Genomic DNA, 135,039 nt, shown 5'->3' with positions numbered 1-135,039 from the left:
GAATTGATTTTCGGTAATGCCCAAATATACGAAGGCATTCTCATATCTAAATTTTATATCCTACCATCAATATTAATAGTGTGCGTTGCAAAAATGAGGATTTCGTTTGCTCCACACACCAAAATATATAAATTAAAAATACCAACTTATGCAAACGTAGCAACGCATACGAAAATAATTCAATTCTAAGTTATCTTTGACAAATTGGAAAACTGATATTTGAGATTTTAAAATCAATTACTGAAATACTCACATAAAACAAACATAATGATTCCGAGATTGATTAAATTAAATTTTTTTTATTTTATAAATGAACAATGTCATAAAATGCTAAACCAGCGCAAAACTAAAAACCCAAGTTTGAAATATTGGAATCACAATCACAAATCCACACCTTCAAGGTGGATATGAATCCGAAATTAACACGAGAAACGACTGCGACAGACCAAAACTGATTCACAGTGTCATCGCTCATTGCTACTGATATTTCGATTCAATAGTTCAAAATTATTTGAGAAAGTTTGCGTTGAAGAAAAAGTTTACATAAATGACCGTACTCAGCCTATGGTGGCAAATGTATTCTCGTATTGGTGATGGAAATTAATTTAACCAGACTAGAAATCATTCTATCCATGGGTTACACTAAGGGCAGCATAAGCAAATAAGAACAAACACTTTATTATGACAAATTATCATTTAAAAAATGTATAATTTTTCACCATCGATATATTTTTACTTGTTAATCCTTCAACCCGCATCAAAGTATCCCTTGTCAGCAGTACTGCTTTGTGAAATCTATATATATTTCCAAAACGAAACCCCATAATTCCTCGTCAACCGCAAATTTGCCATTACTGTCAAAATTTAGAAGTTTTGTATCAAGGTGTATCTATGAATATACATTAGAGAACCACAAATATGTATGTTTCTACCAGTTGGGGTACGCGACACAAGATATCTTTCCTTGTTCTATGCCTTTGCCAATGATAGCTATTTTATTTGATTCAAGAGTTTAGTTGAGGTTACTAAAATACATTTATTTGTGTTGATGTGCAGAAAGACTCTATAAATAAAATATCAAAAAAATAAAATGTATGTTTCAATAGCAATGACTATCTTAATATCCTGCGTTAGAACATTTTCAGGTTTTTATATATATTATATTATTCGAGTGAATAGACTGCATTTGATATAAACAAATCGCCATACGTATATATATTATTACAGCTTTATTCGCTGTGTATTGCGCCGTATCTAATTGTTTTATCTGAAGAAGTTATACTGTGATCTAACGAAAGCTCATAAATATATACTTACTATTTCGTGGAAAGAGATTATGTTATTCTTATATGTTATAATAGCAAGGATTCCTGTATTGATAACTGTTTTAATTTCGAATCATTTATATCAGTAGTTCTCAATCACCTGTTTAAGTAACATTTTGAAACGACCAGAGAATGTAGAATCAAAGGCGAATTGTTAGCGTCCAAGTTATATCTTGCTATTGATATTTTGGCTAGCTTTTAGAACACCAAACACAATACTGGGAGGGGTGTGTGTTTCGACAACACTACTTGAAGGGTGCGACTCGAGGAATGAGCTGTCAGTCATGCATAAAGCAACAAAAACACATAATTTTGCCAAATTTCATAACCTGGTAACGTGGTTCAAAATTGCACATGCTTATTAAGTAGAATTCAGTGTAGATTATGTTGGCCTTATCTACAGAAATAAAATATGAAATTACAATTCACCACCATTGAAATTTTGAAATTGCGAAGAGATAAAACTTGTTGGAAAACAATGGTTTTGTAGCATATATATTAAAGAATGCTGAAGACTTTGGCTGATTTCCAATAATGAGAGTATCACACACAACGATATAATAAATACAAGAATACAATATTTTGTAACAGAGCAAAACATTAAAATCAGTACATATCTTCCCATAATGTAAAAATGTAAGATTTCAAAGAGCGTTAGGGAAAAGTATTCTAATTCTAATATCAAATTTTTTTTTCAATTGGACCCTATTGTAAACTAAATATGGTAATAGAATAGAAAAACAATTGAACACTCGTATGTGCAATATTGGATTATAATCAAATTTATTCCCGGTATTTCCCTCGCTTCGTATAATCTTTTGGCAAGCATAGTATACATTCACACCTTTGTGACGTAGAAATATGTCGAATTATGACGTGGAAGGAAGAATAAGAGATTACTGTTGATATTTTCACACGAATACCTTCCGGGAATCACACAAATCCTTGTTCCAGTTATCCTTACATATAGTAATCAAACTAGTAGTATGGGAAGACAAATAAATTATCTTAATGCGGGAGCTCTTTGCATGCAGTAATGCCCGATCGTTGCAATCGAAATCCTCGTGATCGTCCAGAAGTATGTGTATCAATATGGAGGTAACTAATTTTGTTCGCCCACTTTACATCAAGTTGTGTAAAAGAACGGAAGCCTATGAACAAGGGGTATATTCCCTTGGCTAACACAGACATTCCCCAAACTCGTAATAGAACTAAAATAAGCAAAATCGGAATAAAATTATGGCCTAACCCTAACCTGGTACACATACTACGGGGGTACCTATTTTTGTGCGATAAGAATATTTTACCCAAATTCCCCATGAGATCAAGATGAATGTGTTTCGTTCATGATTACACGATTATATCACCCTATATTTTATGCGCATTAACAGAAGATAACGATATCATAAAAAGCAACTTTTGTCGTGCCATGGCTTGGCATTTTGACTGCGAAACAAATTGAGGCTTTTCCAAAGAAAATTGTTGTTCTTTCACAGTAAATCTACTTAAATTTTCAGTGTTTGTTTCATGTACAAAACAGTATAAGTTCTTAAGATTGAAATAATATATTGAGCCTTTGAAACCCCATACGATCCATGGCTTTTAGTGTATTACCCATACTTTAAGTGCTCTGATAACGTTTTATATAGGATATGGCCTTAATGTTTTGGATTACATGTCTTCAGACGATACTTTGGCCGCGGGTAAACATATCAAGTTTCGTTACTGCTAGTTTAGATGATTTATAATATCGAAGAAATCATTTTATTGTTTCTCTCATTGGAATACTTAGAAGTAAGAAGCTTTGAATGAGTTTTTTTCTTTCGCTCGAAAAATGTGGAATTTTTGTTTTTGATTACTTTACTCCATGACTTGGTTAGTCATATTATTAGTCAACTTTTTAATCGTAATATTATAATGTTTTTGAGATATTGGGATACCTTCTCCGTGAAATGGAATATGGTTTACGATATATCACACGGCTGTACAATGAGTGTTTATACCGTTGTCGTATATATAGAATATTGTTTGGCATATTTCCAAGTGTTTCTGCTATAAGCGACTTCCTAAGATATAAATAATTGTTGATTTCACTCGAATTATAATTGTCTCACAAACATTAAAATATTTGATAAAATACGAATTTTACCTCGGATAGTAAATATGGATTAGATAAAAAAGTGTATACACTCGATAATTTTGCAAAAATTCATATAATTCAACAATTCCACATGAATCATTACATAAGTCGGGTTCAAGTCAGCACACGATAAAATTTCTTAGCTTGTAAGCTAATAATCACCAGTCCTCCCAAAGTCAAATTCGAGCGAATTCTTGATTAGAACATTGTTAACTATTTAGGACAAAACGACATGCCACTAATATGCAAACACAAATAAAATCCATCCGGCAAAAACCAAATGAAATTCGAACCACTTGAAAAATTAGATAAGTAAAAAATCTAACAATAAACATACCATTAAATTTTAAAAAATCTGAGACCCGTGAACTTCTCGATATCATGATGTCGCAAACTATCTTATACGAAATCTCCGGTTTTCATGGATGCGCGCGTGTAAGGAAATCTTTTAATGCTCAGTTTGTGGTTGCTTGTTCAACAAAGTAATATTTTGGATATCGTACATGGTTTAATTTAGAAAGGCTTGTGGGGTATTTGATTGAAAGTAAAACATTTCACTTTGAACTTTGAATATCTTAAGCAGAAATAACAAAGAAAATGATCATGATATAATAGGGATTATTAATACGTATTTCGCATTTACGTTTAGCAAGAAATTTGATAATATATTTGGGTGAAGTTTTTTCATTGTGTAATAAATTGCTAGTGTGCTATTTCTAAATATTGAAATCATGCTCTGTAAACGAGTCAATTTACATCGGGTGTTCATAATAAAATATCACGAGGACTGAAACAACTGTGATTGCAAGATTGGAGTATGAATTGAGAAAAATTAAAATATCGTGAAATTAGTACATATGCACATCGGGAATAAATTAGTTGGGCAATTTGTGAAACGCTGATTGGCCCTAATTCTAATCGTTTTTGCTTTGTTTCTTGTGACGTCATAATCGTGTAGTCCACTGTTGGTAATGAGTCGTCATTGAAGGCGGCAATTAATGAATTCAAATGATAACAAAACACAGTCATTCCGCATATTGTTGTCATAGCAATTTATAACGACATAATCCACTCTAAAGTAAACAAACGACCCTCCTGTGCAAATAAGGAGAACAAAGCAGGGACGCTTGCTTAATTAGTGTTGATAAGGATGTGTGGATGGTAGCGGGGGTTCATTATCGCCCACAATTATGCACGTATTGTTATTATTATCAAGTACAAATTTCCTATGCATCCTCCATTGCCACCTGTCATCTTTCCATATTTGAATAATGTTTATCTTTAAAAACTTTGATTAGTGGCGTGATTACAATTATTGCCGTTTCACCAGGAATACCATATTTTCAACGAATTAATGAATTTACGCGAACGTGAATGAATTCACTGTTTTCATACACATTTTACTGTATTGTGCTGTATTTTGCTATTCAAAAATTGATTGTTCATTTTGTACGCACATTTGAGCGAGAGAAACACAAAATCGAATGTTAAGTCTTACAGTGTGTTTGAGTCAGACAATTTTTCATCACTACTTCCGACATGGGCTCCTTGAATCTCTTGTGTACTTAATGTCCTTTTAATGTCTCTAATGGCTTTTAGTAAAATATGCAAAATATCAGTTTCTAACCTCTGGAATGTGAATACAATCTATGAATATCAATATCCAAACGCTTTTAAAAAGGAAAAATGTAATGTGAAACTTCATCTATTGCGTATAAGTCACTGAAACAGAAGAACAAATAATAAAAATAAAAGTTAAGGATTTCAAAATACAATTAGGTTGACAAACTTTGCTTAATTGTATCGAATTGCTCAATAAAATTTGAGAGTACGACTATTTTAACATCATAGAAATCGTACAAGTATTCAGGTTCAATATTTTTGCTCTGAAATAATTACATAATATTGTAGTTAAATAAATTAGTTTGTCATATTTGGTGCAATTTTCAGTCGGTCTGACTTAAACCTGAGTTGGGAATTAAAGTGTACGAAATACACCCAGAAATCTAAACAGTAATTTTATTCGGCTTTAATTCGAATGAGCTAGTAAGCCTCATGCTTGATGTTATCAACTTTAATTCAAGTCATATACCATTGATTCGTGACTGTATGTGAAGGTTTTTTAGTTGCACGTTTTCAACTACTGGTGATACATAGTGTTTTAATAATGTGATAAAACAAACTAAAGCACATATTTTATTTGAATATTGGTGTTAGTATCAAACCTTTACTACCTCAGACTGAAGCATTTACATTGAAAATAAAGATTCGCAAAATTGATTTGCCATTGGATATGTTCAATGGTGACCGTACATTTGAACCCATGTGTATATCCGCGAGTTCAATCTATATGCGGGCGCTAAAACCCATGGGTCAGGGTTAGTATGGGTTCCAACACCCGTAAAAATAAAATTACATAGGTGCAATATGATGCAGATGCAATTGTCATGGGTTCAAATGTACGTGGGTTCAAATGTAATGGAACCATGTTCAATATGCCTGATGCAACAATCATTGCAGCGGGTAAATCAAGTGCAAGCAATAAATGGGCTTCCATCACGATCTCAAAGCTGCAATCGCAGATATCATCCCAATTATCGTCTAATGTTTCACTATCATAATAGCTTTAGGAAGATATTAATACCGAAACTTGAATTTGTTTTCCATATAAAGCGATGGAATTCACGAGAGTGATTTGTAACTACATGCAAGGCTAAGTGTGGTCTTATTATACAGATGAAACAAGCCACGGGAAAGTCTTTTCTAAACATAAATACAACTCTGCGTATAGATATTACACAATTATTTACGATTGAAACGCTTAATTTGAGCAGTCAACCTAAGTTCCACACGCAAGCATCCGGATACCGTTAACACCACTTTATGCTAAATACGACATAACTGACAGATTATTTCCGTGTAGATTTGTGCGTGATGAAATTTAATCTTGTTATATTTCTTCGTGAAATATTTTGCTTCCTGTTTTGCTACAATAACTAACTTATCATGCATGGTGATGGTGTCTAACACGGGGAATCTAAAAAATATACATTGTTACAGTTATGAACAAAATACCTCTATCGGAGCAAAATACCGACTTCAATGTAAACCCCGAATGAAGCGGGTTGTCACGATGTTCTCAGAGGCATCGTTGTTGGAATATTGACTGAAAACGTTGGGAATTACAAGCAATTTACGATCTTCAGTCTCGCTATCGGTGGAAAACAAATTTAATCTTGATATAAATCCACTTCGAAAAGCTAGGAAAAGGTAAATGCTGAAGTAAAACTAGTATTAAACAAAATCTTATCTTGAATATTTAATGTTGGGAAAATTAGGAAAAAAAGTTTAAACGCTCGTTCAGACATACAAATAAATGCTTTATAAATAAAATGCAAAAATAGTAAGTGGGTGAAAAAGCTTCATAATTCATAATACCTGCAATCCTTTTTTATTGAAATCCAAATTTATTGAAATTTTGACTACAAGTATATATTAGTGTAGTGTGGCCTTTTTATTTTTTTTTTATTTGTGTTAGTATAGTTAAATACTTCGAGGAACAAGATGGTCACCGTAATGTAAAAGAAAACTCAGAATTTTGATTCTTTGTTTCAATCAGCAATATATTCCATATTTATTCTAAAAGTGAAATATATTAGTTTAGTGTGGGCTTTTGAAATAATTTTTTTAATTGTGTCTATAGTTGCATACTTGGGGAAACAAGATGGTCACCGTAAAGTATAAAAAAAACTCAGAATTCAGATCATTAGTCCAAATCAGATTCCAGTATTTCTGAAAACAATTTATCATTTCTACCACCAAAATATATGACATAGCTTTTTGTGGTTGGTAAATAAATGCAATATAATCGAAAATAGGGAGCGAATAAAACTAATTATTTCATCGATGTCAGGATTTGATTTTCCAACAGTTTTAGATTTCATAATGGCTGCGATCATTAGTGACAATTTAATGCAGTTTATACTACCAAGTACTTGATACATTATGATCAGATAGTGTAGGCTTTCGAAATATTGATAGTTGACTACTCCTAGAAACGGGATGGTAATCGTGACGTATCCTAAAAGTCAGAATACGGATTCCTAGTTCAAGACAGATTTTCAGATTATTTCTGAACACGCTCTATCATTTCTACCACCATTATATGATATGGAAAAGAACTTTTGTTTCATTTAACCCCGAGAACATTCAACAAGGTTAACAAAACAAAGAGCTGGTCTCATTTATTATTTTTAATGGAATGAAATTCCTGTGAAAACAAGAGGAAATCAGATTATTTTGTTTGGTTGTTTTCTTTGAGGATTTAGGTTAACGTAGGATATGTATTGTTGGTTGAGCAATTGTGATATTGGAAGTTTGTATTAAAATGTAATCTCTATGTTAATCTATGCTACTCTAGCAGTGTGTGTACCAATATGGAGGTAACTAAAAAAATTTTCGCCTATTTTACATCAAGTTGTGTAAAGGATCTGAAACCTATGGGCTGGGGGTATATTCACTTGGCTAACACAGTCAATCTCCGAACTCGTAATAAAACTAAAATAAGGAAAATCGGAATAAAATTATGGCCTGATCCTAACCTAGTACACACACGACAGGAGTATTCAGAAAATACGTCAAACTTTATTGATCATTCGGCCGAGAGGCATTAGTTTTTAAAAACTCTAGAAACGATAGGAAAAAATTCCAATTAAATGAAATTATGCTCTTTATGTAGATGAGGGATAGGATTTTTTAAACAATTACAAATTTCAGAACATGAAAATAAGTCTTGACCACAATAAAAAAAGAAAGCGATGATAATCGTTTGAATATATAAATGGATTAATTTGGCAGATAAAATTGTAAACAGAACATAGAACAGTATGAGAAATAAAAAAAAAACATCACAATGAATTTCATTTCATATTTTATTAAGACAAGTTGATTTCGTGTTGTGATTTTGACACCAGATGACATAAAAGAGCATCGTCTACTTCTTTGAAAGCCCATGTGCGACACCAAACGATTGCATGTTATATTCTGAACAAAATTACAAACTTTTAATAAAATTTGATAAGTGCAGTTACGAATCTTAGGCTAACAATGTCCATAAATTTTATATATTTGAATAACAGCCAAGAACTAGGAAACATGTGATTTTCCACAAACGAGGTTCGTTACATCGCAGCAAGCAAGAAATATGTGTGCTGTTGAAAGGAGGTTAAGCCGGTAACAGTCGGCGTGTTACTAATCTCTTCGTCGACGAAAACACCCACCGATTCTCACCTGGCAATCATGGGCGTTTCGGATTAAAGAAATTTGTCTGGTTCAGAATTAACCTGCATGATAATAGTCGTTGTTCGAAGATAAATGACAACGCCACATGGAGAAACTAGTTTCATGCTGACCCAGAGCGCTATAGTCACCATTTTGTGCAGTTTTTCAGATAATGCAGCGTTAATTACAAATTATCGTTAAGGTTAGATGTTTCATAGTTAACATGAATTCACTTCTTTCCAACAATATGTGGTCCAGTAATTTACGAGCATTGTCATTCCCCGATACAGAAGTTTTGTAACAGAACATCTGCCAATATCTAGTTGGTTTACACTTCACAGCATTAAAAAGCACTAAAAAGTAGATACGTGGTTCATTTCAAGTAACTCCAAAAGAAGTTTTTTTCTGATTTATTGTCATAATCTTTAACCATTTTCAAATGTCTGTGAAAAAAAACTGATTGGGGTAGGACGGGTTTTTACACAACCGTTCCTATCAGCAGCCTTGCTCTACAAGTGACAGTGCTTTGACTGTATGGTACATATAATGCCAAGGAGTGGCGATACCCACGTCTTTCCAACGACGAATCATTGATATTTATACCTAACCCTGATGAAAAAAATCATACCCCTTTCATTACAACCACCCCACCTAGTAGATGACCTCGTGTATACAAAATATATTCCTGTGAGCTACTAAAAAGTGTATCTTATGTGATGAACGTAAGTTACTGTAAGCAGATAAAACATGAAAATCAGAATGTTTTAATAAGTTTCAGCAAAATGTCCTCTTCGTAACTTTGAGGCTCTTACATGTATGCTGTTTTTTATTTAGCTCTGAGAGCGATGTTACAGCTAGGGTTTCGACATATATATTTATTTCCATGGAAACGATATTCTTTTTCGTTGCTGACTCCAAATAGTAATAGATGACCTCGCCTACACAAAATGTGTTCTTGTAAGTAACTGAAGGGTTTAGTTCATGTATTGAATGTATACTTCAAGCAGATAAAACATGAAAACATGAAAACATCAGAGTTTTGTACTATGTTTCAGCAAATATTCTTTTTCGTAATCTTGAGGCACATTTTTGTATGCTGTTGTTTTACCATGGGAGCCATGTTACAGCCATGGTTCCAACTGTATCTTTCTATGCATAAGATATCCTCATTTTAGGCTGACTCCAAATAACTCTGTCAATGTGAACGTGTGATTGTTGATCTCTGATTTTATCTGACCAATCTGTACACGAACCCATTGTTTTGGCTTTGCAGCGCGTGGTAGTTTCTGAAAGTGTCACTTACTCGATCATCATACTTATTGTGAAATCGTACTTATGCAAGTTGTTCACAATATGTCCTTGTATCAATAAGATTTTGTAGATGAAACAGCGCGTAATGTCCTTAAGAGGCACGTCCATCATTTCGCGAGGTTCAAACTTACCCCGATCAACAACTAGTTTTCAAATTGATATCACGATCTTTTTATTAGTAAATATTAAGATATTCTTTTATTGATATTATTAGCATTCTATTTATTGTTTAGCATACTGTTTTTGTAGTTTTCTTTTGCAATTGATTTAGACTCATTAGGCGCTTCAGCTAGTGAAATTTAAATAGGTTTGGACCAATAATAGCATGATAGTGATAATCTCGGTTCTGTGTATTATTATTTATATAGTTTTATTCATCGGATCGCGTTTACCATTCTAACTCGTCTGGTTTAGATATCTCAAAAAACCCTTTAGTAGAGTTTGTTTAGTTTTGTTTATATGATATAGCTGGTTAATTCTGTGTAATCAAAAACTTTTCTACCACAAAACTAATGTCATTCTTGACTGTCTATTGTTCAACATTCACTATATTATATATCTGACTTGAACTTTTTCACAATTCAAACAGTTGTGATAATAACACAATTTTATATTCGTGCATTAATGCAAAATCAAATCAGTAACAACTTTTGAATCTTTGGAAAGCGACTAGTCTTGGATTGCTATTTGGTAACAAGTCGAAATACACGTTAAAGTTATATCTATCGAGCGTTCAGTTGAAATTAATGTTGTAGACCCCATTAAGACGACGAAAGAAATCCTAGTCGTTCAACATATTTATACGTTATTCTGATGTCATGAACTAAACGCATCGCCTCTAAAGATAAGGAAGCTTCAAGGAAAGCATGAGACATATTACTGAGTCACAAGGTGGCGCACAAAGCAAATTTTACCGTCTCTTGCTCTCAATTGAGAATTGATAAAAAATTCGAGTCCTCTTATTACCATTGATAGTCTTTGATTCCGACTCCGGCGATCAGGAATTTGAACTACTACCCGGATTTTTGACTCCGGGAAGTTCGAAAACTAGTAGAAACAACTAGTAGAAACAACTAGTGGAAACGTCCCAAAGTCCGACTCCGGCTCCACATCCCCGCTGAAACAGATCAAGAAAACAGCATAGTTGTTCCGATTCTTATTGATGACGAAAGACTGAGTGTCTACAAAAAATTCAAAACTATCCAATAAACGTGTGTTAAGGAGATTAAAATTCCTAAGGTACGAATGAAGTATTAGGCTTTTCAACTGTTCTATGTGATGATTGGTAAGAAGAAGACTTTCAAACCAACTACAAATTATAAAACATATTCCAATCTATTGTAGGCTTGTGTAATTCTAGGGAATTTCTGTAAGGAGACGTTTTCAGTTACTGGACATAACTAACTTAGATTAACCGATCCTATTCTCTACCGTGCTTGTCGGTAAGATACCACGGAGACAAGTCGATTGGCATGGTAAAATTTCAGGACAATTTTTTTGTAGTAACAACCGTTCGAACGTTGTATAAATACGGTAATTCAAAAACCTTTCTGTTAAATGAGACATTAATATTATTCACCGCGTTGCCCATACGTCATGCAAAGTAATATAAAAAAAAATTACAGCGATAGGTCTTGTGCATCGCGGATATATTTAGAACAATAATCCTCGATTTACCTCTGAAAATAATTAATACGATTAATTTAATAAGATGTTTATACTGCACACACTTCTTACAATGTCTACATCGAAATATCTCAATGATTGGTACTGCCAGTGTCGCGATTTATTTTTAAAAATGACCGTGGTCACCTTGGTATTCCCCTGCTTGCTTTCAGACAGTTATCCCATACTTAATGTTGAACGGAGAGATTCTATTATAGAAATTACTTTCGCTTTTTACCACGTTTAACTACATTTATACAATCTGGATATAGAGTGGTAATTAGTTTTCGTGGTGTATAATTCGATCATACGATAGATACCAACGTTAGTTTGAAAAAATAAACATTCCTTTCCCGTTTGAACTTTACCCCGATTAGAAGGTAATCGTTTATTTATATTTTCAGATACAATTGACGTTTCCCCGACCCTTCACCCATGAAAGATACTCGCTATAACTTTTCATTGCAAAATTTTCAACGCTGATTTTGAGAGTGTTTTGGAGAGTTGGCGCTTACGTTACAAATAGGTCCACATGTTCAAAACTAACATTTCTATACAAAACAATAAACCACGTGCCGCTCATAGGTATTGATAGCCCATTTTAGGCTAGTCTATTGCAGCGTTTGTGGTATAAATCTCGATTATTGTAACTAAACTAAAGATCCTCGGAAGACATAATGACAAGTAAGTTGTTTGATTTACAACTATCATTTGAAAATACAACTAAATACTGACGAATTATACGCAAAACTACCAAAAAGAGTCAATGTTTACAACCACACTTGAATATCTGTCTGCGCAAAGTGTCTGAACGGCGGCATAAATTCCGATTGTTACGTCTTTACTAACTTATTGCTGATTTGTAATTGTTACGAAAATAAACAAGGAAATCGATGCTCGGAGAAACATCCATTAATGCAAAATTTTACATTTACTTACACTCAATATATTACCGTGCTACAAATAAAAATGAAACTGAAATTTTTGAATTTGTCTACTTGGTGCAAAACTAGAACAGTTTTCCGGCGTATCATCTGTTCGCGCATAATGCAATCAGAGCTTAAATCAGAACCAGTTCAAACTTCCATTGTATGACGTTTGGGTTTGAAAAACATTGGCGAAGCGAAGTTAACTTATCTGATACAAGTTTGCATAAATTTGTTTCGTTTGTAAACTCCACGTTGTTCACACGGTCTATATTTATAATACCGCATCTATAATACAGTGCTCTACTAACTACATGACACGTTCACTTGCGGTTTGTTGAGGTAAAACAGATATAAAACGAGTTATCGAACAATATTTTTAGCATCAAGCGTTTTTGTTTATTGTTCCTAGTTTTAATAAACATGTCAACAACGTTACCATACATAAAATCTAAAAATAGAAACCACTCGTAGCTTTGTACGAGTTTGCAGAAGCGATGAATCCTTGACAAAAAAATATTTTGAGGTGAAATGAAAACTGAATTGCATCTGAATTCAGGATATTCCAATTAATGTGATGATTTTATTGGCATTGAATAGTTCATTTTCTCATAGTACTGTAAACTTTATTCTGAAAAAGTATATAGGTTTTGTGAAATGCAAGAACCTTAACAATATTGGAATAATTTCATTGTACAAAATTGATTTATAAATAACATCAACTAAAAATAAAACAATGATATTTAATCCCCTTCGGCGTTGAGTAATGTTTTCGATTAAATAATATAATGAATATACGTAGGCGACTCAGATAAAATATATTAACAAAATAGAGCAGGGGTGTGCAACCTTCGGCCGACGGGCCAAATGCGGCCCACGAGAGAAAATTGTGCGTCCCACGGAGAAGTGACAATTTTGAATGGTGTTCGGCAAAACGAGTTTTTAATTTAGATTAACCTGGTACGTGCGAGTAATTCCAATCCTTTTACCTTGCAAAGCAGATACTGGAGTACAATTTATTATTTAAGTCAAGCCCGTGTCATTACAATGCCATAACAGCTAGCTTGAGCAAAGCGAACTAAGCATGCCATAAGATCAATGACCAAAGTATTTGGGCCTGAAACTACTAGAAAGTATATGTTAAATAAAAGTGCGGCCCGCGGGATTCGTCCAGGTATTCGTATCTGGGTTTCCTGTATTAAAGGTTGCAGACCTCCGATATAGAGTATTTTACGTCTAGAATTGCTTTTGAGTCTCCACTCCCTCGCGTGAGATGATTTGCATACCAGATACGACTGTTAGTGAAAAGAATCCTTTTTAAGTCAATCTACCGATCTTCAAAAGCATCGACGCAAAGCATCAATTGGAGAATATCATATAGAACAAGTGATTGGCGTAGGTAATCAGAAACAATACATTTCGCATGATTGAACTGTACGCATAATTTATATTCTTTATGTCAAAACATATGCACGTTAAAGGAAAATAAATGCATACCTATATAGGTACATTTTGAACAAAAACAAATTTAGATCGTTATGCATATTCAACAATGACGGAGACGACAGAAAATATTCCGAATATAAATATTCTAAATATCATACTCATAATAGCGTGTTATTTGATAACATAGCATGCAATTGAATTAATTTATAATTTTTCGATTGATTTACATCCAAAGATAGTGAATATGCGATGCAGCAATAAAAATAGAATTTGGTACTGCAACATTTACAAAATTCAATGTATACGGAAAATAAAAAAAATTGTTGCATTATTACGTAGATTTAGCAATATATTTGTACTCAGTTAGGGATATGAGTGCGCTTCAATAGTCGAAGCTCAATGCTTATGTCATTTGGAATGAGAAAGGATATCGTGCGAAAGCTTTTTAGTAAAAATCAATTAGGTAGTTGATGAAAAACTTGGAATATGACATAAACGACGCCTATGGTTCGAAAACCATAAACCAACTTTGAAAGTGAAAGTAATGTTATATTTCAAAATATTGCGTCGGCCGCTCTGTGTATAACCACCTAACAACGACCATGTCATGCATTACTTTGCACGCGATAATGTTTAACATGCAGTCATCAAAATGGAAATCTGATTTTATCATCATCATTGTAAAACTATTTCTAACAGTACATTCTGAGAACATATAAAATTGAAACTAATCAATGCTTTTTTAGACAGAATAAATTTATAATGTCTCTGGGTGTGATGATCTCCTTTTTTAAGTAATTCGACATCCTTTAAAAATGCCTTCAAGCCGTAAAACGCTACTAACTTTCACTATATTTTTTGATGAAAAATACCGAACCATGTATGGCATGTCTTGGATTATTTCGAATAATTAACAACATAAAAATATTTTCTTATTTCTAGAACAACTCAAAGTACTTGATGGTAAAGTTACCTTTAATCGCCGAGCAAACTTTACAACATCAGTATAACTGATATCAATTTTGATATAATCGTTTTCAATAAGAGTCATAGTGTCGTTAATAGATTTTGCCAAAAGAAGGGCCTTTGGCAGTGGATGAATGTTATCACAGTCCTATAACATCATTATCAAATAGTTATTACAATAGTGATATTTGCGATAAAATCAAATAATTCATAAAATGAATATTATTGCAAAGATTGTGCAGAGACAGGAAATAATTTTTCTGATACGCCCACCGATGATCATAATACTCGTCATAACAGAAATGTAGAAATTGATATTGAATATAAGAACGTTTATTTGAAAATTGATATGAACTTGAATGAAAAAGATTGGTATTTAAGATCAATTTGATTTATCTTAAAAGTAATGATGAGAAAATATTGACTACGAAACTGATAGTTTATTCGCTTGCTATTGAAACTATCGTAGTGAACGCAAGCAACAACTGAGCACACAAAGCATCCTTACTGAAGTTGCGTTTAACCCTTCAATTATCTCGCTTAAAGTGTCAGACTACACGCTTCTAATTTAGACTAATTTTATTTTGGTGTGCAAAAGTATTACTATAGTAATACAATATGCCGGCTTTAATTAACCAATCTCATATGCATATTGAGTATTGGTGAACGATGTCAATATTGTAGCGCAGTGGTTCTCAACCTGTGGGCCATGGCCCACTGCTGGGCCCCAGAAACATTTTCAGGTGGGCCACAAACCTATTATAAATCGCTAACGTTATTGTAAAAATTTAGTTTCATTTTTATTACTATAGTTTAGTTTCGATTCTAGTGGCAATGAATGATAATGATATTTTTTCCAATGAGTCGTAAATTTTCATTTTATTTATTGAAGAGGAAATGTATATTTTTGCGAAAACAATTTTTTGTGTTTCTTGTAACTTTTTGTCTTCCATTTGAGATTATGAATGTGCCACAGAATATTTTGTGCCACAAAAGTGGGCCACGAAAGGGAAAAGGTTGAGATACACTGAATTGTAACGTCAAAAGAAGAGCGGATCTTTCAATAATGATTTGTTATAAAAGAAGCTTTTATGTAGGATTTTGTTTTTTCTCAATTCTAAAAAAAACAGCGTGTTTTAAAACAAGGGTTTTTTTTTCTGTATTTTTTATATTTTTTATCGAAATACCCCTTGCATCGCCACGAAACTACGCCAAAACGTTCTGGCAGCTGCACATGCAGCCGGAATTATAATTTCGAAAATGTAAGTAAAAATTCCTATTTTGACTTTTACTCCTATTACGTACATTTCTCGCCACGTTTATATCTCCACCAAAGTCATAAGATTTTAAACGGAATGTTTATCCGAGATGTCAGAGAGACGTTTTGAGTAAGGAAAATCATGAAACTTTGCCCACGAGCCTATTACAAAAGCAATTAGAACAAGGGCAGCCTTCGATATAAACGATGAGACACCCTAGCCTAGACTATGCTAATTATAAGGTGCCTCTGATGCAAAGACGCCACAACTAATCTGTTATGACGCCATAAAATGGATTTCGAGTTCATGTATTGACTTATTTCTCATAAAATGAAGGCATTATTACGGTTAATACTGTTCGGTTAATTTATGCTTAGCATACTTTGTTTTTAGGGCTGAAGTGATAGAGTTTTTCAAGGTTATACAAACTCATTTATTCGATCGCATTTTAATTTTTTTTCGCAGCAGGGTCGTTCACGTAATGGCTTATCGGTTACGTCTTATTTTGCCAATCACTGAACTACAGCTTGAGAAGGTGTGCATGAGCATCTATCGATATTTATGGCTTTTTGAAAGATTTATTGCAAATAAGAAGCGTTTAGTAAGTTTTTACATCCATTTTTCTTCAACCTATTTAATACAAAAAAATCAAATAGTACAGCCATTTTGAACAAAACAGGCAAAAAAAAATTGATTTAAAACAATTGTTTTAAAACAATTCTTTTTGAACATATCCCTACTTTTATGGCAATTTTTTATAAATGAAAATCAAAGATAGCAACATCGATCCTGTTAAGAAAACGCAGCCGCATTCACATGAAAGCAAGATAAAGAAATGGTCGCACTCCGTTTCGGGTTCAAGTCAACTTTGCACGCGATTCATTGTGTTTTAATCTGTTCGCCTTACTTTGGTTTATACGTCAGACATACTATTTATTTATATTTGCTATATTATCAGTAAATTAATGCTATAATGAGATTATCAATGTTGATGTCGTAAGAGAAGATTTTAAAGTTATATATTTTCTAGTTTGTTGAGAGTTATGTAGCGTAGATTGATATCCGGGTCTGCCTATAGCACCCATGTTCGTATTAGTAATAACTGACGCTGCCCTCTTTGGACCTGTAGTCTGCTTTTTGCAGGTATCCCCAATTTAGAAAATATATTTCAAACTAAAAAACAATGACCAATAAATGCAAACATTTATAATTTGTTCTTCGTAGTTTTAAACACACACACAAAAAACAATAACTCAAAAATGGAATTATTGCGAGGGAAATATATATTGATAAATATATAGAGTAAGAATAATAAGCTGATGTAAGCAGTTTTTAACACAAAATAAAATATATAATCAAAAAACTTGTAAAATGGAATGTCGCATATTTGCTCAAATCTGTCAAAATCGTGTGTCATTTAGGCTATCAATGTCAATATGAAACAATTCCCCTTACGATGTACACCACGTAATATTTTATTTAATTATTAATCACGAAGTCAGATATTAATAAAAAAGTATTTCGAAAACATAAACAATTCACATGCTGAAGTTAATAGAGTGTTTATTGTCGTCGCCAAAGAAGACGGGTCTTTATTAAAATTCACGTGAACCTGAATAAATATTAGCGACTGCTAGCCAGCAAAAGTCTGAAGAAACACTCCATTTAAAACATTTTGTGTGTTGTATCGTTCTTCTACTTCACCAGAAAATTCGATCCCTTGTCCATTTTCCGCACATCTAAATATTTTCTTTATATAATGATGTTTGAATTCGCTTTCATTTTTGCAGCACCCGACAGACATCATTCTTTGTTATAATGTCGTATTTTTACCAATTTATCAACTATCTCCGTCATTAAAAACAAAGTTCTTGACAAACTTGGCAACTCTTTATGTGAATTCTAATATGACGTCGAGCTGACCCTCTCTTTCGGCGTGAATAAACATCTCTTCTGACCCTAGATAACCAATTGCGTTCAGTTGTGTACTTTGACATCTTCAATTTTGCATCCAGTTCTTTAAATTGATTCGTGTCATCGACTGTAGAGTTGAAATAACAAAGTGTTATATATATTTAATACATATTATTGTTAGGATTAATATACAATATTCATTAATGATATAGTTTGGCGTTCTCGGATATTGTGTATTGATATGATGTAACGAAAGCTTACACATATATTTGCTTTTTCACGGAAAGAGTGATGTTATTTTCTTTATCTTTAAAATAAAATTACTTACCACTTCTCTTGACCATTCTAACCCCTCCTTTACAATGTGAAAACATTCTCTGCCAACATCTTCGACATATAATATCTCGGAATCTTGACGGGAGTTGTCTCTTCCCTGCAGAGACAGTGTTCAAACTCGATAACACAAGAACAGTTACGACGAAAAAAATTGATATGTTCATCGTTAGAGAATTCAAAGTCAATTACAGATACTTAAGATAACTCAACTGTAGAGAAAAATGAATGAAATGTTAAATGACCCCATAACTATTTGTGTACAATAGGTAAAACACTGACTTCATGGGTATTAATGCTACGAACTACATAGAATTGATTGATTAATCTATACTACAAATATTTATATATTTTAATTAAAGGAATATTTTATTTACAATATTTTACAAATTTTTATGAAATGAAAATCTGTTTGAAAAATCATCACTTCAAAAGCAATGCAATGGCAATCATTTTGGTGATTCAAACCCGACTGTTATTATATCAGCATTTAAAATAGTATTAATATTTTGAATCAAAATTTAACACGATAGTCTCATTCACAACATCCAACTACTGAACCTGTTCTATAGAGATTTTTATAACGTCTGTGTCACTGAATCTGAAACACGCCATTTATATATTCTTTGAAATTTACGATTCACCACAAAATTCGAAAAAGTCACAAATATGCGGTTGCCAAAAATAAACAGTTGTTTCGCAAGCAAAGCTGTTTCGAGTTATTGCAAATCGAACGACGCTATCGCCGATTTCTCTTGTGTTCAGTCGCGATGGATTTGACTTCATTTATGGTTGGATTAAAAAAAGGTAATGTATTTATAGTAACTCTTCCATTAGTTGTTTTATCAACTAGTCGCAAACTGGTTGCAAAAACTGAATTAAAAAATTGCCACGTTATATCTTTATTGGACAGATGGGTAATTCCCTAAGTCTCACACAAACAAAAACAGAAAGTCAGAAAGTGGCATCGCCAGCATTAACTTTTTCCACAAGTTGATATATGAACAAACACGTGTGCATTCACAGATCAAAATTGGGCGCGCCAGACATGTATATACCAATATGTGTCTGTAACTAATTCTTTTCACCTACTTTACATCAAGTTGTATAAAGATAGTGAAGTCTATGAGACTATATCATTACCCGAACTCGTAATAGAACTAAAATGAGGAAATTGGAATAAAATTATGGCTTAACCCTAACCTGGTACACACACTACGGGAGTATCCAAAATTGTGCTATTCCCAAATGAATCACAAACAGATGGAATCATTTATAATCGATTTCCTTCAAATTTGTTTTTAGAATAATGTCTCACCGCTTTTGCACAATTAAGATATTGAATAACATTTCTATGTATGGCGAACACATTTATTTATTCACTCGTCGCAATTTCTCAATCCTAATTGCATCATGATTTATACTTATAATTCGCAAAGGGAAAACACAATAATTTTATGAATCATATTTGCAACCCTCAACATAGATCAAAAAGATATAAAGGGCCGTGTTGACGTGGTAATATGGTATATTGTCAATAAACTAATATTTCATTCATTTCTATAGACTATTAATTTTTGATAAACCCTCCATTGTATGAACCAAGGTGCAGGGGACACCGGAACGTAGTATGTGTACCAGGTTAGGGTTCGGCCATAATTTTTTTCCAATTTTTCTTATTTTAGTTCTATTACGAGTTCAGGGACTAGCCAAGTGACTCCCGTAGTATTTTTACTTGAAATTATGGTATATTCCTGAACTGGTGTACATACTACCGTCAGCCATTTTGGTTTGCATACTACAAGAGTAACTAAATTTGTATTTTCCAACTATTTTAGCGACCGAAAGTAAAAGTTCTAGTCCTGAAGAGCATAAGACTCTATTAAGAACTTTAATTGTAGCATACCTTGAGTCAAACAAATTAATTTGTTAATGAGGTTGATTTTTACTGGAATTGAAGACCAATTCGGTGATTTCCATCCAATGTTTTTAACTGAAACTTGTACCAATATAAAAATGAATTACTCAATTCCTTAAAACCGCGAACTACTTTTGCGGATTTATCAAAAGTTATTATGAAAGTGTTTATAAATAGTTGACATCAATTGAAAACGGAACGTGAAAATTGAGTAGAATGTTCATGTTTAACTTCCTTCCGCTGTGGTGTAATTGACACACGACACATACACACATGAAATAGATTTAAAAAAAAAAAGATATATTAAAACATAGAGTATAATTAATTTTGCACCTATTCGAATGTTTGAGTCTTTTTGAATATTCCCGTTTTTTACACATAATGATGTCTGTTATATATTAAAAACAATTGTATCTAGCATTTAGTTGAAAGATGAACTACATGAATACCGACTTGATTTTTGCTCAGATGATTTTTCCGTAATCCAGAAAGACATGGGATGCAGATTACACTGTCCACGATAGAAAATATATCTTTCAAAACTTGTGGGTAATTCCTGTATGAATATCAGGATAATAATAATTTAAAAATTATGCAATTTCTAATGATAAATGACAATAAATAATATTCCTCGTATAGCACTGATATAGCCAGTATTTATGACTCAAAGTATATCAGATCATGAGAGTAAAATAGTATTGAGTTGAACAATTTAGATTAATATACTGAGATGACACCAAATGAGTGATAAATCTTCTGTATTTTTTTGCTTTTGATTGTACGTAAATCTCTATTTTCACTACAGAACAGTTTCTATGTTACAATTTAGACATATATACGAGGACACCTTCGTTTGCGAGGTAAATCATCTATTTTTCAAAAATTAATTATTCAAACATTATAGTGAAATGTGTGAGACATTTATGATGTTCAAATACGGCTTTTCTCCCCCAAAGGGTTGAATTATCGAGATTGCCTTTTGCAGCATATAACAGACTATATTTATTTCTGTCGTTCTCAACAAGTCAGATTCGCGTATAGATAAGAGCATTATTTCCATAAAACTATGAACTTCATTATTGCCCGACTCATGTCATATTTTTGTCAAAGTCATGGGACCTAGTTGGAAAACGAAACACTTTTTACCCGAAGAATATTTTTCAGATTTTCGTTATCAATTTTTCGTTATGCGTTGACGCGTAAAAGATTACGCAATAATATATTTCATCTGATAGAGACATATAGAACTGACAAAACCATTCTGCCGCAGTAATTTAATACCCCAACTCGACGCAAATATTCTTAGTCATAGATCCAATCGATGGTAGGTAATGTACTGTCCCCAGTTACTAATGTTTTTTGTGGAATTCGTTTTGTGCAGCACAATAATATGGGGCATTTCATTTAATATTCGAATTTCCCATAAACTGGACAGAAACATATTAAGATTACTATTTGATCTAGCTAGGCCAAATTTCTGTTGGGTTTGAATTACTGAGACCCATATTGAGAATTTCAAATTCATCATCAAAAATATTTTTTTCATTTTAGTATATTGACTGAAATGAAAATGAAGATCAATATATATTTAGAATCTACTGAACCGCTTCGAATATAGTGTTTGCAACTTTCGTAAAGCTCGCAAAATATATGATGCGGACTGCTAATTATTGTGAGACTGTTTCGATTTGCTTGTGGTGAATCTGTAATACCTGGTGTGAATGAAAATTCCCGCACTCAGATCAGACGAAGCGTCTGGTTGATAACCCTCAGTACCTTGCTCCAAAATGATATTCAGTTTCAACATTTCGGGGAATTAAGTCGAACAAGTACAACGAAAACGAAACAACTGGACTCACAAAACAAAATATCGCTGCATCTCACCGACGAAACTAATATGTCAGCAACAAAGACAAAAAATTCCCTTCTCTCGTTTTCACACAGTCATGTCTTAATCAGACGTCACTTATAGCAACACTAAAACAACGTCGAGAGTCTAAACTAGTTCACGTTCACGTTAGTTTTCCAACATCATTTAGCAATCTTCGTAAGAAGGGAAACTTTTTATTAAGCTTCCGATCTTGACACAGAAATAAATAGATAATCATTCCTAAAAGCCTTAATTAACAAGCGTTCAATTTTGAGATAATTTCAGTCTTATATAGAAATACTGACCACGTCAATCCGTTACAAACCAATTTAAATTGCAAGGTTAATGTATAAAATTGGAATACAACAACAAGCTAACAAAACGATCCAAAGATCCACATCGTGTCCAATTAATTGAAAACATTGTACGACAACTGCGACTCAGTTAGGACTTTTAAAACTTTTTAAGTTTCCTTGCTTTGAGAGAAATTTTAACAACCGGAGTTGTCTAATCCAGTGATTCCTAAAGTGGACGATATTGCCCCCCTGTGGGCAAAAAACGATACAGAAGGGGGCGAAAAGCCGGAGGGGGCGATAGGGGGGCGATTTCGCGGAACCTGTTTTTGTTCGGCGGCTGGCGCGGTATGTACTTGATTAATATATGCGTGCAATCGTAGGTTTAAATACCGTTGGCGATATTCACACGCGAGATGATTGCGGGACTCCTCCCCGCCGTAAGCTAGTTCGCGTAGCCCAGGAGTCGCAACCTACGGCCCACGGGCCATGTCTGGCCCGCGATGCTTCACTGAATTATAGCGACAAAATGGCGGTTTTAACGAAGATTTACATTTATAATCTACGTTCGAGGAGTAGATTATATTTTTTACGTAACAGAATTTATCGTGAGACACGTTTAGTTAGATCAAATTATATATTATAACCTAACAATTTAGTGAACTGTTACTCGTTCAATCATACTACAATTTAATTATAATCAGACAAATGACGACACGCAGAAAAGTTGATGCTGAGAGCAGGGTTTCAATAGCGCAGAAAATATTTAAATGGAGCTTCGTGAGATGCAATGCATGCAATAAGCAGATAAAATTCCTATTTTTTTCATAAAAATGTATCTTCTTAAAGAAAATCTTCTAAAAATTTGACAAACCGTGCGAAAAAATCCACCTCGATGTTTGGAAGTACATATGTGTACAAACAGTTATTTTAAAAAATGAACATTACAAAGAACAAGCAGAGAACTAGGATTAGTGATGCTCATTTAGAAAAGGTTCCAATCTTCTATTCATTCAGTGTGGCGCCGAAAAGCTATCAAGCGTGATGCCTTTTATGCCCTTTTCTTTTCATTTTCTTAAAATATGGGATATGTTAATATACGGTAATACACATTAGAGAGTCATTGGAATTCATAATTCAGGATGTATGTATGAAGGTTTAATTCGAATATTAGAATAATTCCCAGGATGCAGTTTGATTTGTATTCCACCATAACAATATCGTCAGATTGCTATAGAAATACAATTTATCCATAGAGGTTATATATTAATAATTAACCATGGTATACTCGAAATCAACTCAATGTCAAATCCATTTAATGATATTATGAATTGGACCTTATGAATTGTTTACTTGTTTCGTTTTATTTTTTAATAAAAAATTGCCACAAGACAGTGTCACATTAAAAGTCATTTGTCATTTTTTTTCGTTTAAGACGACTGAGTTGATTTCACGAATTGTCGCAGTTTTTAGCGCTGTTCCGTTTTTAACTTTAAAAAAATATGTGCGCCCCCAAGACTTGCAACCCTTTATTTTGGCCCGCGAGCGACAAAGGGTCGCCGACCCATAGCGTAGCCGATGGTCGGTTACAGCTTCCCTCGCTATCAAGTCCATGAATTTTAAACAAATAAATGGCTGAATAATTCTATGAATTGGAGTCTGTGGTACATGATGAGGAATCGAAGATGAATTTTACCGAAGACCGTTATGATGTATTTTTATGAGGTAGAACCCCGCATTCTTTCATTTCCGACATCTTATATGGTGGAAAAGTGGTTTTCAGCCCTGACACTATTTCTATACAAACAATGAAATCGCCTTTCCATCAGTAAACGGAATGGTTTGAGATTGTGCCTGACGAAAACGTCACCAAGTATTTCAAAACTCACTGAAGACCACCAAGCTCATCCGTCTCGTTATAAAAACACTAGGAACTATGATTTGTTTTTTTGTTTATCTGGTCTGTAATATATTCGTTCCTGACTTTACAATTTTTTGTAGTGCCAGAGTGCGATGAAGTTGTATAAATTACAGTAGGGGGTCGATGGCACAAAAAAGTTTAGGAACCCCTGGTCTAATCTGTGATGTAATAAACTGGGTTCGCTATGATAAACTAAAAGTACTCCCGTAGTGTGTGTACCAGATTGGAGATAGGCCATGGTTTTATTCCGATTTTTCTTATTTTAGATCTATTACATGTTCGGGAAATGTCTGTGTTAGCCAAATGAATGGGCTTCCATCTTTTTACACAACGTGATGTAAGGTGGGCAAACAAAATTAGTTGCCTCCATACATGTCAATCACTTTTATGTTTCTGTTACACCAGTCACTGAATTTTCACGAATACAAGCAGATTGAAAACACATGTATTTTATTGCATTCATTTTCACTCTCCATTCCCGCACTCATGGGCTAGATGCGGTCCTAATAAGCTTATGAATATTTATCAATGTCGCTCAAATGCGACAAAGGCGTTTATACTTATGACAAATGAAAAATAAAACATTACAAGAAATTTCTAATCTGATCATTCATTGCATACATGAAATATTATAAAACCTTTAATGGAATATCGTTAATAAAAATAAACATCGGCACCTGTTATTCATAAACGAGAGCCACTAACTTTTTAACAACTGGTAAGATATTCTCTAATGTGTCAATCTAGAGTATTATATAATTATTAGTAACTGAGGGTTCAACAACGGTTTTAAGTGGAAATGTTAAAATAAAGAAGTATTCACTTAGCAATATTCCAATTGTATGTAACTATGAAGCAATAAAAATATCGCAGTATTTTTTTTGCAGTGCATGTACCAGTAGATTTGTTGCAGGTAAATGTATTGAGATAGTCACTTAGAATCTTCAGAATCTTAGATCATCTCTTGTTTAAAAATATTGGTGGATGTTTCCAACCCTTGACCCCCAAAGAATCGTCGGCACCCTGCTAATTAGCAAATATGATGAAAGTCAACAGAGAAGCCGATCCTTGGGAAAATAAATGCCCACTGAGAGGAGCTGAGTGTTCATTTCGTGCTAAAATATAAGACTGATTTCCAAGTTATTTATTTAGAAAAAATTGAAATAAAAATATTTGGAATTTTTCACAAAATCGTGATCTGGATAACGAACTTATACCGGGCAAGTGTTTAGAAGTGAAGGTTAAACATATGATTGTGCAAGAACACAGAACAATTTTATTTGGAACTTTCGCCATAAGTCGTTATCTTTGCTCTTCTCTCATTTTGCTGAGGCGATACATTCGTTTTTTCCGATATGACCCGTTTTTTCAATATCTTCAAAAGCAAATATCCCGGCATACTTTACAGTTTTTTATTTGTATTCTGAAAGTTCTATAAGCTCTTCTTTTACGCCTAGAATAAACCTCCGCTTTAACACGTGACAGCCATGATCGTTCTTGTTTGCTCATTGACGAACCTTGAAAGTTGCGAGCGATTGACGTAATTTCCTCTGTGTCGTCATCAACTGAAATGATACGAAAATTGAGTAAAACTTTTTATTTCGTAAATGAAAGTTCACGATGAAGGTCATTTAAAATCCAAACACTTTTTAGCAGTGAGATTGATAAAATATATACATAGTATAAGCAAACTACTTCAACACTATTTACCGTGTTTCCCCGAAAATAAGGCCTAACCTGAATTTTGAAAAGTATTTTATTATAAGCCCCCCTTTGAAGATAAGAACCAGAGTTATTTTTTGAAAAAAAATTGAAATAACTTATTTTCGGGAAAACGCGGTATAAGGGAAGTAAATATATGGATAAGATATCATTTTGAGGTGAGGACTCCATCAATCCTCTCGTAAATAGTTATCCCCCATGGTAATTGAACCTGCAAACCCAGATGGATATCGGTTGTCATATTTTGTATATTTGAAATTCTACTTTGTAATTTTGTTTTTGATGTATGAAAATGAGGACATCCACCGAAAATAAGCCCTAGTGTTATTTTTCGAAAGAAAATTGAAATAAGAAAAATTTCTAAACTCGAATATTTCGATGAGTAAGAAGAAATATTGAACTTATAATTTCTGTGACAATTGAAATTTTTGATATCACTTGCATTTTACATCTAACATATAACACACGGGCATCTACTATTGAATAAAATTATGGTGTTGACATTTGTAGTTGTAACTATTTCAGACTGTAAGAATATCATTATACTGATCAGGATGATACAAATTAATATAAATGTCAATGAGGTGACTTCTTCAAAATATGGTAAATTGAAAATGTCTGGAAATTGACACGACAAAATTGACTTTTTTAAATTTTTCATTTCCATTGATTATAATCTATCTGGCAAATAATTCAAGATTAGAAGCAAATCCAATAATTTATGATAACATCTAGTCGCCTGAAGCGATGATAAAATATGCTGGCAACGCGCCATGTTTTATTACCCTTCCTCGGGAGATTAAATTTGAAACCGCAAATGTTTGAATAAAGGGAAAGGCCAAATTGTTGGCGAAACAAATATGCAAATAAATTCCAATGCTAGTGGACTCAAAGCAAGAAATTTCATAAAAGTTATAGCAACGAAGGCTCTTATTGTCAAAATTTTCATGAATTATGAAATCACTAAGTTCAACATTTTCAATACTTTTTTCATTTAGTGCGACGCCTATTGGTTTTGTCCATACGTTTCAATTAATTCATTGATTCCCTTTCAATTAAATGCTTGAAAGTACGGCGTTGACTTCATTGAGTTTTTAACCTTAGTTTTGACGAATATTCCAATATGTTTCACTTTCGATTCGCTTTTCGTGAAATTTCTCTATGCAAATAATTTTATAAATCGAATGGCACTTGTTATTTCAAATATCCCGTACTTTTTAAGACAATATTTTTCCTAAAATTCAGATGCGCTAATAATCACCAAAACTAACAGTATTATTACAAGGATGAATGTTCTATTTCGCAGCACCTTACAGTTATTACGGTTATGCGGCAGCATCTCCAAGTATTTTCGAGTGTATATTACGAGTAAAGATACTTTGTGTTGATATTTCTAGATGATCGTTGGAAACGTGCAAATGTGGTTCACGGTAGGGTCTGTCCGCAACAACCAAAAGTATAATCCACATATACAAAAAACAGCAAATTGAATATATAGCAACTATTTACGTTAATTTACCGGCGTTAAATTTACTGATCAACTACTGTGGTAAAATACTAGATATTCCATTAAAATAATTTAATGGTTGTATAAACACTTGAAGGAAAAATAATTTGTTGATACCATTGCAATAAATACTTTATTCTTTCAAATTACTTGAGATTCTATTAAACAGTATACAATGTTTTATTTTTCGATTTGCAGTTGTTGGTGAGTAATGTTTAACGAAATGTTACACCGTTGATTGTTGTAAACTGCTTGTCTGAAGAAGTCTGATTTTGGTCAGACGAAACGTTACAGGAATACATTTGTGTTAGTGTATAATAGGACTCTTGAATCGCATAGTATGATATTTTTATTCCTGCTACAGCATCCTTGCATTATACGCATACGGATCCACTAGCGTAAAGGCATAGAGAAAGGATTGAGATTTAGTCTCGCGTAACCTCTACTGATAATTTGTTTTGTTTGTTTTGTAAGTATTAAAAAACACTCACCACTTCTTTTCGACAATCGAACAGACCCACTGCAATATTTGTATAATCGTCCCCAACATCTTCGACAAATCATTTCTCGAATTTTGGGAGAAATTCTATGCTTTTTAGCATAGGCGGTGTTAGCAGATATAAGCACAACAAGACCAATAAAAATAAAAAATGTTGTAGAATTCATGATGCAGACTTGATGATTTTGTTTTAAATGTAAAGTTGAATACGTATGATTTATGATAGTAACTGGAATAAAAAAGAGCAAAATATTAAAAGTTTTGCTTCAAAATTATAATTTTTATATAATGCATGTCAAAATAAGTATCAACATGCATACAACAATTGCACTAAAATATATACAAATTCAACTTTCCTAAAATTTTCTATTGATTATTTTTTATAAAAATTATGTATTTTATTACAATATTTTATCCCTGTTTGAGCGTCGGGAACAACAAAGAAATTGCATTCCCCAATTCTTCATTTGTTACTACAACATACTATGATATCACACTATCTCAAAATCGTCTAAAAATTTAGCAAAAACCACACGCATATAGTAAAAACGAATTTTACTTTTGCTAATTTATTTAACATTAAAGAATACTTTACCAGATTGAAGATACGGCTGTGTTCAAAATATACCAAAAAAAACTAGAAAAACTTTAGAAATGATTGCGAAATGCCAGTGCGAGTAAAGTTTATAACTGACTTCATTCATATTCAGCATTCTTATCACGTTATTCTGTTATATGTCAACAATATAACTAAAAATAAAAGAGATTTAGTTCATAGGTTCCATATTAACAATTTCAGATATTTTAATCCAAGATTATTAACCGCGGGCGTTGTTTACGATCACTGTCGTGAGCAAGCAAAGCTCAAGCATAGCAAAGTTCAAGGATTGTTATTTATTCATCAAAATCAGCTCAAAACTCACAATAAACTTTGTTCAATATTTTATGATGGTAACATATACTATGTTTTATTTAAATAGATACAGTATTATAAACGAATTGTTTATAAAAATAAAACTGAAAACAAAAAACAAAAAAAATGTTATACCTTTAACAAAAATAATAAAGAAATACAAAAAATCTTATATTCGGCTTAGATATATCTAATGACTTGTGGAAAAATATAAAATTCGTTATACAGTATTATTTGTTAGATTTCTAATTCCCCGATTTATTAATATGATCAGTATACAATATACCTTGAAAGTTTCAAGTAAAATATTATGTTGTGCGAAGAAATATTTGCTGTTCAGACTCTAAAGCTAGAGTTATTTCCACTCTTCCATGGTCGTATTTCCGTCTTTCCACAGTAGTTTAAACTTTTATATATTTTTAGTACCCTTCTGCATGACTCTTACAGAGGCTATTACTTGCAGGCTTAATAATTATTTTCTCAAATATTATTCTTTATATATGATTCAGCCTCATTTGATCGGTATTTTTACACAAGGCTCTTAATCACAAAACAATCAAAACATCCCACAATATTGCAAACGGAAATTATTTTTGCATTTCTCTAATCCTCGAGTAAATTACCCTTCTGTTTGATCCCAGAACTTTCGTTTTTACAATTGAAAAATGACAGTTATTTTGAATCGCTAACAATTTTGGTTTAATGATAAATAAATCAGAAATTTGAATATAAATGCTTCAAATATTCAGTTGCAGATTACAGAAAACAGAACTATGTATTTATCTAAAGTTAATTTTCACTTTTTATCAATGAACTTCGTAACCTATAATTTCAGAATAATAACAAAGTTATCTATTATGCGAAACGAGAATATCGTTAACAAATAATAAACAACAATATTGACATATTTACAAACAAGCAATAATGAAATCAAAGTAATTTAAGTTACAATTATATTATCCCCCAACAATACAACGCTAATTAAATACTATATTACCGGTATTATGTATACCAGTATATATAATTTATTTTTCCCTTCAATTTCATATTTTTGGGTTGACGTAATACATAATTCAATTTTAAATGTTATAAGAATTTTACTGCACACACAGAAATTGTTATTCTGAAACAAGCCTCTTTATTCGTCCATCCGTAGTGGAGTTCACTGCACTTCTACAAGATTACGGAGGTATTATCCAATCGCAAAATATAAGAACCTTCAATCGACTGTCTTTATAGTTCTGGGAACAATGCGACACTTTCTTTTATTTCAAATAAGCGAGACGTAGTTTCAAGCAATGAATATATTGATTTCTTACTCATTAAAACATATTCAATATCTCATATCATAATTTTAATGACTTTAGTATTCTGTTTTTAATGTCCAGCTTCCTTTACTGTACAGAACACACACTCACACAAACTCTGACAAAACAAAAAATTGATGCCATCAAAGAATGGCCTTTTGATATCATATGCGCCAGCCGCCCACAGACGCTGTTTATTGTTTTTTAAGTTTTATCAGAGACATCATTATGAAAATAGTATTTAACTAAATCGTTCTGCCTGACAATTTGATAACACAGCATATTATTACTTTTCGGGCAATATTATGATTATTCTAAAAGGCGAACAAAATTGAAAAATTACGTAACGGCCGAGTAAAGAACTATACAGAAATGCGGAAGACAAGGTTTCAGAGAATTTGAAATCAAATTTACAGTTAAAATCATGATGGCGGTTGAAATATATTTTGCATTCATAGCTATAGGCATAACGCAACGGAGGAGTCAAACAAGTAACAATACCAACAAAAATGCATTTTCACTGGTCTAACTGGTCAAAGTACGACAAACTAGACAGAACTATTTCCTAATATTGATGTACAAAGAAAAAAAACGAGGTTATATGACCAATTGTGTAAAGACTTATTAGAATTCGATTTTCGGGTGTCGCTGCTTGATAATCATTACTGGTTCCCCGCGAATTAATACAATTTCGGCCCAACCCTTACCTGGTACATATTCTACGGGAGTACCAAAGATTTATATAAAACAGAAATAAACATTTTTATGTTTTGTTATCACATCAATCGAAAACTAATCTACATTCAGCCCGCCTAAATTATTTTTTCCATCTATGTTAGCTCGAAGATCACAATAAACTTTTAAAAGTGGAATGGTTTCTGACAGGAGAGTTGAACATTTGGTACTCTCGTAGTGTGTGTACACGATTGGAGTGCGGCCATAATTTTATTCCGATTTTCTATATTTTAGTTTTATTACGAGTTCCGTGACTGTCTGTGTTAGCCAAGTGAATATACCTCCTGCTCATACGTTTCAGTCACTTTACACAACTTGATGTAAAGTAGACGAACAAAATTAGTTACCGTCATATTGGTACACGCACATCTGGAGCGCCAAACATTTTACCCATTATACGCTGCATATATGTACGACTGCAACGGGAACACCCGTACAAATCGGTAGATGCGAAACTTGAGGACTTCTCCATCACTTCGCTTGTATTTAAAAGCATTATAAGTGAAAGTAGTTATCAAATTTTAAAGAGATTTGAAATTATATCTCGATGTCAATAAGGTAAATGTGATTCGAAAGGCGGGGCGTGCTGGGTACTATTTTTACGTGGAAATGACTAAAGTACGGAAATGGCGATAAATAGAAAAGCACATGAAATCAAGCTAAGTTTTTAATTTAATCATCTACTCTCAAGCAAGAAAACTTGAATATCTCGAATATATTCACATGAAGAAAAAAGTTCAAACAAAAAGGATAGGCTAGATCTGAATATAAATATTTATTTATATATTTGTTGTGAATCGCTACAATACTGATTTGATAGTTTAAAAATGTCTTAAAATAACGTACGTTGTTTTGAACGTCGTTAATAATAATGATTTTCTACAGATATACCCACCAATTTCGTACGTATTTTGCACTATTTTCGACGTAAACTTAAAGTGGGAAATCATTTTTAAATTTCGAGAATGTTCGAGAGTTTGTTTTTTTGAAAAATGAGAATTTACCGGATAAATTCATTTCAAAATAGAGATATAAATATTACAATTTCATAATTTATGACCAAAATAATTTCGTTACCGGATATAGACGACGCACAGTTATCTCGTATAGAAAAATATATTCGTGAAAAATTAAATTATGGTATTTTTGGATTTTGTGGGATCTGAAACAAACATAGGAGGCAAATGTTTGATGATTTATTCGTATCAGAAGGGATTTTAGCTTCCAATGCTGATTCATGCTTTGTTTGCAGATAAACAAGAATTTGCTTTTTGCATGAACTGAAACAATATATTATAAATAAAAATAATGAAAGAAAATCTCGACCTACCATGAATTTCAAAATCGGCAAAAACACTGTATTTTTATGATTGTCGAACGTGCTGGACAATGTGCTTAGATATTTGGGTTCGATCTTCCACGACTTTCCAAAACGGTATAGCTGTCTATGCGCAGGAAAGATTCCGATACCTCTAATAAACTGTAGTAAACCCCTAAGTATAAGCGAATGCTTGTCAAGATAGCAAGTTGCGAAAGTTCCCATAAAACATGAAAAGCTAATGTTACGAGTCACTCGCGGCCAATATCATGCATCAATGCAAAAACGACCACTAATTTTTAACATATTCTTATGTGAGCAATAAATAGTTTTTACTTTAATGGAAATTTTTGTGTAGAAAGCCGTTAAAAACAAACACCCCTAAACACAGTAAGAATTTATTATTTATTTTTACTTCAAACTTCTATAGGAAGCCACCGTTGAAAACGAACACACCAACCCTTAGTTAGAATTTTTCTTATTGATAGAATTTAGCCAGCAAATATTTTGTCAAAAAAGATTAACTCACGAAATGTTGTGCGCCACGTGACCCTAACGCAGAGAGCGCAATTTATTATAATTAAAAGGTGGAGAATGTGTTTTTTTCAAATCTTATAATCTTGCATTAGTGGCGGGGACTTCTACAAAAGATCCCTTTAATGCACAACGTAACGAAGATTGGGTATCTGTAATTTTATACAGGTATGATCATTCCATAATTTATATAACGATGTGTGGGCTAGGTAAATATTATTGCCAACAAACTAATACTAGGTTTGACTAATAGTTTGATAACTTTGTAACACAATAATTACTCTGCTCGGATTTTCAATATATTTTGCTAAAATCCAATGTCAGATAGAATGCTACAGCAATGTTACTTTTTAAGATAAACTAAATATTTTATTTTTCATGACTATTCAATGATCAATCAAGTAAATTGACGACCTACTTTATTACTGTCAAGCAAATATTTGTTATTGCGTACGAAGCTTGTGACAGTGTGTATAATTTGTACAGAGTGTTGTTATACATAATGCGAGTTAGCTTGCCGACTTTATGTCTGAATGTTATAGGGCGCAGAAACACAACTTGTGAGAATGATCGGTAGAAGTAGTTGATTTTGTCTACTAGACAGAGCATCAACTTGAAAGACTTCATTAATTTTTAATCCTTATAAACTACGTAACTATACGATATACGGCCCAGCAATATTCGATACAAAAGCTCAGTTTATGCCATGGCATTACGTTTATGGTGGCAATAAATTTCATACGAACCGCACAAAGTAAATCAGGTACCATTCATATAGGTGGTAGCATTTAATGGGGCAGCTTTATGTGTATAGGCATGTGCAGGTCATTGAATGCACAACAATTGTTGCTACTTCTATCACGACTTTTTGATGCGATCGATAAATAGTTTCTTTTTTATTCAATTATCATTGTAAGCTTGAAATTACTGTGGAATATTAACAGATATTCGATATGGGTAATCGTTTGCATAAGGTGTTGTGGTTCCATCAGTGGCATATTTTAGTAAGTTTATGTTATTGTAGTCACTGAAATATACTCAGAAGCAGGTTATCGTATTAAACAAACGAAATTAATACTGTTTTATTGCCAATAGATTTCTATATAAAATTTGGAACCATGTTAGATTTTAAACCAGTTTTATGATACCTGTGCTCAGATACAGCGCATTTTCGCCATATTTGTAAAATTGTGATTTTTTATTGGATTTTATAGCTTTGAAATTCGGAAATGAGTGATATGTAGACTAAATATATGTTAGAGTTGGAGATTTACACATAATAAGAACGACATGTAAATATAATTGATCTAAATATTATACCAAAGGTATTTTTTATTGAGTAAACGATTTTAGACCGTATGTTGTGATAGCCGTTTGGGTCGTTTGATTGGGCTGTTTATTGTGGAATGGAACAATGAAAATTACAAAAACTGAACAATTAAAGTAACTGGTTGAATAATGGGAATGAATTGGATCTATTGCTATTCATAGCATCAGATGTACCGCACATGTCACAGTCTTGGAAAATTCTACTAGATTTTTAGTATTCACGTTTTGCGATGAGACTTTTGCATTAAAATCAAATTATCTTATGTTTGACTGGCACGAAGTCTAGACCATTTAAAGCATTGCAATGAAAATGATTAATAAGTTGGGATTAGAAACAATAGTGAACATATTGAAATGCAGCCATAAAAAATATTATTATTGAACGCAGTCTGGTATTCGGAATATTGATAAATCTCCACATGACCGCGTAGTTGTGCAAAGCGAAATTTATATTTGGCTTGAACAAAACGTATAGCATGTTTAATTCCGAACACTCTCATATAACCGTATGTCTAATAAACGCATTTTCAGTCGTGGAGTTATAAGTAGGTCATTCTGAGAACGACACAATGATAGTCTGCAATGGACCATTTTATAATTACGTGCGACGGACGATTTAGTGCTTTAGCTCTTATATGACATATAAGAATGAAATAAAAAGTGGAAATGGGTGATTTATGTGGGCAATGTTGTGAGATACAATTTAATCATTTTATGCTAGTTGTCACAAAAATGTATAAAATATGTCTTCACATGGTTGTGCAAAGCAAATTATATTTTTGACTTGTGCTACATGCATAGAATGTTTGTTTCCTAAAACTCTTATTGGAACCGTGTGTCTAATGGATGGGTTTTCAATCGAGAAGTAAGTAGGGTATTCCAAGAACAGCAATATGAGGGTTTCAAGTGAACAATTGTCGTATTTTTGTAACAGCGTTTTCGATTGAGTTCATTCGGGTTCGACCGCGATATAAATATATACAAACGCATTAGTCTCTAGGTCAGTAGGCAGGTATGCCTCATATGTGATTTCGTATCGTGTTTAGGTTTAGTTTCACGCCTTAACATTAAAAAAGTTTTTGATAAGTAGCAGCTATTTGTAAGTCTTATGAATTTGCAGAGCTAATTTAATACTATAGTGTGAGATTGATTGATTTCAATCAATGAAGTGGTGGCGGTACATGGAGTACAATTTGTTCTAGTATCACTTCTGTATCAGACGATCCCAGGTAAACATTCATGTTTGACAATCCATTAGAATGAATTTTTTTCTAGGTTGCATTAAAATTACTTGATTGGCAATGCAAAAAGTTCGGGACATTATAGAAAAAAATGTAGATCCGTAATAGCGAAGCAGTCTTTATATCAACATATTTATTTGTTTTTACCAAATTCATGTGGGCTTGTTTATTGATTGGTCGGTGGCATCAATTCATGCAAACCGCTATGTGTTTTAGCATTGCCTCTAGGAAAGCGTTCCTCAGTTCAGCTAAACAAAACTCTGATCGACGATACATTATAACTATTTGTATATCGCTTGATTTATACCTAGGCATCTCAGAAAATATTGAACTTCCAAATTCCGCACATAAAGTAGCTGTTCTCACTACGAGCCAGTTTATTGGTTTCGAGGTTTCAGTACGTTTTAAGATGGCGGAGTATTATTATGAAGAACTATTCGGATCGATCCAAGCTAGACCGGCGTATGCAACCAATATTTGTTCTGCCGCAATAAACATCGTCTATTTTGAGTGGTCCGACATGATTCGATTCGTCACTATACGAGAACGATGAAACACGCTCGCCCTATATATCGTTATATTTACTTGGTAATCTTCCCGCTGCGTTTGTATTACTTTACCAGTAACTCAACCTGCCATTGTTAATGGTATTCAACCTGCTATTGCAGCACACTACGACGATATGTTGCATAGAGTGTATACAAATGTTGAATGTCTATTTATTGATCTGATGCACGGCGTATTCTATCACACATGGGCACATGTAAATCGTGACCCTGACTGTCGTCCTTTTTGACGTCACGTGCGTTTCCTCACACGTAATTACTTAATCAATTCATCAAAGTTTTTGACATGTTTCAATAAATAGCAAAATTTGAATGCAGAGCATGCGAATGATTAGCGTGAAGCGATGAATTAGATGGGAATTGGCCAAGGAATGAAAAGTCTTAGATGGTAGAATTGCAGTAAATGAAACGATTTAAATATTATTATGTAACGAATCATATAGTTCAGCTATGAATCCATATAGCAGAATACACAGGATTTGCTTCTCAATGTATAATAGCGCGAGGAATTCTTGTTTTGTTTGCAAATCCGATTTTATAATGACTTCACGCGGAGAGTAGCATAAAATTGATAGGCAAGAGTAAACTCTAGAATTGATTATGCCTCTTATCAATATTGATTATATATGTACAGGCTAGTTGCCGCTAGTAAATCATTCGTTTGTTTCTAACGAATTCGATAACTTAAAATACAGAATGTTTTCTATTCCACAAAAGAACTCAGTGTATCATAAGGAAGCAATTTAAAATTGATCGCTTGTTTGGGTTATTTATTGCCAATTTGTAATGGTATGAATAATTAAAACAAGTGTTTGAATAATGAAAAAGAATTGGATCCGTTGCCAGTGCTGTCATACGATTGCACGTGCCGCGACTTTTTCTGTATGCCGTGATCATGATTCATGACGCTTCTTCTAATATCACGTTCGGTGATGGAATAGGGCTCGTGTACATTCCTCATGCAATTGTTGCAAAATTCACATATGTTATTAATTAGGTAATTCTATTTGTCCGCAGTTTGACACGGGCCACGTTCACAACATGGTTCGATTCCGATTTAAGCGTATGTGTAAAGTGAAATTAGAGCCCGAAAAATAAAACGAACGAGGTTCAGCATGTTTGCTTTTAAAAACTCGGAAGTTTTATGAACAAATATATGACCATCGAGAACTGGGTTATTCCGAGAACGACAAGGGAAGAGAATGAATTCAACCATTACAAAATCTCATTATATGTGGCAGACTCGTACATAAAGCATACATGATTAGAGATAGAACTGAGACGTGGTCGTCATACATAAATGATTAAGTCGTCTTCTTACATCATCAGAAATGACCCAATTATCTTCTGATATCTGCATCTGCTACCTAACACACGCATACAATCGAAAATTGTTCCTCCAATTATTAGATGTATGCTTGGTCAGACATCGATCTGTACCAACTTCGTATCTGACTGTTACTAAATCCTATCACACATGATCGTATTATCACAACGCGAACACGGGTGTTGATAAACCTTTTTTTTTATTATTTAGATCGGTATAGGAAGGGTACAACACATTACAGTAAAAACCCTTATAATTTCTGATTGAAGTTCTTATGCCGATGAATATAGTCTTGTGGAAAACACTATATTGATTAATGTTTCGTTTATTTCCTGCATTGGAAGCACTCTGTTATCTGCTTCCGCCCCATCGATACATTTTATAACATTTTTCATAACAAATGTGCTACATATATGACAGTTTCTACCATAACCTTAAGGTTCTAAAAAGTTACTTTATTGTTCAGTTTTCACAGTATAGTAGGTTTCATTTAATATATGTACATGTTTAAAATAGAAAAGGTTTTTACAGCTTTTCAATCTGCAAATTGGGCAATGGAGCATAAATCATGACTTTGATCGAATAATGAGTTAGTCATTGATCTTGAGATACATTCAATTTTTTGTATTATCAAGTATATAAAACAGTGATTCTCAAACAGGAGGTAGCCAATCTTTAAGGGGGTGTGGAGCTAAGTAAAAATAAAACCCTTTTTTAGATTTATTCTTGCCCGTCTAATTTTGGATATTAATATTTATTTATTTTGGATGTTACATCCACGTATTTTTTGAATAAACATACTTTCGCCTTAGTATCTGTTATTTGTAATTTATTGTAAGCTAGTTACTTTTGAGGTGAGACGCGAGACTTGACAAATTCTAAAAATGGGGCGCGGCTTAAAATGTTGAAAACCTATGTTTATTTCTGAGCGAAAAAATCCTCACTGCAGTCAATAATTAAGGACAGAACTGTATAATTGCATGCTCACCGCAGCCCGAAATTTTGAAAAGCAAACAATTAATGCTTTTTTTTTTTGAAGTAGAAATCAACTCACGAATCACCTTTTTTACAATTGATAATAACAAAGTATTCAAAATGATCGTTTCTTCGATAAAATTTTGTGGCATTTCACATTTTTCTGTACATACATCCCGTGATTGCTGAAGGCGTAAATGATATTAAAAAAAGGTGGGAGGAATTCATATTTTTCTTGCAGTGTAAATCTTGTGCTTTTTCGCCTTTTCAGGAAAAAATTTGAATATGAAACAATTTACTAATGATCTTAAACAGCAATATCATAAAGAATGTGAATGTGAGTTTGATAAAAAATGGAACATTATTCTTCTACTGGCTGTGTTATTCATCACTGCTGGAACGATATTGGTACTTCAGCGAACACCAGAAAAATCGACCAAAGACAATCATACTGTTGTAATTGAAGAGGAATATATAGTATATTTTATCGGTGGAATTGCTTTGTTTGTAACTGGATTTATATTGGTTGTGTTATGGCTGGTCAAGCTACAATGTGGCAAGACAACATCTGACAATAAATTAAACGTTGATCAAAAGTTGCAGATAGAAGAAAACAAATACCGCGGAGCCACAAAAAATATAGATGAATACGGGCTGTCTGTAACAATAATTTAAGAGTAATGCGTCATAGTAGACAACCGAGGCACGAGTTTGCGAAATAGCAATTTTCTCATATTAACAGACAAAAGAAAAACAGATGTTTTCTTGTTCGTCAACGACACCTAGAGGATTTTCACTCCGGTTACTTCAAGTAAACAGACGAAGCAAACCAAACAAACATAAAAAAAAAAAAACTAAAGTGAAATTGGTACATTTACTAACAGTACATTAGAAACAGGAGCAAAGAAGTGACTGGAAGCATCTGGCGCCCATCAACAGCCTAAACCGAAAAAGTTACATTACAGTTATTGTCTTCTAACTCAACTGGCGGACCGCGGTCCGAATTCGAACCTTTTGGGCATTCGATTCGGATCGCTCCTAATTTTTTTATTCTTGATCATTAGCCCTACCTTTGAAGTTTCCTCTATTAAATATCTATCTATTCCCCTTTTTAAATATCTATGAAAAGAACTATAACGCCATAATAAACAATCTTGATTAGCTAATAATTATTAGTCGGCCGCGGAAGTGCGTGTTTAAGATGCCGAAATATAATTTCTGGAAAGACCGGACCCAAATATTTTTGAAGTTTTGTATGCGTACCATCGGTCAAAATAGCTGAGTAGCCCTGTTCTAGGTAACTCCGCATTTAATTTGTTATTGTTATAATTTTATTGTTTGCAAAAGCGATTAAAATGAAATTTATTGATTGATGTATTGGGTCGCGACCCACAAGGTGAGAAGCACTGGTTTAACGTTCTTGAATCAATTGTACCATAAATAGTGTTTTGCAACCTAACACGTATGCAAAGTTGTGCCTCAACATTTTCATTGAACAACTTATGCAGACGTTATGCTGCGCGCAGACGCAAAGAATCGTGGGTTCCCATGTAATCTATGAGTAGTATATCAAAATGCCTACGTTATAGATTCTATTACACATTTGGCCACAAACTAACTGAGCAGTCGACAGAGGACCGTTCCTGCATGTTCAGCTTTTCGGGAAAGTTTTAGAGTATTCGGGTAGAGAGGGGGAGAGTTGTATTTTTGCTCTTAATCGGTAAGACCTCTGCGTGTGAGATAATAAAATTGAAGTGGAAGAGAGAAATATAGCGCTTTTGTTTCGTTTGAACGGCGTTGAAATCGATTGTATTTTTGCTCTCTTAATCGATGGCTACCTGACTAATCTGACGATTAAAAAAAAAATATTGAACAGGTTTGCAAGCGATAATATTGAAGTATATTTATTGATAGTAAAAAACACATCACCACACAGAGGCATAAACACACATATGAAAGGTTATAGGCACAGTACAATTAAAAACAAACAAACACAGATTTAGATTGAAGATATTTAAAACTTCCTCCCGGAGATTTATGTACATTCCAAAGCAACACATTGGCGGGACAATGCAATCCAAATACTCCTGTTTGCAGGCCACGATGTACATGATGATTTTTGTATGGCGTGTATTAGTGGTATTCTTTCGCTTCCTCTCATACCCAACTCAGCAAATGATACGGATACAGAATGGTCCCGCAACAGAAATTTTGTAAGAGTCGGGATTGTATCGAATCCATCCGTCCACACGTAAAACCACCAACGCCTGTAGAAAAGAAAAAATTGCGCAAAGCACATTGATTGAAAGAGCTTAATATATATATATTGACTAAACTTACTTTCAGTTATAGCTTCTGCGTAGGTAAGGTTTTGTGGTTTGTTGTAGTGCAATTTTGTGTAGTGTTTGTTACGTGTTTTAAAACTTAAGATTATTATATGGACTGTAAACATAACAGAACACAGGTTAAGAAATTTATCGTAGGTGTAACCAGGTGTTAATAAATAATTCATAATATCTAGAAATCTGAATTTTTCAGTTTGTAAACACATAAATATCTTTGCTCTTTGCAATGAAAAAATATTAGGAATTTTGTGATTCGAAAAGTTTAAATCAAATACGGTTTGATTTCATTGTCTTATTTTCCAGAGTCAAACACATTAATTACAATTTGCTTTATGCGAATTACCAAGCTTTTACCACCGTGTGTAGTTAGAGACGCCCTGTATATTAAGCTGTGCTGGATTGTCCATTAGCCAAAATAGGCACGTGCATGGGGAACCAATGAAAATGGGGCAGAAATTCCCATATACGAACCGGAATGAATGCATTTATACTAGAATAGAAGACTGTTTGACTATAGCCTTCACATTGATCATTTGATATTTCATCTGAATCCGGGGAAATATGACGCGTGTCAGAATGATTAGAAATATCTATACATAGCACGCGTAATTTACTACATTTCATCTTTAGTGCCCGGGGTAGCATGTTTTACCTGTCGCGGGGTTATTTAGACAAAACTTACGGTTTTTTTTTTTTTTTCAGTTTTCATGATATCGTTTCAAACTATAAAAAGGCATAACGCGGCGCCAATTTTGATCTGAGATATATTATAAATTTAGAAAAGTAAACCAGAGATACGACGGCCAGTTAGCACAAGAGACAGACAGAAATGATCAAATTAATATTCCTCCACTAACAGTCAGAAATTTGGTTTGCACATTCACTAATTTAAAATATCTTCGAATTTTTCTTAAAAACTAAACTAAAATGAACCACAAAGTTAAAATAGGATATTCACACATTCAATAGTTAAAGCAGCGCATACAATAGTCCCAGATGAACGCTTTTGATTGAGGTATGAATGCACCTGCTTCGAATCAACGAAGCATGTACAATGTAATTTTCTGGGTAATTGGCCTTGTCGTAGGCTGCCAAGCGTGAAGCCGTTATTTAGGTAAGATTCTTATCAACCCGAGCCTCGCCAGTAGCTGTAGCTCAGGGGAAGCATTGGGACATGATCAAACATTAGGACCGTGGTGCTAATCTCACATGGTGGATTAAGTTGAGGGGCAAAAGGACAGGCGAGAGCAGCAGCCAAGGAGAGCAGAGATGGAATTAAAGTAGATCAAGGCGGAGAACAAAGGGGCAGGCTAGAGCACCAGCCAAAGAGAGCAGAGATGGAAAGAGAATATATCAGAGGGGAGGCCAAGCGATCAGGGCGGAATAAAAATGGAGCGAGGAGACAAATGAGAGAGAAATAATAGCAGCATCGAACAGCCAAAGGAGCAGAGAAAGCCAGCATGTGGGCAAAAATAGATCAGCGGCACCAAGAAAGGTGGAGAGAGCGAAGAATAAGAAGTGCGAGAGAACTACGAATTTTAAAAGGCTTCCAGCGAAAACAGATCAGCGGTAGGTCCAAGTAAGATCCAAGCGATGGCGATACGAAAACAACCATCCAAAATTGACTTGGTAGCCGGCGAGTGTGAGCAGAGCGGATCAGCGGCGATGGTTCGAAATAACGAACGAAAAAGCGGAGCGATATTAAGCGATGGCGATACGAAAACATCCCTCCGGTAGCCGGCGAGTGTGAGCAGAGCGGAAGATGCAGCCAGCGAGAATTCGAAATAACGAACGACGAAGCGGAGAGCGATATTAATACAAAAAATACGAGACTGTCAGAGCCAGTTGTGAAAAGCTCTCAAACGAGTCGCGAGCAGTTAAGGAGCGGATTAATGTGACAAGTTCGAAAACCATTCAACAATGTTTTTTTTTGCTTGTAATAATTATTTCAAAATCTACGAAGAATTTGTACGAAAGTATTTTTGTTCCAAGATTATGAAAATACGTGCGTTTAATTCGCGAAAGTTTGTTCCAAATTCCTGTTCCAAGCTGATAATAACAAGTTATTACAATTGATAATATCAAGTTATTACAACTTTTGGAAAAATGCTGGTATATTATTACTGTGGGTGTGACAAGTTCGAAAACACAATGTTTTGCTTGTAATTAAATTAATTTATTTCAAAATCCACGAAGAATTTGTACGAAAGTCAACGTCTTTTTTTCGAAGATGCGTGTGTTACAACTTTTGGAAAAATGCATGCAAACTCATGCATGGTATATTATTACTGTGGGGTGTGACAAGTTCGAATACACAATGTAAGCTTGTTAATTAATTAATGAATTTCAAAATCCTCAATGAATTTGTACGAAAGTTCTGTTTTAAAAAAATTTTTTTTTGCGAAATTTTGTTCCAAATTCTAAGCAGATAACTTTGGAACCATTGGCATAGGCGTTACATCTAACGTGAAATCTGAAATTGATCATGCGAACCAATTAAAATCGTAATTTGTATCAATCGAACTATAAAGCCAAACTGACAATAACAGGATTAGGGATAGGAATTTGAAATAGAAAAGCAAGCGTATATTACTAAACAGAGGAACTTTTGAAGGCAAACACTAAAAGCCTCGTCTCAATGGAAAAATATTGCGATAGCGTTGCAGCCTAATGTTTTCAAACCTACGGATCACGACCCAAAACTGGGTCGCCGGCATATTTTATGGGGTCGCTTTTTATTTCCATAAAAACCTAAAAGTTACTTATTTTATTTTCTGGTAAACTTTAGTGTTTATTTTATATTCGCCATTGAAGTGTAATTGTATTGAGAAGTAGCGATTCGTAAAAACTTGGCAGCATTCATTTTGCCAAGTAAAGCCAGGCAGGCCACCATGTCAAAAACTCGCTGATGACAAACAAGCGCTGCCTTCTCACTTTGGGCTAATTTCTGCGTGAATGAATGCTATGTAACAACGATTGTTTTATAACAGTCATTCAGTTTGCGACCATGAAAGTACAACGTTTAGTATTTGAGCGTGTCCTTGGGACGCGAGATTTTACAAAGTTCAATTAAAAAAATTTAAATTTGGGTCGCACGTAAAAAAGGTTGGGAAGCACTGTGGTAGCCAATATTTATGAGCAAATACCTACGTGCCCTAGATTTTCCAACTCAATTTTAAATTATTGAGCAAATCTAAACAATCTGTTTATTTATTATTTTGCTTCAATTATTTATCAACTGCAGGCAGACTATTTTTGCAAAAAGCTAGCGGAACTGTTTGCTCTGTTGGGCAAACATTACCAAAGTAATGTATCGAACACAGCTTGTTGACTTTAGCTCAAAACAAATGATCGTAAAAGTCATCCGAGATAGTGAGGCTAATGTATAAGCTTACCTGAGAGAGCGCATTCAAATACTGAAGACTGAAACAATGTTTGAAATTGTGATACAAATAGTTTATTGAGGACGTAAAAGATCATTCAGTAAGATTCGTTTGCTTGTTCTTGAGATGGTTTAGAACTAAACTGTGTTCTTTGAATATTTGGACAAAAGTACTTCTGATAATTTGCGCTTTCGCGTAATTTATTAAAGATTTAGCATAGTGGATTCGTTTTTTATGTACGTATATGCGTAGTATATAAATTAAACACACGTTTTTAAATATAACGGAGCGTCCGTAGGATCGAATAACAATCAATGAGATAGCAGAGGCAATACATTTATTAATAATCGAGTAAATAGGTTTGCAACGTAGAGTCGTAGATAGAATTGGTTGATAGTCTGGTGGGCAGAAAATAAAATTATTAGTCAAAAAATTTAACGCAATTTTGTGATTTCACGCTGCGACATGCAAATGCTCACTACAGTGGAGGACACTTTTCAAATGGTGGTGAGGTTCGTATATCTACCCCTGTTCCCAACTGCACTGATCATATCGAAGTTTGACCGTTGTTAATTGGGTATTCCCGAAGTATGTGAACCAACATGGCGGACACCTGAACATAGTACGTGTATCGGTTTAGGGTTAGGCTATAATTTTATTCCCATTCTTAGTTCTATTACGAGTTCGGAGAGACGCCAAGTGACTCCTGTAGTATTTGTAACCGAAATTATTGCCTAATCATAACCTGGTACACATACTACGTTCCGGTGTCCGCCATCTTGGTTCACACACTTCAGAAATATCGGTAATTGTAATGCTAAAGACTTACGAAATTAGAATTACAAAAAAAAAATCTATAACGTGAACAATGAACCACAATGAAATTGAAAAAATAAGCATATTATTTAATCTGCAAGCTCCAGTATAGGATTCAGTGACCGTGGTGAGATCGCAAGGATAGATAAATTTGACAATATGACTTCGAGATAGCTTATGGCCTAGTGTTTAGGTAAAACTTAAGATAAACTATAGTATTGGCTATGACAATAACTCTCTGATATTATCTTCAATTTTGACGACCATGAGTCACACATATCCTACTTCCTATTATACAGAGATGTTCCATGTCACGCTCCAATTTTACGCTATAAAGCTATAAAGAGCTATAAAGCACTACTAAACGCGCAAACAACCACCAGTTATGCTGTGTTTGTGGGAGGCCAAATCGAATATCTGGCGACAAGACTGAATAAAATGTGTTGCGATTGTCACGGGCACTTCTAAGGGCTGTCGTAGACCGGCAATGCTGAGTTTAGGTTAATTGTAAAGTCACCGTGATCTGGCCATAATAGTCCTAAATTAATCAATTCCCTTTATTAGTGGTCATTTGATTACGAGATTTTTTATCGCAACACAAAGTACCGCGAATGGGATTGCCCTGAAAGAATACTATATACCATTGTTTATTACCAGAAAATGCGTAGAAATATTGCATAGAACAACATAAAACGACCAAAATGAGCGAGACAAGCATTGGTAGCGATGATCGCATCCAATGTTTGGCCATCGTACTTCACCGCTGTGTCGGTGATAATGAAAGAAGTGTGGAAGAACTGGCGAACGCGCTATTGAACAAGAAAATAACCAACAAAGGTAAATTGAGCATAAAAATTCATTAACCAATAAATGGTACTCGTTGCAGATAGCCAGATATTAGTGGATGCATGTACAGAGCATTGATTGGAGCGGAAAACATGAATTAGCGTCGTATATGTCATTGTCAAAAGTTTGTGTCATAGGGAAAGCTCTACTATTCGACCTAAATCATGATTCCTCCAACTTTATAACAATATTATTTCCGGGATTTTTCGCAGTAATTTTTCACTTGATACCTCCTGAACTCAACTGAACTTTTCTGACTAACGCTATTATATTCTTGCAGTGGAAGATAAGTTGATATTCGACTCCATTGCGGAAAAAGATTACGGAAAAGCACTAAACCAGATGGTTAAAAGTGTTGCAAATGCCGAGGGAGGCATCGGAAAGTTTCCAACATATTTAAGAGGTCGGTAAAGTTCATTTTACTCTCAGATTCACTCACATGGTATATACCAGGGGTGGCCAACACGTCGATCGCGATTGACCGGTCGATCTCCACGTCTCGAGTAGTCGATAGCTTCAAATGTTGAGTGAATTTAATAACATAGCCCAGAAAATTACCTTGAACCGGTTTCATACTGCGCACTAATATTCACTAATATTTCCAACTCCGGAGTGTGTGATCGTGGCCTGATTCAACACTGTGTAACCGACATAAACTCTATTTTAAATTTATTTCAATTCATTGCAATTCAAATTATCATCATCCTTAGTTTTAATCAAAACGAAGCAAAGAAATGGCTGGGCGCCGATGCAGAGTTACGTTTGAAAAAAATTCTTTGATGCCTTGTTTGCATCTTAGATTGGAAACGAATCAGCAGCAAAATTCTCACTAAAGTTAATTGTGTTTGTACATAGTTTGGCATGTAGCCCCATGTTTTTTATGTGAGATGTTTTCTGTGTGCCGTTTTAACGCATAACAGGTGCCCAGCACTTCATTTTATTGCGCAAATATATTATAGTATTATTTTATGTTCCACTCGTTCCAATTTTTGACCGGCACATTATTTGATAGTTTTTCTTCATTTAAAATGTTTTCTGTGTGCCTTTTTATCCAGAAGCATAGTGAGTGTGCCCGTCATTGGATTTATTACAAATTTATATGTTATTATATCATGTTTCATTCACTTCATTTTTTTGCCGATTCGCGAGTTCATTTTATTCAATTTCAACGGTCCGCCAGGTTGAAAGGGTTGGAAACCGCTGGTATAGCATATGGCGCTGAGAACCACATGATATTATCAAAACTTCCTGCGCAATTCCAGCTATCGTTGAACTAAATTTCTGTTGTATTGTTTATAGGTGACGCCATGATTTCAAAGTATCGCATTTCCGGAACATATTCATACTCATAGGAAATTAATATCGTTTAAAAAAAATCGCGTAAGTTCACGTTAATCATTTACTTTCTGTTCAAACGGCCAACGCAAATTCAACACTAAATATATCATAAGGTATTCTGATTATAATTTTAATCAAAGCACTCATTATATTTCCAAAGAGTGAGATATCAGACGTAGAAATGCATTGAAATACCGCGATTCATGGACATAAAACACGTTGTATTTTTCTCCTTTGAAAATTTGCAAGGTTCACGCTTTATCACGTTATTTATAACTCCAAGAGTCGAGATCGCAGACTTTCAATGACGATAGAATGACTCAAAACTTCCCGTTACCATCTGTTTAATAGTTTTATATATATGGCACTTACTCACGCCGATCGCTCTGAATTAGGCTTTTTATGGGTTACCACTAATATCTAACGACATGTAAGGAACTACTATTATTCGGAAGTACCGAAAGATTCCCGGTACTCCCGAAGTATGTGAAGCAAGATGGCGGACACCGGAACATAGTATGTGTACCAGTGTTAGGGTTATGACATAGGCATATGCCATAATTTCAGGTTCAAATACCATGGGAGTCACTTGGTTAGTCCCCAAACTCGTAATAGAACTAAAATAAGTAAAATTGGAATAATATTATAACTTGGTACATATATTATGTTCCGGTGTCCGCCATCTTGGTTCACATACTCCGGGAGTACCGGAAGAAATTTCGGTATTTCCGAATAATAGTGGTTCCTTACATGTCGTTAGATAACAGTGGTAGCTCATACAAAGCCTAGTTCAGAGCGAACGGCGTGAATAAGTGCCCTGTATATAAAACAAGTAAACCGACAGTGAAATTAATTTTCTTAGAGATGTAGTAGGAAGTTTGGAATCATTTTATCGTCATTAAAAGTCTGCGATTCCGACTCCTGAAGTTATAAATCACGTGACAAAGCGTAAACCTAGCAACTTTTCAAAGGAGAAAAATTCAACGTGTTTTATGTCCATGAATCGTGGTGTTTCAATGCATTTTTACGTCTGATATGTCAGTTTTTGGAAATATAATAAGGGCTTTGATTATAATTATAATCAGAATACCTTATGATATATTTGGTGTTGAAATTGCGTTGCGCTGTTTGAACAGAAAGTAAATGATTGACGAGAACTTCCGCGATTTTTTTAAACGATATTAATTTCCTATAAGCATGAATTTGTTTTGGAAATTTGATACTTTGAAATCATGGTGTCGCCTATGAACAATACAACGTAAATTTAGTTTAATGATAGCTGGAATTGCACAGGAAGTTTTGATAATATTGTGTGGTTCTCCACCATGAGAGTACTATAGGCATATAAAAAGTTTGGTTTAAATTGTCTGGCGCAAAAGACCTAATCGTTAAAAGCGCCATATAGGTTTTCATACTACACACATACACAATATATTTCATGATCAAAGTCAATAATAAATCAGTGAAATATAATTTCTCTATATGCAGAAAGTGGAATGAAGGATCAAGTTGTAACTCTAGTTGAAAAAGTTGTTGCTGCCGAGCCGCACAGTGCCTTGATCGCGATGGTAAAAAGTTGGAATCAAATTTCGTCCCGCGAAGAAAATTTCAAACGAGAAATTCAAAACACATGGCCGGACAAAGTAGAGTAAGTATCATTGAGAAGCAAGACTGAAAGCTGATATGCAGTCTCTAACAGTAATTCTCAAACATTTTTCGTTGCGATGCTTTTGGGGGATTTTTGAGCATACAGTGCGAAATCAAATGGTAATTGAAAATCAGGCAATAATGACGCTTACGCTCAATGTTTAATTTATTAACACAACACCAGAACGAAGTTGATCAAATTCAGGAATTTTTTTTAAATACTTCGAGAATTTTTTTAATTTCCCGTCCAGCATTTAATCGTGTTTGATCCATATTCGGGTTCATTCGCGGCCAAAGCATAAAATTTTTAGGAAAATTAAAATGACGCGGTCGCAAAACACAGTTTGTGAACCACTACGATCAACCAGTCATATTAGGTAAATTCAAATGGAAAACATCGTTCACGTCGCATCGTTTAAGCACACACAAAAATGACTACAGAATCATACCGTTGTTTATGAATTAGGGGAAAGTATTCATCATGCAAAAAATTTGCTTAGGGCAGGGTTCGGCAACCTTTTGTCGCTCGCGGGCCAAAATTAAGGGTTGCAAGTCATTGGCGGGCCGCACATATTTAGAAATTTGAAGACCGAACGAATGATACTTTTTACAATAAAAATCAAGTAGTGATACATCTCTCGAATAGAATATAGATTTATTCCCTCATTGCATTGCACGTTATAAAATTCCATTTGAATATTTTCGGCGTCATTTAACCCTTGCATATAGCATCAACTTTTCTGCGTTTTGTTGCCATTTGCCTAATTATAGTTAAATTATAGGCTCATGAAAAGAGTAATTATGAATTTTATATTTGTTAAATTATTATATAATTTAGTCGTGATCATGCAAAAGAAATTGCGTATTGGGCATGACGTTCATGGCAGCATATAACCAAGTTTGGCTTGACCATATAAGAATTAATATTTACAATTTCCAAATAATTGATTCGTCATGGTTTTCTACGATTGAGCAAAAACCAACTGTTGAATTATTGCGTATTTGTATTATCAGGAGTTTAACTCGCGACTGGCCTATTCGATTTATGATATTCTGCTCTGACGGAATAACCCAGGATGGAGCAAATCGATTACTTTCAAGTACGAGTGACGACGAGGGAGCCCAGGTACGCTTCTTGTTGAATTGTCGTTATGTGAATAAAATTTACCTGAATAGGTAAATTGGTACTTCCGAAGTATGTAAAGCAAGATGGCGGACACCGGAACGTAGTATGTGTACCAGGTTAGGGTTAGGCCATAATTTCAATTACAAATACTACGGGAGTCACTTGGCTAGTCCCCGACCTTGTAAAAGAACTAAAATAAGAAAAATTTGCAATAAAAATTATAGCCCAAACCTAACCTGGTACACATACCACGTTCTGGTGCCCGTCATCTTGGTTCACATACTTCGGGAGTACCGGTATTTGTTCGTTCGGTGACTGGATTACAGGTGAATAGCATGGGTTAACAATATTGTATTTTGCTTCCATTAATTATGACCGTTTATATCAGATATCGGCAAACTATGGCCCGCAGGCCAAATCCTACACGTCCGGTAATTCAATCTGGCCCGCCCGATGCCGCCACACCAAACTAAAACGAAATTTGGATGTTTGGCTAAAAAAATAACCCAAAGAATTTGTTGAGATTGCGATTAAATTTAGTTTTGGATTATTGTTTCCCGCTTTTGTTATTGTAACAATTTAAATAAAATTCTGTTAAAAAAATGTAACTTTCTACGGCACACTTACATGGCCCGCCAGTCCATGTGGGTAAAATTTTTGTCCCCCGGTTCAAAAACCTTGCCCACCACAAGTTTACATTATATTTCCCAAAAGATACCAGCTGGAGGTGAAGTGAACCCTGCATTGATGAGCGGAGATACAAGTGGAAATCATACAGAGAATTTCGAAGGTGAAGTGTTTCATGTTGGAACTTTCAGTTATAGGTTTTCCTAATGTCTGGAAATAATAGCAATTGTAAAAATTGCAATGTACAAAAATCAGCATTTTTTAGTTTTAATTCCACCGAAAATACTCTCATTGTTGCGTGAACATCACAATGCCAATAGAAAATAATATAGTCGCATTTAAACTTTATCGAGTGATCTAAATTCCTAGATATTAATACAGCTAATGAAAAATAAAATTTTAGTTGGCCAGTGGCTAATATTGAAAATAAGCAAGACGTATCATTATCATATATGGGATATCGACATAAAATTTGTAAGTCTTTTTTTGTTGTTGAGGAAAGTCCAGATTAAACGCTGTGAACTTTGTCAAATCCTCGGAGCACAAAAGAATAACCCAAGCAATAACGATTCAATGATTATTACAAAGCTAAGTAAAAAAACTAATTGAAATTATAATTTAGAATTTGTTGATTTCCAGAGCCTCCCGTGCCTGATGACTCGAATCAGCTTGATTCATTTGTAGTCATAAACGAAGCTGATTTGACACCATCTGATGACTCATCTACAACAACAAGCACAGAAGGTAAATATATTCGTTATAAACAATATTGGCGCTCCTGCATTATGTGAACTAAGACACCGGACTCCGGAACATAGTATGTGTAGTAGGTTATAGGGTTAGGCCGTAATTTTATATTTATATTTCAGTTCTATTACGATCGGAGACTAGCCAATAACTCCCGTAGAATTTGTTCCTGAAATTATGGCTTAACCCTAACCTGGTACACAGACTAGTTTACTGATACCGGTGTCCATCATCTTGTTTCACATACTACGGGAGTACCACAGAATTTGTATTTTTTGGGTGACCTGAAATAAGTGTCATCTTAGGTATTTCCATATTTTCTGTATTTCATATAAATAATATACACCAGCGTTTCTCAAACTGTTGTTCCGCTAGCTTCTTCGGAGTGTTCTGTGGAACATGGATCAAAATTGCAACTGAATTGGTCGCCATGGCGATCTCGGAAACTTTGGGTGGCAAATTTGTCTCCCAACTGGCGACAAACAGGCAACGTGTCTTGCTATCTGAACAGGCGTACATTCATCGTATCAGTTTAGAGTGCACGATGTTTTTGTTAACCGTTCAATGTCGTTAACCGTCGGCCTAATTTTTTAATTGTTCAATTTACAAAAAAAATTTTAATTTTACAATAGCATAAGTTGATTGGAGACCACCCATCAATTTTACTTTCTAATGTCTTAGTGTTCCGCGAGGCTAGATAGAAAGCGTAGGTGTTTGAGAAACGCAGATAAAGATGTTCAACAACATAAAATATACAAATGGTTGCAAGACAAGTATGCGAGGCTGAGGTATAATTTCTCTACATTTTTAAGATACTTTCGAAGCGAACGAATACAATAGCAAAACGAAAGTAGACAACTTGACAGAACAGAAAGAATATTGCCCGGGTGATTTCAAAAGTGTTATATTTTCTACCGTTAAAATAATGTTAACACTTTTAAACAAAACCACTCATAGTTATACCTTCACATTAATACGCAATGACATCAATGACGAATTAAAATTTCTCATAAATATAAAAGTAAATTATACTTTAGAGTTTGAAAATTATTCGCTAAATTAATTTTAGTCGCATATTCAATATATATTCAGCTACATCTTGTGAGATTGAAATGTACGATTTATTTCATTTCACTATTCGTATTTTAAAATTGGATACTGGTAGTTAGCTTATAGAGATCGATTCACACAGCTAAATTAATTTTAGTCGCATATTCAATATATATTCAGCTACATCTTGTGAGATTGAAATGTACGATTTATTTCATTTCACTATTCGTATTTTAAAATTGGATACTGGTAGTTAGCTTATAGAGATCGATTCACACAGTCTATGTGACAGCGTTATTATATGACGAGGCTCTGCCATCGCCGGTTACCAGACCAAGTTGGATAGTGCAGGAAATCATACCCGTATAGTTGTTTCCAGAGTCGCCCATTGACTATTCAAGCGTGAGAATTATACAGGGATCCGTGCAGGAATGGAAGTCTAATCTTAAAGCTTAGCATGATGGGACAATCGCCAAGTTATTTTCATATTACCATATGAAAAATCAATTATATAATCTCCTATGCGCTATTTTAATAGGTAGCAAAGCATTTTATAATCAAAATTTTACATTAGAGTTTTATCTGGAGTTGCCTAATATTCACAGGAACATCGCCCCAAAAAAACAATTTGAGTGAAAAAAGTGAAGTGGAAACTACCCTTACTCATTATACCTTTTAGTAATTTACTCTGTTTTTTTTAAATACTCCATTGATATTCAGACCCAGATCACGAACCAGATTTTCTATACGAACGGTATGATGAAATAGAAACATCAAGAGACATTCTACTTCCAATAGTCGTGATCATATGGCCAGAGTAAGTTCACACCACATACAAGCACTAAGTTACATCTTCTATTACTAAGCATCTCTTACAGGGTCGTACAACCTTTTTGACCGAATGGCCACTTGTAGCTTACTAATAATAACACTGACTACAGGTTAATGAAAAAACAAACAATACCCTCACACCAAACTTTCGCAATTCTAATAACAATTTGCATAAAACAATTTTGGATCAAACAGCAGGGGCTACACAATGACAGAACATATTGTAAATCACAATATACCCAAACTGGCTATATGATTGTCCACCAATATTGCATGCAGTTATCATTACTTGCTCAACAGATTGAACTTTTTCCAAAACTTGAAATGACTCAACTTAATTTGTTTTTTGTCTCTGATCTCAACAAAAGCCAGTTTAAAGAGTCATATTAAAATTAGCTAATCAGGAAACCTTATTTTAGAATAATTGATGACGAATCTTGGCCTGCTGATTTGATTAGCATTGCATCCGAGGATGGAAATGAGCAAGCTCGAGATCAATTGATAAAGATAATCCAGTACATTTTTCAGAAGAAAAAGGTAGAAGTTTGTATGATAAACTAGATTATCACTTACTTCAGACTTTTGTGTGTGTGTTGTCAGTAGAAATCATTTATAAAGTCTTACAACAATATCCAGATTTTAATATTTTTACTCTGGCTCCAGGCGCGCAGCCCGGATTTTCAAGGGGAGGAATTGTAGATCTGATATAAAATTTCCTACAATTTTATCTCATACAATGAAAATAAAAATCAAGTTTAGCAGCAAATCAAAAATACATATTCTTCTCATCGAAATCCACGCGGAACAGTCTCGCGATCATCCATGACCGATGCATATTTAAAATGTTTGCTTCGACAAAATAAAAGAATCATAACTCTCAAATACCACGGCAATCGGCGGACAAAAAATAAAAACGTAAACTGCCCGATTTTATTATGTTTTGATCCGTATTTTTGCTATTTTACGAATTCGACAAATCTGAGCTGTACTTGCAACACTGACTCCGCTCAATCACAATGCTGCCACTCAGATTATTTTTTGAAATAAAACCGAGCGAAATATCTGTAAAACTGCTGTAAAATCTCACGGAGTAAAGTTCATTTCAGCGCAATGAAAATTGATTGAATATACATTAATTAATTTACTTATATATTATCATAACCCGGGTAAAAGCTGGTATAAAGTTAAAATGAAAATTTCCGATGGCAATTTAACGTAATGGAAAGATAAAAACGTATATCCCGCGCACAATTAATTAACTGTGTTCCGATTTTAGCGACGATATGGTATTCTAAACAGCGACCAAACATAATGTGTACGAAATTTGCAATTTTCAGTGCCTAGAGAAGTGTATTTAGACTGCTGCGGGTCTCCTACAATAAACTTATATTGGTTACGGTTTTATTTTCAGTATTTTGTATTGCCGCTTTTCAATCAAAAAATTTGCGTTGCAGATTCACTCCTTCATATGTCTTTAGCATCTCGCCGCCAATTAACGTATAATAACTCTCACCGGATTCACAATTCTGTGCGAGTACCAAAATAAAGTAATTATCATCGTTATGACGGCACAAATTTGTGGAAAATTTGTGATTTAAAAAGAATAAACACCACGAAGAGGCGTTTGCATAGATAACATACCACGCTAAAAAAACAATCGGCGATTTTAGCAAAATGCAATTGCGCGCGTTATTGGCGACTTTTCAGTTTTCCAGAAATTTCAAAAGGTTTATTGGCTGCGCCACTGTACCGGTATGGCTCCAACTAATGAAGTGTAAAACATATTCACATGAATAGGGATCACAATACAAATGAGTGTATACCGTCTTTCTTAGTTGGGTGTATTAGTCATATTAAGAAAATTATGTTTCAGGACATGCGTGATTTTGAACCACTTCCATATCTTAATATGGGAGCTGCGGAACAATGGATACATAACTTTGAAAAATACTTTAATCAGTCAGATGAACAAGTTCATGTAATGAAAATGTTACTGGAGATAAGTTGGACTGAACTGATTAAGTAAGTTCATGCTTTTTATGCTTTACCCAAACAAAAATCGATATCAAATCAGTAACCACCAGTAGCTACTGAGACAAGCTCGTTAAATAGTTAGGACTCCCGAAGTATGTGAACCAAGATGTCGGAAATTGGAACTTAGTATGTGTACCAGATTAGGGTTCTGTAGTATTTGTATTTGAAATTATGGCCTAACCCTAACCTGTTACACATACTACGTTCCGGTGTTCACCATCTTGGTTCTCATCCTTCGGGAGTACCAAAGATTATGATAAAAGGTTACATGTTACATATGATTAATATATAAATTTTATTTAATAGCATTCAACCAGACATGTGGAAAAATGAACTAGTCAAGAAGTACCAAAGTGAACCATCTCGTGCAACCAACTTCATAAATGCATCGAAGATACTTTTTGGCCTGATTCAAGAAAAAATTGTATGATGATAGTTGTGAAAAATAAATGAAATTTTGTAAATTTCGAATAATGACTTCTAAATTGAATCCAAATTTCTAATCAAGTCAATTTTTAGTTTTTTACAACATAAATATAAGCATATGTCTTGTTTTGTTATTGCAATAATGGATCTTGACTTTTATTATCTAACTAGCAATTAATGTCGATTACAGGTAGACAATCCAAGTCATCCTTCTGGAGAATCCAACGAATACAGTGCCTCTGAAATGTCTGTGGATCTCTCATCGATTGTTGGAATGTTGTCAGGTATTTTTTGAGTTAGTTAGCAGATTTGACACTAATATGTTAATGTACAAATAAATTAAATTGTATAGCTTGAATGAGATTATATCACAATTAATAAAATATAACACTCATGAAATTATATTCCTATTATTTTGGAATACTGTACATTGGCTTTGTAAATACTGAGCAACTTTTTCGTAAACAAGTAAAATAATATTTATTTTTATTTTTTTTTTCGACAGAATCAGCAGACTCAGAAGATCTTTCCGACTTTGTGACCAATAATTATGATACATTGGAAAGTTTGAGGATTCTACTTTTGCCAATGATTGAATTAATATGGCCAGGAGATTCTGAGTAAGTTCAAACTTTTGTGAATAGAACACTTTCAATTCGACTTTGTAAACAATCTTTGAACCTTTTTTTATTTTGATAGCTGCTTCTTACAGAATCTTTTTACTTTTTACTTGTTCGGAATATTCCGGTTTTTTTATAGTAACTGAAAAAAGAGCATCAATTTGAATAGAGCTAATGTGTAAAAAATTGAATATGTAATGAGTCTGTTGTAAATAGAATCTTTTATTTCATTCATTACACACCATTATCATCATACACCATTCAATTCATAGAAGAGACAACTTTAAACCAAATATCTCTAACACAGAATATTTATGTGAAATCACGCAAGACTTTATTGAAGATATAAGAAAATGTTGTACATGTTCAGTCACCCAAAATAATTAAATTAATTCACACAAGTACGCACACAACCACGGATGTATAAAAAAGTAAGAAAAACGTGAAAAACTTAAGTACACTTCTAACCACGAAGATTTAAATATGTCAATGATAGTACCCTAGTTTATATAATGTATCAATATTTACATTGGGATAAAAATTTGTTCAAGCCAAAAATTGCATAGAATATCCTGTACTAAACCAATTTCTTTTGTATTGTGTTTTTTCAGATTAATAAATGAAGAATCCTGGTTAGAGGAAATGATGAGCAGAGAAACCAATACAGAGAACCAACTATTCCATCATCAATTTATAAAAATTTGTTGCTGTCTGTTTGAATTGAGGAAGGTATCTACTCTGAAAATGATTCTGTTTTGCTTTGAATATCTGTAATTCATAGTTTAAATTACTTGGGCATATACTTTAGATGCCATAAATTGGAGGTCGTTGGAAGTACAGTGAAATATATTACCAAATCAGAATGTTTTTCAAATTTTACTTCAACTCAATCGATTTTTGACTATGAGTAAGAAAATGCAAAGTGAACTCAATTGATATCATATTGGAGTAAGGGAATTTTCATAAATCCAGTGTGAGAAAACTAAAATGGCAAGATGAAATTCCTCAATGATTAGTATTTCTAATTTGTCAATGATAATATAAAGTGTCAACATCAACAACATCTCCAAGTTTATGTATTTCATATTTATCATATATTATTATTATATACATACATAGTCAAGTTCCACACAAATATATGTATTTTAGGCCTCACCAATGATTCAACCTAGCCTGATAGCTGAGCCACAAAGAGCATGGGATTGGATGCAAGAAGCTTTTCAGAAGTTTACAAACTCTCAAAACGCATTGTTAATTTTGAGTTTTTTTATTAAAATCAGATGGCCAAGTTTTGAAAGGTTTGTACACATGTGCTTTCTTATGTGGACAAAAATAAGACCTATGCTTGCATCTACAGACGATTTGCTTGAAAATCTGAAAACGTGCTATTTTTATACAATCAAACTTTTCAAATAATATATGTTGTCAATACCGTTAGCAGCGCAACTGTTTTCTAATTTGATTTTACCAGTCGATAGTATAAATACTCTACTATTCAGGTATTCTCTGTCCTTTATATTGTTCGTACTCATTATTTTATTTTATATGTATTATTAACTGGATAGCATAAATTTTTTAGCAGTACCAGTGGGTATGGAAATACTTAATCAGCTAATTGTCCCAGTTGCAATGCAAATTTTGGAGGCATTGAATGCGGGATATAGCAATCTACAATTATTTTCAATTGCAATCACAATTATTTTTAGCACGGAACCCGGTGAATGGATGAATTTCTTGCAAAAACAGGACAGTGCAGACCAGGAAGGATTTCTAGTGTTCGCGAATGCTACGAAAATATTGTTGGATTTATTACCGATATTGGTGAATTAGATTCTGGTTAAAATGTTGCATAACTATAATAGGAATGAAATATTGGCCATACCTCAATATCAAACGGATAATTCAGCAATGAAAAGATTGCAATATTGACAAATATTCATGAATGCAAGTATATTTGTAACCAGAAATTATCAAAGTCACAAATTGAAACAAATTTAATGATATGTGACCACTTCCATTCTGACATGAGTCCATGCACCTTATCTAACCAGATACCTTACTAAATAAGTTTCAGTGAAATATCCTGAAGCTTTCAAGTTAATATTGATGAATAAAGATAAATGAGTTTGATATTTTATTTTATTTTTAGGCTTGTGAAATTGAAAGAACTGGCGAGGCGGAAAAAGACCCAAGTGAGTATCAGTTCTAAAATAAAAATACAAAGTCAGATTCCATTATTAATTGCTTCATTGTTGTTTAGTGCTCAGCAATGGCTTGTTTTACAATGTTTTCTTATAATGGGACAGAACCAATTTTAATAATGAATCGATAATGCTTTTAGACTTCAGACCAGAAGAAGCATTCCTGAAAAATAAATATGAAGAAATATTGGTGGCCAGAGATATTCTGGCTCCAATTATAATATTAATCTGGCCCAAAGATACAAGGTAATATCAATAATCAAGATCCTAAAAACTACTAATATTCCTATTATTCTAAGCCATTGAAATCAAATCTCTTAAGCATGCCTTATTAGATTGATAGAAGTCTACAAGTACATTCAAGTAAGTAAAATTTTGACATGCAATATTAGATTTCACCTTGGGACGAGTATAAGGGTTATGAACTTTGCTTAGTGATTGACGGGTTGTAATTTAAGTCCCCCTGATTTCTGTTTTATAAGACTTTCCTAATTACTATTGCTTCAAAGCAATATTAAGAAAAGCATTAGAATAACCTCACTAAATATTCATTGTCGGAACAGCCTCCCAACAAATAATTAAGTTGTCAAAATTTGAAATGTCAGCAAATTGTGTCTATAGGTGGGAAAGTGGGCATTTGGAAGAAAGTGTAACAAATAAAAGAGTAATATATGCAACAACACTTGCCAATCAGGATTATTTGATTCAGCATCAAATTGATGTTCAGAAATATGAAATTACGTGACTTTCACCATGTTTTGTTTTAGATTGGCAGAAGGAGACAACTGGCTCAATGAATTGGTTGCTGTTGTTTCTAATGCTGAGGATCGAACTCCAGGCCAACATTTCATTCAAGCTTGTCAATGCATTATTGATCTGATCAAGGTTTGGTAAATCTTTCTACTTTCTACTGGTTGCCAATCTCTTGAATAGATTCTGGAACTAAAATAGAAAATTTCTCGAACTAACTCATTCTTATTAAATTAAAATACTTCACTTTATTTGTTTTTGTGAATTTATAATAGTGTGTAATATGCAACTCAATGTATGTACGGTGAATGTAATGCTTGGTAGTTAACTGTATAAAGTTAATAGGATCGTAATAATATATTTTTCTTTCTACAAAACAATACTTCGGGCAATTACTACTAAAAATTTATGATTTAATCTAGGAGGCTGCTGAGTTTCAGGCACCTCAAATCATGGATGCAAAAGCTGCAAGAGCATGGATGTTGGCTAATTCAAGAAAAATGATAAATCTCAGTGAACATACAGCAAGACTGGACATGATATTTCAACTAGCTTGGCCAAACATTGAAACGTTTGTGTTTTTCATAGAATTCATTTTTTGAAAAATAGGATCATTTAAACTATAGGAAGAATCAAATCACATTGGTCAAATCATAGTTGCCAGGCTAAATGAAGCAGCCTGCAGTTCTTTTCGCAAATTGTAATAAAATTAATTTTCTCACAAAAGGTTTGCTAAGTTGAGAAAGCCTACCAAATTGTACAATATAGTTTGTGTGTACTGGTGAACACTTGCATAATAAAGGTTTCCTTACGGTGCTCCCGAAGTATGTGAACCAATATGGCGGACACCGGTACGTAGTATGTGTACCAGGTTAGGGTTAGGCCATAATTTTATTCCATTTTTCCTTCTTTTAGTTAAATTGTGAGTTTGGGGACTAGCCAAGTGACTCCCGTAATGTGTGTACCTGAAATTATGGCCTAAGCCTAACCTGGTACACATACTATGTTCCGGTGTCTGCCATGTTGGTTCACATACTTCGGGAGTACCGTCCTTGTATTAGTATGTGTGACAGACCCTATGTATGTCTCGTAGTTCTAGCATCTAAAATCAGATAATATTTCGAACTTATTGAAAGACTTTGAAATATAGTAGTAGTAGTATTATATAGTTGTACGTTTATAATTATGACTGTTATTATAAAATTGAGATCTTTTTGATGCTGACAACACAAAGATGGTTTCCTAAATTTAAGTTATAAATTTTATTTACATAAGACCATATACTCAGACGAGGCAAATGTGCAATCAATTTTAATAAAATAAAAAAATATATAGTGTTTGATCCAATCAAAGTATGAATTGAAAATACTTCTTTACAGGATCCAACGGACTGAGTGGACAAAAATATTCCTCAGACAATTTAAACTTGACATCACCACAGCAACCAATTTTGCAAATGCAGCCCGGATCATTCTAGAATTGATTGAGGTAAATAATTTGGTACCGCCGAAGTATGTGAACCATGATGGCGAACCCTGGAAAGTAGCATGTGTACGAGGTTAGGGTTAGGCCATAATTTCAGGTACAAATATTACAGTAGTCACTTGGCTAATCACCAAACTCATAACAAATCCAAAATAATGAAAATTGAAATAAAATTATGACCTAACCTTAACCTGGTGCACATACTACGTTCCAGTGTCCGCCATATTGGTTCACATACTTCGGTAGCGCCAATTTTTATATACTTTTCTAGCTGTTGATGGCAATGATTCGAGTCGCTTCTCTCTTACATTGAAACAGATCTTATTTATCTCAACAATATTTGCTTAATTTCCCGTTTCGACATTATTTACAGCTATTCTGCAATCAAATTAAACACCTGGTGATGCCACTTTCAGTATTGGTAATGTAATCTTGAAGATTTACATGATAGCACAATCTAATGCAGTTATATTATTATTGCTTATAAAAGCAATCTGCTTAAAACGTGTATGCTATATAAATTCAAATTTCAGGTGACAAAACGAGATGGCACCAATGAGCAGACTTTGTGGAAAAAAGAAGGTAGTAAACTGATAATAGATATTATAAATGCTGAGACAAACTGGTACTCCTGAAGTATGCTTACCAAGATGGCAGACACCGGAATGAGGGTTAGGTCATAATTTTAGGTACAAATACTATGTGAGTCACTTCGCTAATCCCCGAACTCGTAATAGAACTAAAATAAGGAAAATTGGAATAAAACTATGGCCTAACCTTAACCTGGTACAGATACTACGTTCCGATGTCTGCCATGTTGGTATGCATACTTCAGGAGTACCGACAAACTAGCCAAATTACACAAAAACACACAATTTGTTGAATTTACGATCATTCTTTAAGGAATTAGTTTTGAGTACTTTTGACTGAAAACACAAAAATAATTCACATGTCGATATAAAATGATACACCTAAGTATGTTGTTACCTACATGAAGTAGAGAACTCTTATTTCAAGCATTCTTTTATAAATTAGTAGAAATTCAACAGTGCTGGTTGAATAGGAGGGCAGAGCAATTGCTATACACTGGAGTATGCTTTAAATCAAGTTAGATTTTTTTTACAAAAATTAGATAAAGATTACATATTTACCTAATGCGATGACTTATAAAAATCCTGAGTGACTAAAGCCTCTGGAGAGACTTTAAAAATACCAAAACATTTCATGCCAATGCATGATTAAAGCTTATAGATTAAGGTATTGTTGGTTCAACTTGAAACAAAGTAATTTTTTTTTATACCTACTATTACTTAGCATAATTTGCTATTATGGTGACTTAACACGTAACTCTAAACCATCGCTTGAGGCTTCAACTTCAAACTTTGCTAGACTTGACTTGAAACTAAAAGATTTTGTACCTGAAATATTCAAAATTGAATTACAATAGGTTCAAGACATTGCTCTATTTATGACTAAATTGATGCTACAATGCAAAGCAGCAAGAAATTTTTTTATCTTTTCTTTTTGCAGTTTCACATTGTTTTCTGAATTCAGCAAATCTATACCAAGATTTTTGTATTTAGAATTGAGTCCAGAATTGAAGTTTTTCATTGACAACTATGAAGCATTACATGACTCAGATGTTCTTCTTCTTCCAATTGCTTGTCTAGTATGGTCAGCTGATCTCATGTAAGTTTATTTAGTATCATATCTACATACTTATATTTCTATATCTGCAAACAATCAATCTGCTGTATATATGCAATCAGGTATATGAAAAAAACTCTAAGAGCAAAATTCAATTTGTGTGTAGTAAATTCAAAGAAAATGATGACTGGCTGGATGAACTGATAGCAAGGATTGCATCTGAAGAAGATCAATCTAGTGTTCAGAATTTTATTGAATTAAGTAGACAAGTTATGGATCTTAAAAAGGTAATAATATAAGTTTTTAGTATAATCACACTACATTGTTATCTATAGCTACTTGAATCCTGTCTTAGATAATTTTCTTTGGTATGTCAGCATTTGGAAACTTTAATTTGCACTTTTGCTCTCTGTAGCCATGGATTTGAATTTGTTAGGTCTTTTTCTGGTACTCCCAAAATATCTGGACCAAGATAGCGATACCGGTATGTAGTAGGTGTACCAGGTTAGGGTTGGGCTATAATTTTAGATACAAATACTACAGGGGGCACTTGGCTAGTCTCCGAACTCGTAATAGAACTGAAATAAGGAAAATTGGAATAAAATTATGGCTTGGTACACATACTACGCTCCGGTGTTTGCCATCTTGGTTCACATATTTCAGGAGAACCCTTTTTCTAAATTGAGTCGTAAGCTTATTAATCTTTTTGCTTTTTACTTTCTATGCCAAAAATGATTCAGACAAGAATCGAGATAGCTATTTGTTATCGGATTGCTATATCTGAAATTTTATTTATGATATAAAAAGTGTTCCACGGACAAAAAAAGGTCAAAAAGCAATGGTTCATTTAGTCATGCACTGAACTGAGGTGTATATGTGTTTTGCTTGCAAGTATATGTTTGCTAAATAAGATAAGTAACTCTACATTATCAACAACTTTTAGATTTTATCTATAATCAATGTTTAAATTGGAATCCCTTTTCATGTTTCTCAAAATCAAACTGTAGGTTTAAAAATAAAAAGTAAATATAAATGCTCTGATTCTAAGCTATGTACAACTAATTTGTATATTTGTATTTCTAGGAAATATCGGACATGACGTTAATACAGACGCACACTATCAATTTGAATGAAGAAAGAGCTTGGATTATAAACCATCCAAGAATCTTCAAGAAAACAGAGCAAATGGCAATGGTGTTTAACAGACTACTTTGTATTGGATGGCCGCAAACTGAAACGTAAAAAACCTATCAACCAACTTTTATTAATAAAATTATTGTCAAAATATTTACTTTCAGTCTCATCCATAACCATCATAACTTTACAAATATGGCACTTCTTGGAGAATCAACTTCTAGTTAATATTTTATGCATTAATTGCAATTTCTGTGTTTACATGTAACTATAGATTTGAAATAAAAAAATTTGACAAACTGATCCTACTCTAAAAGTTACATTAGTGCCGCTATAAAAGTGCACCAAGTAACTTCTAATAAAATTAAAATAATTGCCTTTACTTAACAGCACTTATGATATGGACATGATTGTACGGATTTGGACACAAATTCTCTTAGGGAAGCATAAGAGTGATACATCAAAAGTTACAGAGTTCGTAAATGCTGCAGATGTGTTTTTGCAACTGCAAAAAGTTTGTATAAATTGTTGATTGTTCGTGTCAGTTTTGTTCATTCAAAGATTATATATATTGTGGCCATATGCTTGGTGTTGTATGTTGACAGAATGATATGGTAAAAATAGTATTTAATAATATTTTTATATTATTCATAATACAATTCCTCAAACCAGCTCAATTTTAGACACTCTAATTTAAGAAAATATTTACTATTCTTGTAAGATTTAAATTGAAATATTGAATTGAAATGTTGACAAGTCACTAAAGTTGATGCATTTCTCCTATACGTAAATAGAGAACTAATCGATTATTTCAATTCGACATTGTCACTCGATGAATGAGTCATACAGTACTCAATAACAACGTATAAATACTTCGTATAGTGAATAAAAGGTCTTATCAGTGGAGTATATTCCATTTCAACCCATACAAACTAACAATGTTAAATTTCAGGTCTCTGAAAAAGTGGATGAAAGTGAAGAAGAAGGTTAGTTTAAGCATAATTCGAGATAGCAATTAAAATTATTTATGATTTGAATATGCTATGCCAAATTTTATGTTATGCAACAAATTTCTTTCAAGCATTTCAAAATTGTTTGTCTTATGGACCGGAGCTTCCTAAACGTTTTGGTCTTCTATCCCTTGTGATTTGAGATGTTTTTAGTGTACTCTGATGTTCACTGACAAAAATTAAAACAATTCAAAACATAATATCATAATATCAAATGACTCTGGTGGCATCTGGTTGTAATTACTTTACTCTATCATCAAAAGGATGCCAAATTAACAGTAATAATTCAAATATTCAAACTACTTTGAAAGTTTGCATGTATTGGTTTGTTTAAAATTGTGATATGCGATCCGAAAATGTAACTACTGAAAGGATCGTACCCAATGCATGGAAGCCCATGCACTATTTATGTGAATCTCTGTCATATTGATATACTTTGTTTAGATCGGTGTTTCTCAAACTTTTTTCTGCCAGCGCCCCCTTGGGCGACTTTTCGACTAGCAAATGCCCCCCCCCCCCCCCCTAAAAAAAAAAAGTCAAAGCTACTTTATTCTCCATTTATCATTAGTATTATATGAAGGTTGAGCCGAGTGAAATGCCATCAGCTTGATAATATCTGGCTTCATTTCAGTCAAAACAGTCTTGAGTCTCCTCGTCTCACACTGTCAAGGGAATCTTTTTTGATATGTAAAAGTGTGGTCACTGCACTAAATACTCGCTCTAACAAGAATGAGCTGGCAAGAACAATAAAAAAACTTTTAACCCGATCTTACTCGTGAAGATATTTCAATTTGATTCTGTTCCCAAAAAGATGGAACACTGAACATAAGTTTGAAGGTATAAATAAACCTAGTGATAGTGGTGCATTTTCTCTTCTGGAAATCCAGGGTTATCTAGAAAACGGAAACCAAAAATTTCTTTACTATCTCCAAAAAATTATTTAATTTTATTTGCGCTTGAACTTCTGTTTGCGTATGATTATAATCAGAAGTTTCGCAAAATTTTCAACCACTAACTTAGTTTTTTGCTGAAGCGCACCTTCTGCTATTAGGACATGGAAATGTCCAAAGAGTCCAAACGATGAATACCAATACCAAAACATAGGAGTAAATGGCATAAAATATCATACTTCTTGTGAGTTCCCGTGATGATGTCAGTGCCCCGCTATTGCCCAATTTGACAGCCAGCGCCCCCCAATTGCCCAAATTGTCATCAGCACCCCCAAGTCATGGCAAACTCCCACAAGGGAGCGTTTTTGCCCACTTTTGGAACCGCTGGTTTAGATGGTACTATTTATGAGCAAACTTTTTCAATTAAAAAATGTGCTCCGATGCGGTAACTCATGACACCATTAGAATTAACTCAGCTGTTATTTTGAAATCATCTTTGAATATTCTTTCAGAGTTCCAAGAGTTGGCATCATTTTTGAACGAGAATTATGATGAAATTTCAGCCTCTAGAGAAATTCTGCTCCCGACAATGAAATTTACCTGGCCAGTCTTATTCAAGTAAGTTATAAATTTTGTAACGACAGCATTTAGTAGCTGCTCTTTATAAGCTTTTTGATTTGTATTTCTAATAATAAAGGTAACACTTTCCAAGTTCTACACCATTCTTCTGCATAATTTTTATTGTGATAGCTCAAGTGAATTCCAGAAATAATACATTAAGGTTTTGTTTCCAATGAATAAAAATAAATACACCTATTACACTGATGTATATGAAAACATAATACATGTACATCAAATAGTATAGTGACTAATGAAAATATTGGGCAAAAAAAAAAGGAAAATGGAATTTAAAAATTTATGATATATAAATATGCAAGCAATAAAAATGATGCATAGCAAAAAGGCAATTGAGGAAAAAAATCAATGTTTTCATAGCAGTGCAGAGACTGTGGATAACTGGCCTGATGAAATTATTGCTTCAATATTTGAGAATGAAGATATTGATAGAAGCAAGCCATTCATGAAATTGTGTTACTGGATATTGAATATCAAAAAGGTATTTTTAAGTAATTTAGCATATTCTGTTAATTATGTCATATGTTACAAAAGCATTTTTTCCTACTTCTTGTGATACAACAATTTCATTAGGTAGTTATCTGACTCGAATGTGTATTTTTGACCTGTTGCATTATGTGATATTTTTCATAGGACCTTGTCAGTATACTTGGCTGACAAGAATTAAGACACAGAATTTACTTGAACCTAAATAATAGGCACTGAACTTGGATTTTGAAATTGATAAATCAGTTTTTCACAACCTTCAGACACAGTAGATAATAATTTTTTACAATTTTTCAAGCAGGCCATATTGTAAAATCTATAGCTAACCTTGCTATATTCCATTTATAAGATTTGTTGGAGTATTGTAAGTTATTATAATGTGAAATTTTTTTTATACTTCAATGTTTTTTTCAGCAAGCTCCAGAATTCAAAGTTCCCCAAATTTATGAAACTATGGACGTTCCAATTATTCGCAAATGGATAATTCAGAAGATAAAAATATTTCAAAAATCTGAAATAAGAGTTAATTTATTCAATGCATTAGTTGCACTAGGGGCACTTAATCTTGAAGGGTATTGGATACTGATTATTAGGTTGCTTTGATAGTTTTTTGAAATCAGCTTAACCTTGCCATGAAGTTCCATTTATATGATATGTTGGAGTAATGTAAGTTTTTATAATGTAATGTATATAAAAAATCTTATACTCTAATGTTGTTTTCAGCATGCCACAGAATTCAAAGTTCCACAAATTTATGAAACTAGGGATGTTACGATTATTCGCAAATGGATAGTTGAGAAGACAAAGACATTTCAAAAATCTGAAATAAGAGTTGATTTATTCAATGCATTACTTGCACTGGGAGCACTTAATCTCGAAAGGTATTTGATACTGATTATTAGGTTGCTTTGATAGATAATTCTTTTAATTCGCCAGTCTGATCCATGCTAACCATAAAAACATACACTAAATTGCGAGTATAAAAACTTCTATTCATTAAGTTGTCAAGCTTTCTTTTCACATGGTATTTTATGCAAATATATTGCAATTGAGATGAATTTTGAAATTTATTTACTCAAAGATTTGCATATCCATTCAAAACTTGCAAGAGCACTTGCAAAATACTCATGTTCCACTAAAATTTACCTACATCTACATGTATTTTATTATTAACTTTTGTTTTGGTTTATAAACTTTTTTTACAGCTGTATTCCAGAAACGTGGGGCAAAAGTCTTCTGAAAAAGGTCAAAACAGAAGCAGCCCGCCTCAGTGAACTCATCTACAATGCTGACCTTATTTTGAAACTAATTAAGGTATTTTTTCATGTATTCATGATTGTGATTTGATTTCTCAGTAATCGCGTGAAAAAAATTCACAACTTGTTACAATCGACCACATAGAAGAAAAGGATATATCAATCATTACTTGTGATATAAAGTTTTCTGCTAATAGTAGAATAAGCTGGTTCAACAATTGTTTTACCTCGTTTAATATTGCATTCAGGTTGAAGAAAGTTTGCCTGCCGAGGCTGGAAAATCACACACGCCTGGACGTAAGATTATTTCAAATTTAGTTTTATATTGGTCTAACTTCATGTTCAACTGTTGAGCATTCGATTTTCTGTATAAGGATGGTCTACAAAACTGTTCCACTGGCAATGACTATGTGTGCCACCCAAACGCATAATCTAAAACTATTTTTTTGGTTAACTACTATCTTACTTAATTTAGACTGTTATCCAGGATATAGGCTATGATTGCCATATGATTAGGTTTTGTTAACTTCAAGAAATCGTAATTACTTAAATATTATAAGCAACATTTTTAGCACGCAATATTAGAAAATACCTCAAATTGATGTATGAATATCTTCAGTAGGCCTACCTTCTTTAAAAACTATAATTTTAGAAATTTTTACATATTCAGGCCTTCAAATAAAAGTAATCCTCTTTTTCATGTATAAATAGATACATATCTTAATTTAAACCCTATCGACGGGCATTTTGTTTTTTAAAAGTTTGCTCATCCCTGAAACTTAATGATATGATAATGCCTCATGTCTGGTTATCAGATCACATTGAGTATTGGGATAATTAACCATTTTTGCCTCAGATGCATGGATCGTGGAAGAAGCCATAACCGACTAGCGGTTACGTAATTCACCCTACGGTGGCAAGCAGTCAAGCAATCCTCTCGCACATAATTATCCACATGAAATTCAAACCATCAGACGACCCATGTCGGGTGGTCAGTTGAGTTATGGCAAGCGTATTCCTAACACTTAACACGATGCGCCTGGACTAGTATTGTGTATTTTTGAGCTTCAAACATGTAGCGCTTTCATCGTGACTGCAGCAATGAATTTTCACCTAGTGTCAAAAGTGCTTGGAAGTAAATTCCACTTTGAGAGATTTCTATAGTGGCTCACTTATCACAATATTGAATTAAGCTGACCTTAATATAAATGATATCGTCGCTTGGATGATAGTGAAAGTTTAATTCAGACACCGAAGAAACACGACGGATTACTTAGTGGTTCATAAGTCATGGGTTCAGTATTTTTGCCTTATGCATATGTCCATCTCTGCAACACCCAAGTGCCACATCACAACTATAACTAAATCTATCAGCACAATGCCGTATTAAAACAGCGAAAACTAACAAAATAGGTAATCATATAGAACAGGGATGGCGAACCACTGATCCGCGGGTCACAAAGTGACCTACCGCGTTTTATTTGTGACCCACCAAGACATGAATAAAATGAAAAATCATACAAAACCGGCCTCAACTTAATCTAATAAACTAAACTATTATAAGGTACCGTCAGTTAGGCAGTTAGGGCTGCGATCACTCATATATATTCAAATTGTTAATTTCTGGGCCTGTCTGGTAATTTTCAAAACCCTCAAATCTTGGACGCATTTTTACACTGCTGTGTACCATTATTTAGCTATTGGCTCTGACATCGTTTATGACATAACAATGCAATTGATCAGTTAACTACTCGCAACGTCTTATTTTTTTCGGATATGCATCTGCAGACTGTTTTTAGGGGTTATACGAGAACTAGATGCTACTTTGCATTTTGTTAGTTTCTAGCCTACAATGCCGTTGAAAAAAAAAATCTTTCAGACTTGGAATAAAAACCCAGAAATCTAACATAACAATGGAGCAGTGTGAAAGTGCCTTAATGTAGTTGAAAGCTGATCGAAAAATATAACATTATCAGAGTGGAATTCCCCCCAAACTCTTTGTAACCATAAAATAATTTGCCGCATCATTCTAAACTTTTTGGGGTGATTCATATGCGTGTTTTCGTACTCTAATTTCATAAATTCGAGTGCCATAATAAGTCCCTGATAGAATTTCCGCATTGACAAAGCCCAAAACTACACCAACAGAAGCGTATAAGATTTGTTTCAGAAATTTCTTATATATACAAACATTGATTAAATATCTGTGACCCACTCTCTTCTGTTTCGCGATAAAAATATAATTTTTGACCCATTTATTGAAAAAGGTTCGCCCCCCTGATATAGATCAATCAAGTAAAAGTACCCATCATTTTTAGAAACTTTTCAAACACCTGCGACACCTACTCAACCTTCGCCTATAAAACAAAATGCTTCAAGAAGTACAGAGAAGCCAAAAACGCAAGGTGCAGTAATTATCTATATTAACTAACACGACGGATTCATGTATTTCTGCCCTTTGCATATGTTTATTGCTGCAACACCCAGCATCACGAATATAACTGGGTAAATTCATCAGCCATCATGTCCTATTAAAACAGCAACAACTAATAATATAGGTAATCATATATGGAACAATCAAATGAAAATACTCATTATTTTTAGAAACTCCACAAGCACCTCCTGGGACACCTACCCAACCTTCGCCTATAAAAGAAAATGCATCAAGAGCTCAAGAGAAACCAAAAACGCGAGGTGCAGTAATTATTTATATTAACTAGCAATACTTCTACCTAATTGGGAAAATTTTTGAATAGCGAATTCAACTTTGATTTTTTATTCATAGATTTTCAAATTATCATGTTAAAATAAAATATCTTATAATTTGAGATTGGGCACTACAGTCTTATAGAACATTGAACAAACTTTTATGAAAACTAAAAGGGCAAGCACAAAATTGAAGTCCTAAAGTGTCACATTTATGGCATTTTAAAGTCTTTTCGATTCATGATTAAGCTTGCAATAACTTGTGTGATGATTGGGCTCTTTAATATAGCAGAATGTTATACATAACACCCATCTAAGTTCATACATCTGAAAAAATACATCCAATTGGCGCGGCGGTGTTGCTCATCATGCTAAGCGTTAGAAAAACGCTTGCCACCGCACCTCTCATTACTCTGCGTGGTTTGCAAGTTCGAATCCTATGTTGGGATGGTCATGTGCGAGAGGATTGCTTAACTCCTCGTCGACGTAGGGTGGTTCACGTAACCGGTGGCCGGTTATGACTTCCTCCACCATCAAGTCCATGCTTCCGAAAACAAATAACCACGGTAACTAATCCCATACCCAGCATGGAATGGTAACCGGACGACAGGCCGTGGTTCGCCAAATGGTTAAGCTCTCTTATCGGTTTTCCTCTCCCCCGGGATAAATATGTAAATCCTATCCTATTTATTCTCATACCTATCCCGAACTATTGTGCCACTGCAATGGTAAAAATTTCAAAAGTTTTTTCTGCTTTGAAGTCATATTCTTTCTATTCTAAATTTTTGTGGGTTTTCTTTAAGCAATTTTTCATCAAAAATAAAATAAAACAAACAGAAAGATTCAATTCATAGAAAAATTAAATTTATTTTTCAGCTTAACATTTCTCTAATAAAATAGTGTGTATTGGTATATATAGGCATACATGAAGCCTATACACAAGTCTGCATCAATAGACATTAGAAAAAATCACCATTATTATAATTTGAGCTAAAATATGATAGAAGTGCTTATTCATTACTGTAAGTTTCTTGTAAGTAACGCTCAAACTGGTGAGAATAGCAACAAACCGGGTGTAACTAAAGCTGGAACAGAAGCTCTAGGAACTGGTAAAAATATTATAAAATAATATGCTGGTTGGATCATTAGTTTTTTCTAGAATGCTCATAACGGAATTCTAAATTTCAGAAGTTATACTACAGTGGCTGTGCTAAGACTACTATCAACTTTAAGTTTCAAGTTATGATAAATATAAATTGGCTTATTCGTCAATGTAAAGTATTTGTAATTTTCTGAATTCTATTCAATTTTTAGGATCATTGCCACAACCAAAACTAAACAATGCTCAAACTGGCAAAAATAGCAACAAAACAGATGCAAAAAGAGCTGGGACAAGTGTCCCAAAGCCTCCAAGACCAGGTAAAAATTTAAAAAATCATGTGTACCTTAGATAGTTAGTTTTTACTAGAATGTTTGTTACAGAAATCATAATCTTCAACAATGATTCGATACTGTCTGGGCTAAGACAAAATGTATGTATTTCAAGTTCAAAATTCTCAAGATAAAATTCCCAATCAACGTGTAGCCAAAATTAGACCACATAGAAAGACCCACATACCATTACACATGTATATAAGATAAGTTCCCTAATCCAATTCCTGAAATTTGTCACAACATTATTACACAATTGGATACTGATGGCATATGGTTTTGTAAAATTGAAAGTAAAATTCAGGCCATTGCGCAATTTTCTGAAGTTACAATTAAAGTGAGATGGGACTTCAAAAAAAAAATGCATCTCAGACATGATTAAAATTGCTTAGTATACTATTTTAATCAGATTGATATTAAACACATGCAAATTTATAATTCCACTATCACAGATAAGGCTGATATGTCTCAAACAAAATCCATCGAAACACTACCTACCAAGCCAGGATCAGAGACTTCTCACAAACCATTAAAAAATGGTAAATTACTTTCCCTCAATAGGCTTTTACAATGATAATGTTGTAATGTTTTCATTGGCATCTGAAAACTATACTTCATCATCTAAACTAGACTGTATTGAAAATGCTTATCAAATGTACAAAAAAACAAATGCAAGCTTAATTAACCGAATAACTTGGTTGTATAGCTTAAGACTGAATAGTATTCCTTTGCTTGTTAGTTAAAAAGACCACATGTGGAGGGTATGAGGTCGTTAATTTTATTAGATACATGTGGCATTTCCTGCTAATCAATTAATATTTTTACCTGCGTGAACAACTAGAACGAGAATATCCGAAGACTTATCGATCGAAACTGCGGTTTCGATTCATGACTCTATAGTGACACCGCGTGTCCCATCACTAATTAAAAAATATCTTGCTAATTATGCGACATAATTCATCCAAAATCAATAGGCTTCTGTTCCGAGATACGATGAATGCACATGCAATATTTGGAGCAGATTCAGCCCCGCGTTCGTGAGTTATCGTCCGAATCTAACAGAAAAACAAACAAACAGACAAAAACCTGTTAACATACTTACCGATCTTAAGATCGATAAGTAATAATGAAACTTTTACGATGCAATTGTGCTGCTATACAAAGACCAATTATACTGTTCACTTTTTCTTATTTGCTACATTATTGCTTTGTTCATTATTAAATAATAATTCATTATTAAATGATGATGAATTCTTCAGATATACGTATTTATTTTTTAAGTACAGAAAAATAGAAACGCAGCAACAACGCAAGTTGCATAATGAAATTTTCAAGATGACTGACTAACAGAATTGCTTTATCATAGCCCTATAAAATATATTGCTATGACTTTTGATGTAAAGCGATAAGTCGGTAGTCAAGGTAGGCAAGCGACTCGATACTCAAACATTTCGGTAGTTGACCAAAAAATTCCAGTCAAAAATGCTGCGATACTTGAATGGAAATTCGGTGTTGCTAAGATGACTTCATGCGAACAAATCGAAACTGCCACAAGGTGCGCAATTTTTGATGAAATTATCTTATATAAAAATCGAATCTCATATAGACCACAATATTTGCTCAAACGTACAAAAAATGATACAACATTTCATTTATGTTTTTTAAAAATTGTTGACAGAGGCCTTGCAACATTCGCAAACTCAGATTTGTTACCTATCAATACTATCTACAATCATTGTTTCTTTCCCTAAAAATTTTCACAGTTAGAGTCACTCTTGCTTCCCGACCGAAGGGTTGGCACAAAGCTTAGATTCATAAAGTAAAAAATACTGCAAAACAAGCAGAGGGTTCTAATGGAACACTTATAAGCTGAAACCTGTAGCCGAGGTGGCAAACATTTTTCGTTATATGGGTCACCTATTTTATATTATAAAAAGAAACATTATGTTATTGTGTAGTCGAGAGATGTACAAATGCAACACTTGTAAAATGAACAAATAACTTCCACTGATAGTTTGAGAGTTACTGAGAGTTTCACCTTGAGAGAAATCGACCGACTAGCGGTTTTTTTGAACCACCTTAAGGCAGAGAGGAGTCCAGCAATCCTCTCGCAAATAACCATCGAGAGTAACAGAGTAATCAAAATGGCAAGCGTATTCCTAACGTTTAGCACAATGACAAAACTTCTTTTTCTTACTTATTGAATGCATCTTTCCTGCTCATTATCTTTGAAGTTCTGCTGTATGTCAAAAAGTTGAATGCAATAGCTTTGCTGCTAGTAGCCAGGTGATTTTTTGCAATAATTTGCCACTTGACAGTACATCAAATACTATGATGAATTACTTTGTAACCTGACGGTCAGTCGTTCATCATTCCACACTACATCTTGTCACATGTAACTGAATTCCTCAGAATCAAACTGGGCAAACCTTGTATAAAGCTGATCACATAGAAAAATCAAGTAAAAGTACTTATCATTGTTTTTAGAAATTCTTCAAACACCTGAGACACCTACCCAATCTTCACCTATAACAAAAAGTGCATCAAAGAATAAAGAAAAACCAAAACCTAAAAGTAATGTAACTATTTATATCACTCATTAACACTCTTCTAGTTAAATTCATGAAATTAAGAAAAAAGTTTGTATACTTGAATCCTGCATGAGTCTTGAGAAGTGTCACATCAATGATGGAATATCTGAAATAAAATCAGATTTGCTACTATCAAAATCTACGTTTCAAGCTGTGTTAAGATAGGCATATTCCTCAATGTTAATTCTTATTCGTAATAAATTTTGAGGTTTATTACCGAGACCAAAACGAGATAGAACTGGCAAAAATAGCAACAAAACCGATGCCACAAAAGCTGGAACAGAGGCCCCAATGTCTCCAAAAACTGGTAAAATTCAAAGAAATAATAATATATAGGATGAGTAGTTACTGTAATTATTAATAAAATGGTCATTGCAAAATTTTAAAATCATCATCAATGATGCCATAGGGGCTGAGCGTTAGGCAATGATTGTCTCAGATTCTTGTCTCAGTACAGTGTGTAAATCATATTCGGGCCCTCGCGGCCCCCCTTTAATATATATATTGAAATTGTTGGCGGCTCTCGTTCACGTTAACAATGCTAAACAGTTTAAAATATGCATTTTTGATATTTCATTGACACAGCTAATCTTCAGCTATTAGTATGTCTACTCAAAAACAAGCACTTATTTACCCAGATTACTCATTTATTCAATGTAATGGGTATGAATGCTTTTTGCTGCATAGCAAGTCTAGCCTTGGCGCAACATTTTTTTTATGTAGGCCCAAATGATGAATTACAATGTCTGGGTACCGACGGCCTGGTTCTTATCCGGAATTGTTCATTTTTATTGATCAAACTTAGCATTAGCATTGCGAACCAAATTATCAGGGAAGAACTCATGGCGCACCTACACGGAAAATAAACAATTTTGTTACTGTTAATATGTACTTTATGCCTCTTTCGGTTTATAAACATGTAGGCCTAATGAGTAAAGGCAATAAGTTAACTTTTCCTTATCTCTGCATAGTATTTCAATTCCTAAAAAATCACTCAAGTGCTAAAAAATCACTCAAGTTCGATAAACTCGGTTCAGCAAATGAACAAACTGCAGCCTACGAAATTGAAGCACGTAGGGTTTACCTCTACTGTTACGTAAAAGTGGACCCTACGTAACAGAAAGTAAACGATATAAAACGGGAAAATGAATTTAATAAACGCCACATTTGCAATAATGAGAAAGTGTGAAACCATAAAACATTTAGAATAAATAAAATATACGATAAGGGCTCACTTAGCGAATCGCTTTTGGGAACCGCTAGCTTGGTGATTAGAGCTGCTTTGTTATGCGAGTACGAGCAAATCGGGTCTTACGATCAGAAAATGCATTGTTATGCAAGCGCGATGATTCTACCGTATTTCCCCGAAAATATGACCAAGCCTGAATTTTAAAAATGATTTTAATATCAGCCCTACCCTTAGAAATGACTTAGTCAGTCGATAGCGCAATTTTTTTTTCGTCCTAGTCCCGTGGAAGTGCGTTGTTTCAATTTTGCCAGGGGTCGAAAAACTTCGTGATGTAGGTATAATAATTTTTGTTCTACACTATTTCCAATAATTGTGCTTTGAATCAAGAGACTGAAAAAGAAAAATAGATATAGTACTTTGTGTACAATTGGTGTTCTCTTTGTGGCCCCTAAAATTCGTTTCGCGGCCCCTAGTTTGGGAAGCCCCGCCATAAAGTATATTTCACATCTTACTGATAGTAAAAATAATATTAACTTTCATTGTAATTGCAGATCCAGACGTTGCAGATAGAAGGGCCAAAGAAACATTTCAAGAAAGATCTTCAGCAGGTATCCGAGTACAACACATACTTTTATTGGAAAAATATTTATAATAATGGAAACATTTTTATTCATATTGTAGTAAAAATATTGTTATGAAAATTTCATCTTAGAATTACCTGGTGCTGGTGGTTAATGTTCTCATCACAAATATTTGATCATAGATATTTAATGTAATTTAGAGTGAGAAATTAGTAAAAAACAGACATCTTTTCCAGAGTAGTTTTGAGAAATAGTGAAAATTTATTTTCCCATTCCAGACAGTTCATCACTAACACCACTAAGAAGAAGCAATCGAATCCGGATACAAAGGCATTTATCAGAAAGTGGTTAGAAACAATTATTAGCCGTGATAAATTACTACATGTCAATCTGTTAATATAATATTATGTTTTTTCAACCAAGTTTGTTAGATGAAAGAAGGCAAAAAGCAATTGATTGCCTGTTTGAAAAAGAAAGGCAAAATTAAGGATGAAAAATTCCTCACAAAGGACTTATAAGAAAAAAATAGTGTTATTTTATTGGGCATGTTTTGAGATTGAATCAAATAGTCTGGTTGGTGACCGCATTGAGGTTAAAGAATCATAAACTTTGTACTGATACCTGCAGTCCCTCTTATTTTAGCAAAAAAAGGTTAAAAAGCTATCTCTTTTTTTGTGCATCAGGGCTAGACCAGATGAATCAAACGCACAATGTATCAAATTTGCAATTAAGTCAGGGAGTTTTAACAAAAAACAAAGGTATTATTTTAAAAACAAATTTTAGGGTTTGAATATTATTTACCAAGTTAATGGTATTCGCGGAAACTCTTATGGAATCTTCTGTTTATCAATACTGTGAAACATAGTTTGTAGAATGATATGAATAATCTGTATTAGACTGTACCAATACAGTCTTTCTTAATAAAAAATGAAATTTATTTTCACCAGGGTCAATAGACAGGGCGTCATGGGGAGGTCATCGCCGAGATCCACTTGATAGTGCAACAAAATCAACTTCTGTTGTTCCCCCTGAAACTGGTAATTAAAATGCATTTTTAGGTTGGAGCATGTTCTTAAATACATTTTGTATAAAGTATCAGAATAAATATGAATTAGTAAAGTTATAGCATGCTCAAAATTCTAGAATGCCATGTGGTTAAACAAGCAATGATAATACAGTTTTATGTTAGGGTAGGAGATAGGATTTTCATATCCATCCTGCTGGATAGCGAAATTGGCAACTTAATCAAATGATAAATCACACTTTCTTGTCTGGTTACCAGTATATATTGAGCATTGGAATATTTTTCATAAATTGTTTGTTTCGAATGTGTATTTCTAACACTTAGCACAAAGGGGCTGATGTCGTGGGATGCAAGTAATTGTTGCTATAAATTAATTGACATTCAAATTATGATAAAAAGAATGCTTGATTTAACGGTGAGTGGTTCTAAGACTTTAGGAAGTAATAACCAACTAATTATTGAAAATATTTCTGAGTTTGTTACTCAAACTTTTGTTTTATGAATTACCATACTTTTTCCCATTTTATGAAGCTTTTATTCTGTTAATGACTTAATGCTATTGTTGATCATTGAAATATCTGTCAAGAACCCTTAACTCTTTTATGTTAATTAATGTCAGTAAAATAATATCATTCAACTTTTGTTTTATTCTTTTCTATGTATATATAAAAACTGCCAAAAAGTAACATTTTCTCCTTTGTGTACAGAACAAAGAAATTTATATGAGCCATGGAACACTCCAGCCAAATCAAGAGCAATGCATATCAGAGAGTATCAAGTTGAAAGTATGTTAGTCTTAATATTAATCAACACTTTTTTTCTCTCCAAAGCTGTGATTCCATTCTGGATCTTTTGGGTTCTTTAGTTGATCAATACATTGATCAACTCACGTTTTTTTACCAGGATATTCTTTAATTCTTTAGAAATTACCTTTAAATAAAGAAGTCAAAATAAGACATTAAAAAGTGGAGAACTGTAATATTAAAAAAAAAATTTTTGACTTTTAGTATATCTTTTTTTTCATGTGATAATGCAATGAGCAATGAGTTAATTTGTGTGACTAATCTACAGTACAGCTAGTGAGTAGCAAACAAATCAATTGAGAAAAATTAATTTGATGCTCGTCATATTCAATTAATGACATTTCAGGTCAAGAAATCATAATTCGAGTTGCAGTATCAGATGTCCAATCAGATGAAAAAGTTTGCATATCAGTTGGACAAAATTACTGGGAGATGGATTATCTTGAGTAATGATTTTTTTAGTTGAAACAAATGTTAGAGTGATATTTGGTGACGTTCATACAAGATTATATTATAAGAATGGAATTGAAAAAAAAAATAGTTTTTAGTGTAATTTGTATCTTGATGGAACTTTTCTCCATTTTAAATTACCTACAAACAAAGTCCTAATATGCTTTAGGTTTATAAGCTGCTTAGTAACATTAATAAGCAATATTATTATTATACTGTATTTCTGCTTTCTTTAATCGGAAGCTGACGTGCTGTGATATGTTGTTTAGTTTGCGCTACTCATGTGCCAATCCTCTTTCCTCTTATTCTTTGACTGATTAAATAAGTATAATATTTACCCCCCAATTTTTTTTTTACGTTTTTTGCTAAGTATATATTATTCTATTACTATTCTCATGCCATTACTTGTTTATAAATAAATTATAAATTCGTACATCGTTTCTTGCATAACAGACAGAAATATCTGAATATAATATGCTTGTAGCACATAAAATAGTGTGAGTGTGAACTCTGAAATGTACTTTTTATAGAGATGATGTGTATACTATCAATTTACCTTGGGAGAATCAACTTGTATACTGGTACACAGTATATAATGACAAAATCCATGAACATATATACGAAACTATTCCTGGGAACCGAATAGTATACACCTATCAGAGTGAGTAGAGCAATAGAAATAGCAGAAAATTTATCGAAATATTGTATATGTATACTATATTTAATTAACATTTCCCTCGAGATCTTGTTACTAAACACTTTTTTCTTAATTCAATCACCATAAAAAATCAATATGACTTTTTGTGTTGATTGCTGACAAATCTTTGTCTTGACAAATCAAATTAGAGAACGTTAGAAGATGTGACATTAAATGAGTTAATAAAACTAAAAACTGCTGGCATACGTATTGTGAAATGACATGATGATTAACAAAACCAACAACCAACCCTGCCATGCTTTATCAAACCAAAATTAAACCACACATTTACAAAAATCAGTTTTTTACAAGCCAAAGAATGATCAAGTTTATTTTCGTGCCTGTAAATGTTTTGCCAGAATATGTATGTCTCTTGACTAATTTTGACTATGATAAATTATTATTTTGTAAAGACTAAGATATTTCAATGTATAAGAGAAATAAACAAAATGGAGTTATTTTCATTCATGTCTATTTAAAAACATTCGAGTGTAGAAATACTGATTTGCAATATTTGTTGTTGACATTTTAAACTAAAAATGGTGAGGACAGACTGAGTTTAGTTAGACTATGTATTATGTATATTTTATTTGCTGAATTAATTTTGAACTCTCCCTCATTTGTGAAAAAAATGAAGGTGACTAACATGTCTTGGCGTCCTATCTTTTTCTCAGATTCGTATATATTTGATGTTGCATTCTTCCACAAACACAAAGTCATGCCTCATTCATTTCATTGGGGAGAGTTGCTTTCAAAACTTTTACCGATGTCTGGTAGTGATATTTTCATATCCAGAATACTAAGGATTGAATTAATGGGATGGTTGAATCAGATAACGACTGGATGGAGTTTTGCAAATTCTTCTTATCAAAAAGTGTATGTGAACAAACAGGTAAAATACTGCATTCCATTTAAATATTCATTAAGAAAGATCTTGGTTTAAACATAAAATGTAAAATAGTGATAACAAAATAATCACAATATCTTTGTAGACGATGTATATCTATGGCGTTTGTGAAGGATAAAAAATTTACCTATCTGACTGAAAGATACATTGTCAAAACGATGCATGTTAGATGGAAATTGTGGTGGTGAACTGTCAATAAATATTTTAAATACATTTTCCCATACTGAATGTATGTAAAATGTCCATGACGGTAGATTGGCAGACATGTACAATATTTTGAGTTGAATCTGAGATAGTGCTTTAAATGACAGTTTGATTGGAACGAAATCATATTGTTCTTGACACAATTTTTTTGTTCAAAATTAATGGGTGCAGGTTCTCATTTATATAAAATATAAATACTATATATAAAAGATTTATAGTCAATTGTAACATATTTCAGACATGCGAGTCTTCTTTAATTGATTGGTTACAACATTTAAAGAAGCATGAAAAACTTTTGGGAACTCTATCCCTGATGGTTGCGATGAATAAACTCAAATGCAAACCAGGTGATGAACTGATGAAGTGCATTGTAGAAGGACTGTATTTTAACTTCTTTGAAACAGATAAACAAAGACAGCTCCTTACACTCATAACAACTATTTTTCTGGATAAATACTTGTAAGTATTGAAGATGTGTGTGAATCTTTCACAATATTGCTTTCTGATTTGCCCTAAATGATGGAATATGTTTCTGAAAAAACCTAAAAATTGTATGTTGTACAAAGTAGATTCATAATTCCTGCTTGCCAAATTTATGTTCATTAAAAAAAAGTGCATTTAATTTAAGAGTCAATAGAATAGTTGTGCCTGGAAAACTAATACTGTTCATATTTCATATGAGCTTCTTCTCAATTATAGTTTTACATGGATTTGTATAAAGATTACGATACTATACATGTACCAATATGATCTTTGTGCATTGCTCTTTTTTTAATCAGATCCCCGGAGAATCTTTCAAAAATGATAATGGAATTGCTACAGACCTGTTACCTTACAAATACGAATTGGCTATTAGCTCTTCCGCTATGCCACTTTGTAAAGCAAGGTCGACATTCTTTGATGAATGCAAAACCTGATGAAGCAAGACAATTAGCATTTTTCTTGAATGATGTTAGTAGAATTATGATGGAGGATTTCCCATTTTCAAAAAAGGAATTCACGTCAAATTATCAAGAGTAAGATATTCTATAGTGGTCTAATCTAGCAAATCTAATAAAATACTGAAATAAATATTACTATGTTTTATTATCGTTTTTATTTTATTTGCAGGTGCCTTGTCAAAATTGCCCCCCAAATTCAGGAAATTCAAACTAGTCATCCTTGGATAACACATCTGTACCAGGATACACTCACTACAGATTCTCTTATTAAACTGTTGAAGGGAAATTCAGAAATTCTCAAAAGCTTTAGGCTGGATAAAACTTTACACGAGATAGCACAATTTATCGAAAAAAGATTTAAATCAAAAGTGAGTACAGTAGGTAATAGTAAAAAATTAGCGTTCATCAGACTGGTTGTGTGTCAATATTGTTCTTGATTACCTTACATCAGTGGTTCCCAACCTATTTTGGCTCGCGACCCCCTTTGGTGGTTTACACATACCTCGCGACCCCACGTCTCAAATTCTTACTTATCAATAAAATAGGCGGCAAAGTGAATATTGTGTAATTTAGTTTTTCAAGCAGCAGTTTTACTCAATGTTGCGACTGGCATTGAAACCGCCAACTTCGTAATTCGTGGTTGAGTTTCAAACAAAGCTAATGTCATTTTATCCTAGACAAGGTTAATGTCGACGAAAAAATTCTGAATTTTTCGTGCAGTATTTGGAAAGCTTAGTCTCATTGCACAAGACACACGGCGTCTTCTCAATACCGCTGATGATGTAGGATGTAAAACCGAACTTCAAAAAGTCTTCCCCATATTGTCGCTTCTTCGCCATGGAAAATAAAATAACGGAATTATAACGTTACTGCAGAATGTATAATAATCTTCACGTTGAAACAACATAGACTACAAGCCAACCCTGCTGTAAGCCCCTGGTATCGAAATCCCGGAGTTCCATAGCATTGCTTCGAAGCCCGAGCGTTTAACAACTTATTGCGGTGCGCGGAAATGCGGACAAGTTCGTGTGACTTCACAATGGCTAACATGCCATAAACATCTTGCTTCGTTTGCTTGGTTTTCAAGCAAGGAGGGACATTCTGGAGTCTTACGACAGCTAGTGGAAATCTCTCGGAGGCAAACGAGTGTACATTCAAGACTTCTTTGCTTTCTATTAATAATATTTAACCTAAAGCTTTGTATTATTTTCTACTGTTTTGCAAGACTCCAGGTTGGGGACCACTGCCTTATATGTCATTTTGTCAGATATGATGCTGATTTTGACGAATTTGTAAGTAGTTGCAGGTTATTGTGTGTATCTGCGAATATCTAAAATTTTGTCTGTCAATTGTTACATTACAAGTGGTTTTATTAATCATATGGAAATGCTGGATTTATAACTTATATATAATATTGAAAATCTATTTTATGAAATGCATTCATATAATCGATTGCTAGGGAAACGATTAAACAAGGACATAGTCAAGAATATAACCTTTCAGCGCCTGTAGATGTCTATCACCAAGCTTCTTCAGAAGTCGATGACTCACACATGTATTTAGAAAATTTTGATTAATTTATTTTATGAACATAATACCAACCAGCCATATATTGGCTAAAAAATTATTCTTGACTACCAACTAAAATGTTTTTGGTCGTTTCATTGAATTGGTTTCTTATATGATGACCCGGTTGGTCAAAAATGCGAGTTTTTTAAATGCTTTCAAATATCTACAACGAGAAATATATGTCAAGTTTACTAATGCACTTTAGGCAAAAGACCATGCTTCAAAGATTATTGATCTATCAGAAATGCTTTTTAAGGACATATTTGAATATGCAGGAATCAACCAATACGACAGGTACTTCTTGGCAAATATGCATTATCACTTGGCTACCTCATACTTTTCTGATAAAAATGATATAAGATGATGATTCTTGTGTCAACTATTTGTATCAGATCGCAAATTTAGACAATGGCAAATTTAAACAACTTCTATGAAAAAACCTCATTTTACACGTAAATTTTTGTCAAATGATTTTTGTTATTGTGCAGAAAATTCTCTGAAGATAAAATTGAAGACTGTGTATTGATTATGATGGCGATGCTCTCTACATTATCTGCATCACTTAAGAAATCGGAAAGCAAACATAAGATATATATTCTGTTCTGTTCAAAGATTGCCAGCCTTATCTCTCACTGGTCTACTATGCTCACAGCATTGGTAACACAAATTTTGTCTAATGAAATCTGATGTGGTAAAAAAACTTGATACTTTAATTTAACTCATTTGATATCAACTCAAATAATAAAATTTTTTAGACATTAATTAGGATCAAATATCATATCGTCCATAATTATGTAAAATATTTAAAAATAATATTTTTTACACTATATTCAACTATTTAATTATTTTAACAGAATAAGAAGTTTACAGATGATTCTACAAGTGGGTTGGTACTCGATTTGCAAGCCTATGTTCTTAAAAAAATTGCAGGATATGATCCATGTCTTCCGAATAATCTGCGGGTAATACTTCATAATGCATTTGATTCACAATAGATTTGTATGAATCAGATAAAAAATAATTAATTTTTTCAAATGAGATCAAAATTTGAGTTTACCAATATTATGCAAGCCCAACCATAGAAGCTTGTTTAGTCAATTTTGAATTGTGCAGGGGAAATATAAATTTTTTTCTATAAACGTATCGACTCACCATTAAAATTTTACAGAAACAATGCAAAATTTCATTTTACTGTGTTCTTATAGTTCTTTGACAATCTGCTGAAAATCAAATGGCATGAAAAATATGAAAAACAGTGGGTGGAACTCATTCAAACTCAAATAAACACAAATATTGACCAGGTATGCTATGTGAATGTTATTTCACATTTACAGAGATACGATGAGGCTTGACTAATATATACTATTGTATTGCTACAACTTGTTTGATTCACTATTTCTGGGGAAAATGATTTGAATTATTTTTAATATGAAGAGTCATAGTAACAAGCTTCAATTTGCACTTTTCACTCAATACAAGGCTCGTTACAAGAACGAGTAAGGTGATATTATACAGGGTGTTAAAAAAGTAACGCAAAATAATTCTTTATTGCTACAAATCACGTCTCAAGTAGCAATTCCATTTAAACTTCTAACAAACTTTAGAAAACTAATTCATCATTCTTGACTCTCAACACACTCAGTTTTAGATTCTTGTTTTTAAATTCTGATTCTGGTTACTAGAGTTACTATCACAGTTGTGTATATCAAAAAAATATTTTATTTGGTGAGAAATTACTACTCATCAAGATATAATGCACCTGAAGTGCAATGTGGAACCAACCTCATGTTTTCACAATAATAAGACTTATTCGTAAATCTGAAGCAAGTGGATCTGTTTCAGATGAATCGCTGTGAGCAGGCTTCGAACCTGCGCTGGAATGTCCCATCAGATTTCAAGTTAAACGCCTTAATCACTCGGCCATCACAGCTGACAATTGAGTCATGCTCTCTTTCTTGCTTCATATTTCTAGGACGAGAGTGATGAAACTTACAAACGAATAATGTAATTCATATTTAAAACCAGTTCAATGCGAATTATGAAATAAATAAAACATTCAAAGATTAAATTTTGCGTTACTTTTTAAGATTAAATTTTGCAAAACTTTTTTTTAACCTACCAAGGAATAAATTTTGCGTTGCTTTTTTAACATCCAGTATTTCGAAAAGATTTATTCATACCCAATGTATTAGACGACCCGTGTTTTGTCAAAGGTCATGATAATTTGAACCAAGATTTCCAAGCTGCGAAGCCAATCTAGTTATGCCCACTGCCACATTCACTATATTCTAATTTGTTGGGATATTGGATTTTATCCTCACTAGAAATAATGAGGAATGGTTTTTAATCAATAATTCCAAGTACAATTTAGATGTGAATATTTTATTTCATTTTGTAATTTATTAGCAGCTCTTCAGAGTGAAATGATTTATCACAAGACATTAATGGCCGGGCATGCAAGGAGCTATATAGGACTTGATAACTGAATTAAATAAGGAATGGAAATTCGGTTCACAAATATAAATGATTATTCAGCTCCACAAATTATAAGATTACTTTTAATAGTAGTTTGCATAATGTAAATTATCACCTAATTTGATTTGTTATTACCTTTATTGAAAAAAACAACACTAAAATTACACTATGTTCTTGACAATATACTATAGCACTTATTCTTTTTTTATTATTTTTGTTGGTGGACATTCATGGCATTTTTTGTTATGTACAACTCGTTTGTCCATAGTCTACTAATACTGGGAAAAATACACAATAGCAGACTTCTGTAATACCATTTTTTATCACTATATTGATGTATTAAATATGCATAAAATTTTCAGAAGGAGATAGTGGTTCACGTCTGATAAATAAATATTAAAGTATAAAAATATTTAACACAGAAATGGGTAAAGGCTGATGAAAAGTATTTTAAGTTTTTCACACAAACAATTCTGGAAGGGGATTTCTGTGATGAACTGGAACACTGTTTTATTGAGAAAGCATTGGACAGCGCAGCTGAAGTTTTGCGTGGAGATGAGGTAAAACAAATTGCATGATGGACATTTGCCTTTTTTTGTATTCACAGCAAATGATCAAATCAAAGATGTTTCAGACCTAAATAAACTGCTAGTGTTACATTACATAACGTAATGCCACTAAAACTCATTACTTGATTATTTTACCAGACAATCATTTCATTTTACCTGGTTATTAATGGATTAGTAATTGACAATGGTAAATTCCATATTTTGATATGCCTAATTATCTATGTGATTTTATTAACAGACATCTGAACCAATGAAAATATTTTGTGGATTTGGCCAGATCTTTGGTTCACAGAATAATAATTCAGTCATAAAATTTGTTGAAAAACTGTTCATTAAAGGAATCGAAACTCATGGTTTAGTTAAGAAAACATCAACAAAGAATATCTTAAAATTCATTTGTGAATGGCCAATATCTCTGAGCTTCTTTGAAATTATCTGTAAGTATTATTTGTTGTCAAACAATTTGCTGAGAGATAAAATACTCAATAATGCGGAAATTCAAAAATAAAATATTGCAATTGGTTTGAATAAAATATAATACAACCTATAAATTCAATAATAGATCAGAAAGATCCATCCAAATTCAGATTCAGACGTCATGTATAAATTTCAAGTATATTAAGAGTATTTTTGACAAAATGTTTGTAAATATTGCCTTATGCAATATAACGAAAATATAGAATGAAATGTTCAATAATGTGTATATCAGAGAAATGACTAAAACGAATTAATTTCTTATGTTGCAGATCGTAATAATGCCCTTGACTGTTTACCAAACGCCAGACCTACCATAATAATGATTGAGCAAAGATGTGAAACATTCTTAGCCTCTCTAGAAGAAAGAAATGTTGAAATAAATGAGTTAAACATTGTTCGAAGCTACCATTCAAAAATTTGTCAATTTCTTCAAACTATGTTTTCAGTAAGTATCAACTGATACAACTGTTATCGTAAATACAGCAAAGCCTATCACTGGTGATAGATATTTCTCAATAAAAGACAAAATGAAGAATTGAATTAACATGCATGGCATGGAAATAATATAAAAAAGTTTTAAATTGAAAATGTGCATTTTTTATCCAACAGCAAACAGCATTTTACACTCAAATATTTATAGATTTGTTGTAATTATTCAGTAAACATGCTAACATACCGTAATATAATTATCGCTGGGACATACAATACAGGCAAACCTTAAGCATCATGTCAATTATACTCCATTTTATTCTCTTTCAGTGATTCAGGAATATTCTTTAAAATTACAATCGAAGAATTTAAACCTGTAAAACTTCTTAAGATTAGTTACTTTGCTTTAGCAGTTCATCACGTTTTGCATGACTAACATAAATGGTTATCTTTTATTGTAAATTGGTAATAATGCAACAGATATGTACAGTATTTTCCTGTCTGTGCTAAGAAAACTAAATATATCTAATTTATTCCTTCATTTTATCAGTATATAAATTCTTACTTTTATCTTAGAAAACTTTGGGCACTGGCACCGAAAGTTTAGAAATAGAAATTGGAAAAATGCAGAAAAAATTGGATAACTTTATCAAGGAGCATGCAAGTTGTAAAACATTTTGCAAAATGTGCTCACTGATAAAAGGTTTGTGAGTTTTTACAATATTCAAGTTTGCTTCAAAAAGCTTATATAGGAACTATGAAAGAAAAAAATTATGATAATGTTGTTTTAACCTAAGCTAAATGATATAATATCTAAACGTTTTTTTGTGTTTGTGGTATGAAAATACCGGGCTTCAAATTATTACAAAATTCAAAAATGCCAATCAGGATAAATTATTGGAGTTTACAACATTAAAACATGTTGTGTTTGCCACACTTCTACTACAGTGCATTGGAAAAATATGGAATGGGAATTCATGATCTGAATTATGTGTCAATACAATTTTAGATAGAGCAACAATAACATATGATTGGAATACATTTGATACATCAAATTTTAGAGATACAGTGGCATTACCAACTCTAAACTATAACATTAAATATGATAAAAATATCAGGTTCGACCTTGAATTAGATTCTGGAGATACATTTTTATAAGAAATGCTGTTCTCGTTCTTTATAGTTCAGATGGTATATGGTTAGATATCTTTCTCTCAACTAATTGCTTCAATTTATTGATTGCTTTACAGTACGCCATCCTAGGTTACTATTTCGATTGTTACATTTCTGCAATCAATAAAAATGAAAAGTTTTCCCTATTGGAGTGTGCGGAAAAATAATAATTTTTAATGCACACAACACTACTTATGAATGTATTCAAGCGCAGTCACTGATGATTTTTACTCATATAATAAATTTTCTTGCTACAGATCCACATGTCAACTGCAATAAATTGAAAGAGGTTTATGACAGAAGTGTAGAATCTCATCGTCTAAATGGTTTGTTCACAATAGAAGATGTGAAATCAAACCCTGGCGCTTACTCTGGGCTCACAGCAGATATAATGATTCAATTTCAGATGATTCAAATGCTTAAGGTATTATAAACTGTATTAATTTGAAATGAACTATTGTCTGAAATTAAAGTGTGAAATTCTTCATAAGACCCACTCATTATGTAAAGTGTACTTGTTAATGCTGAGTACTTTGCATTCCTAACTGTCATGTTTCTCAAACCCACAAAAATTGGATCTCAGATTTTTTACTGATTTAGTGACTATATTACACAACCAGATATAGAATAGTAACTTTGCAAAGCCTCAACAGAAGTTTATATCATAAAACATTTGTGTATTGCGTGCAACTTTTTTATACTTAATTTTGAGACTGTAACAAAGTCGTAGTTTTAATAGTCCATCGACAGCATTAATGAATTTAAAAAACATAAACAGATGTCACCCTGTAGTTGAAAACTGAGGCTCAAATTTTTAGTTAACAAAATATCGGAAGTGATAGCGCTGTGAAATGTCATGTTTCTCAATTTTCGAAGTTTAGGAGGCGTGAGGGAGTTTTCCTAAAAAATTTATTACATGATGAAATGCGTCAAGCTACCGATATTTTTAATTTAGAGCAGGGTCGTCCAACCTTTTTGGCCGAATGCCACGTGTAGTTTACTAATAATTGCGCGAGTCAATTAACATACAATACCCGCACACCAAACTTTCACAATTATTATACCAATAAAACTATTGTTTCTCAACCATTGATGTGGTGCCATCAGTAGTTATTTTCGAAAGTTTCGCCAACAAAAAGGCAAGACGCTTGATCTTTTTCATGCAGCTCCCAACAGACCGATGCCTCTAGTCACACCCTTATATAGACCCTTAAATACCCTATAGCTGTGAGCTCTGCGGTAATTTCAAAATCTATGATGATAGCCAACTGAGCAGTAACCTTGATGTCAGTGCATTCGTCAATCGCCAAAGGATACAATGAAAATTTTCATTACTTTGCAATTAAAGTTTCCGCTATAAATTTCTCAAGCTCTTTGACATAACAAGCTATTTTTGCGAACACCTCTTTTATTTCCGAACGTAAAATACATTGGCATCCCAAACAATACATAATATACATTCCTTAACAAATTCTCAATCTGGGAATGGCTTCATACATCAATCGAAAAATAGTTTGTTCTGAGAAAGACCCATATTATGGCAATACGACCAGGATTGTACATAGGATTGTCATTTACATGTGAATTTGATGGAAATGCTCGTGAGATGGGATGAAAAGTTGAATGTACACCATACAAGATTTTTATTGCGGATTATGTTTTAACGCGTCACCGAAGTAATAATTTTACTGCAAAATTGCTTCGGCCAACCTCAAACATCAGCAGCAATTGAAAACTTATTTAGTGTGGCTAGATGGCTGTTGAGAGAGTAACGTAAATGCCATGGCCAAATTGTCTAAGCTATATTCACTTAAAATGTATATTAATTTTTTTATATGCACAGAAAAGTGAAATATTTTTGAACTTGTGGGTAGAGGTTTCCCAAAACCTCAAAGAAACACAAGAACATGTGGACGAGATGGATTGGAAAGAAGTACTGTCTTCTGTATGGACATCAGTGAAGCATGAAATATGTTTATTGGTGGATTTAATTCAGAAAGGTAAATTTGCTAATAATTTTTAACATAATCACAAAACATTTTGCAATGTTTTGAACTAGATGACAAAATTAACATTTTCATAGAATCACTCAAACTGGATGAGGCCTTCAAACATTTTTATTGGTCGAATGGAAAAAGAAAACAAATATATGAAGAGCTCCAAAAATTGTACAGTTTCAAAACAAGACTTGATGGTTCAGAAAACGCAGGTATGGAGCAGCATTTATTTTAAATGAGTACTTTATAAAAACCTTATTACTGCTTCTTTTCAGCTCACATATTTTTATTAAAAGAGCCAATCCTAAAATTTTGGTTTGGACAATAAAATTTTAAAACATTTTCCGAAGGAATTTATCTGTCTTATTGATGATGATGCAGACTAATCAAAGCTAATGATCCAAACTTTGTTTTATGTATTTCAAGAACAAAATTAAAAACTTTTGAATTCACCCAAAATCTGATCAATCTGATCTGATTATCAACGATCACTGAATTTTTATGTGGAGTTTATGTGCTCACTTCTTTTGAAAATGAAAACAGCTAACTGAATGACGCAGTTCTTTGTCAATCAAGAAATCCAAACGTTTAAATTTTCTAATTGGTTGTTATGAAAAAAAAGCTTCTTTTTCAATTTTGATAGGTTTAAAAATATGGAATATATATCTAAATATTTTGCATAGTTTACAATTTGGATTCTGCTGTGACCTCCATTTCCAACGTATGTGAAATTAAGAAGAATAGCAAGAGCTTAAAATGGGTACTTGACTTTGAGAAGATACTGAAACTAAAAGGAGATTTTGAACATTTGCACAAGCTATTAGTGAGTTCAACAGATTATTTATTGAAAACTGAAATTAAGTGCATGAGTTTTCCCAAAATCCTATTTTGGAAATATAATTTAGAATACAGAAGAAAATATTGAATTGACCTTGAAAGATATTGATGAAACTGCATTAGAAAAGTTTCCTAAGCAACTGCGTGATATGGAGCCATCAAAGCTTGCTGTTTTGCAGAATTTTATACAGCAAAGGGAACTGATTGAATGGCTTCAAAATACAAAAATGACAGGTTGATTTTTTTCATAGCAACTTTTACTCTAGACATGGCTTAGTTAGTTACGGGGCGGAAGTGTGGCTCATCGTGCTAAGCTTTAGAAATTCGCTCGCCAACATAGTGGGTACACAGGTTTAAATCCCATTTGGGGATAGTTAAGTGCGAGAGGATTGCTGGACTCCTCGCCACCGTTGGGTGGTTCACGTAACTGCTGGTCGATTACAGCTTCCTCCATCATCAAATCCATGCTTCCAAAAACAAGTAACTAACTAATTCCATACCTGACATGGAATGATAGCCGGACGAGAGGCCGTGGTTCGCCACATGGTTACCCCATCTTATGAGCTTTCCTCTCCCCGGGATAATTATGTAAATCATTATATCCTACAACCTGATGTCTTCCCACATTGTATCTGTCCATCTTTTTCATCAAAAACTAGCAACTATGATGATGACATTTAATGGTGCCTTTTGCAAAGTCTGTCCTGTAATATCTAGCACACTAATAGAAATAATGTGATTTTTACAGTTCTAGAATGCAATATGTCTGATACTAGACAGAAAAGTGTTTTATTTTTACAGATGTAACTGAAGTGAAAGTGATGTGCGATTTGGCTCTGTCCTCTACTGGTGAAACGCCTGTTGAAAATGATAAAATTCTTCATCTACTTGATGCAACACAAGGTTTCTCCCCATTGCTTTTTCATTTGGAGGATGTGAACTGTCTAGATAAGCTTCTTGAAAAATGTGAAGAAGTATGGAAAAATGTTGACCATGATAATAAGATTTTGGAAAAATGGGTATGCAAATCAGATTTTAATGACAGAAATGATAACATAACATAATTTTTTGGAAAACAGTATTGATTGATGTTCAAATTCACAAAAAAAAATAGTAAAAGGGCTGGAGCTTCAATGAGCTTTGATTATAGTAACCAAAATGAAAATTACTTCAACAATACTTCTCATGATAATAATTATGAAAACGTTCCCCTAATATTTTTCTCATTTAAAATTAATAACATACCATTCAGCCAGATTAGTCAACACCGCAAAGAATTAGTCGTGGCTTTTGCCTTGATTAGGGAAATTCGTTTAGGTTAATTATGTTAAAATTAAATTCATGTAGTCGGGAATATTGTGAACTGAAATCCATTTCATAAACCAAAGTTTATCGTTTTTTAAAATTTTGTTTTGATTTTATACACATCTCTACAGAAAAGCAGTGGTGATAAGCTTGAGTGGCTTAAAGACAGAGAAAGTCTCGTTGGATCTGATCAGAAGCAATCTCTTGCACTTGCTCAGAGCATTAATGGAAGAGGTCTTTACACTGTTGGTATACCAAAAGGTATACGTCCAACACTGGAAAATTGTGTTTCAATGACTGTTCAAGATACAGATTCGACTCCCAAAAAAGGTAAAATGTGTTGATAATTTTTAAATTAGACTCGTCTTAAAATGTTGAACAAACTATTTTTTCCTAAACTTTGAAACAAATCGAAAATCCTCTGGGCCCTGCATATTATTTTGTTGTGAAGCATGAAATTATTACAGATTTTGCGTGTCATAGCAGTCAACAAATCATATGACATCTCTCTGTAGGTGTAGGAAATACAGACTAAAATGTTGTAGAGAACTGAAATAGATTATCATAGGTATCTCTGCCCGATCTGAATTTTTATTTTTTAAAAAGTTCTCGAAATGCTTGGTTTTTATTCATGTAAGAGGTATTGGATACGTTAGTCAGTTGTTTTCTACATAGCTATAAATGCTGCCATGGCATAGAAGTCGATAATAACATAGAACCTACTACAACTCAAATATTTCATATTTTCTCAGCCAAAAATTCTGGAAAGTATGACCTGAATGCTTTACAAGACTTGCAATCCAAGTTGGCCCTTATAGCTGGTGAAGAAGACCAAGGCCAGCAAGATATAGCTCAATTTGTTGAACTTTTCACAGCAGTGAAAACTTTGGCAGAAGCATTTGTTAACCTAACCAATGCAGGATGCATGCTATTCAATGACTTCACAGCTATGATATCGTAAGAATTGAAATCTTATTATTCCACTTGTTTCCCAAGCATAACATTAATATAATAATAACATAAATGTAATATTTTTCGTTTATGAACTCTGAAGTTCAGCTCAAAGTTTTGAATTGAAGATAGCACAGACAGTTCTTATAGATAACAATATAATTACTTGATGTATTCATTTTTCAATCTTTTTCAGGTCCTCTCTGTGTAATGACATAAATGACAGACGAAATGAACATAACTTAAAAATTACCATTCATTTTATGGAGCAAAGTGCACCTCTTAGCGGCACAACAAGTTTAAAGGTTCTACAGGAATTGTCAAAAACGTTACGTCTCTCATATGACCAGTAAGTTTTTATTTGGGAATACACAACAAGCATAGATTTAAACTTATCAATCATTATAATTTTGTTGAAGTGGTGGATATCGATGAAAGAGACTATAATTACAAATTATTTATAAATGTTAATAAGGAATGATTTGACAAAAAAGAATAAAGAAGTACAATAAAAATAGTGTACTTAAGATTAAGACAAAATATGACTGAACTGGTAAGTGAAATTGAAAAATAGATATATATGGGTGATGACACTAAAGGTACGGTAGTAATCGAAAAATATTGACCTAAAATTCCAATATTACTACAAGTAAATAATGTCAAATTAGGGATGAAGCAATGCTTGCTTATGTTAATTTTAAATTCGCGTTTTTTCTTTATGCATTTTATATCAGAAAGCTTCGTAACTTATTACCTTACCAGTCACTGACACCTAGTTTTGGATTCAAGAGATAAGATATCTACAAGAGTGCTTTTTTTTAAGCAACCAAACAAAGAAACGTAATCAACAGTCTCATCACTATATTTGAGTCCCAAATATTTTGTGTTGCAGATGGACTGACTATATCAACTCTAAACGACTAAATCACTACCATCTGAACGAATACAATATTCAGCAAATAACATATTTGTGTCATCAACTGGCAACTGTGGAAAATACTGCTCTACTTCCAGATCAAGTAAGCACAGAAAACATACTGGAACAAGCTCATCATTACTGAAGTGGAAATTCCTGCCCTCTTTGCAATTTTCAACTTATGATCTGTATTTAGTATACTCACAACACTAAAAATGTGTGTGATAAGCCATGATGGCATTAACTAGACCGATTTTTATGTATTGGATTAGCTCAATATATCCATATTTGCTACTATTCTAGCACTATTTTAATGTGTGTGAAACTATTATGACATTTAATAAACCAATTTTATGTATTGTCTCATCTTAATAGATAATATTTTAGCTTAATTATATGTATGAACATCTGACAGGTTTTATCTCTGCTATCGAATGACTCTAAAAGTCTTGCATCAGGCATAATACAAGAAGCTCGTGACCAAGCAATTAAAATAAATGATGAAGAACCCGAGGAAGAAGAAATGGGTAGGGCTGAAAGAAACAGCAATAGAGAAGGTATGATTTAGCATGTGATGTGTTATGTATCATCATAATATTTGACAAATTATATTTCAAATGTCCTGTTTACTTTTTAATACTTTGGATATAAACTTAGTGGTATATGAAATAGCCCAATATATATGAAACAGCTAGCTATGAAATCAATTGAAGTACTGTATTTCTTCCCCTTGTATACTTCCTGCTTTGGATCCGTATGTATCCATTGTCACAGAAATGCAATTATGAGATACTATTGTTAAAGATAAAAAAGTTTAGCATAATATCGTCCCACAAAATAACAAGTATATTTCTAAGTTTTGATCAGATCATAGTCGAACTCAGGGTGGTCCAAACCGTGGCCCTCGGGACGCATGCTGCCCGCCGACACATTTCTTGCAGCCCGCAAAACAATTTCAGCGTACACTACTAAGCCATTGGCAGATATTTGTATTTCTTAACAGAACAAATTTGATTTAGTTTAAAACTATTCCAGCTGGGAATAGTCCTTTTCGTAATTATGATGTCGAGAAATCACAAAATTTCATTGTTGTATCTATAAACGTCAATCCAGTGCCTATATGGGAATGATGTCCTGTGATAAGTAAAAGGATAATGAATAGCCTTGTGCAGACAGGACCAAGCCAATTAGATGAGCTCGTGTTAATTAACTCCTCATTTGAAAAGACATTTTGTGCCTTTATTTTATTCAAAACACTTTTCTATTTTCAAGCGTTGAAAATGTGAAAGCAGTGACAAATCGCAGAGCTAACTTAGCGATGCGCGATCCACTTTTTTTTTTTATCTGGGTCCGAGGTCTCAATATATGGACATGGTTGTTTTTCGCCGGTAGCACTGGCCTGCTCACGCCAGTAATAATGTTTTCAAATATAACAATTTATCATACAATGAGTATAGAGAAAATGTGACCAAGGTAAACTGAGAGGAAACACTTTTCCATACCCACAACAATGTTAAACCACAGTGTCTGATGTGTTTTTGACTAATATTTTTATGAAATAATATAATTTTAAGCGACATTACAACACCAAACACGAGAAAAGATGGTACTCTCGTAGTATGTGTACCAGGTTAGGGTTAGGAAATAATATTATTCCGTTTTTTCTTATTTTAGTTCTATCATGTGTTCGGTAACTATCTGTGTTATTCAAGGGAATACACCCCCTGCCCTTAGTCATCAGTCCCTGTACACAACTTGATGTAAATTAGGCGAACACAATTATTTACCTCCATATTGGTACTTATACTTTTGGAGCGCCGAAAAGATACCGAAAACTTGACCAATTGCTACTTTAGGGTATTTTTCATTCATATGTTCACAAAGAAGTCAGAGAGCTTTATTATGCCTAAGATTCTTAGCTACAAATTTGGTCATCTGAGTGTGACAAAGGTACTAATAAATTATCAGAAGCAGAAGATGCACAGCTGTATGCTATGTTAATAGCTCAGATTGAGAGAGAAATGTGAACGACTGAAAATACTACATCCAGAATAACCTAAAACCTTGGTACATTCTATGTTTATTCTACAAAATATACTATTATTTCGTTCTTAGATTCTATGAGTGAAATGGAAAAGAAGAAAAGAACACTTCGCATTCTTGTTAATAGAGAGCGATTACCTGAAAATCTTGCAAAGGCAGCCATTCAGGCTGTAGGTTACGATAACATTGATGAATGCAACAACTGGGTTTTATTAAATCAATATGACAAAAATGAAGTTCAGAGTAATCTAAAGAAATTCAACGAAGAAAGAGGTACAGCACAATTATAAATGTAAATGATGTTATCAGAAGATTTGCCCACTTTGCCATATGGTTAAGCCGTCTTTTCTCTCCCCCGGGATAAATATGTAATTCTTATCCTTTCCTAATGTTTGAATAGTGGCTTGTATAAGCAGCCACATAAGCACTAAGACTTAAATAAATTATCTTCAAATAGGTTGAGTAACATTGCTATCAACAATATTCCAAATTGAACAATTTCTAGCATTTGCTCATCAATCTAATGAAGAGGAAGAACTTACATCTATTCTTGACAATAAATCTATGCATTCTTTGACTGAGATGATTGACCAGATCATAAACACATTAAATGTTGATGAATCAGAACCAAAAATTGTCGGAGCAGTCAAAACTATATGCAGAAGATACTTTGAGAAAACTAAGGTTATTACATATTTCTAAATTTTAATGTCAATAAATTGGAATCCAATTAAAATAATTATAAATTCAAAAGGTTCTCACCATGCAAGATTATCTCAGTGTAGAGCACTTGGGCAAGTTTTTGACTTATCTTCACGAAAATCATGACATCAAGCATAAAGTTGTGAGGGACCTTGTGCAACCACTGGAAAAAGGTAGACCAAACCTGATTGTATGCCAGGAAGCTGAGATAATACCAACTTTGTTGTCTCTTTACATGGGAAATCGTGATCAACCACTACCAACAGCGTCTGAAGTGTTACTTTGCAGTAATAAAACTACATCTGATGAGGTCGAGAGATTCATGAGAAGAGCACTTTGCAAGTGCAAAAGTAATGGTACGATTGTAAATTATGATATAATCATTGAAATAACGTATTTATCATTAAATAAAAAAAAACAATTAATATGAAGTATGTTTCCTCAGTATATACATCATTACAGACACATTCTTAAGATTATTTTAATATTCGTTCCGTGTTTCCGAAATTTTGCAACTTTATTTCCAAGGTCAACCGCTGTTTTGCATGGCTTTCACGGAAAAGTTGAAACCGAAGGTGTCAAAATCAGTCGAGGACATATTTGAAGAATTATTGCAGCAGCAAAGGCATTTAAATGCAGATTATCAACTTGTGGTTATATCCGGCAGTCAGCAGCATTACATTAGTGAATGCTTTGATAAGGTTTGTGTTTGTATTTCATGACAACTAATGTCAAGCCAGACATAGTTAAGGTAGCCATTATTGCTTTGCACATTGCTGCTTTTCTCAAGTTTGGGCAGCATTTCAAGTCTCTGCAGACACTTGACAAAACAAGTTAAAGAGCAATACCAGAATTTTTTAACAATCTTTTGTTCCAGGTATTTTAAACCTTGAATAAATGGCGAACATTAAATTGTGCGTTAAAAAAGCACTTCTTGAAAAGATTTAAATTCGAAATCTCTGCAGTCTAGAGATTCATTATGTGAGATTTGTTTTTGTTTTTATGGCCACTTTTTGCTAAGCAGATGAACAAATTTGTGACCGAGAGACTCATCAATTCACAATTGCGATGAATTAAATTGATAGCCATTTTTCATTGTAATGTGATGTATTTGATGATGTGAACATTAGAAAGAGCCTGAAATTGAAAGCCGATTTAATTTTTTCTAATAAAACGATAAACTAATTGTTTTTCAGCATCAAATACAAATGGTAAAGAAAGAATCATTTGAGAAAGATATTTCAAATTATTTGAAAATGCATTTGAGCACAACAGATACTGAAGTGGGAGCATCTATTGTTAAAATAGTGGAAGCTGACAGATCAGGAGTTGGTGAGTACATAGATATGCGTAGAAATTATCACGGATAAATTTTTTACAAATTTAGAACTGTTGCGAGGGGAATTTCTGCGTTTCATAATTCAAATGTTTTTCTGGCAGGGAAATCACTTTATGTCAAAAACTTGAGCAAACACCTGGACAAACGATGGTTTGAAAACTGCAGTCAAATTGAACACATGCATGCATTCCTGAATGTTTTGAAGCGTGATGCAAACAATGTAATACCATTGAGATGTCTTCCAGCACCAATGGAAAAAGGGAAATTCAACATTATATTTACACCTGAGGCAGACATCCTTCCCGCTCTTTTATCATTGTATATGACAGACCCAACACAACCACTGCCAATTGCATCAGAGGTCTTACTTTGTTGTCAGCAAACCAGTGAGGAAGAAGTCGAAAGGTTTTTGAGGAGAGCAATGTGCAAAACTTCAAGGCAAGGGCAAGGTCAGTATCACAAACTTAAAATCAACATAGCCATTAGCAGATTTTAAGTCATATTGTATCAATATGCATACTGTAAATTACAATTTAATTTATACAAAACTGGGTTACATCAATTTACACAGGTAAACGTTTTTTCACGATTGCTTATGGAGAGAGAATTCGGCCTGAAGTTGCAAAAAGAATAGAAAAATTATCAGAATCATTATCAACCAATATGCATGCAAATGAAGAATACCAACTGGCAATTCTAACCAGTGACATGACGTCTTTTGAATGGTGCAGACATCACAATGTGGTAAGTGTCAATTAATAAAAGGTTAAGTTGGCAAAAAAATTCTGTATAAATATAACATAGCATTTTTATACAGAAAAACTATGTCAGGACATTATAAGGACACTAGCATATATATATATAAAGCATAATAAAAATAATTTGAAAAATCTACTTTTGCCAAATTAAGGAGATCCATTAACTTGCTGTAATTTTTAGATTCGATTTGATTATTTTTTCTTGTTATATATCAGAGATGGTGAACCACTGACCCGCGGGTCACAAAGTGACCCACCGCGTATCAATCGTGACCCGTCAAGGCACGAATAAAATGAAAAAAATGCTAACATATCAGTGATAAAAATTGATAAAAGCGCTCTCAAATTAATCTAACAATAACTAAACTATTATAATGTACCGTCAGTTGGGCAGTCAGGGCTGCGATCGCTGCGATATTCGAATTGTTAATTTTCGCGGCCGGTATGGTAATTTTCAAACCCCTAATCTTCGACGCATGTCTGCACCGTTGTGTACCTTAATTCGGCTATTGGCTCTAACATCGTTTATGACATAACGATGCAATTGATCCGTTCATTTCTCGCAACGTCTTGTCTCTTTCGGAAGTGCATCTGCTGACTGTTTTAGGGGTTATACGGTCGATAACTAGATGCTACTTTGCATTTCATTAGTGTCTTGCATACAATGCCGTTGAGAAAACAAAATCTTTCAGACTAGAAATCTGAAATCTGGTTGAAAGCTGATCGAACAATATAACACTATCAGAGTGGAATTCCCTCCAAACTCTTTGGAACCGTAAAATAATTTGCCGCATCAATAATTTGCCTAAATGTTTTTGGTAATTCATATGCGTGTTTTCGTACTCTAATTTCATAAATTCGAGTGCCATAATAAGTCCCTGATAGAAGTGCCGCATTGACAAAGCCCAAAACTACACCTACAGAAGCGTATAAGATTTGTTTCAGAAGTTTCTTTTAGATACAAACATTGATTAAATATCCGTGACCCACTCACTCCCTTCTATTCCGCGATAAAAATATAAAGGTTCGCCATCCCTGTTATATATGGTTTTATTTACATGCTAGTATTCTTTCCTTATTGTGTCTTGGTAGTTTCGAAACACCGGTTTATCGTATCATGCTATGTTTAGTGTAGACATACATATCATGTGTTACTCAATTAATATTTTTCAATGTCAGTTTCGAGTGGCCAAAGATTCAGCTCACTGTGACTCAGAAAAAATATCTCTTTATCTCGATAATAAAAGCATTGGAAGCTATGAAAGTATACGTCTCACTCCTGTAAAAAAAGTAGAGGAACTGCAGAGAAATGGTATGCAGGAATGAATTTCATTCCTTGATAATAATTTAGTAATGGCATTATGCAATAATTCGATGTATTTGAATTAAGATCATGCTTATGGTGCCTCTTATATACCTCTAATTCGGATGAATAACTTTGGTTTGGGGAAAAAATGTTCTTCGGGTAAAAAACTAGAATTTTGATTTTATGGAATTTGAGAATAGAAATGATCTGGGTAATATTGTAACATTTATTTGATTGTCATTTTGGAATATTTGAGTAATTTTTACCAAACATAATATTATGACTTGCAGATACTTATATCGCCAATGGAGACGCGCCAGATATTTGGCATAAGACAACAATACGTTTGCTCGAGAAAACCATCAATACCAATCCCATTCTGGACCGTCTTTATCAAAGTGCTCATATTCATAATGAGGATAACCACTTCATTCATCTAGACTTGACACCAGCGGTAAAATATGAATTTACATTTTTTTTAAAACTTCATCAATAAATTTAAATATAGTGGCATATGCCAGGGGTGCACAACACAGTACACACCATAAACTGAATGTGGCGTGCAAACGGTTTGGTAAAAAGTAATTATTGTATTTCTAATAAATCCCATTATTCTCATTTCAGTTGTGGACCCATGGTATATGTCAATTAAATATTTAAATATCACAACGTTTATTTCTTTTTTTTATAAATCTGGGCGAAGGTGGAGAATGGAATTGAAAGATTCATGTTCAATCTTCTTGTATTGGGGAAAATTCAAGACAATCGAGGAAGAGTGTGGAATAGGCAAAAACAACATCTTTACATCATTGAAATGACCAGAAGTGAATTGAACCGACAGCAGGTGAGCCCTAAAATCTCATACCTATACTAAGACAAACTATTTTCGATTAAGACTTTTTCTAAATCTTTTGTTAAATAGATTTTAAAGAACAGTATACTGAATATGCTTCCACGAGTAAAATGCCTTTCTCCATTAGAATCCTTGGAAAAGCTTAGAAATGTACGATCAAAAACATTTGAAGTCATAAAAGAGCATTTGTCTGTACCAAATCCCAACGCTGATGGCTATAAGGAGATTAAGAAAGTGCATGAATGTGTTAATCACAACGCGAGGTATTTACTAAGTGAATATCAATATGAAGAGCAGAATGTTGTAGGCATGGACTACATGACAGATTTACTGAATTACAGTGGATTTCCCAATTCAGTGATTCCACTCATAACAAAAATGATACCAGAACCCAAATTTGAGGAATTCAAGAGTATTTATGATGAAGAGGGCCTGCAAAACATTATGCTCATGGCATATAAAGAATTTATTTCAAGTACATTTCAGCGACCATATCAATACTTGAAACATGCAGCAGTTAAAGATATAAATCTTGATGACTTTCAATATCGAGAACCAGAAGGAAATCAAGAAGATTGCATTGAGACATTTTTGAATAGTTATGTGTCAGACAATCCGACATGGGCTCAACTGCGTCATTTTGCAAGTTTCATGAATGTTCAATTGAAAAATTGTGAAGAATGCATATTTTGCCAAAAAGTAAGTACAGGTCGGGGGCAAATATGGCAGGACACAGAGCTTAGCGGTCTAAAAGATTTCGCCGTAAAGTTCATGATAAGAATGTCTCAAGACTTCGCAACGCCATCCATGCAAATAGCAGATCAAAGTAGCAAGGATGTGGATGAGACCACAGACAGTCTTGCAAGACATCAGGTTAGGCGAGAATGGGAAGGAAAAACTCATCCCTATTTGTTTTTCAATGAAGACCGAACCATGACTTTCATTAATGTGGCATTAAACAGAAGTGGAGATCTACTAGATGAGGACGCAAATATATTAGAAAAAAACATAGCTAGCAAGAAGCTCATGCAAGGGTTACATGCTCAGCAACTTGAATTTGAATTCAATTTCCAAGAAAAATCAAGAATCGAAAAATTAAACACTCTACGAACCATAATGGGACTTCCACCCAGTACTAATGACCCTGATCCAACATATGAGCTGACAACTGACAATGTTCTCAAAATACTCGCAATATACATGAGACTTAAATGCAATATTCCGGTCATTGTGATGGGCGAAACAGGCTGTGGAAAAACCAGAATGGTCGAGTTTATGAGCAAACTTCGAGCAGATGGTAATAAAAATGTGCGGAACATGGTTACTTTGAAAGTACATGGCGGAGTTATGGCTGAAGACATTTACAGAAGTGTCGCAAAGGCAAATGAAATTGCCAAAGAGAATGCTGCCAGAAACATAAGCACAGTGCTGTTTTATGATGAAGCTAACACAACAACTGCAATTCATGCCATCAAGGAGGTTGTTTGCGATAACACAATTAATGGAAAATCTTTTTATGACCGCAAACTTCAAATAGTTGCAGCTTGCAATCCATATAAAAGTTTGTCGGAAAAGGCTATTCAAGTACTTGAAAATTCTGGTCTTGGCTACAGAGTCTCTGCTTCTGAAACTACTAACTGCTTTGGTAAAATACCAATACGTAGACTTGTTTACAAAGTTGTTCCTCTGCCACCAAGCATGCAACCATTCGTGTGGGATTTTGGCCAGCTCAGTGTAGAATCAGAACAAAAGTATATCCACCAAATGACAAAGCATTTGGCTGAAAAACTAAAACTGGATAACCAAGGAAAAATTCTGATTGATTACATCCTATGCAGTGCACAGTCTTACATGAAAGTAGAGATGAAAGATGAGTGCAGATATGTCAGTCTAAGAGATGTGGAACGATGTCTAATATTTTTCAATTTTTTCCATGATCAACAAGAGTTTCTTTTTCCTAGAATTGAACACAAACTTGGTGGAGACCAACCAATAATCTCAACTACACTTCGTTGCTTGATTCAGACAATAGGTGTCTGTTATCATGTTTCACTAGATAACAGACAAAAATTTCGGGAACATATATCGAAATGTCTCAAGAAGAAACAAATTAATGTTAGTCAACAACAAATAAACGAGGAGCTCGTTGCATGTCAGAATGTATTTCTTGGCAATTTAAAAATCGAAAGAAACATCGCACCAAATGAGGCCTTACGTGAAAACGTCTATCTCATAACAATATGCTGCGAGCTTCGTATACCACTTTTTCTTGTTGGAAAACCTGGGAGCTCCAAGTCTTTAGCAAGGACTATTGTTTCAAACAACATGGAAGGGGAAAAGTCAAAATCCCCACTTTTTAAAAGACTGAAAAAGGTATTGTACAGTCACCGTATTTTTCGGCTAATAAGTTGACACCCAGTAGGCCAGAGCGAAAAAATTGCGATACTTCGTTTCACAATATTATAAGGCAAAATTTGTTAGAATCCGATCATGATTATTTTTGTAGAGTTAAACCCTCGAAATTAACTAATCTGTTGTCAATTACATTGTAAAATATATGAAACCATAGATAATTATGCTTGAGCATCCTTATGCAAAAAAATAAGCAGACCCCAGAATAAAACGAAATAGGCTTTGTTGACGTCAATTAGACAACTTCAAATAATAGGTCAAATAATTCGGTTGAGAAAATCATTCTATTGGTTCAAAATATGGTTTTAATAAAAGAATTCCATATTGTTTAATATATTGAATGAACACTGTCTTCTAAAATTCTTATATTTTTAGATCAAGATGATTTCATATCAGTGTAGTGCACTAACAGATGCAGCGGGGATAAAACAGAAATTTAAAGAATGTTCAGATTTACAGAAAGGCGACAAAGATTTGAATTCATATTCTGCCGTGGTGGTGTTGGATGAAATTGGCTTAGCAGAAGACTCACCAAACATGCCATTAAAAGTACTTCATCCTTTATTGGAGTGTGGCAGTACAGAAAGCGGAACAATTGCTGATACAAAACCAACAGACAAGGTTGGTTTTGTAGGAATTTCAAACTGGGCATTGGATCCCGCCAAAATGAATCGTGGAATATTTGTTACTAGGAGCACACCAAATGAAAAAGATCTTTTGGAGACTGCTCAAAGCATAATGCAGAAACAAATTCATTTCATGGAGGAACAAATTGAGATTTTAGATGGGTTAACGAAAGCATATCTGAATATATATCATAATCAGAGATATAAGCAAGTATCAAAAGAATACTTTGGATTACGAGATTACTACAGTATGATTAAAATGATTAATTCCACAAGCGCAGACAAAGATAAATGTGAATTCGAAGACATTGCGTATGCTGTTCAAAGGAATTTCAGTGGAGGACATGAGTCTTATTTCAAAGCACTAACAACGGCTGTAAAAAAACAGTATGTTTGTGAAGATGAAGTAGAAGAAAAGTCGGTGACAGACATGATTAAAGACAACTTGAAAGAAAATGACAGCAGGTTCCTTCTGCTCTTGACAAATCAGCACTCATCAGTATCCATGTTGGAACATCTGATAGAAGATTTTCATAGAAATGTTCAAATCATATTTGGTTCAAGCTTTCCTGGAGACCATACATACACAGAAATATGCAAAAACATAAATCGCATTAAAGTGTGCATGGAAGCAGGTCGCACTGTGGTTTTGCTAGATATGACAGACGTTCATGAATCTCTGTACGACGCACTAAACCAACATTACACTATCTATGGTGGACAGAGGTATGTTGACATAGGTCTGGGAGGCCACAGAGTAAAATGCAGAATAGCAAACAATTTTCGGTTAGTGGTTATGGAGCAAAAAGATTTTGTTTACCAGCATTACCCTATTCCTCTAGTAAACAGGTTGGAGAAACATCATCTTGAATCAAGCAATTTGCTGGATAATTCCCAACTCCATGTATCTGCAAAACTGAAGACTTGGTGCCAAACCTTTGCAAAAGTAGACAGTTTCAATGAGAAAGATGCTTTTCTCGGTTATCATGATAATACTTCAAGCTCTGTTATGTTGGCAAGGGACAAAACCAGGAATATAGAAATATATAAAGGGGTGTTACTTCAATCTGTAGCTACAGATGCAATATTCAGAGCTAAAGTTCCTGAAAAAGAACGACTGCTGGATATTTATACAAGAGAGCAAGTTCACGATAATTTGCTTAATCTGTTGGATCACACTTTTAAAACCACCAAAGAAAATTTAACTGTGCTTGAAATCACTTCATTTTCCAATATTTTGACAACAAAAGACAGACAAAAACTTGAATCGTCTCTTTCCTTGAAACAAAACAGCATAATGCTGCTTTCCCTCCTTCTATTTGACACACAGCAGGAATATTTATCAAATCTAGGAAACTTTTTCAAATCTGATGTTCTTCCAAAAAAGAAAATTCTTCTTGTGCAATGTCCACAAGCTCAAAGACATGGATCACTCATTGCATGTGCGAAATATGGCTTGACCAATATGATTAAAGATGTTAAAAAACAAGAGCATGACTGTCAAATTATCGTAGCTTTTTTACTTTCAATTCAGCGACAGCATTCCTCTCACACAGAAAAACAATCTCAACTCATGCTCCAACATACAAAAAGTGTCGAAATTGTTTACGTTGATGATTTACGGCCTCCTGGAGCAGGCAATGTTATTGTTAGTAAATTCTTTGAAAAAAAGCTTACAGATGTACTTCAAATGGGACAGAAAGAAATGGATGAACAAGCTAGGATGCACAAGGAAGGAATCAATTTCATAGCATTGCTAAAGGATAGCATTTGCCAGGCAATGTCGAGAATAAGACGAAAAAATGAAACTGATGCACGAAATCTACAATGCATAGAATACATTACTTCATTATGTTCACAAAACCCTGCACTCAGAGGCAAATTTCTCAGCATTATGGCAAATTGCATGACAGAAATCTATGAACAGCGAGATAGTGATGGCTCATTAGCAATGTCTTCTAAGTCATGGATGACAAAAGAAGCATTGTCCCCATTCCGTTTACAAGAAGGTGGAACATTTGGCAAGACTCTTTGTCTTTGTCTAAAGCGACACTTGTCAGATTTATTGGCTTTCATTATCAGCTGTATTGATGAAAACAACAATCTTGATTTTGTTTTAAATAACGATTGTACACAGTGGCAGACAGAATTGTGGTTTGAATTTTTCAAGACATTGAAGCTGGAGTGGAAAAAAATGAAAGGACGTCAAGAATTTAACGTGGATTTTGAAAATCATCTTACTAAATCATTCTCACCACAGTTTCCATTCAGCTTTGTTTTGAACAGTATATTTTGTCATAATTGGTCTACATTACAAAATGAAGATTCGGCAACAAGACTTAAAATATTTGATAACATGTTCAGTGAAAGGCCTGAAGCAAAAGTCATTGCAGATGCATGTGAACATAATAATGATGAGATTGTTCGAGCTTATGCTACGGACGCATTGACATGCAATTTCAATTTTGGCAATATAGAAGAATCTGTTAAAGAGAGACTGGTTGACATTTTACTCAATATTTTTCATAGGACAAAAAATGAACTGGAAGAATATCAGAGTCATAATGTCGTTACCCTTGTTTACAACTGTCTACAGGAATATCTTCCTCACTTGTGTATGATCTGCGAAATATTCAAAATATTGCCGAGTATTGCTGATGATACCAATAAATGGATTGAAATACAAGAGGACATTGACGACTTTGTCATACATTCACTAGCATTGAAAAAGTTGTTAGAATGGCTTAGTGAATACGACATAGCTGATGATGCCTCCTGCGTTGGGTGGATGTCTCTAACTAACAGATGCAAAAGAATATATCATGGTAACAAGCAATTATTCACTGATATGGAACTCAAGGACAAAATATCTGAGAAATGGGAACCAATATCATTACTCGATTTGCTTTTATTGCAGCTATTGCCAAATGCAGATGATGAGTTATTTACCAATTACGTAAAAGTAATTGTCAACCACGCAAAAAGATTGTTGAAACCACTGCAAAGATATGGTTCTCGTCACAAAAATTTTTTAAAAATATTGTCAAATGTTTTGAGAAAGTCCTATGAAGACATTAAACTGAAGTTATTGGTTTCTTGGCAAGATTTAAGCTGCAGGAGATGTAGAAAAATTTTGGCTGAAGAGCCTGTCGTACTTCTTTGTAATCATTTTATGTGCAAAGACTGCACTGATGAAATGTTTGCAGCAACCGAAACGCGAAAACAATGTCCTCAGTGTTCTGAAAAAATGCCTGATGATTTCAGAACTGATCAAGCAAAACTAACGGAGCAGCAAGAAAGTCTATTACAGAAGTTTCGGTCGAATTGTACAAGCTTTTTTCTTGAGTACTCATCACAATTTTGCTTTTCAAGCAAAGAACATGATATGAAGGACCACGCAAAACTTTTTCTATATGAGCTCATTATGGAAACATCAATAAATCAAGGGAGATCGGAGCTTGAAACACTGGCATTGGATCTTAACATCGCAACAAAAAGTAAAATCTTTCAGCTTCTAATGCAACATCACTCTGATATTTTAGAAGAAGAGATCAACAACATTTTCTTGGATATCACCGGCGATAGTAATCTAACAAGCAAGCAATTGAAAGACCTTGTCACAGTTGTTTTGACCGCTTACGAAGCCGAAGTAAAAGTAGGAGACTGGGAAAATTTTGAAAGGATTTGGGGAAGTGTTGGGAAGAGCACAAATATTAGCCTACAAATATTACGAATGCTTGCAACACTAAGGAGTTATATACACCAATATATGAGAACGTCCGATGTGAGAAAAAGAAAAGCAATAATTAAACCAAATTTGCATTCACTAATTGACATTTGTGCAAGTGATGAGACTGATGCATTGAGCACATTTGCTGTCAAATCTGGTTGCCAAATGTTTGGGACAGAATGGTTTGATTTTATTTGTATTCACAACAGACTTAAACATCTTGTACCAAACAAAATGAAAAGGATTATGAATGACAAAGTGATAGATTATTGGCTGATTCTCGGGGAAGAATATGCAACAATGAGAGCGACTTTGCACCGTATGTCAAATGAAATCTACTCAGAGCAACTCAGGTCTTGCTTTTCAGATGGAAATGATATTACAAAACTTTTACCTAAGATTTTGGCAGTTATTAATTTTGCTAATAACCAATACATTGAAGCTAGCAAAGAACAAATGAGTAGGTGGATGGAGAACACTGAACTCTTGTTTGCAGTCATCCGAACACTTGGAAAACATATACCAGGAATTTCCAAAAAACAAAGCAATATACTGAAGCAACTTTTAATATTAACTGGCTCTGTTGTGATTTGCCAACCAAGTTTACTGCAAAATTTCTGCATATTATGCACTAATCCTGCAGATGTGGAAAAGCTATTTTGGCCTGGGATGCCCGTATCAATGTATTTTTCTATTCGTGATGCTCTCCAGAGTGAGACACAAGTTGCGGTTTATGCCTGCCCCAACGGTCATCCATACATTATCGGAGAATGCACAAGACCATGGATAGAATCTAAATGTCCGGCTTGCGGAGAAACCATTGGTGGACGATTACATGTTGCAGCAGAGGGGAATGAAAGAATTGAACAAACAGAGGAATCTCAAGCTGGATATCAACTGAACTCAGATACAGCTGGGAAGGATGATCCTTCAGATCGAATGTCAAAACAAGGAGTTGCATTGGTTCACTTCATCATTCATTGCTGTATGTTGGTTGGATTAGAGCATGATGAGGAAATTATAAGCAGGTGCTGTATCTTTTTAATGTTTTATTTTTAAATAGATGAATTGACAGTAAATAAATTAATCTATCTATAGAATGCTGAATAAAGATTCTCCCCAAGAATCAAGAAAATATCTGCACTCTAAGCTACAGGAGAACATTGAAACGTTTGCTAATGCTATGGGCAGAAACATGGATGATGCAATAATGATTATACACAGCTGCTTCAAAAGCATTTTAAACACGAAGTTAGAAGTGAGTTGTGGTCTTGAATGTAACTGTTTTAAGTGAAAAAAAATATTACGAATATTTTTGTTCATCATAATCAGCATTCCAGTTTTAAAAGATAAGGTAAATGAACCGATACTAACACTTTTTTATTTGAATATTCAGGACGAAAATGAGCCTGATTGGAATTCAATGAATAGCAGATGTGATTGGGAAGCACAATTTAGAGAAAAATATTTGCTTCCTGTTTTTCAAAACGTTGATGCAGCGATAGCAGAAGCTCAACAAAACATCAATGCTGTAGAAAAGCTTGAAAACATGCTACTATACAGGTTGATAAGTTATATATCAGGGGTGGGCAAAGTTTTCGAACCAGGGCCAACAATTTTGACACATAAACTGGCGGGCCATGTAAGTGTGACTTAAAAAGTAACAGTTTATGACCAATATTTACAGTATTACAAAGTAAAGATGAGAAACAGTATGCTTCGGGCCCAAACAAAATTTAATCGCAATCTCAACAAATTCCCTGAGCTATTTTTAACTAAAATATTAAAATTCGATTTCGGTTTGGTTGTGTCAGCATCAGACGGTCCAGATTAAATTACTCAATGGGGCGGATTTGGCCCGCGGGCCGTACTTCGCCCATTTCTGCTATTTTTTCTCAAAGTAATAAGACATGACGTTTTATATGTGAATATACTTTATTTTTCAGAATTGTTAATGAAGTAGCTACCGAGGAACAACCAGACCAGCTTGTATGGTACCATCCATTATTTTGGAAAACAATAAAGCATCCTAATGCTTCACATTTACTTCAATATGTAAGAGACTCTGCATCAACTGGTATGTGAATATTTATATATTCCGAATATTAGTAAAAGTTCATTAATAAAAATGGAATGATAGTAGTTGTCATTTGGTCGGTGAAATTCAACAAATATTTCATATAATTATGTCTACATCGAACTATAAATGAAATATAGGATGAAACATGTAGTAGGATATAGTTCATATCAAAAACGTATTTTTAATTTATTAAAACACTCATAGGTCGTGTTCTGAAGATAATACTTGAGTCTCCGGACTTGCATTTATTACAACACATGGAGAATGTTTTGACACTTCAAAAAATGTTCATCAACAGGTAATTTTTCTAACTTATGATATACCTTTTTGTGGTTATTGTCTTATATTTTGAAGTGAAGAATGAAGTATTGTGTGAATTCATTACAAGTAAGGTTAATAGTTAACATTTTTCTATTAAGGTATCAAAACCAAATAGACATGAAGCAAGCTGAAGAAATAACTTTAATTCATTTTATGGATGAACAATCAGATTACAGACAACGGGTTCAGATTGAAAATGATATTGGAGATTATATTAAGTTTTGGAATTCAGTAAGATTTTTTGTTTTGATAAATTTGCAAAGCCACTCTGGGTGAAATGCTCAATCTGTTTCATACTGTTAGAAATAATATCGCAAGCTAAAGGATGGAGTCAAAGTCATAATTTGTTTGTATTCCTATTGTAGACCTATTTGGAATTTCCAAAGCCAGCTACGAAACTATCCCAAAAGTTATTTTAATTCAATAAACAGATATACGGAATGTTTCGTCAACATCCTGACAAGCAAATAAAGGAATATTTGAAAGACATAGATGTATTTAGTCCTATTTCAATGGCCTTACCCAGTTCTCGTGGACGTGGAAAATGTGCAAAACTATTGGCAGAATATCTCATCGATATCCACAACAATTTCTTGGAGAAGTGTAGCAGTGCTCTGAAGATCACTAATGGGTATGTTGCAATATCTATATATACTGGAAATCTTTGGAATTCATTCTAAACTAATAGTTCATAAACGGACTTTTTGCTATGGCCAGTAAGATTAACACACATTAGCTACATACTGTTATGTAATATTGTAGTAGAGATCGTAGTCAAATTATCAACTATTTGAATATAATTCACTCACATTTTCAATATTACTTAAAGCCATACTGTGGAAGTAGCGAGACTTGGGTCGAACTTTATACGCATTGACAAACAGAATGATCTTCTCCCACTTATTCGCATGCATACTTCCTACACTATCACAGAAGATGAACTGGGAAATCATCACCAGATTAGCTACAACATTGATGCTCTTGAGAAGCAGGTGAACTTTATACCATTTGAGGTTCATCGGTTTTAGTATTACTACATGCTTTTTTTTGATTTTTATAACAGCAAATCTAAGATTAACTAGTCATACCAGACATTCAACCAGAAAGCCTAGATTGAAAGGCACTAAATTGATCATATTGGTCTTTCGTCGCATTCAAATTGAAACTCACTTAAAGTCTATATGATTCACAAAGGCTATCATTATTATTTATCGATATCAATCGGTAAGTATGTTGATAGGTTTTTGTCAGTTTGTCTGTTAGACACTTTCGTATTTTACGCGTAATCTCACGAAAGCGAGGTTTAATCTGTTTCATTTTGCATGTGCATTCATCATATCTCGGTCCAAAAGTCTATAAATTTCAGATAAATTATGTCGTATAATTAGCGATTTATTAATTAATTAGTGATGGGACACGCGGTGTCGCTATTGATGCAGAGCGAAGGATACGAAGGCCAGTTCGATAAGTCGGCGGTCTCCGATTGCTATCTAGTAATATAATCTTATGGATATTCGTATAAAAGCTTTGTAAAAAGATTTAGCCAATTTAAGTTATATTGTCTATGTTGCCCCTGTCTCCGGCTTCTTCAAAGGCAGAAGCCATAAATAAGGATACATAATCAATTGTAGTTTGTTATGCTGCTAATTAAAATGTACTTCAAATAGGAGTGAAAAATACTAAATGATTATTGAGTAAAGACTCCATCCACAGATACATTGATAGACTGTCCATGCTCATTTGTATTTTATTATTGTAACAGTAATACAAGCTCATTGAAACATTACCAATGGGTGTTTTAAGCATTTAATTAAAAGATAATTCGAATGAAGACCCTAACTATGTAATAGCAAATAGAACAATAAAGATCAAACAGGGTAATTCTTATTAGTATGTGCAATCCAACAGAATAATTTAAGAAAACGAAAAAACGATGCTCAAATATATTGACATGGAGTAGTACGCATATACAGTATTTTACATTAGCGTACCGATACCCGCAATGTTCATGACTTCGCTTAGCCACAATTTCGCTGAAGCGAAGGCGAAATCGCCACAAGGAGCGCTATTTGTAGTTTTGATGATGTCATCGCACGCAAAAAACAAATCTCTTGGAGTTCACCAAATATTTTTGAAATAAATAAAAGTAATAGCCTTCCTAAGAACAACAACATAACAAACAAAACGATCCATATGTCCACTCTGTGTCCAAAAACTTAATATTTAGTAATTTACACAGAGGTAAAGGGGACTAATCTCTGCGCAGGGTTACTTGCACTTACTTAAAAATAAAGGAGGCTCATCTCTGAGCAAAGTTATGCACACTCACTCAAAAGTATATGACACTCATCTCTGAGCAAAAGTATAGAACACTGGGTGAATCTAATGCTGCTGATCAATTTATTTTTATTCATTCATAAATTTTGTGCAAGTGGATTTCACAGAAAAAATTGTAGATAATTGAATTAGTTTCAAACATATTCAGTATGCAAACTTGTTGGGTATTATGTCTGTTATGAGTCCATTATTCTATCTACCGTAATTAATGAAGGTACTGAATATGTAGTTTAATATTAAGTAAACTAGGCATACCTCATAACAATTTGCATGTTTACATAATCTTTTTCAGGTCAGAGAGAAGTATGTCACATACCAGCCACGTATCAACAAAAAGGTACTTTATGAGGAATTTTTGGTTTCTTTAACGATTTTCATTTCTGATAGTTCTCATAAATTTGTTGTATAATATTACTTTAACAATAAAACCCTTGTTACAGTATTTGTAAGAACCAGTGCGCATTAGGTTAAAGCTTGATTATTAATAAATCCATAAAAGAATTATGCGAAACATTTTTCTTTGCAGTCACTGCCTTGCATGAAATACCCACAAGATGTTGGTGTCGGAAGTGATTGGGACAACGTTCTCGAAAATATTCCCCAGGTATAATTGTATCTATTTTTTGTAGTACAAAAAAGTTCGCGCCATGGTTCTATCTGATATTTCAACTTATTACATATAAATTAACACTCGGTCATAGAATTGATGATCTGTGTAAGCTTAGACTAAGATATTTCAGAATAATCCCATGATTAATATACATATAGCAATCTAGCATCTGACAATGAGTATTACATGAGGTGTCAAACCTTGATTAGTAAAGTGAGATGACATCCGAATTTTTTTAAAACAGTAAGATGTCTTTTTGATTATAAGAACTATAGCCAACTATATTCAATTATAACTAACGAGGCCTAATGACTAATACATTAGATAGCTAATTAAACACAATCCACTCATTCGAACAAGCATAAAATGCCAAATAGTGGGAGAGTTATGGTAGACACAAACTGATGTGTTTGAGAAAGGACATCATGGCAAATTCTTGACCACTCAAGCATAACAAGTATTGACCTTTATGAGTCAAGTCAATCTAAAATATTTGGCTCAGTATATCAGCATGCCTTGTCGTTCGAAACGAAAGTTTTATAATTTAACATGACAGTTTTTTGATATTTACTAGAGAACAAGTACTGATAAAACATAGCCTTGACCAGGCTTTTAAAATTATTTGAAATCCAGGCTGCCAATCGATCTCTTAGCCACGATTGACATATAAAATTATATTTACACCCTCACTAATGAAATTGTGCGCAGTGGCTAAAGCGTTGGAATTAAATGTGACTGCATTGCAGGTTACACACCTCGGGAAAATCCCATGCCCAACTCTTCACGGACGGTTTAATAAATTGGGTGGGCAATGTCGGATTGAAAAGATTTAATTTAAATTCTTCCAAAAAGTGACGCACATTAAATATCAGTGGCCGATTGTATATGGCCGTGATTGGGGTTATAGACGTGAAAAAGTGTCATGTGTAAAATACAGGCATGCTGCATAAATCAATCCCGCATAACAGCTATACAATTAAAGTATAAATACCTTTCTACCTCCATTATTCATTTTTTGTATACAGGATCCATTGTCGGCTAAGTTATCTCAGGAAGTCGATGACTTGGTCACAAATCAAGATGTCACACCTGCTGATGTATGTGAAGGTGTTAGAACTTTGACCCATGCTATAAGTTTTCTAGCAAAGGTTAGTAGGAAGTTCTTTCTCATTGTAAACTAAAAGAGCAATTTTTTAGGAATCAATATTTCCTTTTAAAGATAAAAGTTGACAGAACCAAGACACTACAAAAATATATGGAGGAAAATTTGCTCTTGTCCCCGAATCATATGGCAATGATACCAAAGTCTGCACTCACATGCCACACTCTAGCCCTTTATCAACGACTGATGTGGCATAAAGCTGTAAACTTCGTTCAACAAGGGCTGGATCCGTATAAAGAGGCTTTGTATGAAGGTAGTTGTTTCCAATTACTACATAAAATCTAGTTGAATTAAGAATAAACTCAGTAATACACCACTGTATTAAGCACAAATTTTGTCTACTTTTATAGATCAAGATAATGCAATTTATATCTTTACAAACAAATCTAACTTTTTCTGAAAAGCCCTTAGTTTGACTGATGCGAACATGAATTTGAACAAAATCTGATTCAGGCTCCAGTTCCTGCTTACTGCAACTACAAGCAGAACAAGAATTCTGACTTGAATCTGACAGTTTATAAGTCAGTTACCCGCAACTACCATGGGATAATAACATGTAGGGCTGCCAAGTACAAAAACTCCAGCTCCAGTAATTATATGTATAAATTTTTAATGTGATGTTTTTGATAACATTTTATTACCACTACGCAACGTTACATCTTCCTCTATCACCAAGACCATGCATCTGAAACAAACAATTGATAAACTATCCTTGTGCTGACATGGGCTGGAGATGGTTTCCCATCACCTTTTTTTTCCCATCCAAAGAAGAAACTGATTATCCTTAAATCATATTGTATTAGCTAATGTCACTAAAATGTTTTCTGGATCAAATTTGCTTGACACCGGGCACTATCCATTACAACAAGAATACTGGCTGTAAAACACGAGTCATACATTTAGTTCATTATATCTACTTACAAGCTAAATTAACATATTCAAGCATAAAAACTTTGCATTTCAGTTACCCAAGAGGAAATTGAAGATGAGGATGTTCTACGAAGACTGAAAGATGCATTCGATCACACTGACATGAATTTATTTCAACAGCGAGTTAATGAAATGTTAATAAAAGTTCCCGACTTCACTCCAACCTGGAGGTAAGTATGAAATCATAACCAGTGACATGAATTAGAATTTGGTTATTCATATATGTGTCAGAGCTGGAGTCATATTTTCAAACTAACTGAATTCAAGGTTGATATTTTGCAATCTTCAAAATCGTAATTTTAGACTTCAAATGGTGATGATTAGAGTCAAAGTTCTAAACCCGACTAAAAAATCATTCTGTTGATTAGACATTTTCAATAGATACTCACAGAAGTTATGCTCAAGTTTTTGGTATTTTTCTGAGAGGGAAACAGGTTTCAAAGTCAGATCTTATTTCAAATCAGAATGCGAAGCCACAGTCGCGTCAAAATTTTCGTAACCCCGAGTTTTTCGATAAATACATTGACTTGAAAAATAAAGTTTAAATTATTATCGACTCCAAAATACCGATCGTTAATAATATTTCAAGACTCGTATTCATAAATGTCAAGACCAGACTAATTCCCAAACAATAGTAACTTTCATAATTTATATTCCAAAAGTTCATTCACACTGTATTTGTATTTTCAATTTCATCATATAGAGCAGTGGTTCCCAACATTTTATGGCTCGTGGTGGCCCCCTTTCGGCGGATTGTTGCACTCTTGCCCAAAGCCCCCACCCCCCCTGACGTGTTGAATTGTATTGTATTATTTTCACGACCTTTATGGAATGCAAAAACAAAGTCCAGATTTTATACAATAAATGGGAATCTTGCGCTTGGGACTGTCTGACAAGGTTTCTTATATTAGGCACCGTCTTTGATATAGCCTGACAAATATCACTGTAAACATCAAGGCGGTTTCTAAATTTTGTTTCCGATCTTGACAAGTGTTGCTTTCTTGTCATATCTAACTCGCTTAGCAGCCAAGGAACCGATGTCAACGTCTTTCGCCTGGGGATGATTTTTGTCACAGTGGTTTGAAGTTTAGATGGACATAATGATTCATTGCTCATTACATACGAATAATGCAGGCATTGCGCACATTCTCTCTCATCTATATTTACTTTGGTAAAGCCAACGTAACTGTCGTTCCATTTTCGTATTCGGGCATTAGGAATTCATATATATAGGTTTTTGCGTCTATAATATGATAGTGAAGGTTATCTCGCAGTCTAGTGAAAACGCCGTCTGCAGTTTAGACGGCCTCCCAGTGAACTATTTTGATTTGTAGATTTTAAATTCTGTTATGATCAAACAAATTCACGCACAGGATACACCCTGTGACCACAAGTAACCTATCCAGCTAATGAAACTGCGGTGAACGCCTGAACGGAAAATTTTATTTTTAAAGGAACGTATGCAAATGAAGTCGCTTTATGATTAAATATTAGCCTTGTGTCATGGCCCCCGGTTGAGAACACATGATATAGAGCATTTTTGTGAAAAAAGTGTGAAGTTGCAAATTTGGTGAATTAATGCTCTGTCTGTTGCATTTTCGAGCTAATTCTAACAAAACTAAATCAGCACAAAAATATGCTAGGAATGCAATTAGATAACTATGGTATTCATGACATACAATAGCTTGCTGAAAAAATATTTGCTGTATAATAAATGTGGCTCGACTCTACTGATCTAGGATGCCAATATGATTCCATTTTGAACAATAAAATGATTGTTTTGTTTCACAGCTTGACAGAAAATGTATTTCCCTATCTGGATTTCATCGAGGAGAACACTCCAGATTGGTATGAGAGGATTCCAAATGAAATATGTTTCAAGCATATCTCTCATCTTTTTCGCCTTTCTGTAAAAGGAATTAAGCTTCCAGAGAATAATAATGGAACATAGCCAAAATATATATTGGCTTTGTTTTTCGAGTGATTTGTAAAAAATTCATGATGTTTCCAAAATAAAAATTAGTTTTTGGAACATTGATTGCCTACTGTAGTTTTTCCCGTATACTCTCTGAATATCTACATGCAAAATAATCTGTTTTAAATGATAATTATGTTAATTTGATTTATTTTAAAATCTTAAGTATCATTGAAGTTTTCTGTTTATATTACTCTTATAGCAATCACAAGATGCCCAAATCAACTAATTTAATTGAACTTTTTTCTATTGAAATATGTATGTAAAATATGCCATCCCGAAGCAAGAATATTATTATTCAAGTTTAAAGTAATACAAGAGTGAAGTTGATTGACTAGCAGAAATCGAATTATTTGGATATGGTCTTACACAAAATTCTAACAAATTCGCTTGTAAATTGTTTCCTTACAACTTGTACATAAACCAAGAAATCTGTGTCACTCTACATCACACAAGAGTGGTAAATGGACATTGAGTGTTAAAATTAGGGTTTAAAAGTTTGTATTCCAATATTAAAAGTGAATTCAGATTATATTTTTGTGAAAAATGTCTAAGCAACAAATTTTACCAAGAACAGAATATAATTGTCCCTGTCAAACCATTCTTGTGTGTGTTAGAGTTGTTTGAATTAATGATTTTTTGAGCATATCCTGAACGTTTTAGATGTAATCAAATATCTAATAAAGTAGTAGCCTAATAACAAATGTTTGAGTTTCCGTTTATCACCAGATGTTTGGCGGCCATACAGTTCAAAATTATAGTTTTTTTTTATGGCTGAGATGTGTTTTATGTTTTGATAAAATTTCATCATTCATTTACCAAGTTATACTAAAATTCTGAAACAAACTACGGCTTCAACAACATCAGCAGTATGTATTATATCAGATATTAACACCAAGCACAAGCATGAGCTCAACTTTTTTATCATTTAACCGGACTTACTTGATGCCCAGAATTTACTTACTAGAACGGCAGTGTTTAGAATCGAGAAATGCATAGAAATAAAACTACTGTCAAAAAACAAAGAATAAGGGGGGGGGGGGGGGGGATACTCACTCATTACCGATAAATTATCTAATGCTCCATTACAGTTGTTGAAAAATATTGTTCAAGCAAAAAGTTCAATTCCACCACCACCCGCTCATGGACAGCACAAAGATAATTTCGCAAAATTTAAAACAATGAATGAAACAGAGAAATTGTTTAGCAACAAACTGAAGAACAAAAAATCGGTCGGGTTTATATCTAATTCAACATTCTATAGATCTCAACTTATAGTAAAGGTAACTGAAGGAAAAAAACGTAATTACCTCAACAATGCACAACTTTCGGACTAATTTGCGATGTCTTCAAAATGTCCTATCCCACTTGTCCAACGTTTCCCACTTGTCTCAATTGCCGCCCCAATTGTTCCACGTGTCACATATATACTTAACTACAACTACAACCATAGATTACGCCGATCGAAAACCGCTATATCTTGCGCCTGTGCGCAAAATAACGTCTGCAAAAACTACCATAATCAATGAAAATGTTGAGGCGCAACTTTGCATACGTGATAGGTTGAAAAGCAATTTATGGTACAATTGGTTTAAGTACGTCAAACCAGAGCTTCCCTGCCAGTAGGTCGCGACCCAATGAATACATCAATCAAGAAATTTCAATCGCTCTGGCATACAACAAAAAACATAACAATAACAAATAAAATGCAGAGTTGCCTAGAAGACGCAAATATATATCATGTTAAAATCGTACGCGCTCGACCACATAAAAAGGTCTACATGTATATGTCTTCATCACGCTGTAAAAGGTAGGGATCGCACGAGTTTTTTTTAAATTTAAGCTGAAGGTTGTGGTGAAACTGATATTAAATGCCTCACCCCTCTCCCACCTCTTATAATCTAGTCACGCCTCGAAAACACCTATCTCGTTAGATGACCAGTCACCACAGCGGATATTACAAAATGATAAATACGATAACTATTTTAATATTAGAAATGCTTTTTCAATGCTTAAACGCAAAACAAGACAAAACCAATTCATATTCGATATACACAAACAATTTTATTGGCTCCAGCGCGTACATAGGCCCCGCGCTTAGGATTTGAGTACTCATTATAATTAAAACCACATATAAATCAACGTGGTCATTCTATACATGCAAGACTAAAGTAAAGTTACTTCAATTGCTATTTACTACTCAAGATGATCAAATGTAAACAAAAATTTATGTCCTATTATAAAATCTTAATTTACAGTCATTATTCTTATTTATCGAGACCGGGTCTAGCGCAATAATTCTTTCATACCGCATCACAATAGTTAATGGCGGTCTTGTTCGTGGCACTCAAAGTTATTATGGCCATCATAACGAAATTGGAATTCAACGAAGGTCAATCGCTTTGATAGAGCGCAACCCCAATAAAACATTCGAGAAGCCCGAATTTGTCTTCTATCGTCTGAATTGTATATAAACCATAAATATTTATACAAGACAAGCCGAATGCTGCTAAAACCAAATGATCTTCAGCGAGATATGGGTATTTTGCCCTAATTTTGAGCCACAGTTTGAACTTCCTTTAACAAATACAGCCAGGAACATTATTAGGAGAACATAAATATTTTAAACATACCTTTGTATAAATTCGTAGGTTCTTGCTGCCGATTTCGGGTATTTATGTTGAACACATAAAGGCAACAAAAACAATACACTAGTGCAGAAAATAGTCCTGAAACCTAGCGGCTATAAAGCCTTCCAGATACACCATCTGTACTTATCGGCCGGACCAGGAAGAGAATCTCCTGAAAGAAAATTTTATAGGATGAATTGTAATTGCTTGTTAAATCGCATACGTTTGCAATTCTGAAATCTACAGTTATGATGAAACGATTAAAGTTTCGGATTGTTTGTAAATTTTATTGGTGTAGTTTTGAGCATTTACCTGAAGACAGGGATAAAAATTTACTATTTTGAATGCACTCTAAAATAATATTTTTGGGTGCTCCCAAAGTATGCGAACCAAAATGGCGGACATCGGAACGTAACATGGGTAACAGGTTAGGGTTAGGCGATAATTTTTTTCCAATTCTCCTTATTTTAGTCCTATTACCAGTTCGAAGACTAGCCAAGACCCTAACCTAGTACACATATTACATTCCGATGTCCGCCATCTTGGTTCGCATACTTCGGGAACCCCTATTTTTGTTTATAGAATATACTCTAAATTAGGGAGGGCAGTCAACAAAAATGCCCAAGGAGTCTGTATATGAAGGATGAGTTAGAATTTGGTAATGCAGGAAATTCAAGGTAAACAGATACTTTTCCAATCAAAAGTTTAAAATATTGATTAGTACGAGTTTCGGATCGAATAAAAGGGGCTATCTTTTATGTCATAGTCAAGTTTATTTTTTTCATCCAGTGAAAAAAAAATTAACATGCAATGTTCGGACGAATAATATTGAATACATATTTCACTTGGGAAGGGAAGTCGCGGGGAACCGAAGCTGGTTATCAAGCAGCGACACCCAAGGTTCAAATATCTAAATAAACATTAGCATGTTTCAGCAACTTGATTGTTGATTCAGTTCAAAAACAAAATAGTAACTGGCCGACTAATACCATACGCGAATATCGACTGGTAACCAATCGGACGAGAAACCGTGTTTGCAGTATCAATCACGACTCTAGAGCAGTGATATCTGAATATATAAATAGTTGCAGTAAGGTATTGATGTATCCGTGATATTTTAAATATACCAGAGGTAAACTATGTATTCACTACTGCAGACCCACTACGCTCCATTATATTTAATTCAATCTGAGAGTACCGTCCGTGTAGGCGTACTACACTCGCCATTCAAACGTTGCTGAAATTCTCGTCGTCAGTTATCAGTAACCAAGTACCTAGCGTAGAACCGACTTGAATATTCTGCCTAGCCTAAACTTACCATAACCGACATTGCGCAAACCCTCGCAACCAGCAACAGAACGAACTGTCAACCATCCCGCCCAAATCCGCAGCAGACGACATCCCTTGCGAAGATGATTATTTTCGTATCATTTGAGTTTCATCCATGCCAAGTTTGGCGCCTGTGCCCCTGTTTTATTGCTTTAATATAAAACAGTGGTTCCCAAACTTTTAAAAAAATATTTCATGACGGACCCCTTGCAATTTTTTTTAATGATTCCCGGCCTTGTGCACCAAAACAAAACGTTAGAATAATCTAACGGTTAGATTATTAGAAGATCACAACAAAAAATCAATGCGCCGTATAGTGAAAAGCAATAAAACGAATAAATGCATATGATGAAGTTTAATGAGATGGGTGCACTTGTTTCGTGGTAAAACAGCATTTAAAAGCAATCTGGCATTCCTTCAACTGCATACTGTAACTTGCCCATAAACTAACAAACATGCAAAAAGGCATTGTCGGCTACACCTCTGCAGTTAGTTAACTTGTATTGGCAGCAATTGAACTCTCTCTGTGATATCACAGGCCCACAGCTTTGTGACATCACAATGGGGCTGCGTGATCAAAAAAGTAAGTGAAGAATCAGTGTCTCCAGCAGTGATTGCGAAGCAGCAAAAAGCGACAAATGTGTGTTTGCAAATTTGAGCACTTAATTTTTGTATTATCAAGCTATGAACCATATAACAACTTTCTTTCGTGGACCCGCCGAAAGTGCTTCACGGATCCCAAAAGGTACGCAGACCCCTCTTTGGGAACCACAGATCTATAACAACAGTCATTCGCTAGTAAGCCCGGCCTCCACCGCATATGAGGCAATACAAAATTTATAAAAAAAAAAATATGTAGGCCACAAATGAATATCAATTGAACACGTAAAAAAATATATAGACACGTCAAAAATAAAGAAGAAGAATCAATGTTAGATCAAAAAATTCACTGCACAAACAAGTTACCTAAACCAGTGTTGCCTAGTTTTAGATTGTTTTCGTATGATTTAGAATTAGATGTAAGAAATACCCATTTAGATGTTAGATTATTTTCTGGATTATTTTAGCATTCATTCAGATATATTTAGATTATTTGGACAAATCTTATTTTGCATTTGTTCTTTAGTGACAAAGAAGTGAAGTTCATTTCACTAGTACCTAACAGTACATAAAGATAGGTTTTGTGGATTTATTACAGAAAAGCTTTCCAGTCAAGTTTAATAGTGTTCAAAACAAGGAGAGAGGCTAGCTAAAATATTGTCAAGTATTGAATACTCTGAAAGTGGCGTGAACTGAATGCTGTTGTTATGCAGTTATGCGAAAATCTGAAATCAGGAAATATTGTTGTTCACTAATTTTACCCCTGTAAGTAGGGATGTGCAATATAGAATAATGTACTATTCTAGAATACTCAAATCGAATTCAGAATACCGAATCCTATTCTATTTTTATTGTTATTTAAATTTGGGAATTCCCCCACCATATTGATGTATTATAATTAAAAAAAATAAATTGATTGGATTTTATTTTCCACCAAACAGTCTGAACAGTGGAATATAAGAATTTTAACGAATGCATTTCGCCTTGAATTGTTCAAAATTTATGTGATCTATAAATACTTTGTTGAAACCAATCGCGTATTATACACTTTTTAGTACTGAAATCTAATTTTTCTGGTATTATCGTTATATAATAATGTTGCTTAATGTCCTTCGATAGTATATGGCCGAATAGAAGAACTGCCTCAACGTGTGACAACTTTTTTTTAATTTATCGTCAACAATACCGCCCGACACTCGACCAAACGTGTGTCGAGCTTGAACCATAGGAATGGATTCATTGAATTTTTGTTTTACGATATAATTTTATATTTTCGGAAATAGTGTGTCCTAAAAAATAGAAATTCTTCTAAATAAATTGCAAATATTATTTTAACATCTGACGTCTGGTACACATCATTTTCCGGGAGAACTCGGAAGGCCGCGAAATATCATTTAATTTGAAAAAAAATAAAGAATGTTTTAAGTATTCAATGTTCTACTTAGGGTTTTGTTTTTTATCAATTCTAAATAAAACATCGTGTTTTAAAACAAGGGCTTGTTTTAAATCAAATTTTTTCTGTATTTTTTATTGAAATACCCCTTGCATCGCCGCGAAACTACGCCAAAACGTTGCATTCGGGCAGCTGTACATGCAGCCGGAATTCTAATTTTAAAAATATAAGTGAAAATTCCCATTTTGACTTTTACTTTTATTGCGTACATTTATGGCGGCTTTCGTATCTCCACAAAAGTCATTAGATTTTAACCTGGATGTTTATCCAAGATATCAAAGAGACGTTTTAAGTAAGAAAAATCATAAAAATTAGCTTACATGCCTACTATAAAATCAATTAATTCGCTATTTGATTAAGATCTACAGGTTTAAACCCTAAAATAGTCTAACTCAAATATAATCGCTGCAATTTGAAGATCCTATCAGCAATATGTCAGATACGTCAAACAACAACACCAACAATGCTTTTTTCAACAACACTGAAAAGCCGAAGCCCAAACCACGTCTCACCAGAAACCTACCAGATCCTGGCCTCTCTCCAATAGGTCCTACTATACACCAACTTGATAGACCTACTGACTTATACCTAAATCTACAAGAAGCAATACAGAGGAATATAGAGATCCAACTTCCTACTCTTATTGCTAAATGCATTGAGGATAATTTCAATGCCGGTAACATCTCCTCAGAATACTTACCTATGAGCCCTGACCTCAAAGTATGCTTGGAAGAACAAATGCATTCTTTGAAGGAAATCAAACAAGACATCACCTCAATCAGGGAGTCTCAAAAATTTCAATCAGATAAGTATGACGAGATAACTGCTAAACAGAAATTAATGGAAGACAACCTCAAAAAGTGCAATAAAAGAATTCGTGAACTCGAAGACCTAGTTTACGATCTTGAGGACAAACTGTTCTATACTACCGAAAAAGTTGAAGAACAAGAAAGGCGCTCTAGATTGGACAACCTAGAGTTCCATGGTCTTGCCCCTGTAGTTAATGAAGACACCGACAAACTGGTGATGGAGGTGGGCAAAATGATTCAGGTTGACATCAAACCCTGCGACATCTCCATTACTCATCGATCTCCAACGCATAACCCAAAAATCATCAACCCGTTATTGCCAAATTCACAAACAGAAAGATCCGAAATAAAATTATCAAAAACCGTCACCTTATAAGATCTGCTGCGAAATCAACATCTCCATCAAACTTATCCAAAGCTTTCATTGTCGAGAACTTAACAGACAAAAATAAAAACTTATTCTACCAAGCGAAAGTCCTAAAAAATCGTTGCGGATACGCTTTTCTTTGGACATCCAATGGAAGAGTTTTGGTGAAAAAAAAACAAAGAAACTAATACCTCATCAATAAATAATGAAGAAGATCAGATAAGTGCTAATATTTCATTAAAATCCTTTCATAATGTCTATTTGCCAAATCTTGTCAGATTTGAGAAACTTTCCAATTGTTTCAACTGCAACTCTTGTATGTTTCATACCCCTATAATAAATGGCCATTTATATGTAGTCATATTCAATCCTCCCATTCAATAATTTAACTAACTATCCCCCCAACTCAAATTGGGAATCAACAAGTCTTTATTCCTGCGACGATTCAATTCAAAGTCAATACCTTGAAATAAGTCAGATCAATGAGGCTTCTTCCAGGTTCTTACCATCCGACCTTATTCTAAAACATCTTAACATCAGATCACTTGCTAAATATGTTGATAACTTAATAGAATTAACTTCAAATTTTCATATTCTCCCTCATGTGATTGCTCTTAGTGAGACCCGGATCAATAATATGACCATGCCTTTTAATGTGGACATCCCAGGGTACACCTTTTATCATGTTCCCTCTCCAACTCAGGCGGGTGGTGTGGGTTTGTACATTAAAGATAATTTAGATTGCCAATTAGTCGAAGATTTTAATTTAACATTTCCTAACTGTGAGGATATATGGATCGAGCTCAAGTTCTCCCAACCCAGCTTGAATTTTCAGAGCCTCATTATTGGTGTTATCTACAACCACCCAAAAAGCAATTTACCATCTTTTACCCTAGCAATGGCTCGCCTATTCGAAATACTGGCTATGACTAAAAAAAAATTCATGATACTGGGTGATTTTAACATTAACCTACTCGACACGTATAATAATTCCATTGCCATGTATTTGGACATGCTCATGTCTTACTATGTTTTCCCAGTGATAACGAAACCCACTAGACTCACCTCAACTTCTCACATCCTTATAGATCATATCTATACGAACACATTTAACCAATGTTCTTCATCATTTATTTTGCTCAGTGACATGACTGATCACTTTCCTATAGCATGCACAATCTCGGGTGTTAATGTTGGCTTAAAGACCAATACTCGCATGAAGCGCGATATGTCTAAATTTTGTATCGATTCCTTTAGGTCCGATGTTGAGTTGATGTGTAACAACTATACGGGTGCTACCTTTTGCAAAGAAAATTTCAATACCTGTTCGATACCTTCCTTGGTCACTTGAAATGGTTAATTAACAAACATGCCCCCTTACGACCCTTATCTCGAAAAAAAAAAAACTTTACTCCAAACCTTGGATCACTAAGGGAATTCGCAAGTCTATCAAACACAAAAATAATATGTACAAAAACAAGTTCTTGAGGGGTAGTCCATCCCAGCGTGATCACTTCAAAAAGTATAGAAATTTGTTGGTTCATTTGCAGAGGAAATCTAAAGAATTATTTTATCGTAATGTCCTCGAGAACAACCGAGGTGATGTTAAACGTACATGGAAAACGATCAATGACATTATTAAAATTAAGTGCAGAGATAACATCTCCGTCTCAGAATTAAAGCTTGAAAATGGAACCACAGTGACAGACCCTGTCCTGGTTGCCAATGAATTTAATAAGTTTTTCTCCACAGTAGGGAAGAAACTTGCAGATAATCTCCCTGATAGCCCAGTGTCTTTTGCCGGCTTCTTAGGTACTCCATTGCGAAATTCTTTTTTTCTTGAGCTTACATCACCTGCCGAGATCTTGCAGATTATATTGAACCTAAAAAAAGGGAAAGCTGTTGGGCCTGATGGTATTCCTTCCCACTTTCTTAAGTCAGCTGCTGATATCATTTCGCCAGCGCTATGTAATTTTTTCAATTCGTCTTTTAGATTAGGTACTTTCCCTTCTTCACTTAAGATCGCACGAGTAGTACCAGTTTATAAGAATGGTAAAAATAATGATCCCTCAAATTACAGACCAATTTCAATCTTACCCTCCATTGGCATCATCCTAGAAAAATTATTACATAAAAGAATGCTCAATTTTTGTACAAAATTCAACTTAATCAATAAATGTCAGTTCGGATTTCTATCCGATCATTCCACAAACCATGCTATTCTAGATTTAATTTCCTATATATATGATAAACTCGACAAAGGTGAATTTGTTTGCTGTATTTTCTTAGACCTTAAAAAAGCCTTCGACACTGTCAATCATACTATTCTCTCACACAAACTGAGACATTATGGTTTTCGAGGTGCTACAGGCAACTTATTTTGTGATTACCTGTCCGGTCGACAACAATTTGTCGAGGTGGATTCCAATAGGTCTCCCATGCTCCCTATTCACTGTGGAATTCCTCAAGGTTCTGTATTGGGACCGCTTGCTTTCTTCGTCGCAATAAATGATCTGTCGTCCTGCTCCAATTTCTTAACCAAACTTTTCGCTGACGATGCCTGTTTGCTTTACAGCTCAAAAGATTTGAATACGCTCCAAGATAAAGTGAACTCTGAAATTAATAAAATACATGATTGGATGACCTGTAACAAATTTACAGTGAATGTTGACAAATCAAAAGTGATGTTATTCAGCCCGAAAACTCGCACTAGACACGCAAATATCTCAATCAGAATTAAAGGAATCTCGCTCGAAATTGTCAACTCTTACAAATATTTAGGGCTCATTATTGACAACAAATTAAAGTGGAACACCCACACTGTTGAAATACATAGGAAACTTTCAAGATCAGTAGGTATTCTAGGAAAGCTCAGGCATTATATACATGACGCAACCCTTCGAACCGTATACTTTGCCCTTTTCCAACCATATATACAATATGCTGTAGCTGCTTGGGGGGCTGCCTCTGCCTCCCAAACAAATTTGCATAAATTAAAAGTTCTTCAAAATAGAGCTGTTAGAACTCTCGCTAGAGCTCCTTTTCGTTCCAACCTAAACATTCTATACCATAAGACCAGGGTGCTAAAATTGTCAGACATCTACAAATTAGAGGTCTCCAAGATTATGCACCAATACCACAACAATAATCTACCCGCAGCTTTTGACAATTATTTTCTAAGTCTTAGTAATGTACATGAGCACAATACCCGCTCCTCGACTAAGTCTAATCTTTTTGTACCACGTTTTTCCCTAGGCTTAACACAAAATTCCCTAAAATACAAAGGTGTACTAATTTGGAACAGTATTCCCCTCAGTCTACGTGACTCCACTTATGACATCTTTAAATTTAAAAAAGTCATGCTCTCTTCTTACCTGTCACCTGCCAGCACCTAGAGTTGATGTGCTGTCAGCTTTCCTCTTTGTCATTGCCAGGATTGCTTGATCTGATCCACAGCCTCTCGAATTGATTGACTTGATACTTTTAATAATCAATTTTCTGCACTGTGGAAGAAACAATCATGTTTGTTTTTATTAGATTCTTGTTATTACTTCATATATTCCACAGTGGAATAAATTTTCATGCTTATTTTTCTATGTTACACTTTTGTCGTACTTTATATATTGCCAGTGGAATGAACTCTTTTGTTGTTGCCTACTTTATATGCTGCACAGTGAAATAAATTTTCATGCTTATTCTTGTTGAATTTGTTCTGCACCATTGATACTGCACAGTGGAATGGATATCCATGGTTATTTCTGTCTATTTCTTAATTTACTTCATATATTGCACAGTGAAATGAATCTCCATGCTTACTTTTTTTGAATTCTTTAAGGACTGTTTAATATTATGCAGAGAAATGAATAGTCATGTCTTATATTTATTATACTTTTTATTTTGCACATGAGTTTGTTTCTATTCTTCTTGTAATCCACAGATATCTGTGGAAGTGCAGTCACACTCGAGGGTTCATGTTTTGAATTAACCAATATCTTTTTTTGCATTTGTTACCTGCAGTCAAACATAAGTGCTCTCACTTTTGTTGAAATTATACCACAATAGCCATGTGGTACATGATCTAAAATTATAAGTTATATTTCAGATCTCTTATTGCATTGTAATTGCCTTCAGTAGCCTATTTTAATAATATCTGTGCAGTCTGTTTGTGGATTTCTGCTAGATCTAACTTATGTTTGGTTCAACGATAATCTAGTATTCACCAGAATTTTGTTTACCTTTTTAAGTTGATCTCTTTTTCTGTTCATGTATGAATTTGCCACCAGCACCCAGTCATCAGGCCACTGTAGAATTCCATGAGTACCGTATAGATTTAAAAACCCCTTTCGGAACCTGATCCCAATAATATTGTTTGTTATTAATGTCTTCCGAATGAGGTACTGCCCCAAAAACAATGGCCCTTACTGCAGCTGACAAGCGAGGTTTCTTAGTCCGTTTATCCATAGTTACCTCATAATGCTATGGTTTATCACTTTGATATCTAATAAAACGCGGTTGACATGGTTACCCCGCCTGTTGTGACTGGAGTCGCTTGCTTCCTTCGTTATGAACGATACTCGGATATATATTCTATTTCCGTATTCTCTTAGTATTTAATGTTCGTCTTTTTATTCCTTTATAAAATTTGATGTTCGACTTCCTTGTAGGTGACGCTGCTCGATAACCATTACTGGTTTATCGCGTCTTCCTTCACACTAAAATGCATTTTTTTCTTTTTTTACTTAATCCTATTCGTATTATGTGTATTTTCGGCATGTGTAAAAATAAACTACTGATACTGAATTAGATAAATGGCAGCCTTCGGCAAAACGAGTGGGTTGAGATAATGAAGAATATGCTTACATCGACGGCGAATGAGACACGCTAGCTTGGCCTATGTTAATTGAAAGAGTCCTCTGATGCAAAGACGCCTCAACTAATCTGTTATGACGCCACGATGTGGAGGCAAACAGGCAAAAAAAAAACTTGATTTAAAACAATTGTTTTAAAACAATTCTTTTTGAACAAATCCCTAGTTCTACTTACTTACAGGATCTTCAATAAATCTTGTATCTTTGCAATATTCAATATTAGTCTGTTTGATATTCGGAGATTGTAGAGAGAAAAAAATTACATTCATAAATATTGTGTACATGTTTAAGTTGTTAACTGACGTTCAAGGCACTTACCAACAGCAGCAAAAAGTTGGCAAGAATTTAATTGAAATACATACACACAGGTCAGGAGGCAACAAGCTTCCAATTCTTCTCATGATAAATACTTACAGTTACACTACTTATACAGTACTTATGGATATACAGTTACACTACTTATGGATATAAGTCATTATTATTCTTTATGGCAAAATTTTCGTTTTTTCTTTATTGAACATGTAACTTTCGTATATTTGGATAACTATTTTTTAAATTTAGATTATTTTAGATGTTTTTTGTTGAAATTCTAGATTATTTTACCGCTGAACAGTTGGCAACCCTGGCCTGAACTCACACGCACTCCACAGATGTCATTACCACGAAGACGTCTGGTATGGCCTTAGAGTACGGATGTTGATGAATGGTTTTTTCTGGAAAATCAAACAGTGGGTATACTAAGCAAGATCGCTGATCAGACTGGGCTTGCACCTAAGTTCTAATGAATCGCTATTGCAACCCTTGTCCCATTATTACATCGTTCTACTTGAGAACTCTCCGCCGTAACTTCTCATTCAATCAGATAAGTGAGGTTAGTTTTTACTTGTTTATTCACGGTATATTAGTTTTTTCTAATATGTAAAAACTTAGCTGGATCAATCGATTTCAATAAAGCATTCCTTCAATGCTTCAAACGCTCGCCAGTTTAGATATCTAATCAAAGACGGGATGCCGTTAGAGTCACAATACTTGTAGGACATTGATGGTTTTGCTTCAAAATAGGAAATAGGATCTTGTCGGCGATTTATCACTGGTATCCGCACAATTTTTGTAACACCACTATATTCACTAAATGACGCCGGACCTATGCCGGAAATGTTGATGGTGGTATTCTGTCAGAGTTTCAAGCTCCATACGCCAAGTACTCGCATAACTGAAATCCGATTTATAGTACTTCTACATCTGTTAATGTATTAAACCCAACATATGATAATGTCGCCCAAACAGTTATATTTATTTACGGTTCCTTTCGGGGGCACTGGCGTTTTATTTTTTTAAATACTGGTACAGTATCATTACAGTTGTGCATTCTACTGGCAAAATGAAAGTCTACCGGTACTAATTAATCCGCCTAAATATATTTGAATCTTTACTGTATGCTGTTGATTATTCCATTTTTATACAAGTTGGTATGAATGGGGAAATTTTATTTTTACAACATTAAACGGATGAAGTGGAAAACGACATACTTCGCGAGGTAATTTCTATATTTTGTGCACAAGGCAACACAACTGGAGCAGTCTGATGGATAAGTCTGATATTGCAATTCTGTTAATTCAATATGGCAAATGAATCAAGTTTTGTTGAATGCAAATTTCTGATCTAAATGAATTGCTGTGCAGATCGGGTTAGGTAATATTTCAATGGGGATATTAGTATTCAAACCTAAAAATACAGTTTACGTATTTTGTGGAAGTATGACATCAACATTTACCTATAATATTTATTGTACAAATTAGAGCTTCGACACACTCCAAGCAGCCGTTGCCTACAAAGCATTTTAGAATGTCTCAGTATACGATTACGATGTTGTTCATTGATGGTTTTTCGAATAAAATTAAACGGAGGGTTGACCAAACAGGATGTCCGATTTTTTCATTTACAGAACAGGATGACGGAATCATTATCTTATATAAAATTTCTTCCCATGAAGAAAATAGTTATCATGTAACTGATGTAAGATTTCATATTTGGATTTATCTTCAGATGACACCGGCTGTTTTTATTGACATAAAATTTAAAAAAATCGACTGTGCCCAATGCTCACGGCACATCTGAGAATGCGGTTTGTTTCCATAGCAACGCACTAGTCACTGAAGACTGATACGTTCATATGAGATGGGCATGTCAAGAATACTGTGTCATGAATATTGAGTATCTCAAATACTGCTTTCAATATCTCATGAAATCGAACTCGGACGAAAATAGATGTTGCGGAATAATTGACAAGTTGCACTTTGTATACGACAATATGAATGGTACTGTATGTGATAAATTGGATTTCAGTATTTTGCAACTTATATCCAAGTTTGAATGCTAAAATTTATCAGTAGGAATGATAGAATAGATGCGCAAGTTTATGGTTACCGAATGCATTGGCTGAGTTTGTGGTATAACCGCCTTTTGTGGATATTTTACGTTTGTAGTGTTTGTGTTCGCCAGACACAACATAATTATTACAAATCAACTTCCTTTGAAATAAACTGAATGATTGACTAGGGCGTTGGCAGCTTCCAAAATTTAGTTAGTGCCACGACAAGAACTAGGATGAATATCTGCTGTAAATTTAAATGTCTAATGTCTGTTTTATAACTTTCGTTGTGGATCATCTAGCCTGACGCTTCAAAAGTATTTGGACATCGTCCCAAAGGTAGTATTGTTTTTGTAGTGGTTTGAAAAAGTGGTGTCTTTTGATTCCGATTTTTACTAAATCTTCTTCAGCTTTGTGTGCGTTTCTCTATATCAGAATGGAACATCTGTCGCCGCTGTGAAAAAATAAAGGTTAGTTTTAACTTTAGTGCTTCTTATGTTGCAAAAAGGTTCTCTGCGTAAACTACGGGTTTGTGACATTACCTTATACAGTAGCAGTTGTCTGTCGTGCGTTACCGAGTCGGGCTCCATTGTGGTTGACACTGGTAAAACAATCGAGATGAAATAAAGTTATGACCCAGTATTCCCCTTAACTCACTAATAACTCTTTAGTTAGGAACAGTTTAACTGACTAAATGATTTTACTTACATGCGTAAACAGAAGTGAACAATCGATTTTGAACGACATGATGTGATCAGTCTGGGCAGGCAAGGTAGGCGAAACGTGTATTTTACATATGCTTGAATATTCCCACATTCAGCAAATATTTTATTTGGTAGTAATTATCACTGATAACTTGAATATATACATATACTGTAACAAGTTCTTCTTTCAATATTTAATAATTGCAATGACCGACCTTTGTCGCGCCCACATAAGCGTAAGCCAGCAGCAGCTAGGTTTTGACCCACGAATAGCTTTCGACTTCTGTTCAAAAATTTGCAGGCAATTGTTTCTTATATCAGGTGTAAGCGTATCGCTCACCGTGTTAAGTGGTCTTTATCTCAGTGTATCATTTTCGTTAGACAAATTGCTGATGAGGAACAATTGTGAATTGTTTTGCTCAATTTGTGTTGCTTATACCGGTTTATCGAATCGGGCGTTAATTCTGTCTAAAGTATGTTCTAGTTTTTTTATTGAATTTGCTTTTAAATTGGACATAGACCAGTTGATCACTCGTATTGTAGATGCCTGGTTCTTCATGATCAGTCGAGCTAGAGGAGTGAAATAATAAGTTTTAACGTATTTTCAGTATCCAACAATTTTGTTGTGAATGTAGACCCGTCAGACTTGATAAATCTAACGTCGTGACCTATTGTCTACGAATTTGCAGAAAACCCCGATCTATTCGAGGCATCGAGGATGCAATACTCGAAATTTTAATGCCAATAAGCTGTCTGGTTTGAATCAACCCTTTGAGGAATGCTGGTGGTATTTTAACAGATAGATGTAATTGATCGAAATTGATTTGGTATAGAGTAGACGAAAGTTGATTTAAAATTTCGCTTATTTAGTAGGGGAAGAACTTAATTTAGCGGAATAAGCCCATCGACCTTTTTAGCGGAAGTCAAATAAGTACCTTTATGATTGTGATGCCAAGTGTAGGTATAGGAACCAACCTTATATTTTTTGTATTTAGACGACACGAGAAGAATATTATAACACGTTCAGTCCAGTGAATTAATTTAAAGAATTATTGTCAGTTTATATACAATAGTCGAGACGCCTGTTATGCCTTTAGGGTTTAGCTTTTACGTGGATATCGTTTATAATAAATAAAGTAAGAATGCCGTAATTAAGTCTCGGCAATTCTTGTAAAACGATTTTAGAAGGATGTCTGTAGCCAATTAAATAGTTTGCTATAAGTGGTCGAGTGATTAAAAACAGGATTTTACAAGTTTATTTTGCTTAGGGGGAAAGATATCGTGTTTTTAACTGAAGGGTTATTCTTATGAAAGCCAATTAAGTATTTAACGTAAATATCTTTTTTTTTTTTTTTTTACCTTTTTCAAATTAAGAAGAAATCTTGTCCTACTGGGAATTACTTTTTTTCTTACTGTTATAAATATGATCTAAATAACTAATATCCCTATATAGGTATAATGTAAAGTTGCACAATCGAATTGAATTGTTCCAAATAGCAAATAAAGAAATACCCATCCAAAGCTTTGTCTTACGTTTTACAGGCTTCAAGGGAAGGTATTGTTTGAAATAAAACCTTTCCTTGAATTTGTCATTGATTCATTAATGTTTTGAAATAGAGTAATAGGCTGTTCTGCCTGTACTTCATAAACGTTGATTTCAGGTATAAGAGAAAATACAACTTGCTTGCTTGTTGAGGTTTATCCGGTTCAGCGACATACAGTTTTGACGTAATCAATTTGAATCTATCCCATGGAAATGCAGATTTATAAAATTGTCGCTTTCTAGTTTTTAAAATAATCGGTTACAACGGACAAACAATCGTATGAACTTGGAATTTTGCTGAACCAACTTTGATCGCTTTCTACGATTATACTGATTTGAAAACACAGCCCTTACTGGAATAGACCTGTGGACGATCTTCTTTGACCACATTGTAATAAATCTATGTATTTGACTAAATTCTTAGTGCTGCTTTATATTGCTATCTGTCTAGGCCAGGGGTCACCAAACTACGGCCCGCGGACCGGATCCGGCCTGTGTCCTTCTTTCATCCGGCCCGCAATAACACGAAAAAATAGCGAATTTTTTTTTCCAAGAAATATTTTCCCGAGCATCGACTTCCTTGTTCATATCGTAACATTGACCAATCAGCTTGATGCAAAAAATGACGTAACAATAGACCATTTCGCATCCGCTCTGACACTTTTGTCACTCGGACAGATTTTCAGTCGTGGTTTCAAACAATACCTCGTTTTCGCGATTTTGAATGCTATTCGTTATTTTTTGGTCGTGATTCCGAAATTTAAGTTCGAATCAAATAGCCTACGTCATTCATCATTTTACCTTCTTAGAAGTTTAATTTTAATTGTCTAGAAATAGCTACGATAAAATAGGCTAAAATTTTCTACCGGTATCCAACATTGCGAAGGATGCACTCGTGGCGCATGCTTTCGGCGAAAATGTTACTGTCTACGTGAACGTCGACGTTGTGGTACAAGTCACATTATCTTTTGTACTGCATATGTGCGGATATTCATGACAGCAATTGATTTGCTAACAGCTAACCTCAGGATAGTTGTCTGCAAATCTTGTATATTTGTTCTTCATCTATATACTGCGATATAGAATTT

The 135,039-nt window shown here is 33.8% G+C and overlaps 3 protein-coding genes and 1 long non-coding RNA gene across 5 annotated transcripts; 2 read left to right on the top strand and 2 right to left on the bottom strand.

The window, feature by feature from the left end:
• Positions 1-25,695: 25,695 nt before the first annotated feature.
• Positions 25,696-28,510, bottom strand: LOC120338163 (uncharacterized). Its single transcript, XM_039406099.2, has 2 exons — positions 28,288-28,510; positions 25,696-26,132 (listed from the first exon to the last, which is right to left on the bottom strand). The coding sequence occupies exons 1-2, from the start codon at positions 28,460-28,462 to the stop codon at positions 25,945-25,947; spliced, it is 363 nt and encodes a 120-aa protein (XP_039262033.2). The 5' UTR covers positions 28,463-28,510; the 3' UTR covers positions 25,696-25,944.
• A 17,235-nt stretch (positions 28,511-45,745) lies between these two features.
• Positions 45,746-63,701, top strand: LOC144411656 (uncharacterized). Its single transcript, XM_078116680.1, has 24 exons — positions 45,746-45,921; positions 46,211-46,333; positions 48,757-48,916; positions 49,930-50,041; positions 50,756-50,831; positions 51,308-51,412; positions 53,186-53,282; positions 53,716-53,833; positions 55,170-55,318; positions 55,637-55,754; positions 55,947-56,040; positions 56,262-56,376; positions 56,988-57,105; positions 57,526-57,674; positions 58,083-58,197; positions 58,526-58,568; positions 58,718-58,823; positions 59,345-59,462; positions 59,750-59,898; positions 60,707-60,815; positions 61,346-61,394; positions 62,396-62,501; positions 62,626-62,746; positions 63,543-63,701. The coding sequence occupies exons 1-24, from the start codon at positions 45,786-45,788 to the stop codon at positions 63,699-63,701; spliced, it is 2,745 nt and encodes a 914-aa protein (XP_077972806.1). The 5' UTR covers positions 45,746-45,785.
• Positions 63,702-63,989: 288 nt separating this feature from the next.
• Positions 63,990-117,981, top strand: LOC120337578 (E3 ubiquitin-protein ligase rnf213-alpha-like). Its single transcript, XM_078116843.1, has 67 exons — positions 63,990-64,107; positions 64,546-64,579; positions 66,006-66,111; positions 66,490-66,610; positions 67,339-67,496; positions 67,821-67,929; positions 68,120-68,168; positions 70,190-70,276; positions 70,476-70,565; positions 71,892-71,996; positions 72,461-72,547; positions 74,496-74,582; positions 76,340-76,396; positions 76,648-76,716; positions 77,053-77,127; positions 77,317-77,406; positions 78,101-78,178; positions 78,543-78,642; positions 79,177-79,307; positions 80,018-80,235; positions 80,693-80,913; positions 81,234-81,470; positions 81,565-81,763; positions 83,170-83,258; positions 83,453-83,621; positions 83,819-83,926; positions 84,170-84,265; positions 85,862-85,999; positions 86,247-86,445; positions 86,755-86,930; positions 87,491-87,617; positions 88,345-88,511; positions 89,931-90,087; positions 90,171-90,296; positions 90,768-90,907; positions 90,990-91,155; positions 91,723-91,940; positions 92,358-92,556; positions 92,979-93,183; positions 93,374-93,526; positions 94,070-94,196; positions 94,509-94,650; positions 96,209-96,409; positions 96,642-96,820; positions 96,891-97,194; positions 97,367-97,539; positions 98,035-98,170; positions 98,279-98,626; positions 98,749-98,921; positions 100,115-100,247; positions 100,532-100,695; positions 100,945-101,085; positions 101,164-103,467; positions 103,882-108,890; positions 108,961-109,120; positions 109,259-109,425; positions 109,809-109,939; positions 110,147-110,240; positions 110,362-110,494; positions 110,695-110,894; positions 111,093-111,255; positions 112,893-112,937; positions 113,127-113,204; positions 114,236-114,358; positions 114,430-114,625; positions 115,337-115,472; positions 117,094-117,981. Exons 1-67 carry the CDS (start codon positions 63,994-63,996, stop codon positions 117,251-117,253), a joined length of 16,575 nt encoding a protein of 5,524 aa, XP_077972969.1. The 5' UTR covers positions 63,990-63,993; the 3' UTR covers positions 117,254-117,981.
• Positions 117,982-125,753: 7,772 nt separating this feature from the next.
• LOC120341572 (uncharacterized) lies at positions 125,754-129,023 on the bottom strand. Of its 2 annotated transcripts, XR_013478209.1 has the most exons (4): positions 128,701-129,023; positions 127,840-127,968; positions 126,856-127,078; positions 125,754-126,348 (listed from the first exon to the last, which is right to left on the bottom strand). It is a non-coding gene; the product is annotated as an uncharacterized LOC120341572 (long non-coding RNA). The 2 variants fall into 2 exon arrangements; XR_013478208.1 differs by having other exon boundaries at positions 126,856-127,968.
• Positions 129,024-135,039: the final 6,016 nt, after the last annotated feature.

This window comes from Styela clava, chromosome 10 (genome assembly GCF_964204865.1).
Source record: "Styela clava chromosome 10, kaStyClav1.hap1.2, whole genome shotgun sequence".
NCBI lineage: Eukaryota > Metazoa > Chordata > Ascidiacea > Stolidobranchia > Styelidae > Styela > Styela clava.
Note: the sequence above shows the minus strand (reverse complement) of the source record. Positions and strands in the feature narration are given on the sequence as shown.

What these genes read in the sequence shown, in the direction of transcription:
- LOC120338163 (XM_039406099.2), bottom strand. Translation starts at nt 28,462, where the DNA reads ATGAATTCTACAACATTTTTTATTTTTATTGGTCTTGTTGTGCTTATA. An exon ending in TCGATTGTCGAAAAGAAGTG is followed by an intron (nt 26,133 to 28,287) that starts GTGAGTGTTTTT and finishes GTATCATTTCAG; the next exon opens with TTGATGACGACACAGAGGAA.
- LOC144411656 (XM_078116680.1), top strand. Translation starts at nt 45,786, where the DNA reads ATGAGCGAGACAAGCATTGGTAGCGATGATCGCATCCAATGTTTGGCC. An exon ending in GTTTCCAACATATTTAAGAG is followed by an intron (nt 46,334 to 48,756) that starts GTCGGTAAAGTT and finishes CTCTATATGCAG; the next exon opens with AAAGTGGAATGAAGGATCAA. An exon ending in ATCTGGCCCAAAGATACAAG is followed by an intron (nt 58,824 to 59,344) that starts GTAATATCAATA and finishes GTTTTGTTTTAG; the next exon opens with ATTGGCAGAAGGAGACAACT.
- LOC120337578 (XM_078116843.1), top strand. Translation starts at nt 63,994, where the DNA reads ATGGACATGATTGTACGGATTTGGACACAAATTCTCTTAGGGAAGCAT. An exon ending in TAAACACAAATATTGACCAG is followed by an intron (nt 84,266 to 85,861) that starts GTATGCTATGTG and finishes TATTTAACACAG; the next exon opens with AAATGGGTAAAGGCTGATGA. An exon ending in GATACTTTGAGAAAACTAAG is followed by an intron (nt 96,821 to 96,890) that starts GTTATTACATAT and finishes TAAATTCAAAAG; the next exon opens with GTTCTCACCATGCAAGATTA.